The following is a 140493-nucleotide window of genomic DNA, read 5'->3' as shown; positions in this document are numbered from 1 at the left end:
CTGCATCTTTCCATCATCCTCCCTTTTCCCTGTCATCCGCCTGCTGCCACTCTGTCTCTTTCTGTCTCATTTCTGCTGAGCGAAGGCTGTCAGCTTTGACAGACGTGTCTCTGCTACGGGTGCACTAAAAGGTTATATCTGGTACACAGAAGGCTGCATTCAAAAGGTCAAAGGTGAATTATGAAACTGACAGCATTCAGAAGCAGCCTGATGTCATATACACTATGTCAAGGTTTTTCTTTATAATGCTTTACCTCTGTGCACTTTGTGAGCAGTCACTGACCTGTGCATCAATAAAGTTCCACCCAGATCCACTAATAGCATCACTGTGTGCAATATAATAAACTAGTGGAAGTCATGCATTCAGAGTGTAACTCACCTTTTTTATTGTTTCATCTTCGGCATCTTTTCTCTCCTGTGCTTAATTCCACTCTCCTTGTCGTGTCTGTGTGCACATTTCTCCACCTTGCAGTGAATAAACACAGAGTCAGTGGTTGAGAACGCTCCTATGGTACTCTGGTGGCTAATGTGCTTGTCCATGTTCCATGTGCTCATGCTGTGTTGTTGCTCCCTGCTCTTTTTCTAGACTCACTTCAGACTGCACTGTATTTCATTACTGGTGGAGGGCTGGACAGTGATGCAACACACAACTGCTGAAAAAAGAAATCCTGCTTTTAAGTAGTCCCAAGAAGAAAACTTTGGTCTTAATCGACTGGAGTGCTTGGATTATGACATTAAAATGTCTGTGTGCATAATCAGCTAAGCCCTGTTTTGTTTTGCTGTGAAATCACAGCACCAACATGTTGGTTTTGATCCTAAACCCTGTCTTTTGGGAAGCTGCATTTCGGGGGAAACAACACGAAAGCATGGAGGAGATGTGCAGAATTCTTTTTAAGCCTATTTGCGCTTATTTAAATCTAGCGTGTTAAGTCCTTGAGGTGTTTTGAGAGAGGGCGAAACCAGTTTTTGTCTCAAGGCAATGACTCTTTGCTACGGAAAAGCAGAGAGAGCACAGTCTTCTCCTATTTCTTAAAGCACAGCAATGGCTTCTCATCTTCTTCAGGATTTTTCCTCACATGAAAATGCTTATGTAAGAAACATCCAGCTCTTAGAAACATTTTCTATAATTATTGCTTTATAAGCTTTTGGGAATAAACTATTTGCAAAACAGGTTTCTAGAAACCAACCGTTTCCTGACACCCTATGAAGGTGATGAAGAGGACGTGGCAGGTAGTTCAGTGTGGGGTCACGGAACAGATGGTGGTCTGTCCGACTCACGGCAGGTGGGGCTTCGTTGGGACAGGTTGCACACACACATACACACGAACACACTGTCAGAGGTAGGGCACTAATACTCCAGGGGGGCTTCAGGTCCACTGCATATGACAAGGATGCAGGGATCCAAAAAAGAAAAAAGAAACGAACTCATGCAAAGCTAGTGCAGATCATAATGACTTACAGAGCAAACCACACCACATGAACAAACTTTGTTTCGTGTCCTTAGAAACACAAGGTTATGTTGATAGTATGTGATATTTTAAAGTTTTTTGAGTGCATCTTGAGTGACCACTAGTGATCCGATCACATTTCTGCACTATATATGGAAATAAAACGTAGGCTACATTATTTTGGGAGCAGTAGAACACCATGCAAACGTTGTGTACTGTTCTCTGTGTGCACGCATGGTAAAAAACACAGTAGCTCTGCATGGCTATCAACCGACTTGTGGAAAAGCGGCTTTAAATTAAATTGTACACAAGCCAAAGTTCTGAAAATTGCAAACTAAGTTGATAGCTAAGTGGACTTATTCCTCATTTTCTGTCATACAGTATATACTGTACAATGGTAGATGCTCCAGATTTCCAAATAATGAGGTAAATATATCTAAAAAATCATTTTTCTGCTAACGTCAGCTATAGACTTCTTTACACGGTTATCTGTTTCAGGTACAGTGTGATTACAAAGCCCTACTGAGGCATTATTGGTAATGTACACATTCTTAGTCATATATGCATTTAATGTAGTCCTGCATAATGTTTAGCAAACAAAGGCATCCTGCTTGTAATCCTTGCTGCTGCACATGTTCATAGTGTCCACTAACATAACAACATACGGATGGATTTGAAAATAAATTTAGTTACTTATAATGCAAAGAGTTCTGCAAAGCCGGTCAATCGGAAGCACACATGCTTTCACAGAGGATGAACTCACAAAGCTCGCAGCTGATATTTTTTTATTTTCAAGCACAGGTTGAGCTGAGGGGCACAACAGGCAGCATGAGATAAATGAGGATTTTTGTGACCTGTGAAACATGGAAAGCTACAGTAGTGGAATTCCACAATAAAAATCTAAAGTTGAAAATGAGCACATCGTGTCGCTTAAACTCAGTTTAATCTAGTTTGAACTTGGAAAGATACTTTTACTATTAGGTGTCATGATGGCAGCTAAAAAAAAAAACAACGAAGTGAACAACTTGTGTTTTGTCACCCTCATGTTTCTAGTAGTTGAACATTTTAGCTATGCTAATTCTGAGCGCTGATGCAGAATACGTTCTTGGAATTAGAGGGTTTTATTCACATGATCTTGAAATCCCAGTTCAAAGATGATTATTTGAATATTTTATTAAATCAAAGTCCATCAAAAGGTCCTTATTAAAGGAGTTCACAGTGTTGGCATCCAGAAAATAAAACCTCTTCTTAAAACCACACAGACAGCACAGATAGAAGGTCATGCATCTTGTGGGCAAGAATTTAAGGAGGAAGTTATCTGTTTCAACAACACTTCTGGCCTTATAAATATGTAATACTGTGGCACTATGAATATTATCAGCCGTGATAAAACCATCAAATGAACCACTTTGGAGCTGAAAATGAAATATGACGACAACCTAAGTGAAAGATAAGATTTCACATCTCCTGTGTCCTCTCTTCTCTGTCAAATTCTGTCACCTCTTCAGGGGAGAATTTCAATTTCACACTCTGCTGGGGTGCATAACACACACATCACGTAAACACAGGTACAGAAACAGACAGATGGGGGGAGGGTCGGCTAGTTATAAATAGATCGACATATGTATTCATAAATGAGTAAACAGCTAAGTTAGGAACATAAATGAATTCAGGAGACACACTGATGGCTTGCTAAAACCGCTTTACAGGTGAATATTTCCAAATTCATATACGCATAAAAATTATAAATGAGATAGCCTTTACTGGATTCTTTAAAAGAATTTAAAGATGTGACTTTCAGAAGTGTTTCCTGTAATATTCCTATAAGTAAACCACAGCTCTCCTTTTCACTGAATCCACCATCTGCGAAATGACTGACTCATCTATTCACAATAGACTGCAAAAAAAGGGAGAAAAATAGATCTGTAAAAAAGTGGAAATGACTGTGACCTCCTATGCAAAATAAGAGGAAGCCAGGAGTATGATGAGAGACAGGTTTGAGTCAGGGAATAGAAACGACAGGGGAATAGAAACGAAAAAAATGTGAGGAAATAAAATGAGAACTGAACAAATGAGGGGAAAAAAAATCCTCCCTTTCAAAAAAAAAAACTTCATATGCTGGAGTGTGATACGGAAATAGGCCCCTCTGTATTCATGAATCTCTTAGAGCACAATCAATGAGGTAAGCGATACATAAAAGATGAGGCTGAGTTTGACCTGTGCACTAAGGGGGATGGGAAGTTTTCTGCAAAGCCTGGGCCGGAGGAGATGGCGGTTTAGACTGTGCGGGGCATCCTTTGAAGTTTTGGCAGATGAGGATGGACTGTGGATCAGCCTGTGGCCCTGCTGCATTAACCCCCCAAGCCCCAGCTACGCTTGCACTGAGTCAGCAGCAGCACCAGCAGGCTGCCTGCCTGGCCAGCATGATGCATAATCTCTACACTGGGGTAGCACAGCTCCATTATACGGAGCCATTATTCAAACTTCAGCAGTGATTATCTCTATGCTTTATTACATTTTCACAGCGCCGTGACTTCACACCAGTCGGCGGCAGATCTGATGTTGATGCTTATTCTGGACAAAGATGGAATTTGTGAAGCAAGTGCTCGTATCATCAGCTCTGAATTTATTGTTCCTTATCTGCCAGCAGATACAGCCGCCTAAAGAAAGACACACAAACACACACACACACACACACGCAGGCAAGGACCCCTATCCTTATCTAGCCGAAGATTAAGATCAGTACAAATTGAAAGTCACGCTCACACACATGCACGCATGTACACATACGCAGAAATGGACTGTTGGTGTACTTTTGCCTGATTGTTTGAGTCACGCAGACACTCTGGTGATAAACAGAGGTGAGTCACGTCAGAAAGAGGATTAAAGGGGCTGTGAAAAAGCAGAGAATTATTGACAGAAAAGAGGGGGATTTGGATTTAGCTTTGCCAGTCCACAAGAGCCTCTAACCCCTCCCCTATCCCCTTTATGTACACACACTTGGTCGTAAACTAGTGATGAGTCAGTAAAACCGTCTCGGGTCACTTTGATCTGACAATTCTCAAGAAACTGTAAGTCCAAGCTGAGGTTCTCCCAAAGCCAACTTTTTCTAATATGGCTTATCCGATCATGGTAAACCCAGTCAGCTATATGCATACAGCAGCATCTCTGAAAAGCCCGAAGGCCATGCCAGTGCCATACATAACTGAAGAAAGAATGTATGAATACAGAGTCATCCTCTATGTGAACTTGTAGAATCTCATCTACCAGCGGAACAACATATACTAATCCGATTCCAAATACAGTCCAATCTCTGTGTGATTAAAATAATTCCAGATTTTGAATAAACCGTGGGTGATTAAACTGACCAGGATACCCATCTGAGGTCGCAGTTCATCCTTATGTTTATCCCCGCAGCTCAGAAAACATTTTGAGGTGTGCACAGAAATATCCCCAGGCCAGTGGGTCAGACAGAAATCCATGTTTTAACACTCCTGTCCAGTCAGACAGTTGTAGGTTAAACTTTTTGCGCTAAAATGGGAATTTTGGCTGTATGTGTCAACGTGAGACTTCACCTGTGAGTGTATGCCTTTTTTTTAACAAGGGCACTGAGAAGTGTACAGTATTTGCAATTGAAATGCTGCGCGTGATTCAGAGGCAAGGGGGGTTGACGGCACCCCACCTGCCTGGTTAGACTTCCAAAGGGCACACTTAATGAATTCAGAGCGCTGTAATGCGAGAACCACACACTGATGGCAGGAAGTAATTTATTAAAAATCAGGTGTTTGTGTGTGCATGTGTTTATTTGTACCTGTGTAGATGCACAGAATGCCGGGTGCAGTATTTTAAGGATGCCGAATCAGTGTTTGCGGTGATTTCCTACTCTAAAATCAAGCTAACCAGAAGTGATTCTTGAAGGGTGCAGCATGGCACTGACTAGGTAATGCAGAGATTTGCAGATGCGCGTCTACCTTGTTGTTAATGTCTGCTGCCACTAAGTGTTGTAGTGGAATTTGTTTCCAAGCACTTTTCAAGGTGAGCTCTGCTTTGGTCATTCAAATTCAAACCGCTGGCAGTTTACAAAGATGGACAACACTCTGTGACGTCACCCATATGATTACTAAGGGATGGTTTTGAACATCAACGTGGGTGGCATGGACCATCGCCATCTTGCTAGTGCATGCCTCCAAATGACTCACAACTAATTCAAAAATGGACAAAGAGGTGGAGCCTGAGACGAGTGGGACAGCTAGCAATCTTAGATGGCACTCACCAGCGAAAGTAGCACCTTAACCTTAATCGTGCATAACTAAGCCTTGGTATGATTTAAATAATTGAGTTGTATAAAAATGTACCTCACTTGCAGTTGTCATAAATGGGCAAATCATCTACAGACCAAAACAGTACAAGGCTGTTGAAAGGTTGGGCATTTTCACATGGGAGTCAATGGGGATTGATTCGCTTTTGGATACAGTTTCAAACGTTTGTTTTGTTTTTTGAAGAAACAGTTCTTGCACTTTTTGCGTAGGCTTTATTTTTCAGACAGTCTTTTTATACATGAAGAAAAATGGTTACATTGGCTCATTTGATTGTCTACATTTTGATCTAAAAAAATGCCAGTCACACTACCAAAATCATGCCGAATGTACAATTTTCAAACCCTAGAAACAAACTTGGGATTTCGGGATATTTACTGTTAAGAAATGGGATTTGAAGCACCCGTTGTTGAAGCTTCCCACTATCACATAAAAGCCTTTCACAACACCTTCTCACCAATCAATCAATTCTTGATCTGTGAAAAATAAAAGGGTACAGCATTCAAACAAAGCATTTTTGCTAACGCCTACAGAGCTAATAGCCATATTTAAGTCCCTTCAGTGTTAGCATGATAGCTAACCTTTGCAAAGATCAGGAGAAGCATACTAAAGGTACAAAATGAGATGTGATGACTTTTGTCATTGTCTCTCGGCTCACATTTGCCTGTCTGACATGATTGTCAGTTTACATTAGAACAGAATATGGGTTACATCTCTAAATACATATGAACAGCAGCCAGAATATCAGATGTGAGCTGAAAATTTGGCACAGAAAGCGAACACAGTGGACGAATAAAGGAGACATATGGTGCATTATGTCTGACCGTGTGAATGCTGCAGAGCCTGGAAGGGAAATGAATGTGATATCTATAGAATCACATTAAGAATCATACTGGGAATCACAAGTATCAGTCAATACAGTTCTCCACCATACAGCTACTACATGCTGATGGTAAGATAAGCCCTCTTATTGGCTGGTTATTGCTTTCTGTGTACTTTCACTCTCTCTTTAGATATGCAGTGCCATTTTCACTTTCGAGCCAGCTAAAAAAAATACATGCAAATAATGGAAATATTAAAAAAAAATAAGACTGAAAACATCTTCCCATGAGCTCCTGTCAGCATACAACTGACTACTTCAACTGAAATGAGGAATTGAGTTTAAACAACCCAATTTTTTTTCTTCATCTAAATTGTCTAAAGCTGTTCAGTGAAGGCTTTTCCCTGTGCAGTGTGATACTGCTCACCTAGACATTCCCATCTGCTCTGGCACCCTATAATTAAATCCAATCAGGCCAGTAAGTAGATGACACATGCACACCCTTTACTAACATAAATCAACACTTACTCAAAGAATCTGTGATGGTTTAATCACACTGCGAATGTTCAAGCCTCAAAGTATAGATTGGGCTGAAGCCTAAGGCACCAAAAAGCTACACATTTTCACATAAATTCTTAAGATAACACAATCTAATGAAATGAATTCTATAGGGACGATTTCCTTCGAGGTCTGAGCTTTAAGGTGTGGAAGCAGACAGTGTGCTGTAAAGAAAAAAAATGTTTCGTCACAACTTCCGTCAGTCTTCACTCCTGTCTGCCTCTCCATTCATAACTGTCTTCCTTATCTTTCTTCTTCCGTTTCCTTTCCAAGCATATTGTTCAAACAACCTTACATGTGATCTTTTTTATTCCACTCTCTTTCACTCTTTTGTTCTCCCTCATGCATAATCGGTGTTCTTTGCTCTCCTTGCTTTATTTCCCCTGCAGACAATCTCTCGCCATATTTCTCTGGCTCCTTCTCTCAATCTATCACTCTCTGCTGCTCAGTCAGAATAGCAGCAGTGATCTATCAGAACATTTTCTGTAACCAGAGGGCAATTTTCTGGGCCTGGCAGAGCATCAGCCCTGTGCTGTACTGTAACAAGACACCGTTGCAATAATAACACAAAGAAATCTGATTAACACAGAGTCGCATTTGTGCTGCAGAAAGTAGAAGCAGAGGCAGCGCCAGCCGCTGATTTCATGCAAATTCACAAGGCTGCCATCGAAGGCTGTAAATGATTGACATGAGCTAAAGGGGAAGGGGGCATGTAAATAGTATTTCTAAAGAAGGGTGTGCTCAGTGATTAAGTGGAAACACAAGCTAGGGACTCCAATCAGACCAAATCAATGTGAACTAATCCTGTGCCAATTAAGAAACTGTGGTTCAACGCCCAGGACCTAATTCAATTTCTTTCTGAGGTTCTGGCTGTGAACTGATTGATTGAAAATCCTGGACATGAGCCAAAAGAGTGAAAGTGCACAGTTATGAGAGTTTCTTTTTTCTTTTAACAGACATAGCTCTTTTAATTCAGCACTACATTGTGGGTCAGACGTTAAGTGTTTGTATCTGTCCCATAGTGCAATGCTCCACAGTTCTTTGAAGAGACAGATAATTTGATTCAGGGAGAAATGGGACTGATGAGCGAGACGGTGGCAGTGCGATGATACTTTTTCTTCACCCTGATTATCCTCTCTTGTTCCGCTTTTCTATTATAGCCTACCCTTTTGTGCCTTTCTCAGTTTATATTAAAAAAAAGTGCACGCCTGTGAAATATATTCCCGATGTAGGAACAAGCACAAAGATCAGGGTGGATGTTTTGCCAAGAGCAAGAGACAGTGGGGGAGGAAGAGGAGAGAAAGATGAGTGTGATAGTAAAACTTTCCAGAATATAAACTCCTTCGATGTAAAAACAGTTTGGGGTGGTTAAATGTAGCTCGGGGCACTGAAAGATAAGGGGTCAGATATGAAAGTGGAGGCTTCACATTATGGTAGCTTACTGCTAAATGTTTGAAGCACCTACCAAATATGAAGATATCCATGTGTGCACGCACAGGAAAAGAATAACAGCGATGTGGCGACATGTAGATGAAATTCAGTGAGTTGTAGCGATGGTAGGTGAAAAAAAACTTTGGTAAAGTGAAGTGGGGGGTGCCAAGCTGAACAAATCTCCACTTAAAAAAGTTTCCTAGAGACAGCGTCAAGGCAAAAAATATCACAGAGAAGGTTACGGCGTATATGGTGTTAGATGACCACCCCATTTCTGAGTAGAGGGCACAGGTTTTAACCGTTCGTTAGAGCTTCTGGAGCCAAGGGGAGCTACCATTTCCTCACTAAATTAGATTTGACAGCACTATTCCAGACGAACGGTGCATTTTGTTAATTTAAGATTGGATCGGCAGCTGAATATTAAAATATCGGCAATTAAACAATGTCCATGCTGTGATGGCAAGAAGAGTTAGTTCTTGGCGATATAATAATGTGCAGATTTGAAGTAAAATCAATCAAATAGGCATATTTATGAACTTGTCACAGTTTAAGAGCTCCCTCCATTCACAAGCAGCATTTTGTATGTTCTGCTTGTTGTTCATTCACTCACTAATCCCACATTTGGGGCGAGTAAACTAGGCAACCGGAGCGTGGAACCAAATGTCAGCGACAAAGCACTGAAGCAAAAAGCAATTTCCTTTATATGTGGGCGGTGCTTAAGATGCAAGATCTTGGCATAAGATTAAGTGATGTTTGCTTAAAAACAAAAAATAAATACTGTGTCCAGCTGTTTTAGAAATAACACTGCATATGTAGGTGGCCTAGTTTTAAACATTAAGGTGTTCAGTAGGAACTAATGGGTTGAGATTTTGATTGACATGAACTAAGTGGCTTTGACAGTAATGAGACAAAATAATAATTAAGAGCTTTTTCTTTTTGTGGGGATTGTTGACAACGCTAAAAATACACACCATCAGCGAATGCTTGCATTAGATAATGTGAGTCTTTACCTCTCTGATGCTGAAAACAATTAAAAGAGGCAATTATGATTTACTATTGTTTTGCTGTGACATGGTTATTTTGGTGGATATGCTGGGCGATGTTTTGATGTTCCTGCTTAGAAATCAGAGGCAAACAGCTACCCACAGAGTAGAGCGCTCATCAGTCATGATTCATGTTGATTTCCAGGTGAAGGAGAACTGTCTGTCAGTCGCACAGTCTGTGTGAAATGGCTTATTTCAGAGGCCATAATGCGTCTGTGGCTTTGTAAGAGCACAAACAGCAAAGAGAACACGAATCATGGGATGTCTTTTCCAGGCTGGCTTATCGACAGGAATAACAGCAACACATCCTCAAACAACAAAAGGATTGCCAGGAGCTGTTCATTTAATTGCGTCTAAGTGTTCTTTGCAGTGTTTATTTTTTCTTTATATTCCAAACTTAAATTGAGAGAGCGGCTATTTGTAAAACACTTTTCATAAATTTCATAAAACTGCTTGTATAAGTGAAACATCCTCTTGAGAAGTATAATTCACTGATATTTTCTTAAATCTTTTCAAGGTTATGTAACTTAGCATTTAACAGAAATATGCATGTATAGAATAAAACTAGACAGAGGAAGAAACAAAAAAGCAATCTGAAGGAATCAGATATGCCATTACGGAGACAGTCAGTGTGCTAAGCCCTATCTACAGAGCAGAAAGCAGAACTTACCATAACACACTCTGTTAAACCCTCACAATGAGTGGAGAGGGGCAGGAAGAGGGAAAGCCAACAATCCTCATGTCATCTATAGCAAGTAAAATGGGGCTGAATGAGCATCTAGGCTGTCACTTGGCTGAGCTACAGCCAAGTGACAGATGCATCGTACAGCTCGGAGGACCAACAAAGGCACAGATTAGGCACAGAAATATATATATTGGAGACAAAGAAGGTCTGTGAAATTCACTGGAGAGATGTGGTCCAGATTTTCTATAATCTCTCGCAAAATTGAAAGAGCACATGACAAATGAGAGGGGATCATCCAAATCCAAAGAATACAGCAAACAAGCAAGAGTTGTTTTGTCGTGTCATAAGACAGGAAGGTACTAAAACTTGTAAAGAATAGCTGCAATTTGTTTGGCTCACGTACTGTATAATCACATTTCTTTTGAGATAGCTTCTTGTTCCGGGATGGCTGAATACAGACTAATGGTTCCATCACGCCATGATGGAAGCACTCATTCTTTCTCAAGGACTGAGAGTCCCTCATCACGCAGAAGTAACCTTTACAGCCCAAACCTAACTGAATCAACTGGCAAAAAAATAAAATAACAGTGCTATAAAACCGACACTAGCGCCTCACGTTTATGCCCTTATCATTAGAATTATAAAACACTCAAACTTCTACTGTGTGGTTTCTAAAACCATGAGGAGAGCCACTGGTTTTAGCTATTGATTAGCTTTTGCAACAATGGCCCAAACAACTGACTCAAATAACGAACTGACAGACAATCTATAATTATTGATTTACTAAATTCACAAGATTCATATTGCAATGACAGGCTATAGATAAGCTGTCTAACCTATGACCTCTATAACAATGACACTTTACTACTGTTTGCAACACTGGGTGGGATGTAACACATTAAAAGTCTCGTGATGTAGAATAACAACATGTTTCTATTGTGTTCAGTCACTCTGTTATGATTGTTAAAACTGGCAACACTGGAGCTAGGCAATTACTTACAATAGAGCATTTTCACATGGCAGGAATTTTGATTTCAGAAAAAGCAAAGGTAAAAAAAAAATGTAATTAACAATGGTTAATTCATGGGCCAGACATTAATTTAGTATAATGTGCTGCAATAAACATTGAGTGAATAATGGGATATCTGACCAATGTTTGTACCTGTCTGTAAAACAAAAAAAAAACAAGGTTTTAAAGTACACAGCACACCGCTGTCGAGTAAGGAGATTAATGAAACATTAAGACCTGTTCTCTCCCTGTGATCAACTGTCATAATTATGCAACACTGTTTGCAAAATGTTGTACTACTCTACAAACACCTCTTGTACTTTACAATAGCTCAGTTTGCTTCAGGCACTATGCTCCTGCTCCACATTACTCAGATAACTCCTACATTTCATTCAACTAGCTTGAACCTGAATGTTTTTTAGCGTACCACTGGCCAGTCGCCATCCCAGCTGCAGGTCTACTGTATGTTGTACTGTAGTTGCTTGAATACACATAATGAGTGAACACCAAGGGCAGACTACATATATATTTATTTTTTACTATCGCTTATGGTAGCTGATAAAGAATGATTACAACGTCTTTCTAATTTCCTCTGTTGCTGCTGAATTTGATAAGAGTACAGATATCACTCATGACTCTGTTAGTAATTGGGTGTAAAGTTCCCTTTTGAATACATTTCATAATATCTGTGGCTTATAAATGAAGAAGAAAACAAATCTCCAGTAATATGTTCTGAAGTAAAGCCTGTGGTTCTTCAGCTGCACGTAGAGCTCACGAGTCCCCAACAAACAAATGCAACAGAATTCATTAGTACGCTATAATGTATCATAATGTACAACTGCCTATCCACGCATACATTTACCTTGAGATACTAAGGAACATCACCTCACATCACTTTGCGTCAGCACACCGCAGGTCCTTTCATGCAGAATTTTAGACTGACAGTTGCCTTTTATGAGCAATGAATGGTTGTGTACAACATCGAGGTATCCTTGAGAGAAAAGAAGAGTTTATCTTATTTTCCCCAGTTACAGAGAATCAGTTCTTGAATGAATACTATAAAAAGAATATTGGAAATATTGGGAACATAGCATATAATTGATTAAGAGGTGTGACTTATGACTTGAAACCTAAAAATGCAGAGCCCTATAAGGCTAACCACCCCTTTTAGGAATTCATAGGAGCTATCGCTGTCTGCTCTATCCGACCAGATAAATAAAAGATACTATATAAGCATTCACATTTTCTGCAAAGACTAGAACACGGACCTGCAGACAAACTCTCAGCTCCCCATCTGGCTGACACTGGCTATCTGAGGCAATCCCAAAAGAGGCGTATAAAGTCATTAAATCCATGTGTACACACTGTATGCTACTTCCCATTAACTTGTTACCAAGTATGTAATTGTACACAACAGTCTGTGAGTTATACAATTAATGCAGCGTGGGATCTCACTTACATAAGAAGAAGGCCGTGTAAAAAAAAAAAAAAAAAAGCATGGATCATCAGAATGAGAGAGGTTGGGCCTCTTAAAGAGACAGATTTCTGTTTATGAGGACGATATGGTAATAAATCAAGTGTAATGCATACATGAATGCAAAACAGATGTGTGCGTTAGTGAATACCAATAAGTACAGGACTTCAAAGAAGGATTATAAAAATAACACACCATATGTATTTTATTTTTGTGCAGATTTTGTGCTGATCTTATGAACTATCCAGATCCATAGCGAAATCCTTTATGAAGCAGGTTTCATTATCGGGAACCATGTGTCCCCTCGGTGTCGGCCTACATACTGGAGAGAGAAGCGCTGCTTGATCTCTACCTCAGCTAATCTGAAGTGAAGGTAGTCAGGCTATCAGTGGGGAATTTAAGGGGATTACACATGCTGAACAAAATGAGGCTTAGACAGAATACTACACAACTAGGTGCGAGCACGCTGGCAAACATGTAACACGTAAAAAGTACATGTAACTGTAATGGTGTCCATGGAGAGTAGGGTTCATGTCTTTGTCTCTCTGTCAGGCATATTATCTGATGTCGACACCCACCACTGCTCTAATTTGACACAGCGGAGTTTGATGTCAAACGTAAGAATTCTTTGCTTTTACATAGTAGAAAATAAATGAAGTAAGTGAATAAGTAAATTTAATGTTTGGGGTTTGGGACTCTTGATGGACAAAACTAAACATCACAGGGCTGTAGAAAACCTTTTTTATATGTTTTCTGACATGTACCAAACAATTAATAAGTGAAAATAATCTGTAGATTAGCCAACAATGAAATTACTTGAAGCCCTAAGTGTATGTTTTAACAATGAAATTTTGAAGGCCCTTTTAATAACTTGCCAATATATAGTTTTGCCAAATGTCTGGGTGTGTTCTTGCTCCACCTGTTTTATCTAGGACGCACCAAGAGGTAACTTGTGCGGACTTGAGACTGCCAGGTCTCCCAGTATGCATTATGCAAGCATGATCAAATACGCTGCTGTTCCAATCTGACATTTCACTCTGTACACGTCTACATACGCAAGTGTTTTATGTAGCTCTTGTTACGGGCATGTGCAGTTGAATTCCTTGAATGATTATACAGCTCATGCAAGTTTGAAATATGGAAATTTTTTTGGTATTTCTATTTTGGGTAATTGAAAATTGTAAGTCTGTCACCGTCCGAGAAAATGGGCAGCATCTGCCTTCGTGCATTCATCCACTACCTTGGTCTCAAGGGTTTTTCAGCCAGAGAGACCCACAAGGACATTGTGGCAGCACTAGAAGAGGGTTTTCCTTATTACAGCATGGTGACAAAGAAGTTTGCCTGGTTTAAGAAGCTCAGTGATGATGACGCCATCGCTGTTGAGGACCACCTTCTGCAGGTCAAAGAAGATGGAGCATACAGGTCCCTTCTTTGTTGACACCGAGACATATGGACTATGTAAATGTATGAGCGGACTAGGCTGTAAATTAAATGTGCTAGGTTTCCTAAAACAAACTCCATCTACTCTAAGCCACCAATATATCAATCACCCCTTGCACTGCTCTATTATGACTATGTAGGATGGGACCTAGAGTAAATGTCATCACCTACCTGACTCCCTTAAAACTGCCTAGTACTGTGACATGTTGATCTAAATCCAACACAAAACAGGTTTCTATTCCCACTTGCCAGCTTTTACATCATAAATAAATATAGACAAGGACAGGATGACTTTAAACACAGATCAAGGCAAACACTTATGTAGATGAGAATATGTACGTTAAAAACTGAGACAAACAAAAGTGGCCAAATACTGGACTAAGCACCAATGTGATCATGTGAATAATTATTAAGGTACACAAAAATTAAATGTAAAATCAATTTCACCTTTCATCTATATCAGAAACATAGACCATCGGTTGTACAGTCCAAATTTGTTTCATATCAGATACAAAATACACAAAAGCCTTGGAAGTAATGTGCCGATAAGACATAAACTTTGCTCAGTTATTCTACTAAACTGACAGGATTTAAAGGCATCACACTATGAATTTTACTTGAAATGAAACTGAGTGTAAAAACAACAGTGACTATGTGGCCCTCTTTCCTCCACTCATAGTCAGTAAATCATTCTTATTGGCGTTTGCTTTGGGGCAATCAGAGGATGTTGACGCATCACTACCGTGTGGTCTAGTTTGTATTGGACCTGTGTATAAATCAATAGACACACATTGATTCTTAGCTATCCTATTACTCTAGATGTATCGCTGCAGGCAGTTTTCACAGGGTTTTGTAAAAAAAAAAAAAAACCTGTTAATTATTTGAGATTGAGATTTTTCGATGTGTTAATCATTTCAAGACACGTGTCTCTGTTTGCTATGTAAACATCTTTTTCTATAAAGAGTATTAAACTATCATAATTAATGTTTGGCAGTGAGAAAATAATCTAAATGCCTGGTGGAATATTTCACAGAATTTGTTGCCAGAATTTATTATGTGGCTCAGGACCAAATGCAATGTTTTTTTCTTCTTCATCAAACTGTGTAACAACAGTGTCTTAAATCGTCTGGCATTTGGAAAAAATGAGAGATTCCAAAAGTAACGGCAACACAAAAGGGCAAGCACAGTCAAAATGACTGAATGGAATGTGCCCCGGAAGGAAATCCACCATTTATCACAGCTGGGAAGTTAATTGCAGCATTTACCAAACTTAACTGCACACTTACAGTGTTTCAGAAGTGCTAAAATAATTATGATCTCCCTTTGTTTTTTCCCCACCCGCCTTTTGTGCCAAACAGTTCCCTCAGTTTACCTGTCCCCATCAAGCCAGACGTAAATGACTAATGGTTTAATGGTGCACATGGAACAGAACCACTTTGTTTGCATGTAAGTGCCAGCATAAATTACAACAATACAGGCTATAATGACTCATGCATCTGTGCATTTTGTTTGTTGCAATCTGCATGTGAAGTAAAAAAAAAACAGCACCTCTTTTCCCCCCAGACCTCTCCTCCTACACACCAAATCATTATGACAGCGACTGCTCATCCTTCCGCCTGCCTCCTCGTCAAAGCTGGCCCAGATTCCATCAGATTATACAAATGACATCATCAAGTGTGTTTCTGTGCATGTCAGCTCAGTATCTTCTGAGAGCCCTCAAAAAGGAATAATTCAAATGTTATAAAAGCATAATGATAAAACAAGAAATAGGTCTACTGAGAATAATAAACTCTTTACTATAGAGACTATAGAGATTTCAGCTGAGTTTCATCACGCTGAGCAAATGCACAGTGGCTTAAGAGACACGGCTTGCGTGACAAGAGGTACATCTGTTGTTGTGCAGGCTGCTGAACTTCACAGCCGTGTAGCTGTATGCTTACATGCATCTCTAGTGAAAAGGATGACGTCCAAGAGAGCGTTTTGATATGCAAAGAATAATACCACTGTGCAGCAGCAGACAGAAGTGTCTTGACTCAGTGTGACTTCGGCCATACTGACGTACTACCCCCCTGCTGGCTATCCATGTGTGATGGCAAACAACATTCAGTCAGGGTTTATGATTAGATTTTGCAGGTCGTAGCCACAGAAAGCAATTGTGGGATCAAGGACACAGTAAATAATTTCAATTAAGACACTGTGTCAACAAAATAGATTATATTTATTGTTCTTATTATTACTGCATTTTTGAATAGGAAGAAATAGTTTTTTTCAAGATGCCACTTTGCTACTCCAATTACACATGGATCTCTACAAATAGGGGACTATGTATAACAATGATGTCATTCCAATACCCTTCCTCCATTCTGGAGGTGAGTTCCCTCAAGTTAAAGCCAATAGTCTGTACTTTAAGCCTATATAAGCCCTTTAAGCCCCGAATATGTTTTTTTTTTTTTTTTGTGAAGGCAGCTTAAATGACAAATTGTGTCAGTGACCAAACATGTCGTCCTGTGTATACCGTTTTCAAAACAAAGAAAGTATATAAAATACAGAATGCTGCTTCTAAAACGTACGTATTACAGTCCATTTAATATGTCGTATTAACACCATTATCCAGCAACCAACCACTGTTCAGACCACTCCATAAAATGTATGATAATTGCGTCTTATAAAGGCCGTGAGAAAAGCGTTTGTTGGCAACGTGGCATCAAGAAGATCTTTTCTCACTTGGTTTATTGGAGCCTGAGAAAATGCCCTGGCTTGTCACAGCTATCCAAAGCTATTGGCTAGTGATGACCCTGACTAAGCCATTTTCTGCTGCCTGCGCACTCGTCTCACTCTCTCTCTCGCTTGCTCTCTCTCTCTGCCAAACCGCCAAGGAGATTTGGGTGTCCTCGCAAATGCCAGTATTTCATGCTTTCGACACGCAGGCTTTCACCGTCTGTCTGGCTGCGTTGAAAGCATTTTAAAAGAACGGCATCCTCTTCTCGACAACTTGCTAATTATGCTACAAAGGCTGGCTTCCCATCCGTAATGCATTGGATATGTTTCAGTCCAAAAAGGGACAATGCAATTAATTGATTTGCTTTCTGATCTTAAATTAGTGAGTAAATATATGTCTGTCTGGATTTTCCACTTGTTCTTCTTTCTGATGTGGCAAATACAAACACAAGGCATGAATCTCTTTCTGAGGAGGAGACCAGGCCAACGCCATCTTATCCAGACAGTAACTTTTAATGAAATGCCTGTCTGAATGGAGTCGCGGAAGTAAGTGAGATGGAAATGTTATTCTAATAAGAAGTTGAGGATGTGTTCCCAGATCCTCTCAACGGAAATGGAGTGGATTGCTCCATCTCATCTCCACAACACCAGACAGAACCTTCTGTACCAAAACATTGATGTTAGAAAGATTAAAACATTAAATAAACTATACACAGTCATTACTGTGGTATTCTATTGTTGGAACAAGTAATGTGATACCAAACCCTATCTACCTTTCTTTAAATTTCCAAGGTGCCAAAGGCAACAGTGGAAATAAGACAAAACTGGTAATGCCAAATTAAGCTAGGTTCCCTTTGCAGGCTGCAAACTTGTGTCTGCTGAGCTTGTCACAGAGACCTGGCCCTCAGATCTTCGCTACACGGCAACGTTCATTAATCTAGAAACGCACATGCACTTTTGAATGTAAGTGTGAGAGGATGAGCGCGTGGGAACAGAGTGGAGCGATACAGATAAAAAGAGCAACTGTGATATGCATGAAGCATGGGACGCTGTCCGTGGTGCTGAAGTCATTGCTCTAAGCTCCACTGTCAGGGGCTTTCATTCATTTTTCTCTTTTTCCTCTTTCTCTTTCTCACACACTCACACACAAACATGCACACTCACAGGCGCCACCACTTAGTTTTAGCCAACAACATATTTTGATCTCCCTGCAAATCTGCTGCCCTCACTTCAATCCAAAACCACTTTTATTACGTATATCTAGATTATCTATACTAAAAATGGCACATCCCTGAAAAAAGGCTCAGTGAGTTACAGGCGTAACTGGTGACCTGAAAAGAGGCAACCAATAAGAGGAAGCCGGCTAATTCCACAGCAGCCCCCATCAGCCAGCCCACAGGGCCAGACTGATGCCCGACCTCCAGCTGTCTGTCCATTTTGTGCTCAATTAGCAAAGAACTCTCCCTGTCGCACATGGGCAAAGATCTCAGCGCTTGTGACCTTTTTCTTCCCCGCTAATTAAATTACTAATAGATCGAGACTCTAAATTTCTCTGTCACAAAAGAGTGGATGTGGACATTTAGAGAAGTGAGGGGTTTGCTGATTCATTCCCCTCGTGGGCCCTTCTGCAGGTGGAAAATTGGGAGCAAGGCAATATTTACTGTCTTTCTGTTGGACAATAGAACTTTATAGAGAGTCACAAGAGGAATTAAAAAAAAAGTTACTAAAACAAAAGAGCAGGCTTTACACTTTGAGCTTACACTTATTGAAAAACTGTCAACTTTAAAGTGAAAAGACTATGCATGTCAGCAAAAAAAAGTACAGGGACTAAAATTTTAATTATTTTATTAATCGTTTGTATCTCCTTTAAGCATTTTTCAGCAGGACTTTTTTTTTCTGATTTCAAACATGCCCCAGCAAAAAACAAAACAAAAACAAAAAGGCACAAATGGATGTGGCCATTTTTGTCCTCTACCTGTGAGTGTGAAATGACTAACACTGAGCAAATGTGCGTGATGCATGTGCCCCAAAATTGTCAAAACCGTTACTTGCTGTGGTCTGTTGTGCAGTTCGAGCCATTTTCAAGTTTGTTTCATGCTGCACAAACATAATTGGAAGAAGATGGCCTATTGTGTTTGTGGTAAAATAATCCCTAATACCTCTGACTATTATAGTCATATGAAAAAAATAAATAAAAAATCGAGGGGCAATCTCAATGATTGGCCATAAATAGGGCTGTATTTTACTATCCATCCATGCTTCTTGAGAATGTTTTTCCCTCATCTTCTTTTCCCCTCCCACCTCCTTCCATGCCTGCCACCTTGGCTTCGGTCGTGTTTTGGCTACATACAACGGTTTTATCCCCTCCTTCCTCTGCCTCCACTCTCCTGATTTTTCATCTCTTGCAGCCAACTTGGTGATTTTTGGCTGAACTCAAAAACACCACACAAATACTTCTTCACTAACACAAACTCTCACGTGAAATCCGGAAAACAATGATTGCAACCGTCTGTTTTCTGGAAAACAGGAAGCTAGATAAAACCTTTACTTTAATGCTACACAAACACAGATATTACTGTACGTAATGTAAACAGTACTCAAAATGACATTGCCCCGCCCCCAAGTTGACCCTCCGTAGTCACACTGGAATTAAACCAAAACAACCAGTAATTTTGGTCCTTGCTGTTGTCAATATCACCATGTTTAATACCATATCTGGTTCTTCTTTCACTTGTTTCTGTGCAAAAACAACCCTGAGCACGAGCACCAAGCATTCATTCATTCACACACTGACACACACATACAGTCACCATCTGTCGTGCTGTAACCTCCCCGAGCTCGCTTTCCCTCGCTGTCCTGCTGGGACACATGCTCACTAATGATTCCATAACTTTGTTACCACCTCATTACAGCAGTTAGTAAGTGCCATAGCTAGATTTACCGCTTTGTAATGGACTAGCATCGGGGACTCATCCGCTCGACAGTCATATTGATTCACTGCACTGTGACGAACACACAAGCGAGACTGCGTGGTAGCAACACTGACCTCCACCTGCTCTCGAGCTACTGCCGTCATGATGTCCATCTGCCTTGTCCCAGTATCTGATAATGCCGCAGCAATAGTTATGGCCTGACATTTCACTGAAATATGTTCTGACTTAAGTAAAACATTTCTGCGGGAATTGAAAGGCTGTTGTGTACAGCAGCTCTCTGAGCTGAACAGGCTCCTATCAGTACATGCTGACTGACATGTTTACACACTAACACTTATAGTTTCCTACCACCTGGGGAAAAAATGCAATAGCTAAATGACTTGCCAGGGAAGGAAAACCTAAAACAAAAGTCAAGATTTGAAGACTGAAAGTAGTAAAGAATTTGCACAAAACTGGGTTCACAGCAGAATATTCTCAGAGGGTACGGCATGAGGACTTTGCAGGTATTATATAATGCAAACATGCTTTGACTTTATACAATTTCAGGAGTTTACTGGAAGCAGTCTAAATGAATTCAGAAGACGATCCTCTTATTGCTCGAGGGGTTCCTTTGAATGCAGCCAGAAACATTTCAGTATTTGCAACTGCTCTGCACGTTTATCTCAACCTACAGGGAAACGTCAGAGGGAGCTTGGCAAAGGCCTGAAATGCTCTTGCTGGCTGGAGAGACATAGTAAGTTACTAGAGGTGAAGACCCAATTAGATTACCGAAGAGCAGAGTGACTATGATGAAGCTGAATGGATTCACTAGCATTCAAACTAGCCTGATGACCTTTAGGTTACAAGATGACCAGTTGGAGCAGATAATCCCTGGAAAAGCTGGTTTTACAGGCTGAACAATGGTCTCCATCCACTCACACACACAAACAGCCAACACCAGTGCTGCACACACAGAACTATTTCTATAATGGGCATTTCCTAAATTAACTACATTACACTACTACTATATCACAGCTTTGCATATGAGCTGCACAAAACATTCAGTCATTTACAAAGGTCTTAGTCACAGTGAATATGCTACATATAATGTAATGTGGTAGCAGTGAAAGAGATAAAAATGGTGAATTATCACTGCATAATTTATATATTTCACATAAAACATCAACTTCCAAAGGAAGGAAACTAAATATAACTGTGATGTAATAGTCCTTTTAACATAAAGTTATGTGTTCCCTTTTTCACACAGCACATTAGCCATCTCCTCTTGTTCTCCCGCTTGCATTGCCTCCTCATTCATTGGCCCTTGTGCCTGATTTAGCCAGTGCCTAGGGCCTGCAGCAACTGGCAGTGGTATAGAGGGCCATGTAAATGTCACCGTCTCAGAGGCTGTGCTCTGCAGAGCGTGAAATGAAATCTGGCAGAGTTTTAGGGCCCTGCCTTTCCTCACATGGACATTCCACAGTACATGGGCCCTATATGAAACTCCAGCACATGTTATGATTGCATCTACACGCTCTGACTTCCTTCGTTATTAATTATTCATGTGTGTGGTGTCACTTTGATGTGACAATAAATGTTTTCCCAAAGTGATTACTGTCATTAGGTCAAAAGCAGATTATTATTGCTGTTATCTGAGTTAGCTATGCTAATCTGGACTAATCCTTTGGATAATGCAACCATATGAAGACTGTATATTGTGTCCATACATAATAGGACAAGTACACTGTATATCTAAGCATCATCTAGCCACTCAAATGGCATTCTTGCACTTACACTTTTAATAGTGTAATTGCTGATGGCTTCTCCCAACTGGAGGAGATTGAAGAGCTGCAAGCACTGCAAGCTGGCAGAGGATGATGAGCAGTTCAACATTTCACTGTAGGAAAAGCTCCCTGTAGGGTTTCCTCTGCTGGGAAGATTGGCACTATGCTTGAAGGGCTCTCTCTCAATTAAAATTAAGAGCATGAGGGGGCTTTCAGCCTGCACTGATGACATTTTGGATCCAAAACAACCGTGTCAAACCTCCCTGCACAGTCACTACTGCCTCACACTGTCTCTTGTACTGTAGGCTTTTATAGAGAAGGATAGAATCAAACTAAGCCCACATACTGTGCTTGTAAGGCTTAGACAAAAGGAAAAGAAAAGTCAGTGGCTAATGCATTAAAATTCCTCTATGACATTCAGGACACACAAGCCATCCTTCTAGCTAGTGCCGTCACCGTTTAGATGAGCGGAATAAGAAAAACAATTTTATAGTCTATTCAAAAGTGATGAGATCAATTAAAGGCTGCCATCACAAAATATCTACTCTTTAAAATACCCACTGATGAAATTCCCCTCTATTGCTTATCGCCCCTATTCATCTCTCAGCCAGCCACTTAAAGCCAGGCACTTGCGGACATTTACAAATAGACTCCTCTATTCCATTTAGAGCCGTACCTTTTGCAGCTTATCTTGTGTAACGGGCTCTTAAATAAATCTCCTTGCTTTAAATACGCAAGAGCCGCGCTCACGAAGGCTTTCCTCAACGTGCGGTCACGTGACAGTCTGGACACCCCGTGGAGAATCTGACAGGCACATGACATGCTAATGCCAACTGCTGTGTATTCTATGCAGAAGAAAAATATTGTTTATAAAATTCTACTTATTTAAGTGAATGCATACATAGTTAAGTGACTTCTGGGTTAGGGTTAGGCATTGGCATAACTACCCAAAAACCATAAAAGGGACATAAAACTGGGCCCTCTGGAAGAGTAATGTGCGCCAGGTTTGCGGAACGACACTTGCCTATGAGCTTTAAAAAGGATGAGTAGAACTGTGATCACACAATCTCACTGCGTGATAGTGCCCGGCAACTGAGAGAGTGCTGGAGAGATCTTCGTCATGCCCCTGATTCATCGTCATCCTCCTTCTCCCGTCACAGCTAGTGAGAGGCGGCCAGGCCAGCTGCTACAGGGTGCTGCAGAAAGCTGTGGCATGGAGAGAAGCTGGAAGGTCAAGAGAAGCCCTATCACTGCTCCACCACAACAGTCCTCACAAAACCGACACTACCGTGTGTCGTGCACGGGGGACGGAGGAAATCCTCAATGGAAGTAAATAAAGCAAAAGTGAAACTATTTGTAGTCAGCCTTCTCTGTATAGAGTAGTTTTCACTGCGAGTAGGAATTATGCAGCAGGTAATCCACTGTGACAGTTTGCAGTTTTATTTCATGTATATGAACATCATTGTTTACTGTCGTCTCCTATAGTCATAGCACACCCGCATTAAATGAATACAAACTAAATATTTCAACTATAGCAAAAGTGTGAAGTTGTAACAGTGCTGTGTTTTATATATAATAATATATATATAATATTAGTCAGCTACCATGTTTGCAATTCCATTACAACAAAAAAAAAATACAATATTTTGTCCTGATTGAATAAAGAAAATAAAAAAGACAATAATGCTGTTAGTAATGATGACTAAAAAGAAACCATTACTAATGTCCTTTAAATAGGGTTTTTTATGCTAATTTACAGGTTTACAATTTCAGTTTTGATTTTACTAGAAAGGGTTTTCATGTTTAAATTTCCAAGAATCTCATTATTTTTCTTTTGCTGGCACCTTGTTTCACCCTCTGTCTGGAATACTCAGTTTTAGCTCCTGTCTCTTTAAGGCCCATATCTGAAGAAGCTCAGTCTGCTCTGATTGGTCAGCTGGTAATTTCCTTTGATGTGGACTTTTTGCTTTTTTGGAACTTTTGCATGCACAAAAAGCTATAAAACACACAAAAAGAAAGGGGAAACTCATCTTATTCTTTATGGGAGCAGTAGTTAGAGAAGTGGGACAGTATACAGCCATGACCAAAGTGCCAATGAACAAGGCAAAGACGTCTAACCCCTCCCCCCTTTTCATTTCTGCCCACTGCTCTAAATGTGCTCACTACTCTTTGTGTGTACAAATGGATGGATTAAATGCAGACAACAAAATCATTGCATGTATATATACTTGCCCAAAAAAGCTGATCTGCATTTACATATAAAGAATCCTTGAATCCTTGAATCCATCAAAGGAGACACTCCCAAAAGGCCCTGTCTGCTTTGAGTGGTTAGCTCCTTAACAGGCACTGCCCATAAATGTTTGAGTGTTCCTTTGGATGCAAAATTCAGATGTGCCCTTACGTACACGATGGGTTATCAACATTTTACATCAACATAATACCAGTAGGATTAGCATATGTCATTGTCATTGTTGGGCCAGATACAGCAGATACTGGCATAAAGGTGATGTATACTGCAATCATTAGCTAGTTCAAGAATGTAGTCCTGCACTTTTATAAACCTGGGGGACATATGAGCAACATTTTTAACAAGAATAAACAAAAGCAGGATCTTGTTCCTACTTTCTTAATTTAAAAATACTATTCTGTTATCTCAAATTGTCTCAAACTGAATTGTAATAAAGGGAGGCCGCTTTGGATCAGATTGCAAAATCCCTCATCAGTGTCAGGGAACGGTGAAAATGTCACATTAATTTGTTATTGCAGGATGTGACACCTGTGCTATGAGGAGGTTAAATGGGTTGACATAACACTGATTGTGGCCCTACTGATCATTTCATCTAGGCAGTTAAGGTCTGATGAGGATGACTGCAATGAAAATATCACTCCCAATGAAATAATTCGACTAGATGCCGCAGGAATAGAATGCACATTAAAAACATCTTTTTATATATATATATATATATGTGTATATATATATATATATATATATATATATATATATATAATGTGGGCACGATAACAGGAGCCATTAGGCTGTCTAGACAATTGTCAGGCCGTAAAAGCCATGACTGTCCATTTTCTCAGTAACAAGCAATATATGTTGGGAAATATTTTCATCCGGCTGTCTTTGGATACAAAAATTGCCTATTATTTGGTCAGAAATGGCAAAATGTGCTTCTGACCATTATCTAAAAGTATAAGTAGTACTTGGGATCAGCTGTCACTGTTCCTTTGATACTATAATCTCCTGCCAAAACAGTACAATCTTGTCACAATCTTCTCAAAAGAGTCATCAATCCTGCCCCCTCATCACTGTCACTCTATGGACACGCTATCCAGTCTTTGCTAAAGCTTCAGCAGGATTGCAGAGGGAGTCCTTGGCTTTACTGTGTACACATTCTAACAGACTGTGGTACAAAGAAATTAGCATCACTGTTGCCGCTGGTTTCCAGATATTAGTCAATGATTTTTTTTTTTTTTTAAATCATAAGAGCAACCCTCTTCACATTTGAACAAACACAAACATTTTGTAATTTCTGACATTGTATAAAGTGCTATTACAACAAAAACCCTGCCTATTAAGCCATTCACACGGCAAGTGAGGAAATGAAGGGCTTCATTTAGCTTGATGGGGGCTTTTCACACACAAGAAATATGAAATCGTAATTGAGACAGCATGAGGGCTATTTGCCTTTTTCATATTTAATGATCTTGATAAGTTCAGAAATCGAAGGCAAAGAACTTTACCATGGAAATGAAGTCAGATCTCAGCTAAACACTTGCTTCTTTTTATGTGTAAGTAAATTTAAGGCATTGGAAAATAGCTGGAGCAGCAGATTTACAAGGCAAGGGAAATGTAAAGGTAAAACTAGAATTGCATGACTTACAAGTCAGTCATTCGGAACACAGGATCCCCTTTTGAAGTTTAAAAATTGTACTTATCAGACCAGCACCCTACAGACCAACAGACAATTGAAGATGTGCTGTACAGGCAACCACACTCATACAGTTATTCTACATTCTGAAGTTTAGTAAGACAAAGGCAAAGCAAAAATGTATCATACTATATTAAATAGTATTTTCCACATGCTTCACAAATTAAAGGAATACTAAAAACTGATTTATTTTTTTCTTTTCATCGGTATAGTTGTCACTTTTCTGTTGATCGGAATATGATTCACTGCATATTTTTTGCAGCACTAAAAGCAAACAGATTCTTTTTTACACAACAGTCAGTTAAGCCAGTAATCAGACAACAACCTTGCGGTAAATCTTCCTCACGTGCGCATCTATTGTACTCTATGCACATGCATGCTTTTTTTGCATATGCAGTTTGAGCCTCAATAATGAAAGGATGTCTGTGCTTATTAGATTGCAGGGAACCTGATACTGAAGCATGAGTCTGTATATAATCCATTGTGAGCTGCTGCTTCCACTATTAAACCACAAATCTGCCTCTTACAGTTACTGAGTTCTTCAGGTGACCACACACTCCACAATACTTCATTAAACTCATCCAGAAAGAGTCTTCTCTGGGATGACTTTTCCCCAGAGGAGGTATTTGTATGAGTTTATTTCTCTATCCAGCTTGTGCTTTGCCATCAGTGAAGAATATTATATCACTATCTGTAAGGCTGTTTCAACAAGGTAAGCAACAAGCTGGCAGTTTTTGTTCAGAATGGCGCAAATAATGGGATGTGTGCACCATCACCCCTCACACAAGTTCAGTAACACTTGAAAATTGCTTAGCATTCAGCAGCTGATTCCAGCACTGAAAGGGATATGCATCTGTACTGAGAGAGGGAGAGGGAGAGTGTGTACAGGGAGTCCTCCCCAGTGTCTGGCCGAAGGCCTCCCTGGTGGATTATGTTACCCAACAATGGCAGTGGCCTTTCACAGTTGCAGCATGCTCCAATAGCTGGAGGGCATACAAACATGCCTCTTTTTGCCTTTCCCTCACTCTCCCACTAGAATTGACACTGTCCCCTGGTAAATACGGGTTTACTGTATGTCTTTATATCAACAAAAAGAAAAAAAAATTTCTTTATAAAAAGAAAAAAAAGAATGATGAAAATACAGAAGCCTTGGACTGAGTGGACTGAAGACTAGCACAGATGTGAAAAGACATACCGTACAAACTGCTTTGTGTTTATAATGCTTGTAGGGATACACAGCATCAACACTGAGAGAGACGGAAAGAGAGCCTGAGGGATAAACTGTAGTATGACCTGCAGGCATGAGCAGGCATGAAGGGAAGCTATAAGGGTAAACAATTCTCTTCATCAGACGTTCCATAGCTGTGACTGCTGCACACACAGAAGTCCCTAGGCAGAATATTGTATGTCCAGCAAACCGACATCATCCACACGTGTAATATACTTTTCCCCATGCTTCAGCTACATCCACATATCACTATTTGACCCACAAATAAATTAGATTTGCCAGCTGAGTGACTGTTTCACATAAATGAACATGTTGTGGCAATCGTTGACATTTAAGAAAAAAACATAGAAAAAAATGCATATCAGACTCGAAGAAAAGATCCCAGGGAGCAGAATGTGATTTTTCAGCCTAAAACTTCCCAAAAGGCAGATAATCTCAGAAGAACGGGATTAGTACATTTATTCAAGCACTTAATCTGATGTTAATGTGTGTAGAGGGAGGTCTGTTTCATAGGCAATGGCACAAAGTTTTGTCATGAGTGCCTGTGCATGGTTTTTAGTGAATACAGGATTTATAAAGAACCTCACAAACCACACAGTTTGAGCGTTCTCCGTTGGCTTCCCTAAGGTATATCTCACAGCTGGTTTGCTTGCTTTTTTATAAGAAAATCCACAGGAGAAGAGCTGAGCAAAATTAAATTGGCCTTCTGACATCTCCCACACGAGCAGCATAAGCAGCTAAGTGCGCCAGAATGTGCGCAGGCTGAGATTACAGTGCGAGTGCAAGCAGGGGTGCATGAAGAGTCCCCTCAAGCTAAACTAGTAAGTCGTCTTATGGCAGGAGTGAAGCCGTGGAAACAGAAGATGTTCTGTTCTTATAATCAAACCACAGAAAAGCAACAAAATGTAGTGGGACCTGACACGGCTCATCTCTGTTCAACAGTTCAGCATAATTAAAATTCAGCGAAGAAAAGACCACAGCCTTGATTTACAGCACATCAGAGAATACAGCAATAGCTGACTCATCATTGCTGTCATCCACAACCATCATTACGACACGACTGTGACTTCTGGCCTTCCCTAATAAAACCTGAGGGGAGACAAGTTATGAGTAACAGCTATGTCATCACTGTGCTTTGCAAAATCCTCTCTGCCGTCATCATCTCTTATTTTTATTGTAAACCCTCAGGGTGTTAGAAAGCAATATTTGTGTCAGTGTTAGTCTAAGCCTACTTTGTGCCCCCTGGTCTTCTCAAATCTGATGGCTCTTTTACAATTTCATTTTAATTTCAAGACTTCAAAAGGCAGTCAGAACAGCAAACACAGAAACAAGGCTAAGGCTGTCTGCAGTGACACATTTACATCTGGACAGCAATACCTGCATAATTAAATGAGACTTGCTGGGCATGAAAAAAGTGTGAAAAATACACAGAGATTTTAAAATATTCAGCAGCCCTTATCTCTGCTCAGAAGTATTCTTAATATTCCACTGGCAGCACATGGAAAGCGCTGGCTGAGGCAATGTTTACAGGTGTTTTGTAGCAGAGCAGATCTCATCATGTGTTAACTAAACTGGCACTGCTTAGTTCAACAAAAGCACAGCACAGACAGGAGAAGGATAAGCCCTCTGCCAATTGACATGGGATTGAAAAGATCCACAATCAGTGGATTCCTATATTTTCATCATCTGTAGATGGCACAGTATATGGAAATGATTCAGGGGGAAGCTACTAAAGCTGATAACGGTATCAAGACAAAAAAGAAGCTAATGAAGCACAGGAGCAGGGTTTAGAGTTCAGTATAGAGTCTATCATTATCTGGCAGGCAAAGACGAAAGGTAGCTAATGATCACCCCATCTCCACAGTAGTATGAAGCCACTGCAGTCAGTCATATGAGCGAGATGCAGAGGGTCTCTAATGGGGGATGGGAAGGGGAGCAGATGCTGGGGCCTCATGTTTAACAGGGAAAGAGTGCACGTTTACAGTTTAAGGAAGTGACACAGGCGCAGAGGGAAGATCAACTGATTCAGGGTTTGTTCGCTGTTTCTCTGAGATAAGGGAAATGCACTCGCAAAAATGTCTGCCTTGCAATGCCTTCAGCAGGAAAGGAGAAAGGAAGATAACACAAGGAGGCGAGAAAAATCATTAAATATCCCTCTTGTTCTGTAGCACATACACCTCAAACCTGGAAGATCTGCATGAGCTGCAGCTAATGGTCATACTTCACTGACCTCACAGCCTTGATCCCTTCCTGTCGTCCTTGATTATTTTTCTTTGCTTCCGGAGTCAGAACAACAATTGGCTCGGTGCCCCTCTACACATGCAATCACACACACAAACTCTAATTACTGATTGTATTCTAATAGCACATAATTTTCATCTGTACCAAGAGACGGCTTCAAATTGGTTGTGCGTCAACATCAAGCGAGTGATCCATTCACCACAGCTGGAGTTGGTCGAGAGAGTAATTTACAGATGTAATGTTGTTCATTTATGCTGGCTGATTTGCACTGGCTACTACTTGAAGCGGTGTTTTGGTAAGTGGAATCACACATGCAGTCTGGAGCAGTGCAGACCACATGCAACGCCAATTTTCCAAGCAGTGACCAAAGACCCTGAATGAACATTTCCAGAGAATTTTGACATGGATATAGGAATAAAGCATGTTGTGCCCGACAGGACGGAGAGTTTGCACGTCCTGCAAGGCTTCAGAGTCTTTGATAGGAATGAAGATGTGGCCAGATTTACACCTCAAAGCTCTGGATGTGGAGAGAGATGGCACATGTTCTCTTGGCCATTAGTGTGTAAAGCAAGTACATTTTTGTTTCTATTTTATTTTATTTTATTTTTTAAAAAAAGAGAAAGCAAAGAAAAGGCGAAATTCTGCAGATGTCCTCTCACACTGAAATGCCAAAGACGCATTTGCAGACGCGGTTGTTCCGTAAAGGCGCAAAGATAGGATGACTGGATATTTTACTCGTTTGATTTTCACTTACAGCAAGCAAAAAAAGGAGAAAATATAACTTTGACAATATCTTTAGGTGCCATGCATTCATTGGAAACTTACTGCGATCCAAACAACCAATGCACTCAATCATTCAAAATCTGATAACATAAGAAAAACTGCAAGGGCTGCACATTTAAAAACTAACAGCAGTAGAAACATGTTTTGGTAAAAGAGACAATCGCGTTTAACTGATGACAACTGCAAAGAAACCCCCGCTGCAGAATGAATGAAAACGAGAAAACAGTTTGCGCATTTGCACCTTTACCTTGTCAACACAGTAGACTGGCCGCCCGACAGTCGCTTCCAGGGTAATCCCGTCAATAGCTACTGCTGGAATTGCTCCCTTGCTTTGAGATTATTACAAGTCGGAATTGATCATACAGGACGTCACTTGGATGGTAAGGTTCCACTGACTGTAGTATCTTCCTGTATCGCTCCGTCTGTGGGCTGCAGAGGCATCACTGAACGTATGAAACAGCGCTTCACATGAACGGGAAGAGGAAAAGCCCGACATGGAGTCTGCTGCCTGGATTCTGCAGCGCTCCAGTCCTCCACTATTACACAACTCCACAAAACGTTTTGCAGAACTCCAACAATGTTAATAGTAGTCAACTTGTTATTAACAGTACTTGGTATACTGTGTATAAATAAAACTAAAACTAAACATATAAAACGAGAGGTACCACAGGTGCATTTAATCGATCATTAATTAACTAATTTAAAGGTTGAGGCCAATAGCTAGCAGCTAATAGTTAAATGCTAATCTGTTTCACGATTCATTATTATTTCAGTGACACGAACACTGGCGCTATATAAAAAAATACGACCAGACAGACTCTATGTATTAACAATGTGACCTTATTTTCAAATATTGTTAAGACATAACCTACTGTTTAGTTGCCATGTATGCTCCAAGCTTTCAATCCCATCTTCCATGGTGGCTAATAATACAGTAAATAAATTGTAGGAGGCCCAGGTTCTTTACAAACCAGTCTAGCCATTTTGAGTCAGGCTAGACTGTAAGGTCTAACTTAAAGGCTGGCCAAGGCATCACTGAGCTCCTGGACAGTAGGAGGTGCAACCACAGACTGTATATAAACATGAACAACGTGTCCCCACTTCCTTGCACACTGACCAGGGATACTGGCGGTGCCATTTTGCCAGTTTGAAGCCAGAGTCTGCGCAGTACGGTCGGAGAGTGGAGCAACACAAGCTCCGCCCACAATTCCTCTAGATTCACTTGCGTGTTGTTTAATTAATACTGTGCTCTGCTCTGCCTCCACCAGTTACAAAGAAATCTTGGATTATACACTGTACTTAGTTACTGTATACTTTATGTATTTTTTTTTCCAACTGCATGGTCCAACTTGTAATCATCATGATGTCACATCCTGTTTCTATAGCTCAAAAGGCGTGTTCGACTTCATGCAGATCTGTGCAGATCTGACTTGACGTGATGCATGCTGGGTTGAACAAGTTCATTTTAACCAATCATATTCGAGGTCTATGAGCATGAACAACCCAGCATGCATCACGTCAAGTCAGATCTGCACAGATCTGCATGAAGTCGAACACGCCTAAAGTTTAGTGTTTTAGTTTGGCCCAAGTCCCACCCACTAACATGGAGGGGGTGGAGCTTATGACCTATACTGCAGCCAGCCTGCATACTCTTGCCACATGAGGCCCGGCATTGCTGTGCACCAGGAGGAACCCAAGACCAACGGCACCAGCGTAGGTTCTGACAATTGGTACAAGGATTTAATCCTTATAATGGCAGTTGGGCTCCGTTGTCTAGCCTGTAGAGGTCTGTGCGTCCCTCCATGGATATGCCTCCCCAGACTTTCACTGACCCACCACCAAACTGGTCAAGGTGAACTATGTTACAAGCCGCATAAAGTTCTCCACGGCTTCTCCAGGCCTTTTCACATATGTCAGGTGGTCAGGGTGAACCTGCTTTCTGTGAAAATCACAGGGCACCAGTGGCAGACCAGCCAATTCTGGTGTTCTTTGGCAACTGCCAGTTGAACCACGGACCAGAGGATGTCAGGCCCTTAGGCCACCCTCATAAAATCTGATTGTTTGGTCAGAGACATTCACGCCAGTGGCCTGCTAGAAGTCATTTTGTAGGGCTCTTGCAGTGCTCGTCCTGTTCCTCCTTGCACAAAGGAGCAGTTACCCATCCTGCTGATGGGCTGAGGATCTTCTACAGCCTTGTCCAGCTGTCCTAGAGTAACTGCATGTCTCCTGGAAACTCCTCCATGCTCTTGAGACTGTGCTGGGGCAGACAGCAAACCTTCTGGCAATGCTAAGTATTGATGTGCCGTCCTGGAGGAGTTGGACTGTCTGTACAACCTTTGTCAAGTCCAGGTATCGCCTCATGTTACCAGTAGTGACATTGACCCTAGCCACATGCAAAACTATAGGGAAAAACAGTCAGAAAAGATGAGGAGGGAAAAATGTCAGTGGTCACTCTAGTTCACCTGTTGTTAATTTCATTAACTCCAAAGCAGAATGACTGAATAACAACCCCATGTGCTACTTAACTGACCAGATCAATATCCCAGACGTTTAATTGATATGATGCTATATTCTGATTAAAAAGTTTAATGCTGAGAAGTGTATTTTAACCAACATCTAACCAACATACAATAAATAAGGCTATAACCTTCTCTGCAGTGGCACATGTTGAGTCCTACCTTCTGCTTGCTGCATATTGTCCCCAACTCTCACTGAATTTAGAGATAATTTTGCATTTTTATTTAAGAAATGGAAATCATGGAAAATTTAGATCTTTATGCTGATGCAAAATGATATACACGGTCATAGTTGCAGTGTGCATGTAAAATAACGCACACTACAACTATGACTTACTATGACAGACAGACTTCTGTCATCAGTTTCTGTCTCTAGCACTGATTCTACTGAATGACTGGAGGCTACTCTGCTGAGAAAGAACAAGAACCAACAAAGCAGCACGGCCACTGCTCTGTGCCCACCAGGCAGCCTAGATCTAATAACGAGGTTGCATACTTCAATATTATAACCCTGGCAACAGCAGCAGCAGAACCAAAGACAAAACTTGCTGAAAGACACTTGTGTGTTGACTTTGAATAATCAGGGTTTGACCAAATCAGTTATGCCTGTAGGATATGATGAATAGTTCTGGTTTAGATGCGACGCTGCAAAAGAAAATGCCTGCACTGACTTTATTTGGGGGATTTACCGTAGCCCAAAGCCCTTTCATCTACTGGCAATCAACAATTTATTGGTGACAGTCAGTCAATAAAGGCGTTCCCTGAAAGTGTTGGTGAAATCAATATTTCCCCAGTGACACAACACACAACCTAGAGACAGAGCTAGAGGGGGAGAGAAAAAATAAATAGCGCTATAATGAGTGGTCATACTTGCTCTGTATGTAAATAAGATTGATTATTCAAGTTGGTAGCTGAGCAATATCAATGAACTGAGGTGGAATAGATTTGTATCACTGCTCATGTCAAGCTGTGCTAATTTCAACTTCTGCCTATTTTGCTCACCTTGACTGTAAGTGTAATGATTTAATCTCATCGGATCCTGAATGGGAGGACTGATTTTGTCTTGAGGGAAAGCTAAATTCTCACCCACGGCTGGCTGCAGTAAATCTCGGAGAGCTGTCCCTTGGGAATAACGAGCTCTGCTGTCCATGAGCTTAAAAAATGAGTGTGTATGTGCAGTGTGTTCAGAATTATTCGAAGATTGTCTGTGTGTGGTGTCTTTAAGGGAACTTGTGTTGGTGCAGTGAGGCCCCCAGGGGGAATGTGTGGTCTTATTTACGTCACAGCATCTTTTAAGTATAGTGCTGCAATGATGTTATGTAGCCTACACATCAGAGTGTGTTATGTGGCTCGGCTCCTTCGAAATGAATGGAGAAACTGGAATGCTCACACATTGAAAAAAAATAAAACTGACATTATATTCACTATTTATGACACCAAAATTGATAAAGTAGCATCAAACTAAACATTTCTCTTGAGTCTGTGTTTACATATCTCAAATATACATTTAAATATTCACATGAGAGTCAGTGTTACTGAGTGTAGCATTCCTTTGACATTTAATGGCTTCTGAATGTAATACAATCCAGTCCACGTTTTACTTCTTTCACAGTCTCAGCATGCAACAGCCAGCTATATATCAATAATTCATACCAAAGGAGGTTTGCAAACATATGAAAAATGACAGAAAGTGCAAAGTGAGTATTACATTAATTGTTATACAGCCATGTTTATCAGAACCACAAACTCTTCAGCTCTCATACAAAGAACTACAAAAAGACCATTTCACTGTATTTCTTTTGTATTTGTTTTACGTATATCTATAATTCAATGATTCAGAACATTCATTGTAGTTTTCATGTAATGAATCTATCAGCAGAATAAACCTGTGGGTTGTAATTACATTTCTATTTATTCAATTAATCTAATTAATGATGCTGGCAGATGAAGCACAAGCCACATTCATGTAAATAATTAATCATTCTCCATCATTGAAAATTCCGCTGATGCTGCCATAGCAATGACGGCCTCGCAACAGCGCAACTCTTAATGTCTGAATATGAGATCAAAACGTGAAACCACACCGGAAAGAGTCATTTGCTTGCAGAGATGTAGATTGCATGTGTTTGGTGACTAATAAAAAGAATCTGAATTACATAACATATAAAATGATAAAATGAATCTGGCAGGCAGCGTATTGATTGCAGGAGGAGTATTCAGCAGATGCCACCCAGATCTAGTTTTACCTTCCAATCAGTTCCTCTGTTCCCACTCAGCCTTCCTCTGCTGGTCCTCACAGAACAATTTCAGACTTGAGAGATTAGCAGATCTCAGAGCTGGATGAAATCACTTTCGCTGGATAGGAGGCTGTAAGCATGTTCCCACTCGGCACTTTCGATCGATGCTCATGAAACAGCCCAGAGGGACATCTGAAAACCTTTGATGTTTCCTTTAGGACTCTATTGCTTTTCGATTCGATTTAATCTGGGGCTCTTTGTCTTGAAGCAAATTAATTCAAGCCTGAAAAATGACATGTAAACATCAGTATATAGTCTCAATATAGTACTATATTGCTTTAATGTAACAAAGTGCAGACATACTGTGTATTGCAATGGTGGGTACATTTTTCAGCCCAAAGACCAGTGCGCCTGCCCAAGTCTTAACCACACTGTTCACATTTAAAAAGTAAATGCACAGATCCGTAAATTTAGTTTGGAGGCTGAATGGAGCCTTGCACATACAGTATGTCGCTTGAGTTGCCTACTGTATGCTAAGGTTTCTTCTGCAGCTGTCCAAACACTAGTAAAAGTACTAAGAATAGAAATGGCATTGAAGCTGAATAATTCAGATGCAGGGGTGGAATACACAATGAGTTTTTCATGAGGCTTCAGAAAATAAAAAAGACGAGTTCAAAAAATTCTGATATCGCAACAGTATGATGCCCTCACTGTGGGAATCTGTGGGAGTCTGTTTTTATGTTGACATATTCATTTGTTGGGTGCTTGTGTGTGCTACTATTGACTGGTTATTCTCTAAAAAGGACACTCTACGCAAGGTTGAACAAATCATATCAACACCGTCAGTGGATGAAGTTCATTCATCAGCACTTCATTTATTGGTGTGAATATGTGTGTGACAGTGTGTCAAAAATTACACTGAAATAGTAATCACACATCACTTGAACCTCAGTGCACGTTTGACAAAAGCATCTCTCAACTCAACTCAACTCAACTTTATTTATAAAGCCCTTTAAAACAGCTGTGGCTGACACAAAGTGCTATACATAAAATACAACCTAAAATATAAGACATCAAACATAAGAGACAATATAAAAGCAATAAAAACAATATAAAAACAATAATAAATGATAAACAGTATTAAAATAATAATAAAACAGAACAGAAAACAGGGTCTCATGCTGTGTTAAAGGCCAAAGAATAAAAATGGGTCCATCTCCATGCGCCTACAGTGTCCACCTTCTGTTGAGTGTAACCGCGTGGACCGCGCGGAACGGATGGACACACTTCTGTTTGCTCACCGGAGTGTTGAAAAGCTAACTCTTCATCTCGCTGAGCAGAACAGAACAGGCAGCACTTACACTTTCATATTTCCCTCATTCACGCGGCTGCCCCCCCATCCATCCCCAGCCCTCTGTTTCCTCTCTATGGGACTTGTGCTTTTCACACTTCCCTAAACTTTACAAAAGAAATTCATGGAGATGTATTAAATATTGAGCGACACAAGTGAGAGTGGTACAGCGGTAGCCTGTCAGTACAGTGGGTGAGCAAGACAGAACAAGAATTGTGGAACTGAGGCAGAAGCACGTAGGACGTAACAAGCTACATTCTCATTACTGCCTTATAACTGGTATTGTCTTATGTAGGAAATCAGTGCTTTAGGACATTAACATGCTCAAAGGAGGCTCTAAATGATCCTCTTTTACATTATCAGCAACTTTCCTAATACGTATTTTCATTATTACATGCTATATCCCTTATTCCTTCAATAAATTAAATTATTTGATCAGTAAAGAAAAAAATGTCATGGAACCAAAATAAAATTGGTCTCAACAAAAGTGTAAAACATAGATACTTAGTATAAAACAGATAACATGTAGAGGCTTGACATGTATTTGATATTTAAAACACAATTAGTAATATTTGTAGATAAATAAACTGTTGATTGACAACATAGTTTAAGCTTGAGAGAAGAGATGTTTAGCTTAGTTAAGCTTAACTTAGTTGAAACTAATGTAAAAACTGGAAACTAGGCAAAAGCTAGCAGCTTAAGAAACCCAGCTGGCAGCACATTGTACACATCTGTACAAACAAGATAAACGTGTAAAAACCGTGCACGCGAGAAACTGTTTCAGTCACCATTAAACGTATGCAGGCTGTGTCTTGGCTTTGTCCCCAGCCTTGGAGCTAAGCTGACTGTCTCCTGGTTGTAGCTTCACATTTGACAGACCGATGTGAGCATCTCCAATCACTCCAACACTACATTTACATTTCTATTGTTTAGCAGAGCGCGTGTTAACATAAGCAAGCTGGCGTTTTACCGTTTGCTCAGAAACATCTTGACAGGAGACAAGACAGCTGCAGATTAATTCGTAGCTGGTGCAAATATTGAAGCAATGACCCTCCAGTTATGGGAAAACCTTGGGATGGGCTCTCTAATAACCACTGTTCAACCTTGACACTGAATTCTTTATACTTTTTATTGCATCAGAGGCTTGCATTTATGTGGGAGAAACCTTTATATTGGCACTGTAGCACTGTGTTGTTACTCTCTGTCACCTGCCATGTCCTTTTGGTTGAGACAGGCAGGAGCAATTCCTCCTTGAACTGTTCACTGACAGGTAGAAGGTGCTGAGAGAACAGTGACTACATTATCTGTGCTTCACTGCACCGCTTTCTCCTCTCTCCTCTTGCTCCTTGCCTTCCCCATCTCTTTTCCCTTACTCCGGCCCAGCTGAAGTGACAGGTGTCAGAAGGGCTTCTCTCATATTGACTAAGGACTGCGACCTTGGAAAAGAGCTGGCTTGTGACACATTCATCAGGGCTTCTCTCCTCACCAGTCAAAAAGGGAAATGCGTGTGCACACGGGTCATTATTATTTAAGTGAAGCTCTTAAACTGCAGTGTACATTTTAAAGTTGAAGTAAGTAATAAAAATAATATGGTCACAAAAGGCTGTCGCACTATTCTAGCTGCCAGCCTGTCAATTAATTCCAAGAAAGCTGCATAAATTAAAGATAAATGGAAAGCCATTGTACAAGAGGGGGACATTTCTTTACTGACAGCACCTTCATTAGACCACAATACACTGCAGCTGCAGGATATGAGTCTTAAAGGGTCCCAACTTTCTATTTTTCTCCTGAAACAGACTATTTCTTATTCTTACCGTTCTCTACAGCAACAGTAGAATTAGACACGGCATGGTTATTACTGTACAATATTTCAAAATAAGACAAACTGCTGATGCAGTGTCAGAGTATCTGGAGGTTTCCTAAAGGTGGTTTCAGGAATCAAAAGTCTTTGTGAGAAACAAACCCATGAAAACCTTCCCTGGAATCAAGCAGTTCCACATTTGAGACACTCTAACAATGCCACTAAACCACCGTGTATTCTGCTGCTGGGAGTTTATAGCTCTGACAGTATTGGATTCAGAGATGAAAGAGCGGGGGTGGGGGATATGAAAGTAAATCATGAAGGATGCATAGAAAGGAAGCTGGCGAATGAGAGACAAGCCGCTGCAGGCTGACATACATTGTTAAATGTTAGTTTGCAAAAGCGAAGCTTTGACGTCAAGCTATCAGGAGAAAGCACCAACAGTAAACACAGCTAGACTATGTGTACCTTAAAGAGATACGTCATCTATAGGAGTATAATTAATCACTGCACAGACCAGAGGGGAACAGCTAGTGAACAGCACGCCTCGTCTTATTTCTCTGGAGGCTTTCTCTCCGCACCTACGGCTCGTCACAGACTTGTCATCTTTGCGTGGCTGCCATTTTGTCTCCTGCATTTTAAACATTCAATTTACCTTCATTTAGCTTTTTCTTTGCTTAAGTTTTGCATCATTGCAAGCTGGGTAATTTAAGGAGAAGGGAGCGTGTGCTCTCCATACTAAGCAGAACATGATGAATGATGCCGCGCGAGTTTACTCTGACAGCAACTGAGAACAAGAGGCAGATTTGCATGACAGGAAGGGAATTTTAAAATCAATTTGTACATGTGTATTTGAGCAACAGTGACTGCACGCGTACAGAAAACTGACAAATAAAAGGATGAAGCAACATAAGTGCCAAAATCTGTGATCTTTGGCAGAAGTTCTACAAGTGTCTGGAAATCTACCAGAGTCGTGAAAAGATAGAGGAGAGATAGGGAGTTCAGAGTAACATAGAATTTGTTTTGGCCTCATGAAACAAAGCATTTTCTGCTGGAAACATGTACCACTGGTTGTGATCATCTCAGCTTTTCTTGTTTCGACTGAATAGATTTCACAGCCTCATGATAATTAAAGGTGCCACTAATTACAGAAAAGGGAGTTTGCTACCACTACCTTTATCATAACTGATATGGTCAATATCAATTACTATTTATAATTTTATAATTATAATATCCTGTTTCTGTGTCTGTTTCTGTATGGACTCGTAGACCTGTCACTGCAAAAACTAGACTGAATGTGTGCTTAAATTGGATTAACATAAATTGTTTCCACACACAAAACCAGAAGTTACTAGTCTCGTGTTAACGTTGATTTTAAGATACTTACTACTGCTAGCTGCCCTAGCTGACAATATGCTGGCTACAATATGTTTGCAATGCTAGAATGGCTGTTAGCTGAGAGAATATATTTTATATTTTTATATTTTTATATTTTTATGTTATACTTTCAACCATCCACATGATAATCAGAAGTGCATACAAATTTATACCATTAACAAGGTTCAAGGTTTGTTGTCATGTGACCATGTTAAAAACACAAAGGAATGACATCTGTAACCCAGGTCCAGCCTCGCACATGATAAATAAATAACACGATAAGACCTAAAACCTAAAAGACTGTCATAAATAAATAATAAATAACTCCAACACAGCTTGTAAGCATCTTCTTTGCGTCAGAGCATCTTTGGTTGTGCTAAATGAAAGGTCATGTGATTAAATATATCCAAACATGGACGTTAACAGCTGTGCAAAATGTCATGTCTGGTAAAAGAGCTATGTGTTTCTACTCTCCTTTTTAATTATCGCTCAGGCCAAAAATTGATCAGGTTGTGAACCCCAGTCTATTAAAAACTATTTTAAATTGGACTGTTTTACTGTGCACCAGTAAATAATAACCAGTCTTGATTTCATTTCAGTGACTGCTGGAGTGAATAAATATCTCCCTGAACCTTCAAAGGCTTTTCAGCCAAACAAAAAGAGAAATTCCATCATGGCAAGTGTGCCACTGAACTGTCAACATAAAAATGAAGGGCTTTTCATGTTTCATATCAGCACATTTGTCTGAGAGTTAATTTTTCACAGCAGTGCGTTTGCGTGCTGACTGCAGTTCAGGGTTTAGCTGAGAAAGAGTGACTTTTGGGGCTCCACGTCCTCCAAATCATTTCAGTCCACCTTGTCTAATGTCTGATGTCTTGCTTGTCTGATGCCCCACTTTCTTCCTCCACACTCCACTAGCGGCACTCTGGCTTTGAGTGACAGGAAACTGGTGGCATCGAGAAAGGTTGTAAGTCTATACTGTACTATGTGTCCTGTCCAAACTTGATGTTCTGCGATAATGCAGCCAGAGTTGCCAGGGTCTTTTGGAGGAATGAAAATATTATTTTGACAGCCAGTTACAGACCAAAGTGGTTTCATATGTGGAGGGTTATCTCATGTGATGGCTTGTGGGAGTCAAGGAGGTGGAGATGGGAAGAAGTGAGATTGGATGTTATCCCTGTGAAACTTCCATCAAACTTGAAAATATGGTGTCTACTGCTGGAACAGGGAGCCATTATTGAGGTGTGTGAGACCATTCTGTGAGCACTCAGCTGAATCTGCAGTTTCAACACTTTTGAATTTAGACAATGTCTAAATTACAGTTCGGGGATTCAGGCATGATTACGTTCAGAGGTTAATATCTTCCACTTTCACCTTTGTTGTCCTTTGCGGTGATCATTTGTAATCTGGCTGGCACAGCCGCCACTATTGGTCACGGCAGCGTAATTGGGACATTATGAAGCGACTTGGGTCCAGAGGGATCCGCAAATGTCGTCCACAAATACAGCGTGAAAGTCACATAGCCTGGGCTGTGAGTAGATAAACAGTCCAAATACACAGAGCTTGTTAGTCATGGTCTCTAATTATTACCCAACGTTTCATGTAGGAATGTCCCAATTGTCCAATCTAGTCTGCACGGAGATGATTCCAGGGATGTGTTGAATTTAAGATCTTTTCAAACGCTGCATCTTTTTCCTTCTCTCTCTGTGGTTGATCGAGATTTCTTGCCACAGCCTGTTTCCTGCCAGTCGAAGGTGATTGCTTTGCTTGCTGTTGCTTAATGTTGACAATATGTTAATATTTAACTGTGTTTGGATGAATCTGAAGCCAGAAGCCTTTGGGAATTCACCGTTGCCAAGGCCTGCATGAGTCATAAAGTGAATCATGCTGTATTATAGACGTGGTAGTGATCTTTAATAGCACCCATCATGCACATATCTGTCATAATGTTACTTATCAAAGATGGCGACCGTGTAATGGGATATGATTTTATTCATTAGGTGATGAACAGCCGACAAATTGGGCCTTGTCCTCTGCCAACAGTTTGGGTCACAGCAATCAGTCAGTCATCTTGAAAGAGTTATCAAGGCACAATGTGGGATTACAACGTCAGAAATGGGGCGTTCGCGTCGCTGAAGAGTCAACGGCGGCGCTGCGTGTTCTCTGTTATATTTAGCTTCACAAGCTCGGAAGGAGAGCTTGTTGACGCGATGCTCAAGCTCAAGCCTTTATATTTCTCCCACATACATCAAGTGTCGTGACTCACCTCTTGTGTAGCATATCTGTGTACAGTATACGACTGCATATCTGTATTTGTCCATAAAGCCTTTAATCCAAGCTCTGCTGGGGGAGATCTGCATTAATTATTGCAGCGCGTTAAGTGGAACGTACCACTAGGAAACATCTAGCGCAGGATGAGGAAACTGGCAGCGGGAGGCTTCCTGAGTCAAGAGCTCCCTTTAACCCCAGCTGAGCTGCCCACAAACGCGGTCCTCAGATGCAGAATAATTGAATCATATGGATAATGACACACATAGACACAACTGTTTTTATGCGTCTCTTGGACTAATCTCTTCAGAGACTCTTTCATGCACTGGACTGTTACTATTTAATCAAATGGGGTAATTAACATAACATTTTGGATGCTTTCTTTTTTACCATTTGATTTTGTATTATTATCAATTGCACTTAATGTGACACTAAAACTCTCCATTACATCATTCATAATCATCAAGATCAGAATCAGAATCAGAATACTTTATTAATCCTTCAAGGAAATTGTTTAAGATGTAGGCTACGTCAAACTGAACCCCATTTTTGACTATTTACGGTCAGCATTTCTGCCTCAGCGTATTTACATCCTACAGTTTTCTGCCTACAAACTTTTTTTCACTGGTGGCAGATCCACCGTTCTCAATTATGCACAGGGGACCAACTGGTAATGATGCATGCAATCCAGATTACATTTTAATTTTATCTCACTCATTGTCTGCCTAATTGCTTACACGTCCCTCTCATTAAACCGAATCAGAGCTGCGCGACACACAATACAAAAATACATGCGCTTTACTAATTTGCAAGATTTCAAAACTTTCAACAATGTGGGCAATCTGTCCTTGGACCGTGAATCCCCAAACACACTAATATTCTAGGTTGCAATGAGGTATAGCCTTAAATAAAAACCTTAGTTTGAGTCAGTGGAGGCTGCGCTTTCCTTTGAACTTTTGCAACATTTACCTATGAACTGCATGTACAGCTCAGTGAGCTGATGCTATACTCACTTCACGCGGCACCTATCATGGAGCTCCATGCTGCCGCAGTATCATGCAATGGTGCCACTGTGTGGAAGAAAGCTGCACACACAAAAACTGACTTCACTTGGCCAATGCGTCACATGCCACACGTTATAAATCAGCTCTGATTTCACTTGAGCCCTGAAATGAAAACACACAGCAGGTGGTGAATAATACATCACTTAACCATCAATAATATAGCAATACATCAATATGTAAATCTGATTCTCGTGGGGGGGAAGGTTTTTCTGCAAGGGTTATAAATTATATGAAAACAAAATGATGAATTATGTAGGTTGCAAAAATGCTTTAAATGTGAGCAATGATTTCGTAAACCATAAGCTCATTATTCCTAATTGAATTTGATGCTGCATTGATTACAGAGATTAGATCAGTGAAAAGGATTTGAGCGGTGGCTTTACTCCTCTGAACACTTACCATCCCCACAATACCACATAAACTGCAAGTAATGAATAGGAGATATTGTAAGCATGCATCTACATTTAAGACTCTGTAAGCATTTATTTCCAGGTTAACCTGCTTTTTTTATTGAGTTCTCTTAATTTTCTTCGTACAAGCTGGTCTTTAACCTTCTTTTAATGGCTAAGAATGTTTACGACAGGGAGAGATAACATGCTGAGAGGAGGCTCATAAAAAGGGCACTATGACACAATATAAAACCGATCGTCACGCCAAGACATTGTCATATTCTGAAATCCACTGGCACAGATTTGTTAGAGGAACCAGAACGACTAAAAACAGTGACATGAATGAATGTTGGTTCAGATTTTTTTTTTTTTTTGCACTGGGAAAAGATTGTTTTTGCCTAAAGACCCTTTTTGTGGACTTTTACCCTCCACCATCACCATGGCAAACCACAGCAGAGCCCGCATTACGCTCACGTTTGTTGGATTGTTTACCCTTTTAGCCGTCATCACGTTCAGCGGTCTCTCGGGAATTCATACTAAATTAGGTGAATACTTTTAAGATCAATCAGAATCATTTGAACTGTATTTAACATCAACATTTAAACTTTCTCCCGCAGATGTCTTCAAGCACACCACAGAGGATGTGACATTCAAGCATACAACAACCATAACTCCGACTCTGTGGACTTTTTTTGCGTGGGATTTCCTGTATTTCTGGATTCTTGCCATGTTTGTGTACTTTTTAACTGGACTCTGCAGAAGGTTTGCCATGTTTTCATATAATATACAAGAGATAGTATTTAATAACTGCAACACACTGCATTTCCTAATCCTTTTATCTCAACCCGCTTGCATTATTGCATGCAGAAAAACACTCCACCTTGTCCAGAGGCAATTTAGTCTTCCCCTGTGCAGTCGTTTCTCTTTTCATGTTGCAGATTGCTCTGACACTGTATGAAGTAGTCTGATTATTTCCCTACGGACACAATTTGTTTGCTATGGTGTATTTGGCAACCCAGTTCTGACAATATTATCCTTGCTCCTCGCCTGCAGGAGAGCATATGAGTGGATGTACACCATGCCTGCGGTGCTACCCTATGGATTTCATGTCTTCATTATCGTCAACATTTGCTCGAACATTGCATGGATGTTTCTCTACGACAGAGAGTAAGTGCACAAGGCTGACCGACCAAGCATGTTGCCCTATTCAAGATTATCTGCTGTAGTGTCTTTTAAATATTTAAATTTTAAATATTTACTTTTGCTGTGTGTGTTTAGGTTGTTTCTGCCTGCTTTGGTAATCTCTGCACTAATGGCACTTACCAGTTACACAACACTATTCTTCTCCTGTCAAGGACTGAAGATCTATGGAGCCTGGCTGAATAAATATCACAAAGTAGACCTCTGGCTCTACAGACTACTGGTAAAAACAAAAACATGTCCGTACGTGAACATTAGTATGTTGTGCATGTATGTTTTTGGAACTCCTAGTACGTAAACAGGGAAGGAAGGAAAATAAAAATCTTAGAATAAGCTCACAATGTCTGCAAACATTTAGAGTGAACTGCTGCAGACAATCCAAGGCACTCTGAGTCTGAGCAAAGCAAACGATAGCAAAAAATATATAGGACTGTAACACCTACAGTACATGTGCTAGTGTTATTTGCCTTTAAATTTCTTCAATATGTTTTTATTCTTCACTATGTATTAACCATACATATGAGCAAATAAGGACTGTTCCAAAAATGTGAAACTGCTTATTTTAGGGCTATAAACGTTGTTTTGTCATGGATTTTGTGCTATTTTGCTTCCATAACCTGTGTTGTTCCAGACAAATGGAAACAAAATGTACATTCATGTGTTTATTTCACAAATTCTTTCCTTATTTTTGCAGATAATACCTAATTTGACCATTTAAATGTGGAATTTCTGAAAACCTATTCTAAAAATAACTTTTAACTACTGTATAAATGTTTGAATGGAATTTAAAGGCAGTTTACTGAGCAACAAATCATTTCCTGGGTAGCACTTACTGTACCTACGCCAGACTTTCCAGTTTTATTCCAGAAGTTGCTTGTTCATATATATCATCCACAGCCTGATGTATAGAACATTTAATTCCTAAAAACATGGCTATTGGCAGTATTTTGTGACATATGGGGTGATAAAAAGAGAAATTCACAATCCTCTCTGGGAAAAAAAAAAAAAAAAAAACCTTTCCAATGTAAACTAAATGAAACAAGAATTTTTGACATGGGTTTTATCCTATGTTCAGATTTGTGTCCCATCACACATATCTAAAGAGGGAGCCCTCACCAAAACGCCCAGTCCTACTGCATGCACATGCAAAGTCTGTGCAAAAGGCAACTGCCCTACGAGATTAGGTGGCTGCAGAGAGTTAAGTTAGGCCATAGCAAAAGCCTGGTTGAAGGATTGGTTTCTAGTCTGTCCTGACGGTACCTTTCAGCTGACATTAGAAAAGAGATGATAGATATGATCGCAGTGCAGTCCAGCATCCTGTACAGTAAACTTTATCTGAAATTTATAGAGAATTTAGGATTAGGACACAGCAGCTACTCAGCTGTAGTGCTGAAGAGATTAGTCCATGAACAGAAAAATAACAACAAATATGATAACCGCAGTTAGGCAGTTGTCGAGCAAAGGTTAATCCCATGCCTAGACATTTTGGATTGTTCGTTAGGGGAACAAAATGACCTGTTCTGGGGAAGTGTGATGAACATATTTCTTTTTACATCCATGAAAAGATTAATTGATGTTAAAAATAGCTAATTCCAGGACTAGCTGCTTGCACAGAAAAATCTTTTAATGTGTTCTACTGGCGTTAAGACATACTTTTGATAATTGAGTCTTGCTTAAAAACACGTCTGCATTGCAAATCTGCCAAGCTTTGAAATCCTCTTGCATTGTATTGAATCAGGTGCAAAATGGAATGGCAGCATATGCGACATTGAGCACCCTCTCCACCTTTCTCAACCTGACGATATACTTAAACCAAAAGATTGAAAACGATAGTATAGACTGCGCAATGCTGTCACTGATGCTGCTTCTGACGGAGCTGTTAATCTGGTGAGCCCCTGACTCCCTGCTGAGTTGTCATTTAATTTCTTTTGGTGGATTTTAAAATAACAATACACAAGCAGAGTGAGACAAATATTTTGTCTTTGTCTCCCTTTGCTCCCAGGTTTCTGTTAGAGAACTTCTACCTGGATGAACACGTCCGGTACATCATGACCATCTACCCTCTGGTAATCCTGTGGCTGGCAGGCATACTGTGCAACTCTGAATCTCCCGAAAGTTACATGTTCACATTTACAGGTACTGTTCGACTCCTGCACAGAGGCAAATTACCATTATCCACGGTTCATTAATTCAAACCTCTTTGTCCCTCCACAGCGTCGATCCTGGCTATTTCTATCTTTACGTTCTTGGTGCGCATTGCTCTGGTCACATGGAGGCATGTGACCAGGCCGCTCTACAAAGACTCTGAACCCAACATTTCACCAATAGACTTAGTGTTGACGCAACGAAAAATCTTCCTATGAGCTTGGAGCGTTATTGTTCACACGTGTAAGTGTGGGAGGTATGTGCAGAGCGACAACTTATGGTTTTAGTCTTCAGGAATTTTTCAGGATAGAAATATCAGACAGTTTATATATACTGTATACAGTGTACACTATATATGTAATGTAAAATACATGTTTGTTAAGCTTACATAAAAAATGAATATATAGCTTTTGATAAAAAAAATTAAAATTGAGTGAATGCATATCATTTGTAAGGTGACATTTGTAATAATAAGACATATTTTTCACGGTCAAAGGGTGAAAAAAAAGTAAAAAACAACAGTTATCATTTAAAATAAATCTATATATGTATATTTATCCTTCAATAAATACATAAAATTTAATATCTAAAAAAATAGATAAGAAAGGTATATTTTTTTTTAAAAATGGGAATTTTAAACATAATAACTGTCCTCTTGTTAGATTGTGATTATAAAAGAAAAAATGAGAAGAAATTGAATTAAAAAATGAGTACACATTAATGTAATGGGACTGCAAAAAGAAAGTTCAAAGGAACAATTTAATACCTTAATAAATACTCCAAAGGATATAAAAGAAAGTGACAAATAAATATAAGTTAAGGTCCACCAAACTCAACTTTACTGTCAATTCTGTAGTTTGACTACGATGATCATGGGGTATTATTGGTTGAATCAGGAAGCAACCATGAAATAACACAGTACACCCAATAATCCAAAGTCCAGAATTATTAGATTGTGGTGCCAGATCCTGTTTCTCACAGCCCTCTAAGATGACGTCAGGAGAGAATGGTGAGGACCAAGATGTTTTTCCTAATGCCCAATCACAATCACAGCGACCATGCAAAACGTGCTGTGAGCACTGCACTGGCAGTCATCACTCAGGTGATCATCTTCTTTGTTCTGGGAAAGGACAACAGCGTCCCCGACGGTGAGTGGCTCCACAAAAAGTTTTCAGTTTAGGGTTTTATGATTTCAATAAGGAAGTAAATTTAATGGAGCAGTGAAATTTAGAACAAACAGTTATTTTTACAGTGCACTACTTCCTAAAAGACCTTTGCCTCGCTGTATAAGTCAAGCAGCACACACTTCACTGCTCTGGACTGATAGTCTGTCATATAAAATGGTGTGTTTATTTTTTTATTTGCCTGTGTTTTAGGGATTATAATTGATGTGGATTAATCTGATAACTGCACACATGTAACCCGATTGACAGTTTCTAATACACCCAAACAGATGAGTCATTTTGTTTTGCTGCTCTGTGTACGAGACCTTCCCCCTAGGGGTGACTATGTACTGGTGGTCTGAAAATTACTGCATTATAATTGACCTGTGGTGTAAGGCTTGGCTTGTGGATGCAGTGGTCAACCTTTGTAGAAGGTACAATGGATGCTGTCTGTAAATCTTCAGTGTGGTTTACCAAAGCCTCTTGTACGTGATCACAGCTGCTGCCATTTGCTGCTGCAGAAATGTTCTCGGCCCCGTGTCCTGCAATCCAGAGATCCACCCTCCTGTATTCTACCAGCTGTGGACCACAGTTAATATTGCAAGGATGTACAGCATGTAACTGCGGAGCAGACAGTAAGCTGCATACGGTGATCACAGCCAGCTCTACATTTAAAAATCACAAAGAAATCAAACATCTGAAGGTTTATACTTGGAACTGTTTTACTCAGATGGATTCGACCCGTCTTCAGCTTCTGCATGCTCTACATATCCTACTCCAGCCTTAACAAGCACAAAGCCTGGCTAGCCATCGACAGCCCTAGTATGATCTCATGGACAAGTTACTTGGTAAGGCAGTTCATTTACTTATCTTATCTCATTTTCACACTGTAACATTGGTGGCAATAAGGAAGACAAAAACTGATCATTTGCTTTGCATCATTTGTGGCACACCCAGAACGGGTCGGCTGTGTTTGCCTGGCGGTTTCTGATGAATGCTGTGATGGGGCTTGGAATAATTGTCAAACTCAAGCCCTCTAGTCAGCACCATCGTCCTCACCATTGTCTCCCTGTGCATTATCACCTGGTGAGGACAAAAGTTCTGGAGATGTAATTGTTCTGGAGATGTCTGCAAAGCAAAGTTGTGGAAATGATAAGTGCATGTTGCTTTTCCTCAGGTTCACCCTCCAGAGCTTTCTGTTAGCCAAGTACATGGACTACACGTTCACCGTTTACGCACTCATGTTGCTGATGACCATCATGAGCTTGATCCATTTGGTCACGGTGTGTTTGTGCACGGATGACTCAAGCATACCTCTTGTCGTGGAGCCTCTTAAATTTGATGACTGCGTGACAGTGTGTCAGCCGGAGGGCAACGTCAAAAACAACCAAGTGCAGAACTGACATCAAATTTAAAAACAAAACAAAAAAACACAGTTAAATGAATCTTATTACCTTAAACAGAATTGAATTATTTTTTTCTACAAGTGTGCAAGTTACAGTAGTCACCAAAAGGGGGCAGCATGTACTGGCTTCACGTTAAGACTGTGAAATGTCAAAGAGACCTATGCTGCGCCAGGAGATGGCACAGTGGTTCAAGCTTTATATACATTGACATTCAGAATGTCATTAATAAAAAACAACCCAAAGCATCCTAAACCAGTTATATTATTCATTCATTTGAGGCAAAATGTGCTGTCTTTGTTCAAAAGCATGAAATCCTAATGCTCAATAAAACTATTAACATAAGCCTGGACCTGGATAACAACATCATCGGTGACCTTTTAAACAAATTAACGATGAAATCCTCTATGTTGGGGAAGACTTAAAAACCTCTGCACTGGCTCCTTCCCTCTCACTGAGTCTGTGACGTGACACAGGAAAGATAATCACACACGCTCAAGTTTATAAGTGCCCCCTTTCTTGATGCAGCTTAAAGAATGGAATATCAAACATGCTCAGTGGCTGCGGGGAAGAGCACCACGACCTTTGATGAGGATGCCGGGCTGAATAGAACTGATCATCAGATGAAAGCAAAGGAGGGGGAAAGACAATGAATGCATGATGCAATAAATGTGTCCATGGATGGACACGGCGACCACACATCTGAGCAAATTCATCTTTGCAGGGTTTTGTGCACTGGCATAAATGAAAAAATTATATATATGTGTGTGTGGAAAAATGGCTGTCGGGTGCTTATTTCCACAGATTCACTCATGTTGTGAGGAAGAGGCAGAAACAGTATGTCCTTCAGATTATTTGGATCACGAATCGCTGATTAAATTACAATAACCTACTGGAAATTTCATTTTTCCCTGCTGTCAGTGAAGTGTTACTTTGGTGTTTACAATCAGACGTTAGATTGGCTTCTGTAGTGGGCGGATGTCTGTGACCCTGATAATAAATTCACACTGGCAATTTATTCAACTGTCTCATTTGGAGAAAATTCTGCAGAACATTAACGTCTCCAGTTTCATAATGCAGAACGGATCCGCTTTCGAGGGTTGTTGCCAAAAGAGGCGAGGGAGTGGAAAATCACTATTTACACATCATGCCACTGTAATTTAGTTTTCTGTAAATTTTTCAGAATCCAAGGAATATTGATTTTGACAGTAAACTGCAATCTGACCGGTGTGGAAAAGCACACTTTAGACAGCAAGCCTTTAAGTAATTATGCTGTGTGCACAGCCAGAAGAGTTTTAACTTGAAATTTGATTTAAACAGTTTTAACATCACAAGGAACGCCTTGTTTTAAATGTGACTGGAAATGATTAGTCAGTTTGCAAAGGCAAAGACAGCTGGTCTTGTTTGTGTTTTCCTGAAGGCATTTAACCACTCATCTAAGGGGCTGCCACACTTCTAAATGACCGGTGGGGATCTTAGCTTAGTTCCAGATATCCCATGAATATTAACTGATACGTTATTGTGTGTTCAGGGGGTTAAGTCCTCCATAATGGGAAACTAAATAGCTTTAATCTTTAATCATTTAACTGAAAAATATTGGATGGACTAATCAATAATGAAAACAATGAGTGACGGATGAACTGGAACTTTATTACAGGCTCAATTAATTTGTGAGGTAAAATGTAATAAATGTAATAAAGATCTTCATGGGACTCATATTAAGCAACTTCCTGTTAAGAAGGATGTTGCAGAAGTCGTTTCACTTCAGACGACCTAATACACCAGCTTAGCTGTTTAAAAATAGCCCTGGATTTGCATTCTTACAATACAGAGGTTTTAAATAATCTTACAAAAAAGATTCTCCAATACCACCAGCTACCAGTATCTGATCAAAAAAAGTCCAATCAAAATTTCTTTAGAACTTAATTTTAACAATTTCCTCCCCAGCAAAGCAATTTATAAATACCTACAAGTAAATTAAAAGATGTCTGGTGAAGTCCATTAAATTGCTTCATGGATGGGACTCCACTGTGAGGTTATCACATATCTCCAGAGTACTGAGGGCAAATCCTCCCCGGAGTAAAACACTGGGTTGGAAATGACAGACGCGCAGAAAAATATTCACTGTCTGGCAGCCTTGTAATTGTTTCTATACTCTCCAAAGACCCTTTTCTCTATAAGAGAAATAACCTAGATATGCAAATGCGCATTCCCAATTAATTTAATTCATATAATTATGCAGAGAAAAAGAGATTGGGCCGGAAAGGAAGCCTTACCTTGCACCAAGTTGTCCTCCCACTCAAGCCCCCTCGCTCTGCAGGGTACGGCTAAATTAGCTCGGAATATTGACGCATGCTCGGCTTCACAGATGAGCATCAATTATCTCCAACGTTTTAATGAGTGTTTTTTTGGCGGTTGAAAAGGACAAACAGAGAGTTAGTGGCAGAAATCAGTGCAAATGGAGGTTTAAAGGCAGTGACAATCCCAAAACATGAACTATACGACCCCGTCTTCAGGATTCATTAGTCCTGTAATGTGAAAAAAATAAAAAATAAAAAATAACCGCAATTACTGCACTGAGCACAATTTAGGACTCATCACGAAGGTTCAGTTAGAAGATCAAAACATGAGGTGACTTAAACTGAGTTGACTTATCTTTGTAACATAAGAAAAAAAATGGATGCAAACGGAAATAGGAAAAATTGATGGATTATAAAATTACCTTATTGAATTACTGAAAGGTTACTGTATGTTTAAGATCCCAAACACTATTAGAAAATATGGAAATTCCAAATATGGCTTATATGACTTGTTCACTAATCACAAATACATGATATTGACATTTACTTTGCACAATTTAGATAATAAATTAATTAAATTTTCAGCAGTATTATAGCTTCGGAAGTCTCACAATACCCTGTGTAAGGCTACCACGCTACAGCAGTAGTAATGATACAGTATGCGTGCTATTTTTATTACAGTAAAAACTGAGCCATCCCTTAACAATGAATAGGTATTCATAGCGTGATGTATGCATTTCAAAACAGCTGATGGAGCAACAACAACATGCACACGGTTGCGTTGGCAGGAAGCAAACAAACTTCAGCACTTCTCAACACTACAACCATAACCATGATGCCAACCGACTCTTCAATTAGACATTTAAAATATATGTAAATGTTCACAATTAATTAATCCCCTGACACAAGATACACTAATTAGCTGGGAATCCCCGACTCCTATTGCTCCATATTTAAGACAAACCCACTCAGTCCAGATATGAGGACAGCAGACACCAAAGAGTGAAATATGTGCTAATAATTATTCCTTTAAATGGATGTTTCTTTTAAAAATAGATCTTTCTAATTAGTGGTGCTACTTTGCTGGATGAGCATCGACAGATGTCTTCGAGGACACAGGCAAACCAACAAGGAGCGTGTTGATGTTAATCAAAAGCTATAGACTTTAATTTACCGTTGTAATTAAAGGAGTAATAATTAGAGAGAACATGGTTCTCTAGTGCCTTGTAAATGACTAAGATAGAAATATAATTCATTGCCACATGTTTATAAGCCAGATGTTTAAGCAATCAATCAGTCGGATAGATGCTTTCCTTCTTGGCTTGTTATCACTTCACTTATCACATAAACTATTGGATGTTTGAATAAATTTGTTGGATGTTTACACCCTGCTTTTACTTGTGTGCATTTGTATATTGAATTACTGTCTTGTTTTTCCAATATATAAAAGTGAATTCATTATACTTCTGAAATAAAACATTAGGAAAAGAGATCGCACATTGAGGGACTTGTGATGAGCATTTTAGCAAGTTAGCACTGTTTAATCAGCATCACCTCTACTTCCAGTGATCTTATTAAGACAGTAACAAACAGACCTAAATGTACTGAGAGCTGCCGTGATAATGATATCTATAATGATATCTATAGCTGATAGATAACTGTTTATTATATGTGAAGTCTATGACCAGGAGTATGAGGTCACTGTGATAATGACATTTCAGGATGATTCAGTTTCAAACTCAGAAAAAAGTCAATAACATCCCATAAAATTACAGCATGAAGTTTTAACAATTTTAAAACAGTTAAACTAACCCATGCCAGTGTTCTAATCAGAGCTAAATGGCTAATTTCATTCAGCAACAGGCTGCTTCCTCTCTCTGCTATCGTTTTTGTTGCTATTCTAAATAACAGGAAAGCAGCCACCTTATTTCTTAAAATAGCAGACTATTGATGCCTTCAAGTGGAACTTACAACACGTGAAGTCATGGGAGGTGTACTTTGTGTTCAAATGGTAATATCAGCCTTCAGCTATGAGAACACCGCTGCTAAGCAACTGTTGCCATGAAGAAGCCACGGAGGCTAATTGCTTAGGAAGCTAACGACTAGTGTAGGAAATACAAGGCATAATGAAAAGATGAGGCCATTCTCCATATCAGCGTGTTCCTACAATTACAAAGAAAACACACACCTCTGCCATTTCTAAAAAAACATCAGAAAACATGCCACAACAAATTTCAACTTAGCAGGTTGTGTGTACCGCAAGGAGGTAGCCATTTGTGTACATATTTTTTGAGGACGCAGTAAAAATGACGCAGTTTGAGGGAAACGTAATGCTAATTTAAACGTTTTCCACTAATGATGCCTTCAAATGGAACTTGTGACCTCATAGATGCTGGCCTGAAGTCATGAGAACACCACTGCAAGGCAACTGTTAGCATCTATTAGCCAGCGAGGCTAGCAGTTTGGCAAGCTAACAATAACCAAGTGTAGGCAATGTTAAGGCCTAATAAAAACATGGAAATATTAATATTTCATACAACTAAATGACCATATAATAATAACTCACCATCCACCTGCGCCTTTCTTGAAAATATCACAAATAACTAACGTGCTTACTAAGGTCATTAGTAACCGCATGGACTTTTCTTGTGAATTCTGTTAACTAGACACCTTTTGAAGGCAGAATATTACTGGGATAAATTTAGACCTCTCTACACATAACTGACATTTAAATACTAAAGTCACAAAGATGCCCAGCTTTGAGTCTGAGAAACAAACTAATGAAGAATCCAGCAGATGATCAACAGTACACACAGCAGCCAAAAACAAAGCTGCTCTGATGTCGCTCTGATATAAAGAATAGCGAGCTGCCATGCAAACCCATTGTTCTGCGTTGGAATATTTTTCTGATTCCACAGTGAATATATGTGTATCTATTGTGGCGTTTCCATCGAGAAGCCATTATCATGGAGAAATGATTTTCAAAATGGTGAGTGTGTTTACATCCCTAAAAAAATATATGTAGTATTACTCTCAACCAGACTCCCTTGTCTGCCTGTAGTCAACAACCTCAAACAACCTCAGCCTCAAAACAATGGCAGCAACCTCGAGGGAAATAAGTGGCAAAACCAACTGAGTCAATAGCACACAATAATGTAACATGAGTATTTTTGTTTCATCACTGTGTAACAGCGTGAGCGCAACATAATTCACATGCCAAAGAGAGAGAAGCTGAGCAAAAACAAATTCGAACACAAGTCTTTTCACTGTCGAACTTCTTCAAGGACACCCGAAAGACAAGGAATTAGCAGCAGGCAGAGGATGAGATGTATCATGAAGTCCGCAAACAAGCAGTCTAGCCACTAGCAGGCTAACGATAGCAGCCACATTGCACACAAAACTCACAAGATGTTAGCAAAATGCATCAAGTCCTTGTAGAATAGCATCTCAGCAGGAGCAAACTGCCACAGCAGGGGCATAAAAAACCCACTTGACATTTGCCTTTAAAGCTGATTAAGGTAAGAAACACAATGCTGTACATGTTTACCCCACTGAGCATTTAGGTTTGTCCAATGTGTGATCAGTTTCTGTTTTCTTTTAGTTAATTATTAATTTCTAATTAGATTTTTCTGCAAATAAAATGGATTTCCATACATGGGTACATGCATCTATAGGTTTTTACACATCAGAAATGAATCTGATGTCAAGGGAAATATTAGTTCAGCTGCAGGAATATGCTAAACAGGACTTTGTGTAGGGTGAGCAAATGCTATTTTGAGTTATTGCTTCGAGCTGTGTCGGCGTGGCACGGTGTGGAATTTAAATGAATATGTTATATAAATATGAGGCGAGAAACTACAGGCTCGTTGTCACTTTGGGGATCAAAACCTCTGCCAGAGTGCAGAGGAGACGGCCTCCCCTTCCTAAATTAGACGTGTCACTGTTGACTTCACTTTAAGCCTACCAACCAGGACAATGCAGGGCGCTCAGATGCAGAAAATAGGACAGTAGACCCTCTTTGTACGGTGTCTGGCAAGGGATCAATTTCAAGTATCTGACTCATTGTACCCCAAAGGTCCAGGGTCTCTGATTGCAGCAAATTACAGATTAAAGGGCCCTTCATACTGTTACACAAGTGCTCCCGGCACACTGTCTGGTGTCTGAGATGACATGTGATGCACAGGGCTGAGATGGCGTGTGTGTAAGAATGTGTGTGTTGTCGGAGGGCATCAGACTCTATTGCCTCCTTGCAGTGTTTATATATTTTTTTAGCAAGGTGAGAATAGGGCTGGAGCAATGCAGCATATGTGCCAGACACGTAAAATGGACAAAATATATGTACTGTTTAATGAGTTTCCTGGCCACAGGAAAACGTATTGTAATACCACACTTTTCACAGTTTTCCTTACAAATGCTAATGCAATTAAAAAAATTATGAAGCCTATTTTACCTTGGATTCTGCCTAGGAGGAATAGCTGGACGGCTACTTTCAGAGTTTCATAGAACACGACCTTGAGTGCTTTATTAATTTCCTCATTTTTTTAGGGCAACACCTCGGGCTATTCACCTAAAATATGAGTCAGGGGATCACTCGAGGCATTAGATCTGAAATTAGACAATTTCCAGTTAAAAAAACTTAAACAGTTCATTAACTATTTCAATTATAAATTCCTGTCGAGGAATAATTAAATGAAAGTGATCGAATTGGCTTCGTTGTTTTCCCTTTCAATTATTCAAAAGGTGGTAATTATTTAAGACGTTTAACAGTCTGGTTAACAGCCAATCATGTCAGAAGTATGTGAATGAATGAGGCTATGTCATTCCACTTTGCCGGAATTATGCTCAAATTTCATTCCGAGCAACAAAGACAGGACTTTAAAAAGCTAAATGCAAAAGAGATTATCATGCTGAATAATCCCATTGTGAAGTCGAGATGCTCTGAAAATGCTTTGCACCAACTGGCATTTAACCACTTGAATCAGAGGCCTCATTCAGGAAGATGAAAAACTCGTCTGAAACAAACAGTTTCTCCCTGCAGAGAGTAAATTAGCGACCGGGTTCACTTTGGAATAAAAGACATGTGGATTTTTTGTTTGGACAGAAATCAGTGGCGCCTTTTACTCAAGGAGTTAAGTGACCGAGGATTCACAGTCCTCACACTGACTCATTGTGTTTTGAAATGCACTGATCTCAATGTGTCATCTTTGGAAAGGTGTGAATATATCATCTGCATAGCGGTCATCAAAAATGCAAGAAGAAACAAGACACAAACTCTATCCCTGACTGATACACAGCATAGAAAATCCAGATATATGCTAAAGCATAGAAAGAAAACATACATTTATTTCTGAAAACACAGAGTAAAGGTTCAGACTCACACAACTATCATTCATGAATAAATAAGCTTTGGTGTTGTATGCTGACATGTTGACAGCAACACATCACATGGCCTTGTACTTACAAGCTGGCCTTTCTTCTTCCATTACTCTGAAAAGTACATTTGGAGAAAAGAAAACATGAGCCCTATTCTGTCACTTCCAGCAGATTGAAATTCTAGTAACGTAGCTGGGTTCCTACAGTATTTCCAGTCTTGGCAAGTTCACAGCCCCACTTGGGGTCAGAGTAATTCATCAAGATGATCGCTGAACAATAAGGACACATCGGTTCGACGTGTTATGTGCGACACCTAACAAGCAGACAAATACTTCAGGGAGGATCTCATGGGTGGAGTGAAAAATGTGTATGTGGCAATAACAGCTTAAATTGCGATGCCACAGTGGAGGTAAAGAATCACTCCCACATCAAAATGAACACGACACAATGACACCTTTTACACAAACTCACAATTACTAAACAAACACCAACTTGACAAATTAGAATGATAGAAAAATATCCATATGAGATACAATGTGCATTAACACCCAACGTTACATGCTAGGGACAGCACACAAAGGCACAATAAAACTCCTCTATAATGATCAGTGTGGCAAGGAGAAAAAGGCACAAAAAGCTGCCTTTTCTATAATGTTTGAAGAAGTTTAAAACACCTACAAAAAGTGTGTAAACATTCGAACCTGTAGTTCATGGTGAGATTTTTTTGGATTTAAAATTTGAAAAGTAATAAACATGCATTTGCTGCAAGGCCTGCAAATAGAAAGCTTAAAGGGGTATGCAAACCCTCTGAATAAAACATGTCTTTTCCTAAGTCTTCTGGATTGTGTACTCTATACTGAATATTGTGTATGCACGTAAGATCTGCAATCTTGCAGGCGTCCTGTATACCTGAAGCCTGAGTCCAAGTCAAGAAGTGTGTTTTGAGAACACAGTACACAAGTTCGGAGCATCATTCACAAGCAGGAATTTCTGCTCCTTGTGTACTCTGCCAACCGGCTGTCAAACTTCCACTTCTCCGTCTTTGCATTTTATTGACTCCCCCCCACATCTAGTGGCCCAGTGCTGCTTGCCTCAGCACATCGTAGCCTAACACCTTGTCTGTCTGAACCTACTCCTGCTTTGCCAGCTACTGACACACACTCATGGCTGTAATTAGGTGTGGGTGGTGCAGTGCCGACAGATATCGTTAATTTCCAGGGACAGCTGACAGCGGAGCTTGACAGTGTCGGCCTTGTCTGCGGAGTAAAGGAAGAAGCTGTGATTCAAGCTAAAAAGGTTTAACCTCTAATGCTGTACGGCACATTTATTGTCACCGCAAAAACAAAAGGAGGCAGGCAAACACATATTACACACGGCGCTTTCTGCTGCATGATTGTGGGAGAGTGTGTAAAAATGCAGAGCAGCCAATAAAGAGCTCAGCGCTACAGCCACTGAGGTGCGCTGAACTGCACTGCTGTATTATATCTCTGCACAACTGGTGTCTCGGAGAGGCTCGTTAATTCATGGTTTCACCGTGCACAATATATTTGAATCGCACGCGACCTTGCAGGATCATAGAGCAAACAGAAGGTTCCCTAATAAAGAATTCCATGTTTCTCTGTGTTCAACATCCTGTCAGTCATAGCGCAATCTCTGTAAGCCAGACACACAGAGGCACACACTGTTGGATTTATGTGGCCGTCCCTGATTCAAGACCTCCTCATATTTTCTCTCCTGTCATTTCCCAGGACCTGTGATGTAAAGTTATAGTCTCTGACAGCATTATATTCTGCCAGTAATAGGAATAATTGATGACTGGCTATTTATGGGGGATGAGACCAGTTTGGTGGGACAAGGTCAGAGATGTGATTTACAGGAATGCGCCTGGAGGATGAGAGGCGCAGAAAAAAATAAAAAGCGCTCCCTTTTCTTTGGACAAGGGAGGTGTGTGCTCTCTGCCAGCAGAAGGAGGGCAGAGGAAGTGTGATGTTTGCATTTGAGAATGAGCAAGGTGAATCACAGCTGCTCAACACAGTAAACAGTTTGATACCTCCAGTTAAATGCCTGATTAGCACTCACATGTTTCTGCAGAAGCAGAGACTACACTGCATGACAAGAGCCCTTCTGGTGTCTTGAAGTCTGCTGCAGTGTATTTTCATCTGCTCCAGACTAAACAGCTGGAAGCACGAGAATATAGTCGTTTTTAATAAGGAGCCCCTTCGCAGCGTCACTTTGAGTGGGCTGCGTTAACGCCTTCGTATTCCTATAATTAGCAAGGAGCGGTGTTGCAAAGCAGGTTATCCGGCAGTGACTCCAAAAGCAACTGCTAAGCTGATGTGATTTTGTGCATTAGCATCACCTGTATGACGGAGGGGAGGTGGGGGGGAGAGCAAAGGGGCACTAAAGCTACTCAGACACCTTCCTCGAGCAGGAGAAGTGATAAACGCCGAGCGTGGCTCCACATGTGTGCAGCTGCATATTTCATGGTTAGTTACAGGGCCACGCTCAATCCACTCTGAGCAGATGTTTCAAACAAATCCCGCGGATTAGGAGGAAACGAGTGTTAGGACTGGCAACAATTAGATAAACACTCATAGTATCCTCCGAGGTAAGTGAAATAAGTGGTGGGAAGGAGAGGAGCATGCAGTGTTTTGACTCGACGCGTGGCTCAATGCAGGTTGTGTGCTGAGGCAAATTGGTTTTATATGATGCTGACCATGGTGCTGAACCCACAGCTTTTACATGGGTGCATTTACTATCAGTCACTGTTGAGACTTGTAGTGCGTCTGTGTTACCAAACCGTCTTTTTATAGCGTCTGCTCTGTTGTTTTATAATATTTATGGACAGATGGGTGCCACAGTCGCACCATGACATTATTAAAGTCTGATAGGATATTTTTTGCAGCTGCCGCTTTCCACCTATTTCTGTCTTTACGGCTACAGGTCTTGTATTGACAGGGATTAGGAAGAAAACCAATTACGTTTTCAATAAAAATCATCTCCAACCAACAGATCCTTTACTGACAGATGGCTAAACGTCAATGTTCTGTTGCAGGCTGTGATAATTTAATTACATGAACCACTGTGGGAGATTTTCACAGGACGCATGAGATCTTTTATTCCAGATGGACCCGGAGAGAAACTCCATTACAAGTTGAGCAGAGCACAAAATACAAATTGGATTTGTATTGCTCTGTTCAAAATCACGCAGACAGGAGATGAGGAGAGAATACCACGGGGGTTTCATAGGTGGTGGCAAGGAAGTATCATCCATCATAAAGCAGCAGGATCCACGTCTCCTCAAGCAACCCCTGCTCACTGCAGAGTAAGACTAATTACGAAGAGGGAACGTTTTCCGAGCAACGCCAACACTCTGACAAGAAAGAGAAATCGTCTTCTTGCGCACTAGTGTCTTTGAAAACAAAGCTTTGGCTCGTGTTAAGTGCAGGCAAAAAAAAACAAACAAACACGCACGAGTCTCCACCATGCCCGCAAAACGCCGCGTTCACCACCTGATTGGACTCAGTTCCCCCTTCAGACCACTGCGTGGTTCATTCCAGCGCCTCTGTATCCTCAGTGCGAGGTGTATTTTTGATGCCATCCACACTGCTCCGAGCGGTTCAATCTGGGCGCACAAGCAAAGTGACATTTCGATGGAGATTTTTTAGAATCAGCGGAGATCTTCCGGTGCGGGACCGCTTTGTGCGTGAACTGTCGACAGGGTGAGTTACTGTTTTCTGGATGCGAATGACTGGCCGTCGACTTTTCTTCTCTTGCGCCGTTTGTCAGACTCCTAATGCTCAAAAGTGAGGATGTGTTTCTGAGGTGATGCTTAACAAGTGTCTTTGTTGGTTTCCATCTGCGAGCAGAGACATGTGCGGATGCCTCATGGGACAAAAGAGCTCCATGGGGGATTCCTGAATATTGAAACGGTAAAGTTCTTAATGTGGAGAGAAACACTTATGTGAGATATCTTAGAAACTATTTATTACTTAATTGAATTATACTTACAGTGTATTTTCCCACTGAGCAAGAGGCGTGCTGTAAGGAACAGCTCCCACCAAACACAAAATGCTAAATCTGCTGAGGTGAAATATTGTAAGTTTAAATGTTGCCTTATGTTTGTAATACTACACCAGATCAGACAAGATACCTTCCCTCCTTTCAGCTGCAAATGTCAGCCTCAGAAAAACAGAAAAACTCTCCTCGGAAAAAGAAAATTGTGTAACCAGTGAGCACACCACAGTTTCCCAATGAAGAGCTTTAGACAGAGAGAATGTCACTGGCACTCTTGCAGTTTTAATCACAAGCTTGCTACCGCCTGTTTGGACACAAAGATGAAATGAAAATGTCAAAGTATTGTTTCATTCTTAATTTGTTTTTACCTGCAGCTGGATCCATTCATTCCTTTGTTGGCTAATTGTTTATTTTTTTTTTTTATCTGTTTTCATCTGCATAGAAGAAAAATCAGAATTTCAAAATCAAATTATAAACAGAAGAAGAAATAAAAGGCAGGCATTCACAGCACTGACAGATTACTTATTTTTGGGAAAGGAAAAGATCGCCTAAAAAAAATCTAACATTGATGATAATAGATAAAACATAGATTCCTGCAGCTTTCAGTGTAATTTTGTAATTTTCTCTCAAAAGACTATGAAGCTCAGAAAAGATAGCAGATGAAGTGACTAATTTTCCAATTAAAAAACTAGAAATATCTTCCGCTCTGCAGCCATGTCAGGGTCGTGAAAATCCCCCACCGCTTTCATTTTCAACTCTGCCCTCCGAGTAGAAAGTAGAAGACCTCTTGATGGGTAATAAGCCTTCGTCCCTCACCTTAAATCCCCACAAGGTTCTCGGGCAAATACGCCGCGAAACCAGCCGGCTCAAGCAAGTTTCAAGACACTGACTGAACTGAATTGACATTTTACCGATAGAAAAAAAACAGACTCCAGTCAGTCTGAGTATTTCTGTCTGTCAGCCCCCCTTCACTCCTCTCCTGCATGCAAGTATACATTTCTTTCCTGTCTACCTGTTCACAGGGCAGTGGGAGTGACAGCTGCCTTTTGAGGCACCTGCCCTGAGATGTCAACAGAGAGAACACAGGAGCGCTTTGCTGAATGCCGCATGTTTGATTGCTTCTTCCCTTCATAAAGCTTGTCCAATTTCATGGCTATTACGCTTGTTAATAGGAGCGGGGAGAAGAGAGAACGCAGAGCCTGTTGCTGTGCTTGGCTGGAACCTTTGATAGGAGGGCATGGATTGTGATGCTAAGAGACCGTGTCACATGTCACTTACACACAGAAGCTGATAGAGACATTGTTCGTGTTATTGCCCACTGGGCAGCATTGATGAAGCAGAGTGATTGATAACAAGCAAATCAATCTGACACAGCCCCTTGGGTGTAAAAGTGCACATGAATAAAGCATTTCACCAGAAGTTCCGCATTGTATTTTTAGTTTTCTCTCTTTGTTGATTTTCCTACTTACTTTATTCATCCAATTAATTCTTGGTTAATATTGCCAAGAGTAATGTTGTTAAAGCCAAGTGGCCACAGGAATATGATACTATTGATTAAGTCTTGCGATTTAAATCCAATCCAATTAGGGCCAATTATTCCAACAGTATTATATGCATTAGTTAGAATCATTATGGACACTTCAGCAAGAGCCCTGGGGGAAAAAAGCCCTGAGCTAGTCATCCAGATATTCTCAATGTCACAAAAGGAGACATGCAAAATGAATGATCCTATTTAATATTTAAAAGTAGGGCTAAAACTCTTAATACACCGTGTCAGGATAAGAGACTGTGATCTGGATTTTAAAGAAGCCTGGGAGGATCGTTAGAGGAAGGAGCGGCTCATAGGACCAAAGCAACAGGGGACATTTAAACAGCGCATAAATAAGAGCTTCTGATTAATGATTAAAATTAACATCTTATGAGATCGCTAAATCAGGCGTGCCTGAATATGTTTTCCAAAACGCAGGGCATAAAATCATTATTGCCCCCAGTGATGCTGCTGAAAAATCTGTGCTTCTGTGAATCACATATTGTGTGTTAGTTTTCGAAACAATTGATTCTTGGCTTTCGAAAGCTTTTGCCTATTTTTCACTTGAAGTTTAAAGTAGATGGAATAATGGTATAAATTAACGTTGATGTAATTGTTCCACTTGTCATGAAGCCGGGCTCGTTGTTTAAACTGGATGCAGCGGTTGCAAGTCATAAAGATCAATACAAGACCGAACAAACGTTTAGCTGTCAGACAGCAGAAGCCTTGAGATTCATTGTTTCTGCTCTGTTGAACATTGTCTAGTGTAGACTCTCCCGTGAATGCACTGACAGAGGTTGGACGTCAAATCTTTTCTTTCCTGAGCCTGAACTGGAGACAATCCTATTAATACAGAGCATCTCTCGAACAGACACTCTCATTCAAAGTGAAACAGACACCACCCTCTTTGCAACCACTTAAAACATATAGGTCCACAGAGCTCAACAGAGAGATCTCAATATTGGATAGAAAATTAGACAGTCCCGAATGAGTCTGCAACAAAGACTCCACTTAAAACTGTTAATTTTGCAACAGAGACCCGAGTTTGATGAAAATCAAAGGACAGCAGTGGGATGATGAAACTGAATATTTATGATCTTTTCCCGTACCAGAGATGTCACCGAGTACTTTTGAGCGTTTTTAACAGCAGATGAAATTGCACTTGAAAGTTGTAGGCAGGTTGTTTGACAGCCAAAATGAGAAACTCAAGTGCTTTTTACTATAGCAAATCACTAAACTACCTCTCTTGTTAATGACACAACGATGTACACTAGTGCATTTACACTTTCCTACAGTGAAAGCTACACACTGTATAAGTACCTACACCTTTAGCATGTGTTGTTGAGAATTACATATTACAATCACATTAAGTCAGTGTGTTCCTCTTCTCGTTCCATACCGCAGAATGCTGTGTGCAGAAACTGTCTCTGAATCTTTTGGGCCCTTGGCTGCGGGGCCGTGAGCAGCTACCATGACGTACCCCAACACCAGCACACCGACGGCCAACTTCAGCGGAGCTCTGGATGGCCACGACTCTGGGGGAAACATCTACCGGCCCTTCTCTCTCTTCAGTGTGCTCACGCTTACTCTGCTTGCAATGCTGGTGGCGGCCACCTTCGTGTGGAACTTGCTGGTGCTGGTGACCATCCTGAGGGTGAGGACATTCCACCGAGTGCCCCACAACCTGGTGGCTTCCATGGCCATCTCGGACGTGATGGTGGCCGCTCTGGTCATGCCCCTCAGCCTGGTCCACGAGCTCAACGGCAGGCTGTGGAAGCTGGGCCGCGTGCTGTGCCAGGTGTGGATCTCGTTCGACGTGCTCTGCTGCACGGCCAGCATCTGGAACGTGACAGCCATCGCGCTGGACCGCTACTGGTCCATCACAAGGCACCTGGAGTACACACTGAAGACACGCAAAAAGATCTCCAATGTGATGATCGCCTTAACGTGGCTGCTGTCGTCCATCATCTCCTTGTCGCCGCTCTTCGGCTGGGGGGAGACATACTCAGAGGGGATGAAGTGCCAGGTGAGCCAGGAGCCGTCCTACACAATCTTCTCCACCTTTGGAGCGTTTTACCTCCCTCTTTGCGTGGTTCTGTTTGTTTACTGGAAGATCTACAAGGCTGCCAAGTTTCGGATTGGCTCCCGCAAGACCAACACAATCACACCCATGGCAGAGGTAATTATTCATTTTCTTTTTTTTTAAACTCCCTTTCCCAGTACTTATGAGTCATAGTATTATTATCCACCCATACCTCCACCTGACACTGATGCCCCTGACCTGCAAGTATGGAACGCTGCGCAATTATTTTTTATTTTGCTGATGAGCTCAACAGCAGTCCCGGAAACATAAGTGTCGGATGTATGAACATACGGACAAATAATTGAAGCCATCCTGTTCATCATCAGCAGATTGTCAATGTGCGTACACGGAAGGTGGAAGGCTATGAACACCGTCTGCAGCATCTTTAATGGGCCACTGCACCTTCCTGGCAGTGGGGCTTCTTCTAATCAGCAGACACAAAGGTCTAGTGTTGTTCTACAGGTATTAGCTTAACCAAGGAAATTTCCCTGAGAAGATTCAGTCACAGACACTTTTCACCTACAATTTGAAAAGTCCCCCCATCAGAAACAGAAATGACTCCACTTTTTGGCATCTTAGAGCTGGTGCCTTTATCTTTCACCAGTGAAAAGCGGCTTGAGGAAATCATTCAGCCTCTGATGATCCTGAGAACTTAGCAAACGTCTACAGAAGGAAGAATGTTTCACCGACAATGCACAGGGAAAGTCCCGTTTCCCCAAATCCTCAGCGTTTTCTTTTGTAACCGTAACATCTGTTGGCAAAATCATGAGCCACTGATCAAGGTGGAACAATCGCTGAATGAATTAGCACAGTATGTTATTGCATTGACAGGCGTTTATGTCAGGTTTGATTATGCAGGCAATCAGTCTTGTAGCCACGGCAGTACCTACAGCTCGTGTCGTATTATATGTGTCTCAATACCCAGTCAAAGATTAGTCTCATCATTTCCACGCATACGCGAGCCCTGCAAAGTGTCTGCACATAACTGCACCTAACTGATGTGAGAGGTGGCATCAACATCCGAGATAATAAACCTTCTGCACTCATCCATCAAAAGACACCCACTCCACCACATATACACACGCCTATATATATGCACATGGCACCAGAAATAGAGTGCACTGGTGTATAGGTGTGATGCACAGATTCTGAGCTAGTTGCACAAATAACTGTCTTCCAAAAGCAAGAAAAGTAATGGTATCGGAAAATTGCTCAAGTCACAGTAAATATGCAAAACGACTGATTCTGTCTCTACGTTTTTGAATTAGATTAAAAGCCAGAATTGCCTCAACTGCTCATTAATGAATGTCTTGTTTAATTAATGTGCAAACACTTTGTGCCATCTGTTTAGATCTGACTGCTGTACTATTTTTGCAGTATTTGTTAAGTAACCCCTAGCAGGAAAGGCGGCAACTGTACAAACATTAGCAATAAGCTAGCTAGCGCCATTTGCACCAATTGTTTGTTTAAGAGTGTGCGCGTGTGGGGCGGCCTCATCTCCGGCTGAAGGCAGAATTTTTTATTCTTTCTGTTATTTCTTTCAATTCTCTCCCTTTTCCTTGTCCTTGTACATTCATGGAGCAGATTCATACAGCCCCAGAATGAGTGCTACTTCCTCTCTCATGTTGGAACATTTTCATTTGTGCTCAGCTGAAGCCTCTGCTTGCCTGGCAACTCCACCGTGCTGACATGAATCCTGGCTCTCGTTCACCAAAGATAGGACTTGCAGAATTTTATTCTGTATACATTTTTTATTGTTAAATAAAGTAGATGTATAAATTAATGGGCATCAGAGGATTTGGACAGAGCCAGGCTAGCTGTTTCCCACTCCTCAAAGTAAATATTGCTATGCTAAGCTAAGCTAATCACATCCTGACTAAAGTTTCATTTGTAAACTGAGTACAGAATATGTACTTGTACACTTGACACCAATCCTTCTTCTAGCACAAAGACAAACCAGACGTTAGTATCTTAAGTCAAAGGCATATCATAATTAATCTGCTTCTAGTGAAGTATTTGTTTTAGCCGCTGCATAGTCTATAGAACGCTGATGTGTCATAAACCACCCCTGGAATTTCAAGCCTTCCTCCCAACAGCAGTATGCTTTTAACTCTTGGCCTCTATCTCATTCGTTATACGCCCTGCTGACCTTTATTGATTCAACTAAATTCACTCCAGAGCGGACAGCTTCCTCCATCCGAGGAGCGCAGGTTCTTGTTTAAATCTTGGAACAGAACACAACAGCGCTGAGTGTTAGCCCGCCGCAATTCGCTTCATTTCGAGGTTTGTCCTTATAAAAGCTGTGACCCGGGCGACTCCGGCGGATAAACAAAGCATAAAGTCAGCCCTGAGCTGTGCTAGGCATCAAATATGAGAGGAGAAAGTCAGCAGATAAATGGTGACATTTTCTTTTTCCCTTTCCTGGCTGCGCAATATGATAGTGAAAATGGCACAAAATGGGCTTCTAGAAAATGCAGATTAAACTCTGTGTGGTGTGTTTGTTGTGAGTTTGTATGAAATGAATGAATAAGCTTCTGCTTCTGCTGGCTGATCCACCTGTTGATTCACACTTCTGCTCAGAAGCAAATAATCCATCTTTTGTTGAGCAGCCACAAAATGTTCAGTTCGGTAATTGCTTCCCTTTGGCCTACATTGTTACAGATATTGCTTTTCTCGTTCTAGAGCTAACTAGGTTTGTCTGATTGATTAATGAATCGATACTGTAGCCGATTTGTTCTTTGCGTCACAGGTAAAGGAGGAAGCGCAGCAGCCCCAGATGGTGTTTACTGTGCGTCACGCCACCGTGACCTTCCAGACCGATGGGGACACATGGCGCGAGCAGAAGGAGAAAAAGGCGGCGCTGATGGTAGGCATTTTGATTGGCGTGTTTGTACTTTGCTGGATTCCCTTCTTCATCACTGAGCTCATCGTCCCGCTGTGCTCCTGCGACATCCCACCTATATGGAAAAGCATCTTCCTGTGGCTGGGCTACTCCAACTCCTTCTTTAACCCACTCATATACACCGCCTTTAATAAGAACTACAACAACGCCCTGAGGAACCTCTTCTCCCGGCAGCGCTGAGCCACTCTGCACATTTAGCAGACAAACTACACCAGCATGCACTCCACAGTGTTACATCTCCAGACAGAATAGGACTAATCTGTGACCATCACTCCATCATTCGAGAAGATGGATGACAACCAGAAACTGTAACCAGAAGAAAAAAAAACTTTAAAACTGTGTCAGTGTATTTTTTTATGTTGTGTTTTGTTTATTAGTAACCTCACAGCTGGACTGAGGCGGGTGTCAGAGCTACTGTATCTACAAAGAGCAGAATAAATTGGCTGTGTTGTGGCTGCAGCGGATGCGGCGGCTGTCTACATGTTGGTTTTCTGTCCGTCATTTCAGGCTTGTTAAGGAGAAAGGCATGTTAATACCCCCGTAAACACTTTCATCATCGTGTGTGAGGCTGCCGGGCATTAAAGCAGAGTTGGGAGAATTTCTTCCAGGAAACTCTGTTGGAATCAAACAAAATGAACCTCATGAATTATGAACCCGAGGACTGTGGATTCTGTGCCGAAACAGACATCAAAAATATCCTCAAGTGTAACGTTTCAAGAAAGAAACATATGGATTCTGTTAAATTCTTGTACGGAAAGATGGACCGGATTGGATTGGAGCTGTTAACCTCCATTTAAGTGCTAAAATGTTCAGAGACCTTCACTGTATAGCTGTTTACTCATGAACTCACTAGAATCATCTACTATTCATTCAAACATTTTTCTATACGATGCTGAATAGCTCTATATTAATACTTCTTGCGCATACGTCTACACACTCCCATGCCTTTTGTAAATGCAGGAAAAGGTTTAGAATAAATGCTTTGTGGAGAAAGTGCAGCCGCGATCAAGTGATCAAATCTCACCTCAGCTCCAACAACTGAGTCATGATAGAAAAGATGCGCTGACTGGTGTAAAGCTATTTAAAACTGAACAACAATACATATTTATACTCCACTGTTGCATCTACGACATGGGCACATGAAATTGTGTTGAGCTACTTTGTGCACTTCAAACAACGTTGAGTGAGTTAGTAAATGCTGAACAACAAATACTTTCACTTACATCACAGGCATGGCTTGCCAACAGAGACCTGGGGCCCCAAGCAGTTCCCTAACTTTGCTACGGCAGTGGCATTGCGCTAAATTTTCAATTGCGGTAGGAGACATGCCACGCGCATGACTCTTTATATTAGTCAAGTATGACAAAGGCGGCTTGTCTCAACCTCAGACATTTCAATAAAACAACTTCAAGTAGCATCACATTTTGTTTGTTGTTTCTACGGTGGTTGACATTAGTTACCTCAGCCAGCAGAGCAGCGTGTCCAGCTTTGTTGTCCATAACCACCAGCAGCGGGAGTCGAGACAGCGCCACCAGTCGACTTGTAATCAGCTAGGAAACTGAAAGAAGTGAGACGTTAAGATATTAACACTAACAAAACAGTAAACTGAACTGTACTGTACTGAAATATACATCTTGGCTGCCATTCCTTGGGTTTTATCTGTCATGGCAGTAGAGAGTCGTATTAAACTAATTTGTACCAAACTTTTTTTTCCTGTAATGTTAGTTAACTAGAAATATTTGACTAAGATCAACCAATAGACTTTAAACTCTGAATTAGATCACTATAATTCAGACAAAAAATACAATATTAGATCTGCTCAGTTCCAGTTCCACCATTGAAGTACATGAAGAAACTCAGCATAGTGGCACAGAAAGCACACCTACACCTCAGACTAGAGTTTTGGTATGAACACTCACAACAGCATAGGCCAGTGTCACGTAAGCTGCAATGCAGGCTCTGTGTAGATAGGTTGCAGAGGGATAAATGAGGTTTAATGGGCTCAGACAAAATCAAGATTCAGTTGGTCTGAATATGTTTTTCAGAGGATCTTTTTTTGTACGACTGCTCTGTTTCGTGTTCACCTCTGTGGAATCAGTGGGTGAACCTTCATGTTGTTTGTGATATGATGTAATGAGAGGAAACAAGCATGGGAAACACATGCAATATATGTAAATGAGCTCCAGTTGGAGAGCAACATCAAGGTTTCTTGCACCATACACGTAAAATTTTCCTCTTTCTCGATGGGAAACAATCCAGTTGTTCAAACTATCTGCTGTCAGAGTCGAGTTAAAACCATGTGTCTGTCCGTGTTTGGTGATGAATGAATTCTGCAAATAAAATTAAGGAATAAGTGTTAAAAATTACTTCACAATAGCTAGCTGTGAGACTAGGAGCATGCTAACCTCCTGATATTTACCATAGTCAGCGTTTTAGTTTTGTGTGTTGTATGCTAATAATTACTGATTAGCACTAAACACAAAGTATAGATGAGGCTAATGGGAATGTCCTCAGTTTTGCAGATACAGCACAGGGTCAAGTCCAATCTTGACCTCACGACGAAAGCTAAAAAACAAATCGAGTGGGTGCATTACTCATCTCATGAACACTTTTAGAGATACCTAGTTTTCACTGCTATGGAAAACATATATAATACAGAAATGATCTTATTTTTGTTACTTTGCGCAGTTTTTTAGACTGTAAGACAGTTGTATGGTGTCTACCTGACTTTAGCCTTTTTCCTTGATTTGTACTTTATCATATCAAGAGAAAGAAAACACAATTATACGTGAAATAAATCAGCCCACCAATTGTTGTGGTGGTTCCAATGATACTGTGGTCAATAAAGAAATGCATGCCAAAAAGATGAGTGTTATTATTACATTAATTCTGCTACAGTCGCCATAGTAAATGATCGAAGTTGTTGGTTTGAAACCTGAAAGAATAGCATCACTTATTTAAATGACTTTTTACTGCATCCCCAAATAGCCACAGGACAGTAGATTATTCACCCTTTGCCTGTCCTCAGTTCAGGAAATGCAAATTGTGGCAGAATGGTGTTGTCAACTATCTGTCCCTGCTTCCATTTACCTTTTAAAACGTACTTGTAATCAAACCTAAAAAACAGACAAAGATAAAATTAATAGGATTTCAAGTGTTTTCAGTGTGTGTATGTTTTCTTCCACGGAAGCATGTCAGTGAACGCTTAATTTGTGATATAGGGCATCGAGCTGGGAACCGTGACAAGGAAACATATGAAAATAACAGCTGAAATCAGGGGGCACACTGCTAGATATTTTGCTAAAGGCTGGCACATGCAGTTTAGACTAAGACATAAAGAAATGGGGAAAAAGGAAAAATGACATTTTACGTCTTAGTTGAGGTAAGAACTCGTTTTTATCACCGCACAGCCACTGGAGGTCATTTTCTAAACAGGCACTGGCGTGTCCTATCTCGCAGTGGGGCCACTTCCAGCATGCGCGTCTCAGAGCCAGGAGTGGGTCGGCTGCTGTTCAAAGGAGCATATCCATCGGCCAAGACAGCAGGCATGAAAATGTGACTTGGCTAAACTGACTTAGGATTAGAACCAGATGCTTCTGGCAAGGCAAACCTGTGCTTGAGATACTGGATTTTACAGAAATAGATGCAACAAGCCTCCCCATGACACATATGCTCAGTGACAGAATATACTCTCTAACCGCACTAAAGGAAAAATATGACAACGAATGGAATATGTGGCCTGGTAGAGAACTATAATTTTTAGATTTTGGTTATTTAACCAGAACTGCCATATATTGTTTACCTGTAAAGAAAGAAATCACCAGTTTGCCAACAGTAGCTTCTGATAACAGTATACCAGGCTCTGCGTAATCAGTGAACTGCAGGTGGTGGAGATCTGTGCCGTAGAGTGACCCGAGAGCACATGATATCCTGCACTGCCAGGTCCCTGTTATCTTGACTACAAAGTGGTTTCAGTCTCTTCCTGTAGGACTCCGAGGCGACAGCTCTGTGACTCTGTTGTCGTTTCACGTGTTACTCTGCAGTGCCTCAGCTTCATCCAAACAGAAACCGCACAGCAGGCTGACTGTGGACAAGAGGTTCCTAGGGAGCAAACAAGTTCATGTATATGTAATCGGAATGAGTGCATCACTCTCTCACCCTCCACTTCACTCTTTGCTGGTTTTTAATTCAGGTTCTCGGGGCAAAGCAAAGGTGATTGGGAAGAAGGGAAAAATTGGAAATTCTAAAATACTCTGAGATATAAGCCAATAAATCTTTATTTGCCCGGAGACAAAACTAGGATGGACAGTACTTACTGGATTTTTAAAGTTTATTCTTTCATATTTCAGTGCACAGACTCTGCTCATGTGCTCGGTTCAACTAAAAAGCAGACATTTGTGGAAGGTTTGATTCTCTATCTGTCTTTTTTTGTAAATACAGAAAGCTATCCAAAGAACACTGTGTAATGTCAAAACTATGCATTATTAATTATGAGTTTACATGTTTTATTTATTTGACAGCACAGAAAAGATTTTGTTTTCAGCCCTTGATTGGTAAGGTTTTGCTTTAGATCGTCTGTCTGCCAGTGTCGGGGCATCAGTGAGGGTCTGTGAGCCTTGTTTTTGCAGTGTGTCCTGCACGATCGCTACTTGCCAAAACGCAATTATTTTCAAAGCTGACATGGTCATCGGGAATAAATTAACTGTTATTTTCTGTCGTGTGTTAACTTGCCGTGGGATGTAGTCTTAGCGGTGCGTTCAGGCGCACCTTTTTGGTCCAGACACAGGCAACATTTGTTACCGGTGTTTCTTTGATGTGGGTTTGGTGCACCAATACCTTTAGGGAACTTGACTACTTGGTTCAGTCCAGAAAAAGATCATAGTTTCAGTCAAAAGAGATCCTTTCACGATGTTAAACACACTACAAGGCAATCCTCTCTCATCTGAAACAAGCTTCTCCCGTCACCCTCTTGTCCACCATGGCGACGAGTACTGCCCAGACCTGGAGATTGTACATGCACTTATTCACATGGCTGCGACGTAAATTCACCTTCAAAATTTGACCACTACTGTTATTTTTATGCGGTCAACATATGATCCATATCCAGATTAAGGGAAATGTGCAAAGCAGACTGGGAGTTAAATTACAAACATTGCAGTTGCTGAGCATGAACCTTGACTTTAAAGTAAACACAACTATCAAAGTCATTGGGATCATTCCGTGGAATATTAGCTTGCAGCGGTTTAAGTATTTCAGTTTGGTTTAAAGTGGCTGAACAACCAGCAAACATCTCCACTATCTCTGCAAATATAAGAATAAAATGTATCCACAATAATCTGCAATAAAACTTTTGTGTTGTTATCAAGCATTTGGTATGTGAATACAGAACACTACTTCCTCCTCACTAGTTCTCTGTCAGCTTCAAAAGGCAAACCACGGACACATTGGTCTTTTGTTGGAATTGTAAACATACAGTGAGTAATGTTGTCTCTGTCCCTTTGCCCCTTTGCTCTGATCAATGATCTATGGCTTTTGGGCCACCAAGTTTTGTGCCTCCTCTCTCTTCTGACCGCCGCATTCATACACTATAATAACTCGCAGAGCCATGCCATGAATTGTTAATACAATGTATGTGGAAAGAATCACAAACAGCAGATGCTGCTGTGCTACAGCGCCACTGATGAGTAACGATAAGCCTATGACATTTTAAGTGGAAGGACTCTGGAGTACCTCTACCCGCATCTGAAGCTTCTCTGAATTGTAATGCATCCTCTTGTGATAACAGAGGCATCCTGCAGCATGTTTCAATCTCCCAATTTCTTTCAAAACATCCCATCCATGCACCCTAACGACAAAAAAATATGAATTCGTTATTGGTTTGAGGTGGAATAAAAACTATGTTATCTTTTGTGTTGTCTGCATTTCAATTTGACGGCCCACCGGGCTTGGTTAATCCAATACAGACATGGGGAGAGAGACCTTTGAGAGAATTTGGAGGAGGAAAAAAAAAAAAAAAAAAGACATTTCACAGACAGATGAGTCTAAACGCTGCTACAAGAGGGATGGCTCCCGGTGAGATTAGACAGGTGGTGCTGTAATTTTGAGACTGCTGGAAATTGGAAGCAAACTAATTCAGACAGTGATTGCTCGTAGTGGGTAAACGGTAAGATGTGAGAAGTATCACTATGTGTTGATCAGGGGAGATAGACGCTGATGAACACAGACAAAAACTGATAACATGCAAACAGTCACACAGAATGCGTTCCAGTGCATGACAGTCAAGGCAGAAACAGGAGATTCCCCTGCACTTCAGCATTTCATCAGTACACAAAAGATAGACCAACAACACCCTCATCCTCTGTTGCTATGGCATCAAGACAGTGAGAGATAGCTCAGTAATGTGAATATTCACTCATCCAGGTTATATAGTCAATGAAAAGTATGTCAACATGTTGTTTGTTTCTGCTCCAAGAAATCCTGAAATATCTTCCACAAGCCTGCCCGCCTCCGACTTCGCGCTCGCAGACAATTCTCTTTGTAACAGGCCTCTGTTTGGATAAAATGCAAAGACTTGTGCATACTCCAACTCTTGCAAGCATTTGTTTCTTGCCTTCCATTCAGGTTGACGTCAGGGCTGAAACGCTTAGCGGAGTTTGCACAAAAGAGTCCAGCAGAATTCAGAGAAACTGCAATGTTACGCCTGAGTGAAGGCGCTCTCCCCGGCCTGTGAGCGTTTCTCGCAGACTAGGACGGGAGGAGTAAGGACCGGCACGTGCATTGTCATTCCTACTACCCTCCACCTCGGTGAGTTTAGAGGATGTTTGCAGGCGCCACTTTGATGTCTGATGATGCGCACGTCGGCTCTGTTTTATCATTACTCGCTTCACACGCGGCCGATGTGAGAGCTTGCGGTTTGAATTCCCTTGAAGAAACATTACAATATGAATGAGATCAATTGCACAGGAACAGAGTGTGGTTGATTAGACTACCTGATGATCAGAACAAAACAGCATGACCATGAGCTTTGGAGGCTTTCTTGTGCCACACTGAGGATTTTATGGGGAAAATCTGTTCTGTCTGTTTTTTTTGCAAACAAGGATTGGTTGCTGCCGGAGCCGCATTAGACACCACGTTGACCCAACCTCTGCTGTCGGGACTCGGGCCTGCTTTACATCTCATACGTTACCAACAAGTTCTCTGGGGGAAAACTGCTTTTGTTTTGCATTCCATTGTTCGAATGCATTCATATTCAAGAGATGCCTGTGGTACACTGGCAACATGGCCCTAAACAGACAGTGAAAACATGATTTTTCTAGTCTTTTCCCAAGATGAACATCATTTAAAAACAGCTTGTTGCTATGGCATTTTGAGGAAGAATACATAAATAATACATACAGTCTTAACTGTAACCTTTTTTTTTATTGTGCATGCTGCAGCATTAACATCAGCAAACCCTTGTTTGAGATCAAATCTAAATATTCATCCCATAGCTGGGTTTTATTTTCAATGAGATAAAAGAGACAAATATCTATATGTGGCACTGATGCATTTTGATTTGGGTATTTGGCAAATTGCTCCTCGCTGAAGCGCCTGCAGTGTTAACCTTTATTGGACAGATGATTGCCTGTTAGTCTCCACTTTTGCTGTCACTGTTTTTGAGAGGCACAAGGAAATGTTGAATTAGCATACTGTTTATGTCTGGCAAGAAGCTTAACAACTAAAGTGTGACATCCCAGTTAGAAAAGTGGCAGACTTGCAAATGCTCAATAAAGTGCAAAAATCCTGGATTTGTGGATCAGGCTCTTCACTTAGTCTGGTGTTGGGCCCGAAAGCATCACAATCTAATGATAGCATTCATGTAAATAAATTCAAAAAGATGAAAGTCGCCTTATGATACTGGAAAAGTACAGAGCAATTGGAAATATTCCACTGCTGCCAAACTACAAGGTAGTTTGTATTTAGCACTAGTGTTTACCCGTGCCTTAGGTTTTTTTATAGCCGGAGTTTGTCCACGCCAACTCCACTCCACACAGCCCACTTCTCACTTAAAATGTGCTCTTGGGCTGCAGCACTTAGCAACATGTTCTCTCTGCCAGCCCAGGAAGGCTCAATATCACCTTCAAAGATTACCTCAAAAGGAGTTTAGGATTCGTTCATCATGACAGGTTTACACCCACTGGGCTTCAAATTTAAATAAATTGTTTTAACAATAAATTATTCCAATGATAAGAAAACGGACAATGAGGTTGTTGGTGATTATCAATAAAAAAAAAAAAAAAGAGTCTTGCTGGCAACTGACCAGCCCCCATCCATTGACCGTTCTGCATCTACTCACACATGACTATAATGTTTCACCACTTTCGAAGCGCAGCTTGCTGTATTCATTGGATTAGTGATTATTTAATTTGGCAGACTGCAATGTGCTGAGAGAGCAGTATCAGTCACTTGTCCTATTAGCTAAAGTAGGCTGACTGTGATCATGGAAGCGAGTGTTGTGTGAGTGGGTGTAGCTCCGATCAGTGGGAATGGTATAGAAATAAAAGCAAGGGCGATGCTAGTGTGAATATAAAGAGGAAGATGTGATGTGAAGCTTGTTATTTACCCACACCTTGGTATCGTGTTCACACACCTTTGAAATATGAATAGAGCTGACTTCTGAACGTTACCTGTGGCACTTGTGAGCCAATTTTGAAACGATCAGGAAGTTCATTTCTTCTCATTTAATGAGGCTTGCTGCCTTACCCCACCTCAAGTCTCAGCACCGACCTAGGGGCCATGATGCACCAAAGAGCCAATTTCCGCTGTGGGGTCATCAGCAAGGGTCTGTGGTCCTAGTTTCTGTAAGGTTTCCCACATCGTTGGCACTAGTCAGTGTCACAGCATGATTCAGGATAGGCCAGCTCTGTTTGGAGCTTTTTCCAGGCAGGACAAGCTGCCATGGAGGAACCTCCACAAACCACTGCTGTAAGCTAGATAGCAAGATTCGAGATAATCAGTCATATATCAGAATTCCATTTATCTGAATAAAAACTGACAGGAATCGTATCATGATTCCTTTTCCCTCGTGATTTTCCCATAACAGTCAGATGATGAATAGCCTAATACAGGATTCACGTGACCCACAAACTGTCAGTCTCTGCCAAAGGCTCCTCCACATGCTTGGAAACAGAGAGGAGAGGCACCAGTACACAGTCTGCTACGATAGGGACCTTTAACAGAGTGATGCTGAGAAATCCAAAGCTGGACAGACCTGCAGTTGCTAAGCTGTGGTTGTTCAGGGGAGGAGCGTGGATAACAACCACTGCAATTAAAAAGCAGAAGAAGAAGAAGAAGAACCCTTGATCACACAGAATGCAAACATTAAATAAATGAGCACAATAAACTAGCACAGAGAATAAATAAGTCAATGTAGCGTGCATATTTTGCAGAGAGTGTGTTGTTTCATCTGCTGGCTATTTTTGTGAGAGCGGGAATGGGAGTCATTTGTCATCATCGGGAAGGAATGACGTGCCAGACAGAAGCCAATCAAACCTTCATCACAGCCCTCTGATTCACAGGAAATGTATGCACAAGGCAACAAAGCGTGGACCAGCACATGAAAATCTTCAAAGCGGAGTGATCTTCAGTCTAATTGCTTTGTATGCTACTTCCAGCAGCATGTGAAACCTGGTTGGACCTCATGCAGGGACTCGAGAGAGACAACGCACCAGCCGCTGGTTCTTGTGATACATTATGAGCAACACGCGATGCACTTATTATCACCTAACAGATTTATTATTATGCCTGGCCTCAAATATTAAGCATCTTCTCATATACGCTTCCAAATGGATATAAATAAGCAATTTCAGCACTACGTCTTTAACTTTACAGGCCCGTAATATTCACACAGATTCTGCTTTCCCGCTGTGCATTTTTGCTTCTTTGACAGCAGTTCCCACTGACACTGTCGACTGTGGTAAAAATAATCAGAGAGAGAAGGCGCCTCCTCCATGCCTTTTCTCTCTCGGTTAATAAGCTTGTCAGTGTCAACATTTGAAAGGCGTTCCTGGAGATGTGTGTACTTGGCGTGTTGCTGATAATGCAGCTATCCTCACGAGAGCGTCGACATAAAAGCAGGGATCTTCAAATGCTCCTTCCCCGCCACCCATGCATCTCATGCTGCGATACCCTCCAGTGGGAAAGAATCCACCTGCTGATCATTTGTGGTTAATCTGTCGTTGCAAAACTGTGGATTTCTTAGGCTTCGTGCTTCTGACGGTTGTAACGCAACGCCCTGAAAAGTTCAAAAACGTGCAACGTGGTGTGCTGCATGACTAACAAACCCCCAGCTGTGGAGCTTAATTGAGATTCATAGTGCAATTTAGGGAACCATATGTGGATGTATGTGTATCTCCAGAGTCTGCAGCATTATCAGATAGATAGATAGATAGATAGATAGATAGATAGATAGAATGGGTTGTTCCATCTCACTTCCCTTAAAGATAATGATTCCCACATTGTCGCTGTCTGTGTAGCCAGCGATCTTAATTAGCATCCCCCTGCTCCCTGTTCTGGCCAATGAATTCCACTTAAATCCAGCAGTCTATCTCATCTGTTACATTTCACAGTGCAATCCGTTATCATGCGAAAATATTTTGAGCCATGAATTGTGAAATGAGTTTTGAGTGTTTTAGGCCATTTAATACACGCCGGTAAAATGCTCTCAGCTGAAGCACTGGCTGTTGGTGGAGGCAAACTGATTGAAGAGTGCTATTTGTTGAGTTCAACGAATAGCACAGGTTTAAATCAAGCAGCAGCAACCTCAACGAAGCCAACGTGAGTGCCACAAAACTGCAGTTCTTTGAATGGCCACTTGAGGCTGGGGTCAATCCCCTCAGACCTCCGTGTTAACATGGCCAAATAAATGTGTTTGTAGCCCAGTAAACATGTTCATGAATCGCAGACTCATTGTTACACTTCTCTCAAAAACTACTCAAAAAAGGCACACTCTTGGCTCCCAAAGAGGACATCTGATCCACACTAGTCCCACCGTCTCCAGCCACCACTTTCAGCCAGTTCCGCATTTGGCGAGTCTTTCAAATAGCCTCACAAGAGACGGTCCTTAACTCACGTCTGACCAGCTCTCCTTCCCCTCACCAGACACCTCGTCGATCTGCAGCGTTGCCACCCACGTTCATTGCGCTTAAAAAAATCTTCCTTCCACATTGGAGCGGCACCCAGAGTAGGCTGACATTCATCATCTGAGGCGTGCCCACCTCAGCTCTATCCGATCCTGACTTTTTTTCTCATTCTCCCTCTCACTCTTCTAGCGTTGTCCTTGCTAGCGAACCCCATCTTGTAGGGAGGCGCAATCCCAGCAGGTAGAAAGACTGATGGCAGTTGTAGTTGTAGAGGTGGCGGATTAGGTAGTGCATGTGAGTTTAAAAAAAGAGACAGTCTGTTTTCAACTGACACATTCAAAGACAAGGAGATTTCACGATATGATTAACAAACTACCATTGGCCTGGCCTGCACTGAAGTATTTATCTGCAGTCAGATACTTTCCTCTGGAGTCAGTGGAAGCCAAATAATATAGAGTTAATGTTAGGGTAAAATATGAGAAGCTATTTCAGGTGTTACTGATCTGATTCCAGAAGACATTTACAGTCTCATAGAAAATGTGAAATGACTCTCAGTTGGAGAACTTCTATGGTTTGGGCTGGTGTAAAACTTTCCCAGTTTGATCACAAGCCCCAGTATAATGCAACTGCATTAAAATGTGTACTAACAAACAACATGACTGACTGTAAATCTACCACATTGAATTGTGTACCTTGAATTGTAGGGAAAGTGAAACACAGTGGGAGCATTTTAAGGTGAGTACATTCAAAGCAGACAGAATGAAACGCCAGGCAATTCTTCAGTGATGGAAGACATACTAGATCTTAAAGGATGCATCTGGTGACCAGAGTAAAACAAACTCCCCGCGAAGAAATTGAATTTTGCTTTCATCCTCTCTACATATAATACATAAACCGATAAATGTTTTATGACGCAATCTGAAATACTATCACAGGGCTCCGGGTTAACATCTGGTACCGTCAGAGGATTTCATATTGGAATCGAAGACCTTGAGGCGAGCAGAATTCCTTCGTTCTGGACTCTCAGTGACAAAAATACATACAGAACAATGTGTTTTTTTTGTTCTGCTTCTGTTCACAGAGAAGAGTCTTTCATTTGGCTTGTTGAAGAAGCTTTTTTGGCTCCCCGCAAATAGCCTAAGCATAGTGTGCGCGGCAACATCAGAAAACACTGAAGATGAAAAGATGAGATACTTCTCCCACCGACTGTGCTATTGTGTGGTTAAAATGACACACTTTGACTGTCAATTTCACAATTTACAGATCAGTCTTTCAGCTTTCTGAAACCTGCTCACAGACAAAATAGAGGCAAAACATGTTGTGTAAGACATGGAAATATGCGTGGAGAGTTTTCCTTGGTTGACTGAAGATGCAAAGAGATTTTCTCCACAGAGCCGATATCTGCCTCATCTCTAATGAGGCTATTTGATGTGATTACCTGGAGGGCAATTATTGATCCTTACTAGAGGCTGGAAATAATAAGGATATGATGAAGTGCTAGTTCTGTTTTGGTTTGTATCACACAAAAGCCTTTTTAGATGTTCACCTGACAGCGCTGGATATAAAAAAAAATAAGTTAACAATCAGGTTGTGACAGACTAAATCACTACAGATGAAAGCATAATACCAAAGCTCCGACATGATGTGTGAAATTGGTACGCAGCGTTAAATGGTGCAGGACCACGTGTAAATTATGGAGACACTGAGGATAAAAATCCCATCTGTATGGCAGCACAACTTCTGTGCTTCTGTTGGGGGGTGAAAAACAAACACGACACACATGAGCCCACATGAAAACACACACACCTTCTCTGCAGTTTCGGCTCCGCTTGGTTTTGGCAGCTTCTGCGTGTTTTCAAAATCGACCAAAGTCACCGTCAGAACGTTTACTTGATTTACACAAGTTGAAGGTGGCAAGAAAGACACAAGCTGCTCATTTTACAGGACCAGATGCAGAGGGCTTTGAGCCCATTTCTGCTGTTTGGTCTGCACAAAAAATCAGTTGCTTGTTTCCAATAATTCATATACACCAAGCAGCCATAATATTAAAACCACGGACAGGAGAAGTAAATAACATTGACCATCCTGTGACAATGTAACATTCTGCTGGGAAACTTTTGGACCTAGCATTCGTGTGGATGTTACTTAGACATGTACCACCCACCTAGACCAGACCAGGCACCTCCACCCCATAGCAATGACACTCCTTGATGGCAGCAGCCATCCCCAGCAGGATGCAGCCTGACACGGGTACACACACACACAAAAACAGTTTAGGAACAAAAACATGAAGAACAGCACAAGGTGTTGACCTGGCCTCCAGATTCACTAGATCCCAAACTGATCAAATATCTGTGGGATGATCCACAGAGGCCCCTCCCCTCCACCAGACCCAAAGGCCCCCACTAACAAAGTTCTGTTGCCAGACATCACAGGACACCCACAGAAGGCCCATGTCCATTCTCTAAAGAGTCACAACGGTTTTGGAGGCACAAGGGAGATCTACATAATATTAGGGCAGCCTGAATCAGTGTATTCTGTCCTTTGCAAACAAATATACTGTATATATGATCCTGATTGGCAGACAGTACAGCCTCCTTTAACTTAAATGTTGTAAATGGAGCCAATCATGTCCACTTGCTTAGTTATGAAGAGGAGGTTTCCCAGAATCAGTCTGTTCATCACACTTGCATTTACACTGTCAAACGCAGCATTGCTCACGAATGCCTACACAAATAGTTATTTTTAATTCCTATTTCTTCACATGAATGTGTGTAGGTGTAACCCCCTTTAATACCGGCACGCTGTGTCTGTCTGCTTTCCACAAATATGATCTGAAAACACAAGCAAAACCGCACAGTCGATGGACTTAAATAGACGGATTCCGCAGCGTAGCAGCGAATGAATCAAAGGCAGTGGGCTTGAGACAATCACAGAGAAGCACTCCGTGGAGAGATCAAAAGTAGAGCATTTCTGCACCTGCCAGTGGCTCTGCAGTACGTGTCAGGGTTGGCTGGCTCGCCAAGGGAAAAGGGACCACGCACCTTCCATCGCGAAGAGCTAGAAGACAGATGACTCCGTGCACGCATCAGATTTGATTTGTCAGATCTTATTCGCAAGCTTCTTGTAGTTTGAGGTTTAGGGTGTTGTTGTGATACGCAGAGGGGAACATATAGACCTGCATTATTGGCTGAGGTGATGTGTGGAAGTGTTCCCTTCAATGAGTGTGATGTCTGACATCCTCAACACTTAATCACGCGAGTGCAGACGGAGCGATGGGAACATGAACTCTAACATGAGACTTTGACCTGCTTTTGCCACTGGAGAGTTTCAAGCTTGAGGGTTCAATCCCCTGGAGCCTGTTGCTTGTGTATGAGGAAATATTGATGCGTCTTTGGGTTGTTTTCTTTTTCTAAACACCTTTCTGTGTGACTTTACAGCTCTTGTTGTTCTCAGCTTTCCTATTTTATACTTTAAAGGATGCAATAAACAGATTTAGTCATTTTTAGGTGAATTCAACTAATCAACAAAAGCAGTAAAAAAAAGGAATGTGTCAGACATCCTGCCGGAGCTGACCCGACGCTCACTCTACTCTCAAAACAACACTCGAGATTGCTTTGAGGGAAGACGATTGAAATATAGGAAGAAAAAAAAATCAAGTATTAATGGAAAAGCTTCCACTGGCTTTTAATTAGCAGAGAATGAGAATCCCACAAGACCATATTTTCAATTTTCAAATGACTGTTCTTAACATATGTAATCTCTGGATCTGTTAATAACCTCTAAGTTGATTAAGGAGCATAATCTTCTTCATTCTTTTTTTAATCTATTAAAGTGCTGTCACTCATTCCCTCAAACTTTCTTCTGTCTCAAGGACTTTGATCATATGCGCTCCCATATGTGGCGATGGTGACATTTCTCAGTTCATTTTTCCCTTCTGTTTGTTCAGGATGATTAATGGCAGGCTGCGCACACACACACACAATGTAACACTGCCCCCTGAGCCCTCTGAGCACAGCCTGCTACATTTCTCCTCATGTACATTCAGAGGCTTCAAGTGGATGATAAAGGTAACACATCTGAGTCTCTGTTTGACTTTCAGGATTCAGCTCTACCTTCAGGGTTTTGCTAACCCAAAGAGTTTCTCCGCTCCGCTCAGCTCCCACAAGCACTCAGGCGTTGATGAAAGTCGTGCCCCCCTTTCAGAGTGTCACTGCGGCATGGCTGAACTGACTTATCAATGGAACATTGAGAAAAATGCGATGCTCTCGGCTTGTAAATGAGCTTCTAAAGATGTCGTGAGGATGCACATAAAAGCTGATGGACAAGCACAAAGACGCCTACGATTACAAACATTCACCAGTGTTACCCAGTTAATCAATATCACTGTTTTGGTCAGGGCAGGATGGGATATTTTCAAAGTGCAGTGACGTCAAGCAGAGCCACTTGGCGGTCGAAGTAGGGGTTTTGATATGTATATTTACGGAAATGATCACCCTTGTTTCACTATGTCGTGATTTCATTATCTGCAATTAAATGATAAGAGAACTTTTGTAGTAATTGCCCGCAATTACGGGATAGACAGCAGCCATTAGCATTTTGGTTGTTTCATGATTTAAATTGCCCTGTAAAGCGCTGACTGTAATAGATCTATGAGGAACAATTACATTTGAAGGGATGGTAATGACAGACTAAGTAGAAAACAATTTACCTGCTCCAGGAACAACAACTGTGGCCGCGTCGCGTCTAGGAAAGTAGGACATATCGTGTATTTCAGTGCCTGTAAATAATACAAAACAAGATTTGTGTCACAGAACATAAGCTTGCATTGATTTGACAATGTGGAAGGAAAAGCTTAGACTTTAACAGAAACAGCCCGAGCGTAAGGGTGTGACTTTCAGAAAACATGTTATTTCTGTCAAGTGAAATTCAATCACAGGTAATTTACACTCTGGAGTCAGCACTGGAATGGAGAGTCACTTTCCTCTGACCCCTCTGGCCACCAGGCGAGCTGTTATCGACGAATAGGTCTGTCACTTCAGTGGACCCTGCTGGACTCTTTAAAATGAGCTCAGGCAGAGCTCGGCTCGAGACTGAAAACGGCTGCTTCCATTTGCACTGAAAAAAATAAAAAACAAAGAACTTTTCGACTCGTTTCCAATTTATACTACAGCTGCAGCGAGCATGCATTTAATAGATGCCTGTTGTGATGTGTTTGCAGTAGGTTGTCATATTTAAATTAAATTCAAAGTTAGAAATCTTCCCCTGTTGAAACTGCAGATAAAGCAAAGTTTAAGAACATGTGTTGTGTCCTGGTGCTATAGCAACACATCTATTGTGGGAAAGATGAAGAGGAAGCACCCTTTTATTTCTCCAGTGACAACATTTGTAAAATGATGTGATCTGCAGGTACATTTTCATTCAGAAACAGTTATAAACGTGTGATCTTTTAGCTCATTTGTGTGGTCGGGCGTATACAGGGCCCACATGTAAGAGAGAAATAGAGAAACTGCTGTTAATTATATTTTTATTGACTGTTGTGTGGCTGCCATCTGCTGGCTATTTATGTGCAAAAATGTGTTTTACCGCCACCTGCCACTAGGAGGAATTTTTTTGTTTCAGAAAGAGCTTGGGCACTACACATAATACAATCTTCCAGTAAGACGAATTGCTTTTCCTGATTATGTCTGGTTTTGCTTCTGTTATCTTAAAGATAAAGCTATCCGGAACTATCTGTTCCAACTTATCAGACATCAGCCATACAGACTACCTGCCCCTGTCCTATACTGTGCTGTAATTGCTCTTTATCAGTGACATTCGGAATACAAACACCATGTTCACTGATAAGAAAACTGTCAAAGTGTAACATAGAGGTTCTTGTAAATAGGTCTGTCATGTAATAAAACATATAAATAAATTCCTGGATACAGTCTCGGCACAATATTGAAGCAGTAGCAGTTGTCTTTGATCATCTTTCATCTATTGAGCAGCTGAATGAGTCATTTACATAATCTGCACCCATTCAGGGCTTGTGTTCAAAATAAAACGGCCATTCACAAACATAAGTGAGACGTATTGGCAGATTCTTTGTTAAAATTGTGAGTATTCTTTAGACAATACTGCCACTGTGAAAGTAGAATTTGTGTATTGGGAATTATTTTTAACACTTTGAGCAAAAAAACTTGAAATGTGTTCAGTTCAAAATTAGTTTCTCATTGGGAACTCACTGTAGCTAAAAAGCAATGGCGTGACTCAAGGCTGAAGAAAAAAAATGACTTAAAACAAAAGAGCATCACAGACTTCAGCTGTGACAAAAGCAGGGCAGGGCCAACAAAGACAATTGTAGAGCACTTGTATGAGATGTACTGTTCAAATCTCCAGACAGTCCTGTGACGGCCCCTATCACATGATGTCAGTAAGTGGCATGATCGACCATTGGCATCAAGGTTATAAAAAAAAAACAGAAGACATCAGAAGACAGACTATTTAAACCCATTCATTTTGGCTTTTGACCTTTGACCTTAAATTAAAAAGAAAAAGATTATTATTTGTTGATATAGATTGTTATTTGATTTTAACTATCCCATAATGTCACAAGTGTAATTTAGTCGCACATTCATATATATCTATATATATATATTTTTTTTTTTTATCTTTTTGCTCAACATAGATGTTTTTACTTTTTCAAAAGTATGTCACGAGCTGTGCCGGGATACTGTTGTTTTACCTGTATAGAGTCAAGTGGAGAGCACATGAGAACAGTAAACAAGGTGAGTTTACTTTTTAACTTTTACGTGTTTTTCCCACAGTAATCCTCTTAGGCAACAGGCTGTTTAGCACTTTCCCTGATACGAGGCCCCGGCAGAATGTTAAACATTAAACTATAGCCAGAGAAAAACAGAGGTTGCTTCAGGTCTAGTTGGCATGATCGAAAGTGACTGTCTTGGAAGGGTGTCTGGTGAGGAGAACAGCTATTAAAATGCTGTGTGGATTTTACACCGATACCTGCCATCGCATTTATCAGAGAACTAAAATTAAAAATATTTTAAAAGAGGGGGAACTGACCTTTAAAAAGATTTGTGCTGTTGCATTAGGCCTAATTTGTACAGATGACTGACATTTTGGAAAACAGCCCAGATGTGAGTGTTTTTGGCCAAAAAATCAATGAGGTGATCAACACAACCTCAGATTCAGTCCTTTTGTAGTAATTTATAGCATTTAATTTAGTAGCTTAGTTTAGATTAGCTTATTTTAGCTTAGTTTAATTTAGCTCAAAGACTGGAAACAGCTGAAAACTGTTAGCCTAGCTCAGTGCGAAAGTCACCTTCCATAAAAACCTGCTACTAACACGTTTAAAATGAATCCCTCATCTTGTTACTTTAATCGCTACAAAAACTAAAGTGCGAGAAAATACTAAACAAAAACCGTGGTAATGATTGCAAGACAAACACTACAGGCTATGTAGCTAGAGCCAGCAGACTGTTAGCTTAGCTATTAGTTTACATAGCGTAAAGAGCTTTTATCGGAAATAGCAAGTTATCAGTTTCTCTTTGTTTGCAGTGCGTATGCTACGCTAAGCTTGTAGTCTCTGGACTCCAGTCTGCCTGTGCCCATAATGAGTGCAGAAAGTACCAGTCCTGATGGCACCGCTCATTAACATGACTAGACAGGTTTTTCTCACAAAGACATTGAAACCATGGGAGTTCCATCAGCATGTACTCATTTTCCAGAAAAATCAGCATGCTCTCATGGTGAGATGTCCTGTTAGTCACTGTCTGCAAAATTACCTCACATGTTATTTGAAGAGCTTGAAGCTCGAGGTGTATTTCAGGGTTATTTTCCAACCTTTAACAAACTCACTCTGTTGCTCATATCATCTCTCTTTCAAACTCTCCTCTCTCGAACACACCCAAATGAACCCACCCAGAGAGCAGCTGCGATTGGCCGAGAGTGACACCTGAGTTAGACAGCTGGGAGTAATTTAGGACACTCATTGGCTGTTGGGGCTGTGCTGCTCGTGGGTATTTCTAGTGGAGCTGGCTGTAGCTGGATTGAATAGAGCTTTTGTGTAAACATGCCACATACACAGTCACGGGGAGTATCACAAACACCTGTGTTGCAATCAGTCCAATAGAGTAGCCCTGCAGTAAAATTCTACTTTCAGAAAGCTTATACTGTTCAGTTTTTCTCAGAGATGTGTTTACTCAGTGCTGTTTTGAAACTGTGCTCTTCAGTCGTCTGTCCACCAGACTGCACAAGAATCTTAAAGTAACTCAAAAATATGTCCACCATCCCATCTTTAGATATGGTGATTATCATCTTCGGTTAATATGGCGCAATGTCTGTGCAGGAACGACACTAAACTGTGCCTTTTAAACTGGAATACCTATTAAAAGGTCAGTGGCATCAGTTATCTTTGCACTGAGAAAGCTCACAGGTGAGCAGTTTATCACAACCAACAAGTAGTGAAAGCTATACAACGAAGCACAGAGCAAAACATTTAGGCACAAAAGTCAAGAAAGGATCCTTCATAATCAATGTCATGAATAGTTTTTTTGTTATTTGGCAATTAACTTGGAAAGGGGAGTAAACACAAAAAAAGTACATTAAAGAATCGCACAGTACATCAATATTTGCCCTCAGCACCAGTTCCTCTAGGTACGCTCATGCATAGTTCTCATAGTATTTGGCATGATTGCCCCGAGCATCTTGGAGAATTTGCCAAGGTTTTTTTTTTTTCTTATTTTTTAAATTTTTTATTCCCTGACTACAGAATATTGAGGTTGTTGTCACGAGGCAGAATACTTCTGGACGATGGACTATAGCCATAAAAAAGTGCCTATACACTGCAACAGGCAGTAATGCATTAGACGGTTGAAAACAAAACAGTCAGCACCAATATGCATCCTAGAATTGAAGCGCTAGCTGAAAACATTTGAATACTTGGTTCTCACCAGAGTACCCAGAGACAACCCACGCAGACACAGGGAGAACATGCAAACTCCACAAGCCCAGTCGGCCCATGGAAGACCAAGACTGTTTTTGTACCAGGCCTACACACAGGTAGCCTCAAATATTCATTTCAAGCACTGCATATGTCGGCATTTCCACACTGGATCAGTCTCCCGGTTCAGATAAAGAAGTGACAAGGAGGAACCATTATGCAATACAAGGTCAAAGGAGAGCAATGGAATGTTTTTTTCCTCTTCTCATGTGGGAAGCACTTCATTTCTCTTCACCAACAGTTGGTAAACTTAGCTTAGCATTAAAAACACATGAAGGCTGGTTCTGTCCTGAGATGTAAACTGCACCTGTTTCTAATGTTTATGCTTCTCTAAACAAATGGCTGCTGGCTACATATTGACTGTATAATCTTGGGAGTGGGATCAGTTTTCTAATGTAACAAAAAAAAAAAAAAAGAGCTTATTTCCCTAAATGTCAGACGTGTGTTTGGCTGGCAGCTCACAATCAGGTTTTGTTTATAAGCCCAACATACTCTTTATGTTTAGGCACAATGTTACTGGAAAGTGCGTAGGATCTGGCTATGAGGTGCTCTGTAACAATTTCAGAGCTGAGCACTAAAGAACAAAGGGGTACGGAGACAGAATCCTGTTGCCACGCCCTCAGGCTATAGAGTCAGGGCCTTTATGGCAACCTTTGTTAAGCTGGTTGGGACACTCTATACCACAGAATCCCCTTTCATCTTCCGTGGAACAGTGTGTGTGAGAGAGAAAGAGCTACTCAAAAGGCTGAGTAACCAGAAGAGTACCTGCAATGCACTGAAGCAGCGATAGCAGCAGAAGGAAGAGGAGTGGGAAAGGTTGGGAAATATTAAGGGTAACTGAGGGCCGAGCAATAAAAAGGACTGATGCTACAGTTATCTGGAGCACATTTAAAATATTTTTAATGTCTGTATTAAAGGGTGAAAACAGCTTCAGGTGTTCTCTAAATGTGTAGCGCTGAAGAGCAGGAGAAGAAGGAGGAATAAACGCGAGGATTTTTGACACCTGAACTAGAGGGAATAAGCAGGATGAAGCCGAAGCCTCGTTTTCGTCTTAATCAACTATCCGAGAGGGTGGATTAGGATGTTTCCTTTCATAATTTCACACGGGATTGAGGAAAAAATTGTCAAGCCCGAGTTTGATAGATCAATTTGCCAGCTGTTCCAGCAGGCTTTTCCTTTAGCTATAATAAAATCCCTCCCAGTCTAACAGCATAATCTATGACACGCTTGATCTGCTATTCATTTGAAGTGTCGTAGCATCCTGCTTTATCTTCTGACGTGGTGCAGACCTCCTCATCGCCAGCGCCAACACTGTTGGTTGCTAGGAGCTATTTGCTATATGCCGAGTCATTTTCATGGTTATTATGGCCCCGTGTTAGCTAACATAAGATTTCAGCCTTCACATTAATGCACACGTTACTGTCAGTGGAAGCACTAGAAGGAATCTAATTTCCAACAGCATCTTGTTGAGCCGTTTTCATTATTATAATAAGACATTTAATGTTTTTTTTTTCTTCATGTGCAAGGTCACACATATCCAACGGTATACTTTTTCCATGTAGATTAACACACATGAGTCATACACTCTCAAGCAAAGACAGAGATTTACACACTGACACTTCCCCACACTGCTGTAGGCTTTTATCCTCAGGCACCTGGATAGCTAAGAATTACACAGAGAGAAATTTATTCATTTGGAGCACATACATACTACTTCCTGGAGACAAGCCTTTTGTCCTGAGGCAGAGTAGAGTACTATTGTTGGATTACTGGTGTGGTGTGGTAGTGTGGGGCCTTGGGGAGCTCCCTGTAGGTGCAGCCTTCTCTTTTTGACCTCCTTTCCGTGCACTTTGTGAAAATGTGAGGCTCTAGCGATTTATCTGCATTAACCACATGGCCCACTGAAATTAGGACGGAGTAAATACGACTCATGTCATTATCTACGGGCAGCAGCAAAGTGAATGTGTCTGAATGTCCTTTTAGGACTGCAACAGCGTGTTTGTAAAGTCAGGATCCATGATATCATGTCCAAGCATTTTTTTTTTTTTAAAGCTATGAAATAAAAGAAAAAAATAACTATTTTAAAGTTTAGTTCTAGTTTAAAGAAAATACTGAATTTCCTCTTTGACATCCTATGAGACATGCTTATGTATTTCAAGCCTTCTGCATATACTGTACCAACATAACTCTAAGCACTAGGGAATGGACCCAGGATGACAAATGCAAACTTTTCAACCCTCAATGTACTTTCATGCTCTAGTGGAGTGCAGCTGTGACATTTATATTTAACCATTCACTTATCGCTGCCATTTTAGAAATAGCTTTTCTCATTCCATTCAAGTGAAACCAATTTGAAGTCAGGCAGTCTGAATAGGCAGGCTGAAAGCTGTAAGGATGACCACACATACATATGTAATGCTAATATTTAAAGAGTCATTCTGAAAGTGGTCTAGTGGGGGTGAAATAAGCTGTGTTATCTTTTAAATTGTGTGATGACATGGTTAGGACCTGATAATATGAAAATCAGTGTGAAAAGCTTCCTCTTCACAACATTTGTCATCACTTGAGGTACTATGCCAAGGGGAGTACACACTGGAAGAGAGCATTTGCGATGTGGTGGCAGAAGATCTTGTTATGTTAATGATATTTAACAAGTTGCTCCAAGACAGGAGGAAAAAACACATGCTAATGCAAAGTGGGCGGGTACCATGTTGAACTTATGTTTGTATATAGAAACAATGAGGACATACGCTTGGAAGGACAACTAATGGAAGCAAGTGACTGGTACAGACAACTGACAGACTTCTCCAAATGCCGTCCATGACCCAATTCACCATGGAGTGTTGGGTGAACCCAGATGGAACAACTGTGCTGTTGTTCTCAAATAGAGAAGATGACACCAAAATGAGCTAACTTTGTCCATATACTTGCAATGTTTTCATGATCTGTTTGTTTAACTCTCAAACATTTCGGGTGGGAAATTTTTTAGAAGGGTTACCAAGGCAGCTGAAGCCTTGAACCTTCAGTAGCAACCAAATGTCAACTGCAAAGCAATGGAGGGGGCTTGAGAGTGTACCAGTTCAGCTGCTAATATTTTTTAATAAGCTCTAAACACAAAGTACAGCCAAATGGAAACTGTCAACGTTCTTTGAATTCATCCTACAGGGCACGTACATCAGTCTAAATGTTGGGATGTTTCACTCCAAACCAGTAATGGGAAGGTGGGTTTTGAAAGTCATGAAAGTCACTGTGCTATACATTTGCCACTTTTCCACCCAAAATACCTGAAACTTGTATTCATTCATTCATTCATCTTCTGTAACCGCTTGTCCTGTGAAGGGTCGCGGGGGTGCTGGAGCCTATCCCAGCTGTGATCGGGCGAGAGACGCGGTACACCCTGGACAGGTCCCTGGAACTCTCTAGAATTTCTTTCAAGGCCTAAAAGGCTAATTTAAACTGTTGGCGGTCTGTTTCCAGTGTGGTCTAAAGACCCACAAATACTAGGAAATGTAGTCCACTAACATATGAAATAGTGACTGCGGTTTTTATTGGTCATTTTTGCATACAATCTGCTCCCCTCCAGTCCAGTAGGTGGCAGTAATGCAGAGGACATCAATGCGACACTGCAACAACTGTATGTGGAGGATATTCAAACAGTTCTGTTATTGACAATGATTTACAGCTTCATTTATTGTTGGAAGAGAGATAAGCAGCAGTAGCAAATCAGATTCAAAACAGATTTTTATGAGCTTTAACAGCAATTAACTGTGCTACAGGTACTGTGCCAAAAGTTCAAAGCTGCAAGCCCCACCCCAAACATGCCAAGTTCTTGGGAAAGTTCCTGTGGTGGAAATGTGGCTATTGTGTGGAATCCATGGGTCACTAAATAAAATTTTCTTCCAGCCAATTAGGTAGGTGTTGAAAACATTGTCTTGTTTGCGGCCTAAGTAATAAGTAGTAGAAGTAGTAAGTCAGGAAGTTACAAAAGGTCATTAGGACCAACCCATCCTTGGAGCCAAACTAACCAACATTAAAGAGTAATGTGCCTACAGAATTTATCTCTATTTTCGTAAATATAGTTACTGGGTGGTTTTATAAACAGTAAGTGGGGCATTGTTTTCCCCCCATCAATAGCATATCAAATCAGCCATAAGAACAGATATATTTAGCTGTTGGGTTAACGCTTTAAAGCTCAACATTGGCTGAACAACCAGAAACCAGTCTCCAGATCACACTCCCATTTACCACTAATTTTCCGCATTTTAGTGCCACGTAATTACCAAAAAACAATAAACACAACACCCTGAGACACTGGCAACATAGTTAACTGCATCAAAAAAGGATTTTAATTAAACCTAATTGAAAAGAAATGCTATCTGATTGAAGCACTTACTGTTCCACTCTGTTGTTTACCAAATTTGCTGTAGGTCATGAAGCATCACACCATTGTGCAAGTCAGTTTGAATTAAACTGACTGTGTTACTTTCTATGAGAAGCTGACATTAAGTAAACCTGACACGGTTTGGGACTCTTGTTTGTCTTCTTTGATAAACAAGTCATAGGAACAGCACGTTTCCAGACATGTCAGGTGTTTTTTTTAGGTGTGGTTCATTTAAAAATGTTCCCTAGACATATCAGAGAAGCAAAACATATGCATATAGACCTATGATTTTCTTTCTGCACGTACGTGCTGCGGGGTGGATGTTTGTCATTGGTCCTATAGGCGCACAGCAGGGTCATGCAGATTCTTGCAAAACATGTTTCCACGTTGTTGTCGGTCCTTGAAAGACTGTGTCATGGGGTCAGTGAACCGTTTGCCACACACATTATCTCTGACTGACGTGCAGGGGCCCTACATGCCTACCCGAGCCTCCTTCCAAGCCACACCTCCTTTCAACTGACCAAAAGTGCAACAACTGTTTTTCTTACTCTGCCAACGTCAGAAAAAAAGGTTGTGCCACTAACCCCATTTCCCAAAAGCTGCCTGTATAAAGGGGGAGGGCATTAGTTTGTGGAGGTGTAGTCTGCTGGACTAGCTACAACGGAAGGTGGATTATTGTTGATTTTCTTTAGGCCTTTCAATTTTTAGCTTCTATCCTAGGAACATTTTTGACTGGTAAACACATTTTAATAATAAGAAAAATATTTATACAGATGTATATTCAAAATTAATATAGTTCTATTCCCTTTATGTCTTTATGTTATATTATAGTCTTCGTGCCAAGAGTTACTCATGCTCTCCTGACATTTAAAGTAGTTCTCTGTTTCCACTTTCACTTCAGCTCTCTGGTTTGTGCGTCTGTCCCGGACGAGGAGGCGGTGGGGTGGCGTCACGTCATATCAGCCGCCGCGCTCTGATTGGCTGCCGATTCTCACCCGACACAGCTGTGATTGTTTTCTGCAGCGGAAGCGCTTGTCCCTGGTATGAGCTCTGAGCGGTGGAATGAGCAGCACACTGTGTGTGTGTTTTCCCCCTTTCTGTGTGCTTATGCTAACGACGATGTGAACAAACAACGTGATTGAAGTCCTTGTCGAAAAGAGCAAGAAAAACAACGAGGGAGGGACTGACTGAATCATCTGCAGAGGCGCGAATGAACAGGAGTGGAGGTTTCTGTTTGGATCAGACACTGCCTGGGGATCAAGGTAAGGACCAAGAATCACAACCCTATCTCACTACACTTTAACTTGACAGAATCATAGTCCTCACCATCATGTTTCCTTCTGCAGAAAAGTGCCAAATGCCCAGACTGGAGGACCACTGCTGGAGCTGCTCTTGTTCATCTAAGGCTGAAACTAAGCACTCTTTATCTGGAGCAAACTGGTTGGCATCCAAAGCTGAAGAAATGATGTCCATCATCACCTCGGTGCTCAGCAATGCCTACGGCTCGCTGCACGACGTCCGCACCGCCAACCTGATCCGTCGGGGTCTGGTCCTCTTCACGGTCGGGGTGTTCCTCGCCCTGGTCCTCAACTTGCTGCAGATACAAAGAAATGTCACCCTGTTTCCCGAGGAGGTGATGACAACTTTGTTCTCATCTGCCTGGTGGATCCCGCCTTGCTGCGGCACAGGAGCCGGTGAGTGGACTATTAAAAATGTTGAGTAGCTAATGTGTCAGAAATAGTTCTGCAGAGCAGTTTGACACAAGTTTTCAGGAGTTTGGTGCTAAATTGTGGACAAAGGAATGTAGAGAGGGGAGGGGTTAAGAGTGAAGCAGCTTCTCCTTATAAAGAGAAAAGGAAACTGGATAATCAGATAAACAGTTAATATGAATTTATTATTCATTTATAGCTGGTATAAGTTGGAAAACCGTCTTTGTAAGTTGTGTTTGTGCCAGTAAGTAGTGAAATAGTCTAAAATGAAACCATACACGGCAAAATCGCAACACTTAATTACAGTCGCCTCCTTCACCAAGTAGTGTATGATCAGGTGATAATGAATCATGGTTTGTATTTGTTTTTCTTGGCTATTGTATAAGTGTTTACTGTTTTATGTGGCAGTCAGTTATCAAAAAAAAAAAAAAAAACAGACTAGGTACAGATGGCAGAGATATTTGCGCTCTGATTGGTCGCAACAGCCGGATACGAGATGAGCTGTACGCTCATTGGCTGGTGTCATAACGGGTGAGCTGAGGGGGCGGGGTCTTTAAGGCCAGGAACCAGGAAACTGGAGAGGAAAAAAAAAAAGTATCCGCATCCGTGCTCGGATCCTCCTCCTATGTACAGGAAAAACGAAAACAAGAGGTGTAGCTTCATGTATTGACGGCCTGTTGACTGTGTCATGTAACAAGTTAGGTCTCAGGACATAGTGTAAAGAAACCTATTGTTTCTTGTGTCGTTTTTTGATCTCAGGTCCTCTCATTTTCAAATTAAATGTCAATTATCTTGTCTAGAAATTTTAGGAGTTTGCCAGAGCTGAATGTGGTGGATATATTAAGTTTACAGAAATCAAAAATAAATGCATTGAGTTCAGATTTTAAAAGTTAAAACAAGGAAATGTTTAATTCATTCTTTCCTTAATATACTAGCAGTTGCCACACTAATCAATTCAACGCAGTTCTGTTCAGATATTGCTTACTGGGTTACAACCATTTTTAATGAGGAATTAGACAAATGTTTAAACAGAAAATATATTTTCCTTAAATAAATGATTAATGTTTGTAACTCTAAGTTAACTTATTAAGTCCTTAATTCAAATATATAGACCAAGAAGAGAAGCGAATCCTCAGAATTAGGAAGTTGGAATCGGAGAATAATTGCGACATAAACAATAATTTAGTTGGATTTAATCGTCTGATCGTTTAAGATCTAATTCCTGCAACTTTATATGGACATCTTTTTTTTGCTAAGGTATTGTCAGTGTTCTTGACAACATTTTCCAAAACTTCCAAAGATACTACAGTAAAACAAGTTTAAGAGGCAAACCACGAAATCTGGATTTGGGGCGGATTTTAAGCATGCATGCAGTAGGTGTACTAATTGTGGAACTGCACGTTCAGCAAATAATCCCTCACAGTAGCTCTATGACAGGATTTGCTCTCTGCGTTTCACAGAATTTCTGCTTATCTTGTGTAATTTGGGTCTGTTTGTTCCTTCTGGCAGCTGTTGTCGGCCTGCTCTATCCCTGCCTCGACAGCCATTTGGGAGAGCCGCACAAGTTCAAGAGGGAGTGGGCCAGCGTCATGAGATGCATCGCCGTGTTCGTCGGCATCAACCACGCCAGTGTTGTATCCTTTCACAATGAGCTCACTTAACAATTTTTTTTGTTTGTTTGTTTTTTAGTTTTGACGCAGTTAAAATAGGAGGTAAATTCACCAACAATGTTTGGACACCACCTAGAGCAGCGCGATGACCCGCTTTAGCCTTTTGACGTTCAGAATGAACTTGGTGCTAGACAGTTGCACAAATATTTGAGTAAGAACTAATCACGTGCTAGTGTCATACAGTTTGGTTTTGTCCTTAACGTCCTGTAACCCAGAAACTAGATATTGACAACAACGTGCAGCTTTCGCTCACGCTGGCAGCTTTGTCCTTGGGCCTGTGGTGGACGTTCGACCGCTCCAGGAGCGGCTTTGGCCTGGGCATCACCACTGCCTTCCTTGCTACGGTGATCACACAGCTGCTGGTCTACAATGGAGTTTACCAGTAAGTTACCAGTTTCCTGTTGCAGCACAGTGTCAAGGGCAAATTCATCGCAAATTTGTTTCATACAACACCAGCAACAAAAAGTCTGTTATAGCTTATAGCTGCGAGAGTGGATGAAACGGATAAGGTGCTTTCAAAAAATCTGTAAACGTGTAAAGGACTGAGGCGTATCTATGGCAGTCCCCCCTCGTATCCTGGAGCCCAATTAACGGCCCCCCGCCACCTGCATCAGTGGCATGTCATGAGAAGTGTGCAGCTGAGATGGGTGACTTGCCCTGGATGAGAGGTTGAAAAAGTAGCTGCAGCTCATGCTGAGTTCACAACGTTGAAACACTGGAAGAGGAATTAAGGAAGATAATTACTGTATCCAATTTTGTCTGTGGGGTGCCTTTTATAGCTTGTGTCTTATTCTGTAATGTAACTGTAAAAAATGGTGTAATGGGATTATTATATGCTATCTAATGGGAGGGGAGCTTATGCTTTCATCCTGCCCTCAGGGTAAAAAAACAGAGCAGCTAAACCAGAGCTATAGCTACAGTAGAAGTTGATATGAGACTTGTAATACATGCACTCTATACAGTTAATAATTATTTAACAAGATGGTTTTGTTTTCTCTGTTTTTCCAGGTACACATCTCCAGACTTCTTATATGTACGCTCCTGGCTCCCGTGCATATTCTTCTCAGGCGGCGTTACTATTGGCAACATAGGACGCCAACTTGCCATGGTAAACTCAACAACCATTTGTTATACGTAATCCATTAACTTGTGAGGGTAGTTAAGTTTCTTTTAAGTATTTAGCCATAGTCAATGTTTCGCGTACAGTTCACTTTGGAGAAGCCGAGAGGAGTACCGGCAAGGAAGCCAATAAATGTACTGCTGCTCTGTAAAACAAGACCCACTTAAACCTTAGACCCACTGCCTCTTATCAATATTATCACCGCTTTAGCTTGGTGTCTGACGGCCTTTTCAAAAAAGGAAGCTGTTTTATCGCCCTCTTCAAACCAGTCTCCACTGACAAAAACACAAATTTTACCTGCTAGATCACAGGAGTAGCTGGGCTACTGCTGAACGACTTTGCTGTCAGAGCGGTGTCAGTTTGGATTCGAACCAATGTGTTGAAACACCAAAGTCACACAACAGCACAAACAAATGAATCGATCGAAACTGTGATAAACAAGCAACTCACGTGTTCTGCAAAGTAAAACACCTGTTTTTGTCACTGGAGGCTGGTTGCTTTAAAGAGCGCAGTTCTCAAGCTTCAGTTCTTATCTCCTAACAGTGGGCATGTTGACCAGCAGCTCCACACAACTCCACCTCAGAGAAACTATCCCTTTAAAGGGTCAGACCGATATATTACTGTTTTTGTATGTTGCTGATACTGCACCAGGTGCCAGCCTATACACCTGGAATAACACTGACCTCACCTTGCTTTAAGGAAATATCTCAGCCTGCAGTAGGCAAAAATATACTCTGTCTCCATTACATAGTTCTTAAATCACAAAATTTAGTACTGTACACTGCACAGCAATGGCCATGAAACTGAAAAACACATGCGGCATAATCTGTAGGTTAAATACTAATGCTAATTACCTCTGTTACTGTATTAAAGATTAGTTTTGCTTCTATGAGCCGTTTCTAACCTTGAATGCTCTTTATAGATATTTTCTTGGATAAAATTCATCCTTTTAGATTTAAGAGACGTAGTAGTACCAAATTATGCCTTTCTAAATAAGCATAGGAAAGAAGACATTTATATTTATTATGCATTTCATAGCAGAGTTTATCAGTTTAACCATTAGTTCTGGACGTGAAATCTAAACAGTGAGAAGGCGTCTTCATTTTCCTCTTTCGGTTGAACTATTTGCGTCACGACTACACGTTTCAGCCGAAAGCAGTCACACGATACTCTTGATCTTGATCCAGAGGCTTTTCTGTTTTGCCAAGTTAGAATTCAGAGGTAAACACTGAATTATGTTTGCACAGAATATTCCTCCGCATTTATCCCTATCAGCCTCAGCACCCTGTCTAAACTCACTTCAAAAGCACCACGCGTGCTTTATTTGCAATTATTTAGCCGAAGCGCAGCGGCGGCAGATAACATTGTCAAAAGGTTTAAATTTGTGCAAAGAGCATTGGACGCCTCCCCTTCCTTCATAATTATCCCATCACGTCAGCTTTGATGTCTTCATTAAGCTTTGCCCAGAAGCCTCACCTCATTCTGTCTGTAAAGTGAGAGTCCCGTCACTGCCTCAGTTTGACTCAGTGAAAGCGTGAAAGCAGATTAAGAGCTGTTGTTTTTCACAGTCGTGGCGAGACACAGAGCCAGTCAGGACTCGGCTGACCAGAGGGTCATTTGCTACTTGTTGTTTTTGTTTGTGATGAGGCCTGAGGAATGCTGGCACAAGTCTGAAGCCAGGGTTTTGTTTTGTTTTTTGCTTTCGCTCCAGTGGATCATTTATGAGAAGGATCAGGAGGGACATAAGACCGTTTCTTTTTCTAAACCGTTGTTTATTTGGTGGCTTTTGGTCTTTTATTTTGGGTTCAAGCCAGTTACAGCAAGACAATCTGTTTATCAGAATGGAACGTGTACTTAATAGATTTGTCTAAAGCTGAAAGGCTGATTAGTCGAATTAGAGTTGACAACTAAACAGACCATTGTACATGCTATGAACATGAATGCATTTAAAATGTTCTGTGATGGGTAAAGAGGAGTTGAAAGAAAAGCAGCATTTCTCCATTTTTTCCTTTATGGCAGCTAAATTAAAAATCAGGAAGTTATCGTCCAAAGTTTCAGCTGCAGTTTGAGTTTACAGGAAACTAAAACTTACTTTTGAATCACATGTTGAATGACTCATATAAGGATGTTGAGTCTTGCCAACTCCCACAAGAGCACGCTAGCTAGTCTCTAGTCTGTTTTTGAGTTGGATTTTTGATTGATACATTACTAACACACACCTTCTTTGTATTCCTCCAGGGCGGAGTTGAGAAACTCCACATGGACTAAACTGCAAACTACAAGACAGTAGAAAGATGGAAAAGCATCAAACTTAAGATGCGACGAACAGGAGAAAAAGGACTCGTGGTTTTGACTCCATCCTTTGTTCTATTAAACAAAGTGCAAGTCAGAAAAGCCCCTCATCTACGTGCCATGTCCTCTGCGCCTCCTTGCGGCCAAACAACCTCCCCCTTCCGACTCTGTCCTGCTCCATTAGCAGTAAGGCTTCCTTGACACTAAGTGGGAGGACAGTGCTTGCCTTTTTTGTGTTCTTATTTGAAGTGAACAGTGGACTGGTTTTATTTTATGGAGTGCTTTACGGTGGATCTATCCTGGCCATAGCAGAGAAGACATGAGAGGGGGTACTATAGTGTCTTTTTTTTAATTATTATTATTAGCTTGATTATATTTTGATCACAAAAGGGAAATGTTGTTTGAGTGGGCTAATACACGCCTTCACTCTCACATAGAAATGTATTCAGTGGCCTCAGTGAAATTGCTGTGACACGAGGGGGATGTATGTTCCCAATTAAACCAAATTAAGTATTTATTTTGTGGGTTTTCAGTGATCCCAAACCAAATGGTACGAATGATGGATTTTGAAAAGAGTAGTTTGATATTTTGGTCTTGAAGACATGAGAACAGTGAGGACCAGCGAACATGTCATTAGATTGTTTAATTTAAGCTTAAAAAGCTAAGATAACTGGTTGCTGGTTCTGGCTACGTGTTTAGTATGCAGAAAAGAGGCAGGTATTGATTTTCGGATGTAATTCGTGGGACAAAAGCAGATTCCAAAAATATTAATTTGGAGAAAGTAAACAAACAGGAAGTGTGTAAGAAGTGCCATTTACTAACCATCTGTTTTGAGGATGTATGAGACATACAGTGAGAGTTAAAGCTATAGTGTGGGACTTTTTGCCTATACGTGAAGGCCGTTGCATTTAAGCCAAACAAGATCACACTGTGTTGGTTAAGGAAATCGGCACAGGGTAGATCTCTTTGTACCGAAGTTTTAAATCTGGTGACTGATTGTTTGCCAGAGCAGAAGAAGGCAGCAGATTTAGTGATGGAGACGAGTAGCCTACAACAACCGGGAGTATGCAGAAGAAACTAGAGTTACGTCTGGTGGCTTTACCTTGATGGAGAACGCTGAGAGACCACATTGACAGTGTTTGTGTAATTACTTTTACTGCCAGCAGGGGGAGACGAACATTCCACACTGTAGCTTTAAAATATTTGGAGCATTGAATGCAAACTACTTTAGCTCTCCAGTATCATACTCAGTCACAGCTTTCTTTTTTTGGGGGGGGAGGGGGGGCATTTTTGTCTGTTCCAGACAGACAGGGTGGATTGTTCAAAGTACGAAAGAAAGCTGGGAGGAGTACGGCATCAAAGCATTAGTCTGGACTGAAAACAATGTTAGCAATGTGCACATGTGCAGAGTTAACACAAGCCACCAACCGTGTTCTGGGAGATTGTACCTGAAGTATACCAGTAAAAACACTTATTATTTTTACCCTTGTAATGAGGTTCTAAATGTAAAATGGTCCTTTGAATTCCCATTGAGACAAATGTTTTAGTGTGTGATTGTAAACCTTTCCCACTTCCAACCAGCAACAGTAGTTTGGGAACATACATAGAAGAAAGGAGAAGGCAGGACATTATTACTTAAGATTTGCAATCTGTGATTGCCTGTGTATTATAGAATGTAGTGCTTTTGTCACTATAACAGTTAAGTTTTCTCAGTATGTATAAACACAATGACATTACTGCTTGTATGTATAATGGCTTTCCTATGTCATCAGACAGGTATTACCAGACTAGACCTACTATTTGTATGTTAGTGTTTGGGGTCTAGAGGATTAAGTGCAATCAGACTATACATGAGCCGATTATTCTTCCTTGTTTATTATTTCTGACAAAGGCTAAAAAATATATATAACTTGTAAGTATATGCAGTGTGGATACTTCGGAAAAAAAAGCAATAACATAATTTTTTGTGAACTTTTGTCAGAGATTACATGCCTTTAGTCAATACCAATGACTCTCAGCAGAGAGACAGCATAAAAAAATATATATTGTGTCAAACTGTTGTACAAATCTCATTTAGTAGCATTTAATGGAAGGAAACACGATTTATTTTTTTAAATACTTTCTGTGGCGGATCACTTCAGGTTGAATCTGCTCGCATTCAGGTGTGTTAAGCTGAAGAGGAAGCTTTATTTTATTTTTATTTTTTTTTTGAGGTGGTGAAGCACCCTTTGTTTCAATGTTTTAGAGTTTCTTTGTGTGTCTGATATTTCAGCTGTGTATCGTTTTTGCTACCCTGGATTTAAGTGAAAAATAAAATTATAAAACATCTGACAATGGCGCCTGTGTCGTTGTTACTCATATGTAGGTCTTTATTACGGGATTTAATACAAAAAATATTATTTGAGATATGAGATGGTAGACATTTTGACTTGTCACAGTAGACAGAACAAAGGTGTATTAATGATGGCCAATATTCTGTACAGGGCAGGTCCTGGTCTTGTGCTGGTTAACTGTCTTACCAAGACTGCCCGATACCAGCACACGTAATTAAACCGATTACTAGCCGCTGGCCTAATTACACATCCCAGCAGATTTTGTAAAACAATGGATTTTATTTGGGTGTCAAAATGCAGCCGCAGCTCAATTGAAATGGAGCTTTCTGGGGCGCTGATGATGGCGTTTGTTGTGTCTGCTGTCACGGCCAAGTTGAATAGATGAGGACACTCTTTTGTCCCGGGCCTCCGGAGCCATTATAATGTCTTTGGCTGCATCTTCTGTCTCTTTCCTGTTCTCTGCAAGACCCTCCCCGACCAGCCCACCAGAAAAACAACACTGAACGTACCCCTCCTTCCTCTGTGTGTCACAGGGATCATGAGGAACTGCCCCCTCCTTCCTCTGTCTACCCCCTCTCTGAACACGCCTTTCTGGAGGGCAGACTTCTATTTATACCTAGCGGGGGACTGACAGTTAACCTTTTGCACTGGGGGGGAAATTTCTGGGAGTGGGGCCAATATCTGTGGGCTATTCTAAATCAACCCCTCATTCTGGGAGGCTCTCTGCACATCTATGTATCTGTTGTGCTCCTATCTTATGTATTTTTTTCCTGCATGTCCCTGATGGGGCAACGATCCAGCGCCACACGCCACCTCTTCTCTTTCCCTCCTCTCCCTGTCTCCTACTCTTCTCAGGCAGAGTAATTGGCCAGGCTTCAACCTCCTTTCATTTCCAGCCACAGCAAACTGAAAGACTCCATTAGAGCAACCTCCTCATTGCCAAAAGCGCCCCCTCTCTCTCTCCTTCTCCCTCTCTCTCTCTCTTCCCTTTGCTCCCGCCATCCTTCCCTCTAGGCAATAAGACAAGCCAGGGCCCATCTGATCTATCGATCTGCGCCATCTATAGGTTCACTCCTGCAGACTGTTTTCATCTCTTGGCAGCACCTTTGAAATTTCCTGTATTTCGTCCTCTAATTTGATGCGGCGTGTCAGCTGACAGAAAACATGAATACAAAGAACATTTAACAACTCAAATAAGGTAGTTGTTAAATGTCTTAAACAATTGTCTGTTTTGAAACAAGCGAGAAATTATGTCCGTTTAGTGGAGCATTGTCAGTGATCCAGATCATGGTATACGAGAAAATGTAATATCAGATTTTATTGATCACAGGGGGAAAAGTTAGAAGGTAAGCAGGATACAGCAAGTAAAAAAAATAAATTCTAGGCAATACAAGAAAGGAATCAATAACGATTAGCCACATATGATGAGTTAACCTGCAAAAAAGCTTTTTTTTTGATAATCCAGTAAAATATACCTTAGTAGATGTAGCATATTTGAATTTAATGTGCACTGGCAGTGTTATATAGATAATTAGATACCACAAAATGATAAAGTAACTAGTACCGGCATGGCATAGTGAGTGTAGTAGTTTACCCTCATTTAAAGTTCTGGGTAACTAAAGAGGCCTTTTGGATACGAGGCAAAACATTTTTAAGAATCCATAATAAGTCAAGGTCTAACTTAAGAAATTCATGTGATGCGGGGCTATCTGCAAAACTACTTTTTCACGGGAAAGAAAGATGCTGCTCACATTTACGCTGAGAAAATGCTTAAATATGCAATACTAGACGAAATCTTCGTACACTAATTGCTTTTAATCTTTAACAGTTTGCAGTTTTGGAAAGTTAACTGTGAATATGTCCATTTTATGGTCCAACGTTTTGGGAAAATATTGTACTTTTTACTACACTGTGTTTATGCTGGATTTAAGTACTTGTCAAATACTTGTCACATTACAATGTTGCATTAAAACATGATTAAACCAGTGGTTCTTAACCTTATAGATACCCGTTTGCCACTTCTTTCATATGAATATAAATATAAGCAACTGTTCAAGGCTCATAAAAAGGTACAATATATATTATGATATATATTTTTGTAGCACAACTTCTTTCTCCTTCTCCTTTCCTACCCCAGTAGTTAGCTTAAGAGCCTTCAGATTTATCTTGTGACACTTTATGTGTGGCTCAAACCCAAACTGAATGAAACTCCTTAAAGCCTCGATCCACCTTGACCTACAACAGGGAAAAGCTGCTTACACACTGAAGTAAGATCTGACCACGTAAAACAACAATATCAGTCACTACTTCCGTGTTAACAAGAACGCAGGACTGCTCCATCAGCAGAATTTTCTAACCAAATGCTGGTGGCCTGCTGCCCTCTGAGCACACATCTCAGTGGCAAACTTCCTATCATCTCCCTCTGCCTGTCACAAACATTTAAGACCTCTCAGACTTAATTACATATAGAGTGCTTGACTTCATTCATGCTCCGTCTCTGTGGCTCTTCTGATGTTTGTTGCTCACAGCTAGTGTTTATGTTGAAAACTAAACGAGTGTCGAGGTTCCTTACGGCAGTGAGAAAATATGAGAAGAAGAAGAAGAAGAAGAACGTGAAGGTATTCAAATACATACATTCTGGAGAAGTAAGCCATGCAGTGTGGCACAGGCTCACAATGCTGTAGTGATGGCTTTTGTTGCCACCAGATGACAGTATTTATCCTCTTAGCTTGTCTGGACATCTATGGACCCCTAGTGGAGGGACAAGGAACAGAAATGTCTTGAGGGGCCTGATCTTACAGTGCTGTAACGTTTAACCTTCTGAAGCAAGTACTTTTATGAAAACCTATAGAAATAAACACAGAAGAGATTTAACTAATCAAAGGAAAATCCAAGAAAAGAAAATCTTTGTGTCTATGCAGTCAGATACATACCCTATAAATGAATATTGCATATGAAAAAAAAAAGATGTCACAAATTTAAAATCTAATTTTCCCAAAACCCACTATGAACATACAGTTTTGAAATTCAGAAAGACAGTTTATTTATACAACAATGGCAGGAATACTATTGTTGGAATATTTATTTCACTCTGCAGTGAGCGCCCAGAGTCACATGCATGCTCGAAAAGGTCAATGAAATGGATTGAGTGTGGAGAAAATCATTGCGCACTTTTATTTCTCTGCCAAAAGGTCTTCAGTGGCATTAATGTCCCGCTCTCTGTGATATATAATGAAAGATTGTGGGTGTGTGTGTGTGTGTGTGCGTGCAAGTGTGTGTGAGTCGTTTAGGTCTACTGAGTCTTCATTACACCAGAGCGGGGTCCACTCCTGTCCTCTGCCCTCACTCATTGCCTCTCCCAGTGCTGGCCAGGAATAATGAATTACAGTGGATGCCATGGGGGGCTGAGTGAGTGGCTCAGAAGTGGACTCCATTTTAGCTCAAATTACCTCTCAGATCCCATTCAAATGGCAGTCTCAGGCTGCTCTCTGGCTTCTCTGCGTATTCCTGTCTGAGGGTGAAATGATCCCGCCACACCTCTTCTCCATTTACTCATTTGTGATTCCCACTTTTTTTTTTGTTGGTCATTCCTCCAGAGCTCTAAGTTAAATCAGAGGAAAATCAAAAAAAAAGTAATAATAAATAAATCACAAAAAAAAGCATAAACATAAAAACGCATTACACAGACTGACACAGAATGGTGTTTAAAAGTGTAAACAACAGTTCATGTCATGTGGGATTTATCAGCTCAGTCAGCATGCTCAGCCTTGTGTGCCATTCCTGTTGATTCCTCTTCTTCCTCCGCAGGACAATAATAAAATGACAGCATAAACCTCAGGTGATGCCACATTATGCATGCCATCCAAACAAATCCTTCCCGGTGTAAATTAAACACACACAGCGCATCTTACAGCCCAGATCAGACTCTGTAAATCGACCTGGGTAGTAAGAATAATCACAGCAGCTGAATAAAAGGTAATGGAATAAATCAAGGTGAGCATTTCCATTGCAAAGGCAACAATTCTGCATTTCTGTACTCACAAACTGAGAGTAGAGTAAAAATTTACACCACGGGTCAATATCTATGCTCATTCCTTTGCTTCCTAACAAATAATAAAATCTGGATTCAAGATTGAAGAAGATTAACTCTATTTGGAGTGTTGGGCTTTAAATGAAGCATACTTTAAATATGAAAAGCATCGATTTAGTCATTTTGTGCCTCCTGAAAATCAAGAACTCTTACACTGTTGCTTTATGCTCTACATCACTGAAATAACACTGATCTGCAGCTAAACTAAAACAGCCTTATAGGTCACCTATAATATATATGTCACCTACTTGAATGTTGTCAAAAAACGGAGACTTAATATGAATGTAAATTATGCTTGCAGTCCTACTTAGGATGCACTAAAGGTCGATGTTTGTCATGTTTTAATTAGTGTTCATTAGTAGGCCTAGGCATTTTTTCTAGCAACGGGGTTGCAGGCTGTCGTTGCTGAGAACTGCACATATCTTGGCAGGCTAAAGCCATCTGGGAAAGTTACTGCGCCTAAAATGTCCTGTGTCAAACCCCGTATGAGCGATAGGTGACAAATTCTCAACATATCCGCTACTGGGGGGTAAGAACAACTCAGGTGCACAAGGGGTGAAAGGGACTCTGTCGCACATGGCGCTTTCAGGGGAGTCTAGCACTATTTTGGCGAGTTTAACGGCAAAGGGCGCGATGCCACACAAGGAGAGGGGTCGAATGGCCACTTATGACTGACCTCCTTCCACTATAATTAAAGTTGCAAGCTGGACACAGAGACATAACACAAATTGTTTCTCTCATTTAGGTTGAACTCAGATCTGAAAAGGGAAAGAAAGAAAAAAAAAACTTCATGGTAGTGCTCGATTTTTTTTTAACATCCATTAAATGTGTGGCATTTCCAGACAGTTAAAATTCAAACTGGCCACAGACAATCTAAATTCAATTATTGGGAAGACACTTGCAGAGATATAGTGGAAACAAACTTCTTTCGCCTTTTGATTTGCAGGATGATCTAAAAAATCTTGTTTCGTGAACGCTGCCATGCGCAAATCTAACTGCGTGTGCGCAAACCTGCTCTCGGACAACAAATTGCGCAGCAAGTGTTTTCCACCTGTCTCTCTCCCACTTGTTCCCGTCTTCTTCGCGTAAGCACAGGTGCACGAAGCATGCAGACAATCCAAACCCCGTAAGGCATCCTGCGTGACCATCAAGGACCCAAAGACTTTAAGGGCCACCGAGCTGAGGCGAATGGGGGTCACTGAACATCAGGTGAACTGCGACGCACCGCTGCCGCTTTTGGCGCTTTTTACACTACACTGGCTTTTCTTTGAGGTCATTCATAAGTGCCCCCCCCCCCCCATGCATCCCCGATAGCCTATTTGTTCTGTATGACAGGGAATGTAAACCCATTAACCTTACAGATATAGCCACCACGTGCAGTTCATTCTTTGCTGTCAGGAGTAAGACGTCCCGACATGTGAAAAGTCCCGCGGACCAACTGCAGAACTACAGTAGGTGGAGAAGAGTGTGGACCTGACACCAGTTGAGCTTCACGCAGATAACTGTACGCTTTATATACCTACAAGAGTATAGACGGGGGCTTTAGATGCTTTTAAAGTGTCTGAGAAGAAAAAAAATCCCTGGGTCTAATTAAAGAAACGTGGACTTTGAATAACTTTTACGCGTTTACTTTGACACAAGGAAGTGCAATTCTATAAAAACCATGTTGGTCAAGAAGAGGATTTTTTTTTTTTTTTTTTTTACGGTTAAACGTGACTTGTGTGTGACCCCTTTTGTGTGTGTTTCCCCTCTAAAATCAGATTTTTCTTTTTAACCCTTTAAGTCCATTAATTTGGCATCAAAGTCACAGTTAAACGCAGACCCACTCTCTGATTCTGCAGCAGTGTCTCTGATTTATTTTAAAATAAAAGGAATGAGGAGGGCGACGATTTAAAATTGCATGCTGAGCAGGAATTTGCTCATGTATCAGGGTGGAAATGGTGGGGTAAAGCGGGGCTTCTGTTTTGTTGTTGGAGTTAGGTTTCCATTGCAACTTTTAAACCGCCTTCGTGTAGTTTGTATGCAGTTATTTATTTTTAGCGAAAGGTGACTGGCTTGTTATTTTGTTCTCGCGTGGATTTCGATTTGAAATTTGTTTTTAAACGTTGCGAAATGGACCATGTGGACTACTCGAGCCACATAGTTAGAGCAACACTGTCCAATGCCAGACTGTCTGGACAAACTTTTCACAGTGTAAAATATATTTTTCGTGAGTTTTATTTTTAATAAGCTTCCTGTGAGTGCATCCAACACACCGTAGCTACAGCAACTTTTTCCACTTAGTTTTCCTTAATACATTTACGCAAATGATTACTGGAGTTCTGCTACACGTCTGTAAGAGTTACAACAAATAAATTCTCGTTAAATAAAACGTTAAATAATAATAATAATAATCAGAAACTATCAAGCGGCTCTTTTCCCTCACATTAGTAAAGTATTACAGTTTGCTGATGGGAACTCAGCTGCATTCAATTAGGATTCGTCTAATTTAGCTCAGGTCGTAATTGCGCTCAGGGTGGTGCAGTTGTTTGTACTAAGCTCTGTTTGAGACTTCTGTGGAGAAATACGAGCCGCTCCTTAAGAACAATCCCAATTCAAATGAGACTTATCTACGCCAGACCGATCAGACGGATTAAGAGTTATTAAAACCCATAAAGGGCTGAAACCAGAAGATTCGGCAGCCCCAAAGTCCGCAAGTGGCGACTCCAGAGGATTTCTCTGTAAACACATTCAAACCACATAAAAAGAAATATATATATATATATATATATATATATATATATATATATGTATAGACGTCTTCCATAGCGCTGTGCATGATGAATAAATAGTGGAGGAGGGGTTGTGTTCCTATCTGGAAGACGATTTTCCAGTGCAAATAATAAGAAAAACAGATTTTGAGAAGCTGCACCTCACAGCAAGTTTTAGTTAAAAAAATAAAAAGCTAACGTTTTGCATCCCATTTTGGGAAAAAAAAAAAAAACAAACAAAAAAAAAACACTACACTATATCGACTGGTCAGGAAAATGCAGCAAAATCAGCGTATACTAAGCAGTTTGTATATTACGCTGAAGAAGAGAAATCTTAATGCAAGGTGCAAAGAACAAACAAGAAATAATCACTTATTTAATCTAAATGCACCTGTTCCCTGCTCTGCTATCTTTGTCAAACCGATCGTTTATGGAAAATACCAGGGAGACAATAGAGCATTGTAAACAGGTGTAACTCCCTAATCGTGACTTTAACATTTATTTTGGATTCGTCCTAAACTGATTGACTTTCTGCATTCTCTACTACACGCAATTAGGCCCGCTTCTGATCTTTTCTAATTCGGCTGCCATGCTCTTGGCTGACCCGGGATGAAAAACAGGGGGCAGCGAGCTTCCAGGCCCACAAAAGCACAACAAAAAAATCATACAGGATCATCAAATAGGAGAGACGGGCTTTCAGGTTTTGAAAGGCACAGGAAGCCCGAGGATTTGGTCCGACCCCTGCAATGGTGACAGAGCTGATATCTAGACCCCCATTCATCTGGAGGGAGGGGTGGTGGGATGGAGGGGGCGCGCAGGGTGCATCTGCAGAGGTCCCACCGCCCTCTGATCTGTGAGCTGGCACACATCACGGCGTCCATTCACAAATCCTCCTTCTGCGCGTCACCTTTTGTAGTACTCCATAGTACTGAGCGCTGGTGACGTATAAGACAATCCTACCCAGAAAAATACAGAGGAAAAAAAAAAAAAAATAGGTTATAGGAACTCAAGGACAGGGCACATGCGCACAATGCATGCGATTGATTGTACCAGCAGGAGGGCTGCGTATATATGTGTGCGTGCGTGAGGAGAAGGGAGGGGTTCCAGAGCTATAAGTGAATATGAAATAGAATATGCATTCAAATACAGTGAGTATTAACCCTTTCCTGTAAATGCAGGAGATGCTCCAGTGATTTTTCTCAAACAAACACGAGAAAGGAGAGAAGAAAACGGAAGCATTTACTTATTTAGCAGAACCTGACAGACATGACATGTACGAAAATCAATATTCCCCCGCTTCCATGAACAAGAACAGAATATAATCCTAAGAAATAACTGTTTTATCCAGCCTGTGTTTAAAAATAAGGCGGTTCCCTCAATGTACACTTTTAAAATAGTGAAAATAAGGAGAGTAACTGAGGTCTGGGTGACTCCATTTTATTTATAAAACTTCACATCTTTGATTAGTGCTTTAACGCTTGGCCTGATGGCGGCTGTTTGGAGAACACTGTGCTGAAGCAAATTATGGTAAATCATATGGAAAGTGCATTCGTGTTCAAGGTGGGAAATGACTGTAGACGAGGCTTCTGACCCGTCACGGAAACTGTTGTTAAGATTTGGCTTTGCAGAAGCAGCTTTCTGTGGCCGCATGGCCGTTTGAACACTGGACCATGTGCTGTCTAAATACAAGCGCAGGTCATAAAGTCATCATACACAATAAAATATAGTGTGCGTTATAATCCCACCCTTACTACACATATATTTCTGTAGTATTAGATAATACTAAAGGCAAAACAAAGCGTAGGCTATTACTGTTTATTAGTTTGCGCATTTCAGCGCGTCTGGACAGCAGGCCCAGAGCCGGGCAGACAAGGGAGTAGGATGAGCACTCATTATTAAAACTTCCATTTAAAATTACATTGGGATCTGTTCAAATCAAAAAAAGGGGACAGAAAGTATTGTAAATAATATGTAGTGGCATCATTAAAGCGACCAAATAGCTGATACAGACCAACGCAGTGTACCCATGCCAAAAGCAAAGCATGATAATAAGTCAGCGTTTATAAAATATACATTTATAAACAACTATTACAGGCATACACATGCGTAAATTGATACCTGGCTATATTGGAAAACAAAAACAACAATATGCTAATGGTTTGTTCTACTGCAGCACCGTTTAACCCTCAATCAACCAGGACATACTGTCCAAGAAAAATGTTTCATCCACAATCTGGAAATTCAGTGAAAAAAAAAAAAAAAAAAAAAAACGTCAGTTTTCAAACCACAGAAATGAACTGTTCAACTAACTAAACACGAACCGATTTTGTCTTTTCATTCGAGTAAACCAACACAACCCATTCCAAACTGATCAGACAATAGCCCTACAACAGGAAAGTGGGCTTGTAACACTAGAAAAATATGATTATTTTCTAACTGGAGAATTAGAAAAGCTTGTTTTGGGTCTAAAAACTGCATCACAGTGAGAGGAATGCTTTACGCTACCGTTTCACCTGTTTGGGTATTTTCCTAAAAGGAATTCCCCCAATCGATTTCAACTGTGTTCTGTGTTTAACTGGAGCTTTTACGATATAGTCTAGAGAAATTATAAAAAAAGATATTTCACTTTAAAGAAAAATATGGTTTTGTGGGTTTCTAGGAGACTTTTTGGCGTGATAAAATGTGTCCTTCTCGCAGCGCACAAAGGCTCGTATTATAATTCAGAGCCTGAAATGGTGTCATTTCCTCCAGACATCCATGTTTTGCTGTGGGGTTAGAGGCCAAGCCCAGGCGGTAGCGGCCTGTCTGTGAGTCCATTGTCTGCTGCTTATTTAGCGCTCAACATTAATCTGCGCTTCCCCTCACAAGTGAGAAACAATCGCAGCATGAGAGTGGCCTGTCTAATTACATCTTTCACTCTCAACTTTCACTGTTTGGACTGGGCTCTTTGTGTTGGAGACATGTGAGACAGGAGCAGAGGGTGTGGTTCAGGTAGGTTTTGTGATAGAAATGTAAAATTGGTATTATCACAATGCAAGAAATTGCTCTCAAAAAAAAAAAATAAAAAATAAAAAAATGCAAAGATCCTCTGAAAGCCTGTGATGTTGCAGTATATTTGTCTTATATGTGTAACCCAGAAAACACAGACCCAGATTAACCCCAAGGAAAAAAAAAAAAAAAAGTCAAAAACATTTCAACATAATGGCTTTGCGATTTGCACAACGTGTGAGTTTAACAAGTGAAAAGTCAAGAATTTGATCTTTCCCGAAGGACAAAACCTGGTTTAGACAAGCGAGCTTAAATTACAGGGTCTGACGTGCCACAAATACAAATTAAATCAGTTTTGGACACTGCAACTGAGCCAACCTTCACAGTGTCCAAAACCACAAACACCGTTCAAACTAAACCAAAATCATAACTACTGATCGGCGTGTGATGCCAAAATAATCACATTACTCAACCCGGACTCATTTTAAAAATGTGTATCCAAGATGCTCCACTCCCAGAAAACTGGAGGAAAACACGATGGCTGATACTAGCGATAAAAAGAAAAAAAGTTTTTCTAACTGAATTGTTCAAATGCTCCTCACTCAGTGTCAGACTCGCTGCTCCTCGGGTTCTTCTCGATTCCCCCCTTTTTTACGCGCAGCCCCGGTTCAAACGCCAGAGGAGAACCGGCTGTGCCGTCCTCGCTGGCCGGTGCCTTCCTGGGAGGAGAAACACAAACTTAGTGCCGGTCAGCAAAGTTACCCAAAGTTTTGTCTTTGGCGCGACTCTGTATCCCGAGCACCGCGCACAAAACAGTTTGTTTGCATCACTGATTTCTTTTAAAGGGATATTGACCCAGTTCTTGGTCGAGCGCAGCGTCACGACAGGCGAACATGAGAACATCAAAATCCTCAACACACATCTCTGCGCGTTTGAAATCAGACAGGGATGACTCTTTGGCTGTCACGTTTGGGATTTTGATGCATTTTGTTGCCAATTATGAGGCGACTGAAAGCAACATGACGCGTCAGACCATCCTGCAGATCAGAGTGGTTAAATTCCTTAATAAAGTAAACACCAAAGTGCTGTTGCTAGGGGTTAAGAAAGATAAATGTTAGGAGATTAATTTGCGTTTTGGAGAAAAAAAACAGTTACTCCACCCTTATGTCAAAATGTCAGCATTTAGACTTGCTAGTAGTGCAGTAGTGTTTTGCGCATTTAACCTTGGCCAGGACGAACTGGTTTAAGTTGCTCGAAGTCCATTTGACCTTACGGATAATATTTGAACATTTAATTCAGATAAAATGTGATGTATAAAGAACAAATGATAGTATTTACATTGTTGTCTAAACATACATCTTCAAATTACATCACGAAATAGAGCAATATTAGGTAAAATGTCCTATTTTCATAGGATATTGTGTCATTTGCGTTAATATAAGCAGATTTTTAGGTGTTATTGTGTTAAAATGAAACTATAATTAGCTGTGGGCAGGTAGGAAATCTTGGAAATTAAACTTTTTATCAATGACATGTTTAAAAGTATTCAAATATGGTTGAAATGTGCTTCTCCTCATGTTATTGGGAATCCCTGCCTGCCCTGCAAGCAAGGAACCCCGGGGGTCCCCTCAGCTCACTGTGACAGCCGATGCTTCAATCTCCTATTGTTTCAACACTCAACAACAAACTGATGGGCATCATGTTCTCAAGTCATAACCAATAAAACCCAAAACTAAAATAAGTAACAGGTGCATAAACACAGAAGAAATATTGGGAGTATCTGGGCGCATGCATTGGATTTAGATTAGGCTTCTTCTCCGTTAGTCCAGGACTCTTTCTCTTTACCAAAGCGAGGATGGGCGTTTGTAGACTGCTCTGGAGTCTGCGTCACGTGGCCTAGTTTCTGCCCTCCGATTGGTCCAAGGCACGTGTCTGGGAGGACGGTGGGAAAACGTCACTCGGGGGGCTCGTATTGAAAATAAGAACAAAACTCCAGAGTGAGAGTATTAGAGCATCAGTTTAGGAGCCTCTTTATTTACCCTTAGTTTAGTTTAGGTGTAGGCATTGCTGGGCACACCGAAATCGGATAACACTAAATTGGACAGTGCGCAAATGGCAAATGTTTTAGCTCAACGATAGTAATCCGAGACTGAGAGGAATATATGTCAAAAAAGTATGCTTCTCTCAGAGGACACTACCGCAAGGCTTTGCATGGTGTCCAAGGCACTCACTAGTATTTGAGTTTTATTTTTTTATTTATTTTACTCGTGCAGTTTTTTGCAGACTAATTTCCCTGAAGTTCTTTGTGAATTTCGCTGCTGCGGTGAGAGCTATAAAGGGGTTAAAGAGAGTAAAGCGGAGAAAGTGAATCAGTATGGAAGAAAATGATCACGGCAACAGAAATGTGGTGGAGCGGCAGGAGTCGGCGGATGAATCCAACAGAGCCATCCTTCCCCTCTTGCAGGCGCCGGGGAACCTGCAGATTCCTCACCGGGTCACCAATTTCTTCATCGACAACATCCTGCGGCCGGATTTCGGGCGAAAAAAGGACGGGAGCGCAAACCGCGATGAGAGTAGCCCGGCATCGCGGGAGAGCCACAACAGCCCCGCCGCCCCTCAGACTGAGCCGGTGGGGAGCACGGTGCCGGCAGAGGGGACTTCCACTCCACATACGGTTACCGGGGCCAAGAAGCCCACTATACCCGCCGAGGAGCCCCTGAAACCCCGCGGGGAGAACGCAGACCAGTGCCTAAGCTCAGACTCAGACAGTTCCCAAGCCAGCTCAAACCCAGCCACGTCTCAGCAAATGCTGTGGCCAGCCTGGGTGTACTGCACCAGATACTCGGACAGGCCTTCTTCAGGTTGGTGGCATCGTGCATGCATTTTACTATACCGTATTCTCGGTAACCTGAAATACCCCGTAACACTGACCCCGGATGCCTTGACCGACTTCTCGCTATAGTAGAGTAGAGCGAACCGCTCTGCGCAGCGCACGCTGAGAATTTACTCAATTTAAATCCCTTTAGATTTTTAAAAAAAAATATATATCAAACGCAAGACACAATTTTAGAGGTAGATTACACGAACAACGTGCCTTTGTACCATGTAGAAAAAATACCACATGCAAATATAAATTTAAAACTAGCTTTTCGTTCTTCAGAGTAGGCCAATTTTTAAATGCAAACGAGACAGAGGAAAATATTATTTTACAGAGATGAACTTTCTAAATTCGTCACATTTTAAATGCTCAACAAAAGCCATAAAAAATGACAGTTTTTTTGGAACTATTACGCACAGATTTCTCCTCACTAAAATGCTCCCATACAGGCTCCTAGCAAATTTATTCGTGTTATGAATATGATAATACAGGGGTCCTACATATAGTAAACATAAGCGCACTGTTAGGCTGCTTGACATCAAGAAAACCTGCAAATTAATATGTGGTGTACTTGTCGTGATGTTTTTTTCTTGCTGCTTAGGAGCGTTGCAGGAGCTGTGTTTGGGATGAATTAAATATGTTTTTCACAACGATCGCTCCGGTGGCTCATGCATATGCTGGCCTGCAGTGAGCTCATCGGTGCTGGGCTATTTGGAATCTCTATTTATTGGAAAATTAACGCAGAACAGAACTTCTCAGCCTGTCGCGAGGTTATTGTAGTGTATTTTCTTGCCTGTCAAAAGTGGAGTACAACTTGTTCTCATGCATTATGTAACGCCATATATAGTGGCGTAGGCGACTACTACGAGTTGTAGAGTTGCAGTTTCTACATGGTATGCTTTGGGGGGGAGAAAAAAAAGAACATACACGCTGATTCATGAGCATAAAGGTTCGACCCGTACTGTGCATGTTTTCCACACTGTTTGGAGGAGGCGACCAAACGCTCACCAGCTCCACCAAATAGGCCTCCATCCAAATGGAAAATTAATGTGTGCTGCTCAGATTCTGTTCACGTTCGTCCATTGAGGAGCTTTTCAAGTGGGCCACAAAAAACTAAAATGCAAAGTAGCTGCGCTGAAATTGATCCAGGTTTTCAGCTAACCTGCAAAACAGCGGCTGAGCTGTGGCAGCGATGCTTTTTCCATGTGTCGTCTTATTGGCTGATATTTCCTTATTGCTATAGACAGTGTCGGTGTGTGCTCAGAATATGTGTGCGTGCGTGATGTGTGCGTCTATACGTGTGTGTGTTTAAGAAGGGGAGAGGAGTTTTTGGGCTTCTTGGGTGTTTTCTTCAGTGGAAGTGTCAACATTTTACAACCAATTTTCAAGTTTTTCAAAAAGCATTCAATCATACTTTGTTCAAATATAAATTTATATATACACTAATCAAACAGCCATATAAATAGCTGATTATGTGCAGTCTATATTGTGGGGATGAAAAGAAGTTGGATTCATACAGAAATCCACTTTACGCACAGGTTTTAGACACATTTGGAGAGACTACTTTCAATGCAAAGTAGAATAATTGTGTACTATTTATATGTTGGTGGATTTTTTAAATGAGAAAATCTAAGACAATACTGAGCTTAGTTTAGCAAAGTGGTTATCTTGACGTTTTCTGGATGCAAATCTTTCTTTATTTTTGTTCATGACCACGTTTTGACGCTGACAAACCAATGTGTGTGTGTCTCTGAACCCCACCTCCCATCTCCCCACGCTACAGGGCCGAGATCTCGCAAACCAAAGAAGAAAACGACCAGCAAAGAGGACAAGCGACCACGGACGGCCTTCACAGCAGAACAGCTGCAAAGACTAAAATCGGAGTTTCAGACAAATCGGTATCTGACGGAGCAGAGGCGACAGAATCTGGCGCAGGAACTGGGCCTGAACGAATCCCAGATCAAGATCTGGTTTCAGAACAAGAGGGCCAAAATCAAGAAGGCCACCGGCACTAAAAACAGTCTGGCCTTGCACCTGATGGCACAGGGACTGTACAATCACGCCACCGTCACGTCGAAAGACGAAAAATCAGACAGCGATTGATTTCCAGAGAAGTAACAGCAGCCTCCTGACGAAAAAGAACCTATAGTAATCCTCTGATAGATATTTATAGAGATATCACAGAAAAACTCTACTTACAGGAATATTTAACGATGCCACAGCAGATAAAATACTACAGCACTATTACTCAATGCTGACTCACCACACATGTACAGTGGGTCCAGGACACCATAAGAAATAAAATATAAGGAACAATAAGGCTACTTCAACTACTACTACTAAAAGTCCCAACAGGATTGTTTTAAACAGATCTCTATAGGCGCCTATGGGAATATTATGGTGACTTTTCGTTATATGGGAGGTGTAATCAAGCCTACAATGCAATAATTTCATCGAATAAAGGGCCAGTGTATAGAGTATACCAGCATAAATTGTTTAAAAAATAACAGAGAGAGATATTTCTGCAATATCACGTCTATAAAAGATGCTGTATAAAGTTTTCATTGTTTGTTGTTCCCGCCCCCCCTTTCCCTCCCCACGCACACACACACACTCACACACACACAAACACACAGGAGGTAAATGCTCACACCCTTCATTTTTTCTACACTGTAAGATCCCTCGCTATCCATGATTGTCATCCTTTTACACAACTGGCACTCGACGTTTCTATCCGTCAGTGAAGTGAACGAACTTAAGTCCAAAGAATATTTTTCTGCTGCATCCAGGCTACTGTGAATTTAAATAAATGCTAACACGAGTTTATTTCCGTGCTTGTCGGTTTTCCTGGTTGTGTTTTGGCGCAAAACAGGCAGAGGAGAGGTGCTGCGTTGTCAGGTGCAGAACTAATTGGGCAGAATTTTGATAACTTTTTTTAAAAAATGAAAATGAGAAAAATCACAGGAACAGTTTGTTATGCTAGAGAGGATGGAGTTGTTGTTTTTTTATTTTTATTTTTTTTCTTCTAACACGCCACTTAACTAAAATGCAGTTAGGCCTTGCTTATATGTTTGTGGTCGTCTCATAGTCTTCAAACAAATATTATGTGCGTATTCCCTTCGTTATACCAATGCATCAGTGCAGCTATTATAGTTTTAAATAGCAATATAAATCATTGTTTTGTAGCTAAGTGTAGGCTATGATGCTGCCTATTAAGTCACAGAAACAACTCTGTAGCATAAAGACAATGATGACAACCATTTTGCTTTGAGTATAGACTATAATTGCAGGTTATTGGATGTTCTTGTTAAATCTTTCTCTATATACATTTTTATTACATATCCATATATCATAAAAAGAAGGCAAATCCGTCAGTGACTGTATTACAAATGTTGGAAATCTCTTATCGTTGTTGAAAGGACTTCATATGTGTATTTATATAGATTATATTGAGAAAAAAATCTATCCAATGACCAGTGTTGCTTTAGAGTAGATATCTGAGGTGTTTACACTGCTTGTTTATCTTGCAATAACTTCTTTTTTTTTCTTTCTTTTTTTGTGAATGAAAAATTGTTTATGGGGCCTTTGCATGAAAGCTGCAATTTGTTGTACTTGGGCAAATAACTGTGTTTATAAACTCTGGTCCTTATCGACTTAAGTATGATCGAGCTAAGTTTCAGACTGTATCCATACCAAATTGTGGACTTTTTGCCTTTCAAAGTGTTTTTGTTGTGTATCTGCAAAAAGTGTGTGTGAATTAAAATCCACCAAACAGAAACACACTTTGCCTTAAAGTTCAAGTGTGAACTTTTTATGAAACAGAACTGTGCCGAAATCAGAGAAGCAGTATTACTTCAAATGCAGACTACTCAAGTTTAATGCCTTTATGAAAAACTGCTGGTACGACATTATGAATTTACTCATCAGCGTATATCTATCTATATATGAACATGTTTAAATGAAATTACAACACAGAGTTGTAGAATACAATGCTATTTTTTATTTTATGTTGGAAGTATTCTTTGGTATAAATGTACATAATTTGTATCATGTATTAATTGTGTAATTAACTGCCTCCACAAAACTGCAAAAGAAGAGTAAATAAACATTGAAGATTATACAAAAACAAGTTTCTTTACCTTATGTAAAGCAAAGAGTTTGTATACTGCTCGAACTGAGGCCTGCTAAAGCACTAAATGTGTTCTTCCATCAAGCTTTTGCAGGCACTAAATAAAAAAAAAGATTAATTACTAGCTAAAATCTTCAAGAAAGGAGAAATACATACAATAATAGTTTAAAATAATGGTTGCCACACATCTAATATTCACAGTAAATCACAAACATTGATTCCTTGCATAGTATAACAATGCCTTCATGCTTTCATGCCTTCATTGTATGGGAAATTCAGATTCACGAAGGATCAAATTCATGGGTTTTGAGATTAAAACATTCCCAAAAGCATCCAAACATTATGCAAGGGAAAGCCTTGAACAATTCCCAGGCATGTTTCTTCAACAATGCCTTATCTGCATTTCCATACTTGCACCACTAGTCTTTGAACGGCATGTCTAACGGCCAGTGACTAGCATTAGAGCAGATAGGGCTGCTCCCAGCACTGTCTTCGAGACGGTCAGTCTTCTTCGCCGCTTCTGAAAAGAGCCTGTGCTTCTATCACAAGGCAGTAACGGGAGTCGAAAGGAGAGAGTGAGAGAGAGATAGAGACAGAGAGAGGGAGAGAAAGGAAGGGCGGGAGGGGTGAGAGAAAGAGAGCAATGAAGGTCAAAGCCTGTCATGGCTGCAGGTGGCTGGTTTCCCCCCTCCCACCCCTCAGTAACCCATTCTCCACACACAGCTTTCTCACTCACCAACTCGTACTCTCTCTCTGGCTCTCACACACATCTCACTATCACTTGGTTTTATTTTATTCTCGCCTGGCACACACACGCATATCCCCATACTCCATTCAAATTTCCATTTCTCCTCACATGCACACATACACATACACACACACACCTCTGTTGTTTTGATCCTTCATTCAGCGCATCAATAGGAACCTTCATCAAAATATTCACAGGCAAGAGAAGCTCCCGGAAGTTCAGATAGGGACACCAATGCATGAACAAAAGCTAAAGCTGTAAGGCTGCATGGCCACATTCTCCTGGAACAAAAGTTTTTTTCGAGGAATTTTTTTTTTCATCTCTGGAAACAAGATTCAGGTGGTCAAGTGTCCTCAAGTGGTCCTCCTTCTTCTAGACCGGCAACCAAAAAATCTTGCATTGCTGTCGAAACACAATATTTGAGAATAGACCAAGCGGAAAGTTGGTAAATAGCACAGGAAAATAAGGATCATCTTCTGGGAAAGGATGCAGAAGTTGTAGTTCCTGGAATTAAAGTTACTTTCTAGCATATATATTTCTGAGTGCTCTCATGCTGTAAAAATGGAAGTGAGCACAGGATACATCAGGAAAGTATCAATGTCTACCTCTACACACAAAAGGGCCCCATCCTGCTATGACCTCTCCTACCATCCTCCCCCTCCCCTACTGTGTCATTTACCCACAGTTTCTAAATGCTTCCTACGGCCAGAGTGGAATCTGCTCAGAGGTGCCTAGGCTTTGTGGCGGAAACATAATTAAAGTGGTGAAAGATGTAAAAGGTGAAGAATGGGGATGACATCAGGCCAATTTCACACTTGGCACTCGAATGGCTAGGTCCAAGCCAGGACTCTTGCCTCGCAACACAGATCAAAGCCCACTGTCACCGCACCAGTGCAGGAAAAAAAAGAGGCAAAAGGACACCTAACTATGCTAATCCCCAGGACGAATATATTTTAATCTTGTTAGAATACAAGTTAATGCCGTGGCTCAGTGGCTGAACTTTTTTGGCAAGAATGAGAGGTGGACAGAACTACTTTTACCTTTTCTACATGAGGTGCCTCTGTCTGGCACCGGATAAACAGTCAGTCTGAACAAACTTTCTTTAGGACAAACTCAGTGTATTATCAAGCCACATACTGTACAAGTGGCAGATAGCAGTCACAAGGCACTGAAGACAGACGCAACCATTTTCATTAAGAACAACGATGGAAAAAAACAACCCGCGGTTGTGTCAGTGACCCCATCTAAATCCCCACTAGGGCACCTAACATGCAAAGGAAATGAGTATTTTGTGGACTGGTTTGTCCCCTCTCACATTGAGCCCTCCTTTCTCAAAAGCACCTTGGTAACCCTTGATCTCTCATGTATTGAAGTCAGGGCACTGGGGCCTGCAGAAGTTGACTAGGCACACAATAGCAAGCGGATGCTTTCTGGAAAAGTCACACCCAGGCAACTCTCATTTCACACACCGTGTTTGAGTGACCCTTAAAAAAAGATGCAGGACTTTCAGCTAAGATTCCTTTTGTTCACATAAAGAAATTCAGGGATAAAAAAAACATCCATGCACTTTTTCCCATGTAACCATATGTGATTTCTACGAGGGTTGTTGTCTGCTCAGTCAAACTTGCATTTAATTTCACAAAGTTGTTTGTAACATGATTTCAACAGCAGTGCTCCTGCTCTACACTGACTGATTAATGGATGTGTCGCAAAAATATTGTAATATACTTTTTTGGGACAAAAATGCAGCAACAACAAGAGAAACCAATAAAAATGCTACTATATGTTACATTTATAGAGTTTTTGTTGGTGGAAAATCTTACGTTACATTTGATCACACAGGTTACACGATAAAGTCAATCATGATTTTTTTTATAGACTACACGTGGTATAACATTCACCACGGCTTTGGTATAACCATTGCGCTTTTAGGCTGAACATGGAGACAACATATCACAAAAACTTTATGAACTACTGAAACTAACCAACTTTCAAAATAACATGATAGCCATCTGTTTGGCAAATAGAAGCAGATATCTTCTATAACAAAACAACTCATTTAGGAGTCAATTTATAAATATATGCTTAAAAAGATTAACTAGTCATAGTTAATCTTCATTACAGATTAATATATTGTCAACATTTTTACAATTTTACAACAATTGAGCCAATATACACAAATAATACTAAAATATTTACTTCAAATTCATCTTCGGATTAACTCCTAAAAGTCTAAAATCCAAAAATGGCAAAAGATGAGGGATGTACGACGATATAATTTTGCAATTCAAAATTTCTTCTATTCATTCTTACAAATAAACATTTTAGAAACTGTTCTCATAGTCTACAGAGGTGTGCTTGTCTACACCTGTGCTTGTAGTTTACGGCTGAACACAAATGATTTTTATTCCATTTGGCCACACATCATGTAGTATAACCATCCTAATAAAGGTTTTCGGCTTCAATATTCTACGCAGCCAAATGCTTTGCAACTTCAAATATGAATGAAAATAGTTGTAAGCAACAAAACAAAACCTTCATATAAAGATTTGAAAACATGCTGTGATGGCACAGATGACACAGACATTTCTCTGACATCCCTTCCTGGGATTTTATGCTGTATGTAATGCACTGAAGTCAACAATATTGAATATTTACCAAAATCAGTGCTTAGTTTTTGTTTCAGAGGTTTGTAACAATATCACAAAGCCGAGAGTAAAACATTCAGTACTCTGGTGGAACACAAATCCACACAAAGGTATCAAAGGTATCAGTTTGTGATGTGATATGCTGCATTATAATTTCATAATTCATAAGTTGAGGGAGTATAACAAACAGAGAACAGATCTCTTGTGCAGAAACAGTCAAGTTGGTTGGGTTCCTTGGCATTTGTTAAAAATTCCTTTTGCATTGTTCTTCTACATACTAAATAAAGATGTACAATGTACAGTCATGCCAGTTCTGGCCCTTTTTACCGAGTTTGTGTTGCTTGCTGACACACATCTAGACAGGGTCAAGGATACATCTGACTCACCTCAGGCCCCCTGCTTTCCCTGGGGACTGGCCTGTCACTCACTTTGTGGTTACGGATCATAGCTGACAGAGGCACAAAGTGAGAGCTCGATGCAGCATCAACAGCAGCAACATCATCACCAAAACCCATCCTTAGCATGACATCTTCCTCCTAGTCCACCACCAGCTCTCTGCACTGTGGAAAGGAGGGAAAAAAACACATTTACACCAAGATTCAGTAATGAAGTGTCATTCAGCGAGAGTAGGAAGAACTAAAAATAAAAAAAAAATTTGGACGTTTACCTTAAAATTCTCCACACTTGCACTGCAGTTTGGACGTGGAAAGCCTTGCAATAGAGCTGTTAAAAAGTGGCAGCCAGTCCTGCAATGGTTTAAATTATTGTGTATAATACTTAATTTCAGCCTGTTTAAAGAGACTGGATATACACATCTCCACTCTGTGAGCCATTTTAAAAGGGTCTTGAGCTCATTGAAACACCGCTTACTGTAGCGTATAGCCTTTAATTGGTATTAGTTAGATGATATAATAAGCACATGCATAGAGCTGTTTAAGGGAAAAAGCGTTTCAGTAATCATTGATCAGTGCTTTGTTCTTTCGACATTAAAAATGAATATGGTCACTGAAATGTATCACTTTAGAATACAAATGACCCTGTGGCCAATGCAGACAACCTAAAGTGAGACATATTACATCTAAAACACATTATATGATTATTTCAGCTTTTTTCATGTTAGATGATACAGAGTAGAAAATGCTACGATAATCAGTGCCTGTAAGACACTGTGATATCCTACAACCAATAATTTGAAGAATAAATTGGAAGCTCGCTAAAGACCCGGACAAAGAGTTCAAAAAATGTTAACACTTTCCATTACAGCATAATACGACAAATACTGAATACGGAAACGCACGTTAAGTGCCCTTTTTCTTTGATTTGCACCATGAAAATAGCAATTTTTTTTTTTAAAACTGATTTTAATTTGTCTTTTTCTGTTTTTAAACAAAAGGCCAAAAAATATACAACTCTCGTGAACTACTCATGTTGACAAAATAGGTTAAGATATTCACTGATTTCAGCACTGTGTACCTGTCTGAACTCCGTTAGATTCAACATTGTACTCAGACGGCCGAATACACCAAAAATCATCATCTCAGGCTGAGTTAGCACACAAGGCGAGCTACAGCTCAGTCGACCGTGCCTTAGCTCGCAGTAGTAGGCGTTTCCCTCTTTCTCCATCTCACTCATTTTGCTGCATGCTGCCATTTTCCTGAGTGGCAGGCGAGAGGGCGGGGTTGGTTGTGGCGGCCATGATGGCGGAATCACTGCACCCACTCCTGAGGAACAGCCTCAACATCAAAGCAAATTCATACATTAGGCTACCTTGGGGTTTGGGCCAAAACAGGGTCTGTAGGTATAAAATGAAGAGAGGCACGGGATAGAGAATATCAACAAAATTTCACCGCGTGCAAGACGAAATAGTTGGGTTAGAGAATGACCTTAATAAATATACTTTAAGGTCCTTGGAAAACAGCGAACCCAATTATTTGTGCAGACAATTATTATAATCTTGAACTCGTCTGAATTGTGACATTTAAATACAAAATATTCTCGTAAATATACTGTATTTTAACATTTGCGTCTTTTTTGGTTCTTTGAGCTTAGACTTAAGATGCTTTTCATGAAATCCTGTATGCATAAGCTCTGTATAATCTGCAAAATATAACATCACAATTACTTAAATATAAAACAGAAGTCCACGTCCAAGCTATGTTAAAAAAAAACAAAAAAAAACTGTCAGCCTACAAGATAACGCAAAAACAGCTTAGGCAGACAATAATGCTCATTTAAATTAAAAAATTTTTTTGTAAGTTGAACAAATCAAGTTTAAATATCACTTACTGTGCATGAGAAATAAAAAGTCCAAAATTGTATCCAATTCAACGCACACTCACAACACACCTCTCCTGACATCCTGTATCAAACTGAAATCTTTCCATAATACAAATATTGAAATTACGAAGTAAGTTTGGCCACTAAATTCAAGCCCGTGGTCTCTTAAAGCAGATTGTGCATTATGTGGGTCACATCCATACCCCGCCTCACTTCCCCACCTCCAACCCTGAAAATTAAAAAAAAAAAAAAAAAAAAAAAAAAAAAAAAAGTATTTTTTGGATGACCAGAGTAGCTTCTAACCAACTACATTTGAGGTCAAAGTTCATTATGTCCCCTTGGCAACTGCAAGGCAACTAGCAACGGTGTCTAGACAGGTCATAGTACCCCCCATGCCCAAACCATCCCACCCCCGACCTGGCTCCTTCCGGAAGGAGGTGTCAGCAGCAGCCAAGTGCAGGGTAAACAGGGCGGGGGGTGGCCTTTAGCCCTCATGGGGTCGGATCAGCACCTCCACCCTCCAATGATCAAAGATGAGTATCCTGCATGCCAGGCCTTTGGTCAAAGGGGGCAGGGTCGGGAGATGAACTCTGCGTTTCTGCAATCTAGACGTGTCCAGACCCGATTGTCTTCTTTCACAGCCCAAAATGGACCCTTCCGGTGCTGCTGATTACATTAGGGAGGACAACCTCTTTTCACAGGGGCACCCAGACAAAAGAGGCGCTTCCGTGCCCCTCGCCATCTGGTCCCAAAATAACAGAAAAGGTCCCAGGGAGAGAAAAAAAAAGCCCAGCCAACACACAGTCTAAAATGAAAGGAACACTGTTTGAATAGATGGGATGGGTGGACAGATAAGCAAACATACAGTAAAGCCTCACATTTAAGCAGGGATTGGAACCCAATCTACAACAGCAAATAAAGCGGTGTACATGGGCTCTGATGAGCAGGCCTGCAAATGGAATTTTGCTGTGCACCACACATACATCATTATTATTGCACGCCATCAATGCCCAGAGGCTCCTCATCAGTTTAAACTAATCTATGTTGTCCCACCATGGAGGACGTGGATAGATCTGTGATGGAAATGAGATTAAAATCACAAAAATGTGTGATGGTTCTGAGTTTTTAACACAATACAGTCGATAGAAATTGAGCTAAATAATTCAAGACGCAGTACATTAGGCATACCAGCGACTAAAAAAGCCAATGTGTGGGGTAGCCAAAAGGATTTTCAGCACATTAGGTTGATTGCCAATTGATTTGCAATCTCAGATACTGCACACTGTATGTCTGTCATATCCCTTGTGGTTAGTTTTCAATTTGTGTGCCCAGTCCTATTTATCAGAGCTATGTGTGTTCTGTACGTCATTAGGACGTTTCACCATTTGTGTTTTTCTTTTACACAATGCATCTGTTGTTGCCACCGATAATTTGACCTATTTGCAGCTTGCAGCTATTTGTAGATTGGCTTGAAAACACCATAAATCCAGAAGCTGCCATTCTACAATCTAATCTTTGAAGCATTGTAATATTTACTATTGTAAGTGACACAGTTGCCTCATAGACTGAGTTCTTTATGCAGTCACCTCTATGTGCAAAGTAAGCAGGAGAGTCACACTGTATAATGACAATTGTGCATATGGATGATAATACGATTTCTTTAAGTCATCAGTGACAGTTTTGGTTTCTTAACAAAATCATTAACATTTTTGAAAATTTGACACAAGATCATTCTAGTCAATATCGTAAAATGGCAAAAAAAAAAAACAACAGCCATAAAATTGCTAATCTCAGATCAACGATCAATTGAAAACTCCTCATTGCCTTCTCTGGAAGATTATGTCCGATTTAAAATCCAGTACATCTTTGTTCAGAATGTGGTCGGTTCACTTCAGTGGTCTCTTTGAATGATTTACATGTTCAGCATGCAGGCACTTCAGGTAAGCTACACAGTTTATTGTCACACAGTGCATAACCTGGGACTTTTGGAGCTCTGCCTTGCTAATGCTGATTATGTGCTCTGCTATGCATGGCCTGTTTTTCTCTCAGTTCAAGTCCACAAGGAAATTTGGTAAATAAACAACCTCATTAGTGGCAAAGGTGATGCTGCCCTTGATCTTAAATGGTTCTGTTAGTAGAAAGGTGAATGTGCAGCATTGAGAAGTAAGGTTAGATTGTGTCGCTTACCCATTTGCGATAACCAGCGTCGTTATAAAAATTGTTTTCATAAAAAGTCTTGAAATCTAAATTCAGCATCACAATTACATAATGGGCACAGGCCATGCAATTGTTATGGAGAAAGAACATAGCAGTTCAGAAATGAGACCGTGATTTTAACACTCATTTTCTGTATCTTGGTCACACGAGTTTCGCAGCTGATCTGCCCCTTTAGGAGACTACCAGAAGGTCCTAAGTTCAGTTTTTTGCAATACACGTTTTGGGTGAATGTAATTTACTTCCCACAGATGTCTTTACAGAAAACAGACATTATTAGTTAATTTTGTTAGCATTAGCCAAAAATTTTTAGGCTAACATTGACAAGCATTCATGAACAATCCGCCTAAAAACAGCATCTGTGTAGATAACTAATGTTAGCAAAACAACACAAAACCCTTCCGACACAGAAGGAATTAGGAAGTGTATGGCATTTTATAGTATTAGTGCAACTTGTGCATCTTCGGTAAGCATTCTAAAACATATTCGAAGCATTTTACAAAAGAACAACACATTACTGAGATGCGATTAGCTGTAAATTTCCTAAAGGATTCTAAACAACAAATCTATCAGTCATCTCAACGACCATCCATCACTCCGTCTACACTGGAAAATAGCAGGATGTGTAACCAACTACTGTGAAGCATTTTGAGTTAAATGAATTCAGATATTTAAGGTTTCTGATGAATGTATCCAAGACAAACAGCTGCGTAAAGTTGAATTTAAGTATATTGTAAAATATAACTTTAATGTTTTTAATGCCTCAGAGTAAAATTTACAGTTTCCCTGGTCTTCCATAGTGCAGTGTTTTATAAACGCAGCAATTCAGTGAATCATTTACCATCTAACTTCTTATTTCCGACAGCGGCTAATGCTTCAACTTTTCCTCAACTTCTTTTTGTTTCATTTCTTCCTTTAAAACAGGAACTCAACATAAATCACCACCACGCTGCAACCTTGGTTTTGTGTTTGTAATTTTTACAGAAATAATCGCAATAGTGAAGAAAGGTAAATGAATAACCACAAGCAGATAACTTTGGTTACACGCTAGATGATCCACATCTGAGCAGCAGAAAATGTTGAGATGGCACAGATATAAGAGGCAATTCAAAAAAAACGAACTGAATGCGAATTACAGTCTGCTAGTAGGGTTTTTTGACATCTATATTCAGGGAGCAGTGGAAATTTAGACTTTACTGTCTTAAAAGACCTACTTCAAACATGACAACAAGCTCTTCTCATGCCTGCAGTGATGCAGCAACATCCTGCAATTACCTTACATTTGAATTTTTCTTCCGTGTCATTTCTAGAAGAAGCATCTCATATTAAAACAATATAGAGAGAATAAAAGTGTCTGCTGCTGTATAAAGCTCAATAGGAAAATAAAAGATTTGTTTTTTTTTCTCAACTACAAGCCCCTACATATGATTCTGGTACATTCAGGTATAACTGCACTCTAACGCTAAACACTGGCTGTACTGACTTGCATTAAGAGCAGAATGTGACATGCATAAACATGACTTGGAGAGTCAGTAGTAAAAATGCTGAAGATGCTGCACACTTTCATTGCTTTGGTGTCTTCAGCCTGAAAGTCAAAGCTCTAACTCGCATTAACTCATGTGGTTTATGTTGTTTTTCTTTGTTCTTTGTTTTCTCAAGAAGTTCTTTTTGGCCTCGCAATTATTGATAGAAATGGTCAACAAAATAAACAGGCCTCTGTACAGAAGGGAATAGAAAAACACAGCATAACCTCAGACAGAATGATTGTGGAGCTCTTTTTACATGTTCCATTATGGACGTATATAAAAATACACGCACACATACATACATACTGTGGAATATATAAGATATTGTATTAAATGTGTGGGAGTCAGATGCAGTGTGGGTTTGAGCCAATTATTATTCGCACAGCATGACGATTTTAGAAGAATCACTAAACGTACTTGAACCTCCTGTACCAGTGCAACGCTGGCATAAACCTAAGAACTTGCTTCTCTATAAGCTCATACGATTTCACTGTTCTTGTATTCATGAACTACTTTGCATTATTTTTTTCTCCTGCTTGAAATAACTGATAGAGGAAAGAGATTCACAGCCACAGCCAGAACTGAAGAAAACTCTTCATACTGTACACTGCACATGATCATACACCTGCTGTTTATTCCTACAACATTTAAGGCAAAATATTTTAGACAAAATGAAAGAAAACCAAATCTCTTTTACCTGAAAACACATGACCAATCCTGCCAAGTTAATCACAAACGTGCAGTACTACTACAGCACCTAAAAATAAATGAGGTACTTCCAGAACTTTCTCTGCGGGGCTCTGTCTTTCTAAACTTTCCTACTTTCCTAAGTGCGAAGAGCAGCACTATGGAGACTGAATCTGTCTTCAACCAAACTCTCAATCCTGAACGTCATCAACTACAGATTTGTTTATGGGTAAAGCAAATCTAAACAACTACTGCATTATAAAGTCCAACCCACCACTGATTCATTGCATCTGTGCCTGCTGGGGGTTGCACATAACTGGCAGACACCAGCTCTGTTTCACAACAGTGGGATGAGTGAAGTGAGTGTGACATATAGAGGGCAGGTGGTGCCAGTCAAGTGGAGTACATGAGCGTAGTCCCAATCTGCAATGTCTTAGCTCCATAATTAGTTATTTTTCTTTAGCGATCTCCAAATTATGTCATCAGGCCTTACAGAGTCCTCATTATTCACTGCAACAAACAAGCTGGAAATAACGCTCAATCCTATGGAGACATGAGATATGCGTTCCAGGGAGAGACTTGAATCGCTGTGTGAAACCAACAAGAACCAACATGACACCTGGCATTTTACAGCTAAAGTGGGTTGTTGCACACTGCTGAGCACAATGGCGAGACGTGCTTCTTAATTGTGCAGGTTTGAGTATGTTGAGAAAAAAAAAATAAAAAATAAAAAGTCACACATATGGTTGTCCATAACCGGCTTTAGATAAAGAGAAAATGGTTGAGACAGTTTCAAGAAGGAACTAACTTTGATATCAGTCCCCTGCAGCGATTATGAAGTGTAAGAAAATGTCCCAAAGCACTTAATAGTATAAAATGATTATTATTTTTTTATTTATTTATTTTTTTTATCTGAGAAAGTGAAATAAGAAATAGTGAAGTCAAATTTTAAATCAAATATCAAACACGGAACGACTAACATTTCAGGATGAGAAGGAAACCCACTGAATACAGATTTTGTGCTAACAAGTTGACATGGAACAGAAGTTCCTGTTATATAAAATAATGACCTTTTTTTTCAAAAATCTGTGACAAAATGAAAAAAAAAAAAAGTATTTTGATTGCTGACTGAACTCTATAGGCAGAAGTTGAACATTTATTTCAGTCATTTCAAAGTATCTGAAAGCAAACACTGTTTTTTGCACCCAACATTCACATATGCAAAACTTTTTTTTATTTGGAGAATATGTAGTGTAATTAGAAACTACTTGCATGTGTATGACTTTGAATAAAGAATGTAAGGACCTAAGAATCAAAAACCTCTTTAGTGTTCATAGGTGTTGCTCTTTAAGGACTAAAAGTGGACGTACACCTCTAGTTTCTATAGTGAAACTAAGTACAAGACCAATAAAGACCAACCATAAGAAGTAATGCAAATGTTTTATTAGTGCATTGACCATAAAAAAAAGTGCTTAAAATTCTTGAAGTTTAAGTTAAGTTGTATTATTAGAGGTTTACTCTATGGTGACTGGAAAGAAACTTATAGTAACACAGGGTTGGATGAGTTAAACGTTAGTAAGGCAGAGCCCTGGGGAACTGGTATAACACCTACACTTTGAAAATCACAGTGTCTACACTTTCATAAAAGTGACATGAACCCTGACTGAAGCATGTGCAAACACTTTAAAATGGGTAATTAGTGAACAGTTAAAGACAGTAATCAAGTGATGAAGATAAAAGGACTCAAAGGAAAACAAACCGGAAATGGGCCGCTACCATTCACCTCACAGTCGGATTCCAGAGGTTATATGCTAAGTCCTGTTAAGAGCCTCAAAGGGCAATTGTGAACACTGAGCACTTCTGCTTGAGTGTTTAGAAACACAGACAGAGTTTAAGCACACAAACATGAAAAATATCAATTTCACATTTGGTTTAACGCTTTCACACTTTGTGTCACTGACACCCAGAGAGAAGGGCTGTGGAAGACAAAACACAGCTCCTGGATAAGGATCATGTTAATGCCTATCAATTAGGATCAAAAAGGGATTAACCGGCATGGTTGCAGCGGTGGGATGAGAGCCCATGCAAAGTCACTGAATACTAGGGGTCACACCCCCGACTTCATTAGGCCTGACCTTTCCACGCCATTGTGTGACAGGAGAGAGCCTGCAGTCTGTGGGTGCAGTCTTAGCAATCTTAGAAGGCTTGTGAAGAGTCAAATATAAGACATGCAGAAAAGCTGTTGGAGATCAGTGAAATATGAAATATTCACTTTCAAAGTCCAGGGAGACTTATTAGGTTACTGCAACTTGGTGCAGGTGGGTATTTACTCATCAACCCCCATACTCCCTGCAAAGGAAATCATTTTTTTTTCCACCTTAGAGAGAAGTGAGATTTACTAATTAGTCATGGTGCAGCCTCCCCTCACTATGATGTACCGTGGGTTGACGAGCGCCTTTGCTGTCTTAATTCACAAAAGGTCAAATGGCAAAGTTAAAGCAGGTATTCCAGGTGTGCTAAAATAAGCCCCAATTAGGGAAAAATGCAAGCATACCCTCAAGTCTCACATATCCGACTTTAAGAAAAACTTTCAGTAAAGCCCCTGAAATGGGGACATTTTAAAACTCTTGCAAGTTAAGAGCACTTTTGAAAAAATATACATATTCATCAGATATGAAAGAAACTGGAAAGAAGTAGAGAAATACATTTGACGCAAACCTGTTGTAGGGATAAATTTACGCCAAATTATCAAGTTGCAAAAATACTGGGCTGTCTGTGTTTACCCATGGTTCAGTTCACAGCTAGCCCTTAATCTAAACTCCGCTGCTGAATCATTAAAAGTAGTTGATGTAATTTTATTTTTACACCTACGATTCAACCAGGCGAGAATTCACACGAACCACGTAGAACTGTATTTATTGAGTAAAGTGAAACTTTAACGGTAATGCAACTTTAGCCAAGTATTTTTGCGGCTGAAACAAGCTAAATGTATAACCGAGAAAACTAGATAAGAATAAAAATTGCTTTACTACGAGAAAATGATCCTCACTCAAACCACATCAACCAGATGTTTGCACTCACGCCGATATTAATGATTCATTTATTGCTCGACTTTATTTCATCGTTGATTTTAGCCCCTAATGAAAACGTGTGCAAAGTAAACAAATATTTACTTATTTTTCAGTTTTACTAAATATTAATGTTCGCCCCCAAAGTTAGATACCGGTCAAGCTTAAAATGGGACTTCATAAGAAGCTTAACAGTTTCTGGCATGTGTACATCTCTGAAAGGGAACAAGGAGAACCTAGATTAGATAACTGAAAGTGACTCATTCTAAACAAGAGTAACCACAGTTTCTTTGTCAGCTTTTGAATACAAGAGTATAAATTAATTAAAATCTCTCAGTTAGGCAAACATACAGGTATTGCATACAGGTTACGAGCATGGTTTTGTGTTTAGCAACACAATCATTGTGAAGGTCTGTGAAGTTAAAAACTGTTGTAAGATTACGACTGGACTCCTCCCCGTATTTTTCAAGGCCACATGTGTTCACTTTCTATGTACTAAGAACTCAGTGAAACTTCAGGGTTAAGTACATAAGCAGATGTACTTCTCAGGCCAAAATTTTTTTTCCGAAGGTGAGTACAGGTTTAGGTTTTAGGAGCCACATAGCATTGTACATGATCACCCAGGCCTGCAGCCGTCTTTGTATCGTTTATGAGGGTGTTAGAGATGAACGCACTCCATTTAGATAGGCACTACTGGATTTGGAGACAGATGAAACCAGGAAGTATTACAGAAGCCGTCAATGCTACGCAGCTGACTAGGAAACGGACATGAAGCATGTGCGCATCTCAAGACACTCCAGGCAATGAAAGCAGGTTATTTACTTACCTTTCACAAAGCTCAAACATAACTGTATTAACCACTGACATTTACATTACAGTCACTGTGCAGCCAGTCTTCTTAATGAGGATGTAATATTCATGTGGCTGCAGATTAAATTTAAAACCTCTACTCAGTCAGTGAGTGCTGCGTTCACTGTGATTCTTTTAGTGATAAACCAATGTCTTTTACCTCAAGCAAAGATCTTACTGTTGCCTTAAGATCAATTTTATACCCCGCAAATATTCTGTATGTATAAAACAACTAGCTAAATAATCCAATAATCAAATGTTATTTTTCAAACATTTAGTGCTTCATGAATACACGACTAAAACAAATGGAAGTGATTAACAGAAATAAGATTAAAATATAAAACAATATAATGTTATTATCAAGAGTGTTTGCGGCTAAATTATTAATGTTACAACGATTTAATAGAACTACAATTAAAATTCTAAGATGGACAAATTTGAAAATAGTTTCATTGTTAGTTATACTTTGGAAAGTATCTATACACAAGTTTTGCATCATCTACGAAAGCCAACAGGTTTGTCTGTGAAAGAAAGTCTGACATTAATCTATAGGTTTGGGAATTTCAACCTGCCCCTTTTCCTTATGATAACACAACACACGCATAAACGCCAAAAGTTCCTTTTCTAGTAGAGAGTAGAGGCCCAGCTTAATGTTACTGACAGCCACTGTTGTGTTATGTGGCATCAGAACACAGTCTGGCTTTAACATGAGATCTTAACGGTGGAGTATTCAAGAGGGTAAAGGTCACCTAAACCTTCCGGTGAGACAAACTAGCAGTTCTGCATGACAATGTACAGTACTTTAAAATAAATGTTGCAATGGGTGGACTTTAATTTGTCATGCACTTACAGCCTCTCTAACTTAATTAAAAACTGCCAGCACTTTTAAGGCTTTAGTTATTGCAAGATAAGATACAACTTACACAGCGTTATATCACTCTAATTGCTTTGATTCTGAGTAAGCATAATGTACATATATTGCATTTGTTATGTTTATTAAATGTATATGGCATATAATTTCACAGTAAATACATAATATGATAGTGTCAATTAGAAACAAAATATAAAACGTTGAAATTACATGACGAAAACTGACCGAAACCTTTTTTTTTGGTAAATATAATTTATGGTGTACGACTCAATGAAATATTAAAGCATTGTAGTTATTGTGTAAATATACTGATGTCAGTTTTCAATAATTACAGTACAAAATCTAACCACAATACGAGCCAGTAATTGTTGTAATATTAATCTAGTGAAAAATTCAAAACACAAAACGAATCAGCAAACACGAGAGAGACAATACGTTAATTTCTTTAGATTTTTTTAAAAATGAAATTAATTTACATTGCACAACTCACTAATCACCGCTTGTGTTTTTAATGAACTTCTGGCCTCAATTGCTTTTACAATAAAATAAAACGTAAAATTTGTGCATCGCATTCTGTTTTCCATAGCACTGAATTCTTGGACTGTTAATATTGTTATTTTTGGAATATTATTGATTTATTTTGATTGATGTGTATTTTTAGTAAATTATCTCAGATGTTGCATCAAAACGTTTTAATGAGAGTTTAAAAAAATATGAAACTAAAATAAGACAATTCTACGATAAAACGAAAATAAAATAAAAAAGAATCACACTGCACAGGACAAACATCCAACGTAAATCATAAATCACAACTCAAACAACAAAGCGTTTCTCTCATGTATTCATTTGCTCATAATTATTTTCTAATCTCCTCACATGAAAAGTCACTTTACTCCACAAAAGTTGTGCCATTTTCAAATGGGATTCACGCTGTGAGTTCAGATTCACGTTTCTACAAGCAATAATACAGTTCCTCTCCTTCGCCAACGCCTACACCTAAAATGGAGGCTGATGGCTTGGAGTTATCGATAGCTAGGCACAGCTAAGGGTCACAGCTGTGCAGCTGTGCGCTTAGAAGGGAACAGGCAAATGGATCATGTTTTGGCAGCCTGCCAGGAGACATCTTAAAATACAGTGAAGGCCTTGATTTAAAATATGCCACACCAATGTCAAAGGAAACTGCGTCATTACGCAGCAACCACTGGTGAGATAAACAACCCACCATTTACAGCAGACAATGGCAGGTGCTGCCATTATGCAGAGCAATGCTTTGAAACATACTCAGATTTTACTCTTTATGTGAACAGAAATAACCCAAGAAATCTTTTCATTATAGCTCAGGAAGCATTAGAGCCTAGATGAAAGCCTGTTTTCTCCAGACATCATCATGATCTTAGACCTCGTGACTGCACTGTGGGTGGAGTCAATGATCCAATAGAAAAACAGGATAAGGACTCAGAGCGCTTCTTGCATCAGCATTTTCCGGCTAAGCCTCAAGTGAAAGTTATGAGATCCATATCTATGATTATCTTATGAAGAGATCAAAAATCTGTGTTAATAAAAAATGATTGCTGCTGAGTAGTGAATGACAGCGGTGAATTTGATTAGCCAATTTTCAGCATCATATCATGCAGAACTGGCATTGCAGGCTGGAGCTCAACTTCTGTAAACACTGGAGTGTGCAGTGGACTGATATTTCCCTCAGGCAATCGCATCACTGCAGCACCTTAAAGCATTCCTAGAATTGCTTTTCTCAACTTAAACGTGCCCAAATGTGCTTTAATGAACAGGTCAACACAGATCTTACCATTTGGGCGGGTACACTCCAGGGTCGAAGACATGAAGGCATGACGGACTGCAAGAAACCGTGGATATCCTGAGAAATTTTAAGAAAAAAACATGAGCAATCAACTGCATGGCTGTCAAAATGCCCATTATGTTGTTGCAGGCAAGGATTCCAGTAAAAAACTTCTTTTGCTTTTGTTTGAAACTTTTTAAACTTGGTTTGCAGGCACAAAAGTTACAATACATCGATGCATACATGCAAGTATCGCTAAAACTATTAGCTAAAAAAAAAAACATAATTTAAATGAAAATCTTGGTCCGAAGATGTTTGCAATAATATCCATTTTATCATATCTGATATCTCATTTGAGATGCATAAATTGGAAAAATAAAATAAATATGTTTGAAGGTAGCTTTAAGTGATAGTGATCACACACATCTTTATTCCATTATTATCGTGATCAATATTCTAAATAACAAGTCATACATTTCATTAAACTTACTAAAAGCATTATTAAAAATTATTATGTTACATCATTTTACGACACTTTATGAAAGAATAAGGATACTTTTTAGCAGGTCATACTGTGTTGTCACAAAGGTATAGTCTAATCGACATTTGCTTATTTATAACTACAAATACCAAGTTATCGCAAGAGAAATTTAAAGCCGTAAAGTTTTGCTTTGCACATATTTCTTACCGTTCTAATTGCAATTCCAATCATTTTTGTCAGACACTCGATCAGGTTTGGGACAGGCCTGCAAAAATACTGCATGTTTAAAGTGTGGCTGTACGCTCCAGTGAAAATACAATCAAGAAGCACTCAAATACCATTAAGGAATATGACAAGAGGAGACTAAGGTGTAGTCTGACAGCAGACGAGTATGCACTAAGTAGGTGATAATGAAGAGATCTGTCCAGGCTGGTCACTGATATGGCAAACAGATAAACATCACAGACTTAGTGAGTGGAAGTAACTTGTAATGTCAGAGTGATGCTCGGAGCACTTTTAAAAGACAGAGTTAATATTGCCTGTGTCGTCCCTCTGAAAACTGGCTGCTATGATTTATTTATTTTTTTTTAATAATATTACAATTGTGACACAGTATGTTTCTTTTCCGAGCTCTCAAAAGTTAATTTACTTTTAAAATATCTTTCGTTATTTGTCTAAAACCCGCCGGATAATTATTTATACGATATTTGTTCAGTGAATTTTATATAGTCTCAAATTAATTTTCAGCAACATGAAAACATTGTTTCATACAGCATAAAATATCATTCGTGCTCAGACAGTTTCCATCTCAAATTGCAGCTGAGTAGGTATTGACAATTGTTTTTCTTTCTTTCCAACTGCCTGTACGACACTGTGTTTTAGGCAAAAAAGACATCAACTGTAAGTGCGAGTATTTTCTACAAGTATATTCAACAAATAGAGATGAAAATTTAAAAGATGGTGGAGTATTCATGCCATATGTCCTAATTAGAAAAATACAAATGTTTTAAAATCAGAAGCCATTTGCATGACATGCCGAGACATTATGTTTCGTAACAATAAGTTTTGGGATTCCCTGCAAGCGTTTGGCAGTGATGAATCAGACAAAATGGCTACCAAGCGTCCCAATAACAGATAGATATGCAGCGATAGACAAGAAATGGTGGAAAAACTCTACCAACAAATCAAGAATTACAGTCGGACTGTCCCGTTACTGGGTTGTGTTGACCCAAAGTTAGAAACAATGACCACGCAACCACAAATATAATGAATTTAGGTTAGAAAAATCCATGAAAGAGTTATTATGCATTCTCATTTCTAAATGCGCTCTATGAGCTTTAATGTCATTTAATGTCATGTCATTTACAAAAGTGTATTGCCATTTCTGCTGTATTTTTTGTCCTCCCCATATCAGTTCATATACGTCATGGGTAACAACAATGCTTTAGCAGCCATCTTGCCCCAAAAAAAGCAGACACTGGAAGGAGGGAGGAAGGCTCCCCAAGTCATATGACTGCGCTGTCTGCAGACAACTGCAGTGACAGAGCAAAAGCGTCTAGACAAGTCTGTGGCAGCAGGAGAGCAGGTACACTGCCATGGTTGCACATAGCTTACTTTGACTCCATTATATTTCCTGTTAAATATTTGTTTATCTTCTACAGGCCATGATGGGCAAATCATTTCTCGATTAACCTCGTCAGACATTCGCATGTATTGTTCAAACCAAATCAATTTCCATAAGTAGGTTGCCAAAGATTCCAGGCTGAACTAGTGAGCATGTTCAGATGTTACAAAAAAAAATCTCTTTCCACTTGGTGCAATGATGCAGCCAGCAAAATTACGAGACTTTTGTTTTGAATAAAGTCTATGTATAAATATATTCTACGGGTCATTTTGTCATCAAATGTTTAGGAACCAGGCTACTTAAGAGTTTTTGGGGGAGATAATCAGCCAATCTATTAATAAATCCACCTGAAATCCACACAGTTTAAAACTGAATACACAATTTCTGACTTAAAATATGCAGAGCAACCAACCTTTCTGTCCTCTTGCAGGCTGAGTTCTGGATGGTGCACTCCTCTTGAACTCTGAAGGGTGATCCCCTGCAGAGCATAAACAGGAAGAGGAAAAGAAAAATAAACTTCCACGCAGGGTTCACATTACGTCACTTGACCGACACATGATATTGTTAGTATTGATTAGTTTTTTTGAACGTGTGCTTGCAAAACAGATTCTTTGTTGCTTTAAAAGCATAAAATGTTTCTGTACTGCAGCTGAAAGGGTTAAATGGAGAATTTACGGATCGACTGAAAGCAGGTTTCCTCTCCAGGTATTTGCTGAGTAACAAGTTAGCTAGCTTAAAGCGCGCGTGGGGCTAATCAACAACCTCACGTGAGCATAGGTGCGTCACCTGCGCATCTTCCTGAAGTGCTGTGAATGAGGCTAAGTTCCCATAAGAGCTACTGCGCGGAACAAACAAAAATGAATAAAATATTATTATTATAACGTCAATAAATAATTAGACTTCTTGTAGTTTGTTAGGTAAAATAGGTTATTTAAAATTATGATTTAAAAAGGTAACAAATAACCCTCAGCCAAAAAAATAAAAAACACAGAAAAAAAACCCTGAGGTGTAGGCTAATGCTGCAGTATCCACTGTATATTAGCCAACTTGCACTCTGCCGCTTTCCCTACCTACCTGTGCATAAAGAGCTGTCTGCTGATAGACTGCAGGAGAAAAAACTTTCACAGCGTCTATCTGAAAAAAGAATATTTTGTCTGAGCGTGGCGAGTCGTGGGCGAAGGCGTTGGAGGAGGAGAGAAAATGTTCCGTTTCCCAAACACGCGGCTTCCTCGAAAACGAGCAAAGCGATGCAAAACTCCATTTCCAATTTTATCAATTTCAGACAGACTCCAGACAGTCTCCAAACGGTTACGTGCCCGATGCCGTTGCGCGTGCACGCCGAATGGCGCGGGAAGCGGCGATAACGGATCCGGGGTGACAGGCCGGGCGGCCAATGAGGAAGAGGAACGGAATCTAGCATCCAATCATAATGGGAGATAAGCATAAGTCCCCGCCCCACTTCCTCCTCCTCACCCGTCTGTTGACAGTCTGCACTGAATAAAACAACAGTCTGAGTTAAGCAGTTCATTGCACTGAGATGTGGGTCACCGACTGCAGCCTATTCTCTCTGGGAAAAGAGCAGAGATGCATGGTATCATGTGTTATAGAAAAAACATAGCATATATAATTGCCTCAGACATGCACACACAATTAACTGAATTAACTGTGCATACATATTAATTCTTATGATTGCCATCTTGCTGTTTCCCATGCTGTTTTAATATACAAACTGCAATTATAGATAGACAGACAGATATTTACATATTTATATATATATATATTTTAATGAACTTCCTCTCATTCACAAAATAATCTCTTGCAACCCCTTACACTCCCATTCCACAGCTCTGGTATCGCTTTCTTGAGACAGTTGCTGATCCTCATGAACAGACATCAAAAACGTATTGTCCCACACAAAACAACTTCCAAGTCGGCATTTAGATTCTGTCAAAGTCTACACAAGGCATACAGACGAGCTGGTTGTAAAAAACCTCTGTCCTTTGGGTGGAAACTAACGAGTCTTGTCTCCTTCGGCTTTGCACCCTTTAATTTGCATTGTTATGGAAAACCACTGGATCTGGATAGAGCACAGAATCATTGAGGTCACTATAATAGAGTGTGACAGCTCCCCTTTTCAAATCTATTTGGGAGCAAAATCAAAATTCCTGGGAAAGAGAATCCAGGGAGCAAGGAAATATTGTGTACAGCTTTGGAAACAGATGTTTTGAGCGAACATTTAATAGGGCGCAGAACATATACTGATATGAACTGCACCTGCAGAGTCTGGGAGGCTGAAATATCAGGCTTTCATAAAATTTAGAAACCATGGCTGGGAAAGCAGCAACACTGGGTTCTTACCTTTTAAAATTTTTTGTTTCACCTGTTTACTATTATAAACACCGTCTTCATAACCTCTGGTGGAGCAGTGATTGTACACAATATGTAAGGGTGTGTCTGTGAGCTTGCAATGTTGTGAATAAAGTGCATTTTGTATTTCTTTAAAAAAGAAAACATTTGCCAACTCAACATTTTATCCCTATAGTCCCCACAGTCCATTATAATTCACAGACTGTCTTTCACCAGGAAAGTCCCTTTACGCTTTCTCAAATTAAAAATCTCACGGCTGATCCCCTCCATCGCCCTGGCTTTCAGATATTGACCTTGTGGTGCTACAAAATAGCTTCTTCCTCGCTGCGGGACCCCATAATGAGCCAATACAATGAGGCTTCAGTTCACTGCTCACCTCTCTTTGGTGTCTCTCGGGGTCTTTGTTGACGTTTGTCAGCCCAGGAGGAATTTGGGGGTTAGAATTCTGCTGTAGTCTAACGGTAGACTCAGACAACAACTTTGACTCCCGGACTTAAGCACAAAAGAGGAAAAGGAATTTTGCTCAGAAATAAACAGGCTTTGACCTTACAGGGAAGAAAAATCAAAGGAGTGACTTGAATAAGGATTAGGTCACATTTTGAATTTCCGCCAAATTAACCAAGACTTGAAAAGGGCAGACATTTACATATATGCCATTTTTGCTGCAGCTTTAAAATGGAACAGATATCTGTAGTTTTGATTGACTTTCTAGATTTGATAGATGCAATTATTTGTTTTTGAAGATTATTTGTTGAAACAAATGCAATGATAGTGAGTGGAGTTTTGTCCATATCACTGTGACAGGTCACCTCCAGACAACACAAAATCTGAGAGCAAAGGAAATCGAACCTTGACTTATACAAGTCAACCCTGCATGATGATGATCCCAAAATAGACTAGCTACCAGTTACTGAACAATATCTCCATGACAGATGAAAATGCCAATGCTAACAGTTGTGAAGCACACACAACTCAATCAGGTCATGGTATATTTTCTAATAATGTTAATATTGTAAAAATCTCATTTTATTAGAATATGTACATTTTATCCATACCATCCTGAATGTTAATGTAACCTAATTATAATTGGATGCCTCCTTAAGACACTGAAACTAAATCTCATAATAATTTAATAATATATACTGTAGGCTGCAAAAGTTTGAGGTCACTAGTTATGAGATTATGCATTAACTCTGGATGTAAAATAATAAATTCTTTTTTTTACAAATGATAAAATCTGTATAATAATTTCTGTGTAAATGTAATCCTGGAAAAACATACATACATTTCAGGGTATCTGGGTTTTCCCCTTCCTGGCTTCTTGCCATGGGCTCCATATGTTGGCGCAGAACCTGATGACCCCTGAGCATAATGCCAGGTTTGCTTGCGTTTCTCAGTGCCAGCATAAATGTTCAGTGGTCTTTCGTGACTGTGGGTAAAGTTCATGTCTGCATTCCTGGGTCTCTTCTGGTTTTGCAAAGTTATGATTGGTGTTTTGAGTCATAACCTTGCTGCAGAATGAATCTTTCTCTACAGAGATGCAAACAAGAGGTTGTAAATATTTCTGATGAACTGAGTGCTACTTCTACTTGTTACAGTGCAGTCAGTTTGGTGCAAGAGTCCAGGACAGCCCACTAGGACCACTAGGTTTGATAAACTCCTTACATAAATTCTTCTGTTGCAGCTACAAATCTCAATTATTTTTTTCTTGTCATCTATTGTAAAATACTTTTATGTCCAGCCCACACCAAGAGTCCTGAGAAGTGTTTTAAGAGACTACTGCCTTCTTTTTCTTTTGACAGGACTTTTGCTGACATTCTTTATTTAGCAATTTCTGCATCTGTGATGAAGCTCCTTTTCTGTCTCTCAGTGAACAAAGGTTGATGTATTGATCTTCTGCTAGTGTGGTAACTTTTGCTCTGCCTG

General features: G+C 40.4%; 3 protein-coding genes and 1 long non-coding RNA gene across 9 annotated transcripts; 3 read left to right on the top strand and 1 right to left on the bottom strand.

The window, feature by feature from the left end:
- The first annotated feature begins 61108 nt into the window (after positions 1-61108).
- On the top strand, positions 61109-67161 carry htr5ab (5-hydroxytryptamine (serotonin) receptor 5A-b). Of its 2 annotated transcripts, none has more exons than XM_084566138.1 (2): positions 61109-64139; positions 66793-67161. In XM_084566138.1, the coding sequence occupies exons 1-2, from the start codon at positions 63432-63434 to the stop codon at positions 67123-67125; spliced, it is 1041 nt and encodes a 346-aa protein (XP_084422264.1). In that variant the 5' UTR covers positions 61109-63431; the 3' UTR covers positions 67126-67161. The 2 variants fall into 2 exon arrangements, with proteins under 2 accessions (XP_084422264.1, XP_084422265.1); XM_084566139.1 differs by having other exon boundaries at positions 66757-67161.
- A 20-nt stretch (positions 67162-67181) lies between these two features.
- On the bottom strand, positions 67182-91894 carry LOC311503429. 4 transcript variants are annotated; one of them, XR_014699585.1, is made up of 6 exons: positions 91757-91894; positions 83014-83183; positions 82777-82845; positions 69365-71046; positions 68406-69275; positions 67184-67559 (listed from the first exon to the last, which is right to left on the bottom strand). It is a non-coding gene; the product is annotated as an uncharacterized lncRNA (long non-coding RNA). The 4 variants fall into 4 exon arrangements; XR_014699586.1 differs by lacking the exon at positions 91757-91894 and adding an exon at positions 88777-88963 and having other exon boundaries at positions 67182-67559; positions 68406-71046; XR_014699587.1 differs by lacking the exon at positions 91757-91894 and adding an exon at positions 88781-88963 and having other exon boundaries at positions 67182-67559; positions 68406-71046.
- A 225-nt stretch (positions 91895-92119) lies between these two features.
- Positions 92120-100959, top strand: insig1 (insulin induced gene 1). 2 transcript variants are annotated; one of them, XM_084566782.1, is made up of 7 exons: positions 92120-92185; positions 92352-92712; positions 92797-93144; positions 94669-94793; positions 95045-95211; positions 95838-95937; positions 98188-100958. In XM_084566782.1, exons 2-7 carry the CDS (start codon positions 92661-92663, stop codon positions 98215-98217), a joined length of 822 nt encoding a protein of 273 aa, XP_084422908.1. In that variant the 5' UTR covers positions 92120-92185; positions 92352-92660; the 3' UTR covers positions 98218-100958. The 2 variants fall into 2 exon arrangements, with proteins under 2 accessions (XP_084422908.1, XP_084422909.1); XM_084566783.1 differs by lacking the exon at positions 92120-92185 and having other exon boundaries at positions 92655-92712; positions 98188-100959.
- An 11817-nt stretch (positions 100960-112776) lies between these two features.
- On the top strand, positions 112777-115758 carry en2a (engrailed homeobox 2a; the record flags this gene model as incomplete). The annotated part of the gene is made up of 2 exons (XM_084566440.1): positions 112777-113263; positions 115064-115758. 2 exons carry the CDS (start codon positions 112777-112779, stop codon positions 115381-115383), a joined length of 807 nt encoding a protein of 268 aa, XP_084422566.1. The 3' UTR covers positions 115384-115758.
- Positions 115759-140493: the final 24735 nt, after the last annotated feature.

Source organism: Chelon labrosus (assembly GCF_963514085.1).
Source record: "Chelon labrosus genome assembly, chromosome: 18".
Lineage (NCBI taxonomy): Eukaryota > Metazoa > Chordata > Actinopteri > Mugiliformes > Mugilidae > Chelon > Chelon labrosus.
This window is presented reverse-complemented; position numbering and strand designations above follow the sequence as displayed.

Bases quoted from the DNA above. Each gene is read 5' to 3' on its own strand.
- htr5ab (XM_084566139.1), top strand. From the start codon at position 63,432: ATGACGTACCCCAACACCAGCACACCGACGGCCAACTTCAGCGGAGCT. The intron at 64,140-66,756 runs GTAATTATTCAT...ATTGATTAATGA, and splicing joins CAATCACACCCATGGCAGAG to ATCGATACTGTAGCCGATTT.
- insig1 (XM_084566783.1), top strand. From the start codon at position 92,661: ATGAACAGGAGTGGAGGTTTCTGTTTGGATCAGACACTGCCTGGGGAT. The intron at 93,145-94,668 runs GTGAGTGGACTA...TCCTTCTGGCAG, and splicing joins TTGCTGCGGCACAGGAGCCG to CTGTTGTCGGCCTGCTCTAT. The intron at 95,212-95,837 runs GTAAGTTACCAG...CTGTTTTTCCAG, and splicing joins GTCTACAATGGAGTTTACCA to GTACACATCTCCAGACTTCT.